Source organism: Phragmites australis, chromosome 17 (genome assembly GCF_958298935.1).
Source record: "Phragmites australis chromosome 17, lpPhrAust1.1, whole genome shotgun sequence".
Taxonomy (NCBI): domain Eukaryota; kingdom Viridiplantae; phylum Streptophyta; class Magnoliopsida; order Poales; family Poaceae; genus Phragmites; species Phragmites australis.
Window position 1 is genome coordinate 29,353,122 of NC_084937.1, and position 141,685 is coordinate 29,494,806.

The 141,685-nt window shown below is 47.2% G+C and overlaps 11 protein-coding genes, 2 long non-coding RNA genes and 1 pseudogene across 24 annotated transcripts; 7 read left to right on the top strand and 7 right to left on the bottom strand.

Annotated features, from left to right (window-relative positions):
* The first annotated feature begins 15,534 nt into the window (after positions 1-15,534).
* On the top strand, positions 15,535-17,472 carry LOC133897872 (probable 2-oxoglutarate-dependent dioxygenase SLC1). Its single transcript, XM_062338701.1, has 3 exons — positions 15,535-16,245; positions 16,601-16,931; positions 17,045-17,472. Exons 1-3 carry the CDS (start codon positions 15,620-15,622, stop codon positions 17,333-17,335), a joined length of 1,248 nt encoding a protein of 415 aa, XP_062194685.1. The 5' UTR covers positions 15,535-15,619; the 3' UTR covers positions 17,336-17,472.
* Positions 17,473-17,511: 39 nt separating this feature from the next.
* Positions 17,512-19,802, bottom strand: LOC133897873 (uncharacterized). Of its 2 annotated transcripts, none has more exons than XR_009905989.1 (5): positions 18,518-19,802; positions 18,327-18,404; positions 18,050-18,112; positions 17,892-17,930; positions 17,512-17,802 (listed from the first exon to the last, which is right to left on the bottom strand). It is a non-coding gene; the product is annotated as an uncharacterized LOC133897873 (long non-coding RNA). The 2 variants fall into 2 exon arrangements; XR_009905990.1 differs by having other exon boundaries at positions 18,327-18,431.
* A 489-nt stretch (positions 19,803-20,291) lies between these two features.
* LOC133897708 (uncharacterized) lies at positions 20,292-21,246 on the bottom strand. The gene has a single exon (XM_062338515.1). The coding sequence runs from the start codon at positions 21,167-21,169 to the stop codon at positions 20,471-20,473; it is 699 nt and encodes a 232-aa protein (XP_062194499.1). The 5' UTR covers positions 21,170-21,246; the 3' UTR covers positions 20,292-20,470.
* Positions 21,247-23,157: 1,911 nt separating this feature from the next.
* On the bottom strand, positions 23,158-25,101 carry LOC133897216 (uncharacterized). The gene is made up of 3 exons (XR_009905874.1): positions 24,962-25,101; positions 24,130-24,891; positions 23,158-23,994 (listed from the first exon to the last, which is right to left on the bottom strand). It is a non-coding gene; the product is annotated as an uncharacterized LOC133897216 (long non-coding RNA).
* On the top strand, positions 24,212-27,109 carry LOC133897214 (protein SOSEKI 3-like). The gene is made up of 6 exons (XM_062337858.1): positions 24,212-24,695; positions 24,831-24,900; positions 24,995-25,119; positions 25,238-26,300; positions 26,440-26,739; positions 26,839-27,109. Exons 1-6 carry the CDS (start codon positions 24,212-24,214, stop codon positions 26,915-26,917), a joined length of 2,121 nt encoding a protein of 706 aa, XP_062193842.1. The 3' UTR covers positions 26,918-27,109.
* A 1,476-nt stretch (positions 27,110-28,585) lies between these two features.
* Positions 28,586-30,345, bottom strand: LOC133897215 (uncharacterized). Its single transcript, XM_062337859.1, has one exon. It carries the CDS (start codon positions 30,262-30,264, stop codon positions 28,894-28,896), a length of 1,371 nt encoding a protein of 456 aa, XP_062193843.1. The 5' UTR covers positions 30,265-30,345; the 3' UTR covers positions 28,586-28,893.
* Positions 30,346-33,281: 2,936 nt separating this feature from the next.
* On the top strand, positions 33,282-36,251 carry LOC133897076 (malate dehydrogenase [NADP] 2, chloroplastic-like; annotated as a pseudogene).
* Positions 36,252-37,030: 779 nt separating this feature from the next.
* LOC133897077 (putative pectinesterase 14) lies at positions 37,031-38,395 on the top strand. Its single transcript, XM_062337646.1, has 2 exons — positions 37,031-38,034; positions 38,142-38,395. The coding sequence occupies exons 1-2, from the start codon at positions 37,031-37,033 to the stop codon at positions 38,368-38,370; spliced, it is 1,233 nt and encodes a 410-aa protein (XP_062193630.1). The 3' UTR covers positions 38,371-38,395.
* A 285-nt stretch (positions 38,396-38,680) lies between these two features.
* Positions 38,681-43,876, bottom strand: LOC133896819 (uncharacterized protein At1g76660-like). Of its 5 annotated transcripts, none has more exons than XM_062337466.1 (3): positions 42,976-43,876; positions 42,171-42,386; positions 38,681-39,750 (listed from the first exon to the last, which is right to left on the bottom strand). In XM_062337466.1, exons 2-3 carry the CDS (start codon positions 42,227-42,229, stop codon positions 38,859-38,861), a joined length of 951 nt encoding a protein of 316 aa, XP_062193450.1. In that variant the 5' UTR covers positions 42,230-42,386; positions 42,976-43,876; the 3' UTR covers positions 38,681-38,858. The 5 variants fall into 5 exon arrangements, with proteins under 5 accessions (XP_062193450.1, XP_062193449.1, XP_062193451.1 ...); XM_062337465.1 differs by having other exon boundaries at positions 42,171-42,523; XM_062337467.1 differs by lacking the exon at positions 42,171-42,386 and having other exon boundaries at positions 42,976-43,872.
* Positions 43,877-58,570: 14,694 nt separating this feature from the next.
* On the top strand, positions 58,571-59,773 carry LOC133897691 (peptidyl-prolyl cis-trans isomerase CYP19-3-like). Of its 7 annotated transcripts, none has more exons than XM_062338489.1 (3): positions 58,579-58,692; positions 58,892-59,016; positions 59,085-59,773. In XM_062338489.1, exons 2-3 carry the CDS (start codon positions 58,999-59,001, stop codon positions 59,628-59,630), a joined length of 564 nt encoding a protein of 187 aa, XP_062194473.1. In that variant the 5' UTR covers positions 58,579-58,692; positions 58,892-58,998; the 3' UTR covers positions 59,631-59,773. The 7 variants fall into 7 exon arrangements, with proteins under 7 accessions (XP_062194477.1, XP_062194473.1, XP_062194478.1 ...); XM_062338488.1 differs by having other exon boundaries at positions 58,632-58,692; positions 58,892-58,926; XM_062338490.1 differs by having other exon boundaries at positions 58,634-58,721.
* Positions 59,774-61,737: 1,964 nt separating this feature from the next.
* Positions 61,738-65,644, bottom strand: LOC133897639 (uncharacterized). Its single transcript, XM_062338431.1, has 7 exons — positions 65,194-65,644; positions 63,847-64,046; positions 63,239-63,589; positions 62,961-63,161; positions 62,790-62,860; positions 62,449-62,588; positions 61,738-62,264 (listed from the first exon to the last, which is right to left on the bottom strand). The coding sequence occupies exons 1-7, from the start codon at positions 65,531-65,533 to the stop codon at positions 61,966-61,968; spliced, it is 1,602 nt and encodes a 533-aa protein (XP_062194415.1). The 5' UTR covers positions 65,534-65,644; the 3' UTR covers positions 61,738-61,965.
* Positions 65,645-70,066: 4,422 nt separating this feature from the next.
* Positions 70,067-71,960, top strand: LOC133897426 (malonyl-coenzyme:anthocyanin 5-O-glucoside-6'''-O-malonyltransferase-like). The gene has a single exon (XM_062338160.1). It carries the CDS (start codon positions 70,143-70,145, stop codon positions 71,517-71,519), a length of 1,377 nt encoding a protein of 458 aa, XP_062194144.1. The 5' UTR covers positions 70,067-70,142; the 3' UTR covers positions 71,520-71,960.
* Positions 71,961-86,795: 14,835 nt separating this feature from the next.
* On the bottom strand, positions 86,796-87,336 carry LOC133897078 (ethylene-responsive transcription factor ERF096-like). The gene has a single exon (XM_062337647.1). It carries the CDS (start codon positions 87,186-87,188, stop codon positions 86,796-86,798), a length of 393 nt encoding a protein of 130 aa, XP_062193631.1. The 5' UTR covers positions 87,189-87,336.
* A 49,176-nt stretch (positions 87,337-136,512) lies between these two features.
* On the top strand, positions 136,513-137,570 carry LOC133897623 (ethylene-response factor C3-like). The gene has a single exon (XM_062338417.1). The coding sequence runs from the start codon at positions 136,631-136,633 to the stop codon at positions 137,327-137,329; it is 699 nt and encodes a 232-aa protein (XP_062194401.1). The 5' UTR covers positions 136,513-136,630; the 3' UTR covers positions 137,330-137,570.
* The last annotated feature ends 4,115 nt before the right edge of the window (positions 137,571-141,685 follow it).

Below are 141,685 nucleotides of genomic sequence, written 5' to 3' on the forward strand. Positions count from 1 at the left end.
GTCCCGTCGTCAGGGTGTCATCCAGTCAAAGGCCCAATGCCGCATTTAATAGGCACGCGCGGTCTGACATCCTGACATCCTGACATCCTCAGCTGCCCACGCCCCAGTGTCAGACCCTGCCATGCACTAGCAGGGGGCCGTGGGTCCATTAAATGCACGGGTCCCGTCCCGTTTCATCCAGGTGCCTCGGGATAACGTTGCCAGAATCGAAGCACTCCGCCTGCCACCCTGCCCTGGCAGAAGAACAAGACAGGGTGGGCACACTGGGCACCTCTGAGGCTGACCGGTGGGCCCCTTTTAGGGCGCCCCGAGGCTTCCGCAGCGGCTGGTGGTCGAATGCGCGCCGCATTTCTCCACCGCCCCTGTCACTTCGCCAAAATGAAATGATTACGCCTTTCTCCGTGGCACCTTGGCATTCGCGTCCCCTCTTTCCCATTCAGGATATGTTGGGGGCGGCGCGCCTATAAAAGGAAAGGATGGAGAACACTAAAAGAGAGGAGAAAAAGGCCTTCGACCACCAGACGACCAACAATCTCCGACGAACCAACTCAAGTTAAGCTAGAACATAAGAGCCTCAAGCTCTTTGTAAACAGCTCTCCCCTTAGAACCAGATACCTCCTTGAAGAATTCCCTTCAAGGATAAATATAGTGTTCATACAGGAGTAGGGTGTTACGCCTCCGTGCGGCCCGAACCTGTCTAAAATCCGGCGTACCCATTTTTTCTTGCATTAGGGTGATCGTCTCCCGCCGGCCATCACATTTATTTCCGTTCCCGCTTATTTCCCAAACAAGTTTTTCCAGGATCATCCCCCCGGCCGAATCTCTAAAAAGGGGTCTCTCGGGATCCCTGCGACAGGAGTTCACTCTCCGACAGCGGGCGCGCCAGGTAGGGGTCCCCTCGAGTGCATGCATACTCTGAGGGTGAGCAGGAGCATCAAAGGCGCGACGACGTAGACTACCTGGAGGAGCGCCGGCGGCGTGCTGCTGTCCGGGCGGCTCGGTACCAGCAGAGTCTGCGGCGTTATCATCTGCGCCATGTCCGGGCCCGGTCTCTCGAGGTGGGGGACCTAGTTCTCCGACGCATCCAGTCGCGCGAAGGAATGAATAAGTTGTCCCCTGTGTGGGAAGGTCCCTTCACCGTGATCGCGGTCCCCCGGGCAGGTTCTTTCAGGTTGGCGACGGAGGAAGGACAGCCACTCCCGAATCCGTGGAACATCGAGCATCTTCGACGCTTCTACCCGTAGATGGTCGTGCTCGCGGTTCAGGTTAGTAAGGCCGGGGGTTTCTCCCCGCCCGAGCAGTCTGAAGGCTTCGCCCCATGGGGTAAGTCGATGTCACCCAACCTTGTAAATATTGCACATTAAGTTTTTCAATAAGCAATCGCTATATCAAAATACTTTTTCTGGATTCCGTATGTTTAATATGTCTGGTGAGGAGCTCGGTTGTGCGAGAAAAAGTTCGCTCTCTCTTTTTTCCCGCTGACAAAAGAATCCCGATCGGTATGCATGCGAGCAGTCGCCGCTGACCTACGTCCGGCATGGTAGGCTGTGGTGTTCGGTGTCGTGGCAGGCTCCCGGGCACTACCAAGTTTCGGGGTGCTCTGGGTAATCCAATCGCTCGAGCTGCTCGAGTAGTCCGGAGCTCGGGCCCTCGGAGCGGGCTGTCGGTGCTCGGTCTGGTCTGTCATACCCGGACGCCACCGAACCATAGGACCTCTAGGTTATGCCTCTGTCCGCTCTTGTTCGCCGGCTTGGGTATTCGAGAGGTCTCGGGTCAAAAACGAGAGCAGTCTATAGCAAGTACCGCACAAACAGAGCGCACCAGACAAAGAAATTCTATATTCTCTCTCAAGTCACAGGCTGGCAATCACAAGCAGTTCGGCCGCGGGGGCTTCAATGCCCCGGTCTCTGGTTGGCCCCAAGGGTCTTCGGGTGGTCCTACCACTTAGGCTTGGGTGGTCGAGGCCACCCGACCCTAGGAGCCTCGTATGCCTCTGGGCCCTCGGGCGCTCCGTTGAAAGAATCAAGTCCCCGGGCCCCCGAGCTCGGAAGCACACCCCTCCTGGATCGGTTAGCCGGAAGGCCGACAGCTGTCCGGTGAGTGGTTATATTCAGACAAGTCTGCTTTCAGTAAATTTATGTTCCCGAGTCATTCTCGGGGGCTCTCGCGCTTTAATCTGTTCGGCGAGGTGGTCTCCTTGCACGCAAAAACCCTGCCGCGTGTCTACTTTTTCCCAGAACGACATAGCGGTTTGTAGAAAGGAGTACCGTGTTTGCGATAATGTCTGACCGAAGCCCTTCGTGGTCGTCGTGGTGTTCGGTCTGCTTTTATGGACCCCGAGCACTACCGAGTCCTCGGGTACCCTGGGTAATCCTATCGCTCGAGCTACTCGGGTAGTCCGGAGCTCAGGTCTCGGGGGCAGGCTGTCAGTGCTCGGTCCGGCCCGTTTCAAGCCCGGGCACCACCGGACCGCGAGGACTCTTGGTCACATTCTCGCCCACACACGTCTTCCTTCTACTAACTGAGTGGTCGCAAAGTGAAAAAGTGTTCATTAGGCACGGCGTGTTCCGAGCAGGATGGATCTATCTCCCGGGCAAGGGAGTCTGTGTCTTCGTTTCTTAACCTAGGCAGTGCGGACTCGCGAGAGCTTGAGGGCTGGCTGCGTCAACGCCAGCGACCGGAACAACTTCATTTCTCGGGGATGGGAAGGTCGGGAACGGCCCGACTGAGTACTCCCCGGGACTTCCAGGCAGAGCGCCATCTCCGGCCACAGGAGCTCCGCCCGGCTCATGTCCTCCGTCCCGGTGATCACTCGGGTCATCCCCCGCAGCTCCGCCTGCCCCAAATCCCAGCTCGCGCCAATCTGGGTCCTGGTGATGTCCTCCGGCCCGGTGTAGAACCAGCTTGGTCGGGCCCGCTCTCGCAAGGGTGCCAACCGACGACGCAGAAAGTCCACAACCACCATGACTGAGGTCAGCCCGGACTCGCGCAGCTCCAAGATGCGCTCCAGCACCGGCTTCAGCCTCGCGTCTTCTGGCGGCGGCGCCTCCCACGTCGATCGCCGAGGTTCCGCCGCCCTCTCTGGCAATTCGAGGCGCTCGTGGGGGTCGATGTCGACGAAGAACCAGTCCCGCCGCCACTCCTCCCACTTGCTGCGCAGCACCTGGGGAATGTAATGATCCCCCAGGCCTTCCCGGAGCCGAAGGTTGCAGCACCCCGCGACGTCCGCCGTGGAGTGCCCCCTCTTCTTCCCCACCGGCCGGAGAACGAAGAAATGGCGAAGCAGCGTCGCCGACGGCATCACCCCCACGAACATTTCGCAGAGATGCGCGAAGACCGCCAACGCCACGACGGAATTAGGGCTTAGGTGCGCCATTTGTATGCCGTACGTCTCCAAAACTTGCAGAAAGAAGGCGGAGAACGGCGGCACTAGTCCCGCCGCCACGAAAGAGGTGAAGAGAACGGTCCGCCCAGGGACGGTCGTCGCCGGCGTCAGAGTCGCCGGCCTCACCACCACGGCACCTTCCTGACCCTCCGGTACCAACAGCTTCCTAATCTTATCCGCCGCCTCCTCGTTCCTCAGACGAGACTCCGGCAAGATGCTGTCCGAAGTCCTATCCCGGCGTCCTCCTCCAACCCTCGTCATCTCAACAGGGTGGAAGATGTTTTTTGGTGGAGAAGAGAGAGAAGGGAGAATGCTCCGGTCGCCTGGGATTTTCCTGAGGGCCTCGGAGCACCAAGAAGGCAGGAGCGCAAGTGCGAGAGAGCGTAAAAAGGGGAAACGGACCGATCCGTTCCCCCTTTTATATCTCAAAATTCGAAAACTGCCGCCCCAGACGGTTCGCTCGGCGAAGCGTCGCCTCGATCGACGCAACTGTCAGACGAATCTCCCGCCGCTCGCGCAATGTCGGCGGTTGCCAGGCGTATTTTCCTCGATCTGCGCGTGCCGCCCGTATGGTTATCATACCCTTCGGAAGTTGTGTGGACACGCGTCCACTCATTTTCCCGTTGGAACGTACTTAAGGTCTAGGTCCGCAAGGGCCACCTCCCGAAAGCTTGCCACATGGCGTCCGCGCTAGCCTTGGCCTCGGTCGCGACGAAGGGCCCATTCGCAGTCTCCGTCCCATCGGCTACCAACGGGCCCGGGGGCTACTGTCGGTGTATTCAGAACCAGGGGTCCCTAAGTCCCGAGGCCAGGCCGGCTATCCACCACATGTCACCACCCTGCGAGGTAAGAAAAAGCTAAATCCCGGGAGAAGGTGCTCGGGGCCGCCGCCTCTGGTTCCCGAGCACCCCAGTTCCCCGATGATCTGCAGGGTCCAAATACTAAGACCAAAGTGCTCGGGAGAGAGTGCTCGGGGCTGCACGTGGCAGCCCCCGAGGACCCGGTGCCCCGAAGGCCCCACCAAAGTGCTCGGGAGAGAGTGCTCGGGGCTGCACGTGGCAGCCCCCGAGGACTCGGTGCCCCGAAGGTCCCACCACAGTGCTCGGGAGAGAGTGCTCGGGGCTGCACGTGGCAGCCCCCGAGGACTCGGTGCCCCGAAGGTTCGCGCAGGATCATTCAACGACCCGAAGGGTCCCGTCGTCAGGGTGTCATCCAGTCAAAGGCCCAATGCCGCATTTAATAGGCACGCGCGGTCTGACATCCTGACATCCTGACATCCTCAGCTGCCCACGCCCCAGTATCAGACCCTGCCATGCACTAGCAGGGGGCCGTGGGTCCATTAAATGCACGGGTCCCGTCCCGTTTCATCCAGGTGCCTCGGGATAACGTTGCCAGAATCGAAGCACTCCGCCTGCCACCCTGCCCTGGCAGAAGAACAAGACAGGGTGGGTGCACTGGGCACCTCTGAGGCTGACCGGTGGGCCCCTTTTAGGGCGCCCCGAGGCTTCCGCAGCGGCTGGTGGTCGAATGCGCGCCGCATTTCTCCACCGCCCCTGTCACTTCGCCAAAATGAAATGATTACGCCTTTCTCCGTGGCACCTTGGCATTCGCGTCCCCTCTTTCCCATTCAGGATATGTTGGGGGCGGCGCGCCTATAAAAGGAAAGGATGGAGAACACTAAAAGAGAGGAGAAAAAGGCCTTCGACCACCAGACGACCAACAATCTCCGACGAACCAGCTCAAGTTAAGCTAGAACATAAGAGCCTCAAGCTCTTTGTAAACAGCTCTCCCCGTAGAACCAGATACCTCCTTGAAGAATTCCCTTCAAGGATAAATATAGTGTTCATACAGGAGTAGGGTGTTACGCCTCCGTGCGGCCCGAACCTGTCTAAAACCCGGCGTACCCATTTTTTCTTGCATTAGGGTGATCGTCTCCCGCCGGCCATCACATTTATTTCCGTTCCCGCTTATTTCCCAAACAAGTTTTTCCAGGATCATCCCCCCGGCCGAATCTCTAAAAAGGGGTCTCTCGGGATCCCTGCGACAGGAGTTCACTCTCCGACAGCTTTATATGCCGATCCATCACTGTCAGTTCTAAATGGACCGATAGTGATGGGAATCACCATCGGTTCATAAGCCGCGCAGGAAGATTTAGTCATCATGGCTTACGAACCAACAGTGATAAGGGAATCCCTATCGGACGATGACTTGAGCTGGCAGTGATGCCTAGCTCCATCATCACTGCCAGTTGAAGCCACTGACCGACAGTGATGTGTGGGCATCACTGCTGGCTGGTGGTATGAGCCGGTAGTGATGTCGCATCTATATAGCACAAGAAAATTCCCTTTTCACCGGCGTTCAACTCTATCACGAGAAAATTCCCTATTCACCAGCGCTCAACTCTCTGTGCTTGGAGGAGCTACAAGAGAGGCTGAGCAACCCTTTTACCCTCTCCATTATTGTCTTCCCCAACAAAATTGTGCCATCCCGCCACCTTCGTCCTCCTCTCCAGCCATGGCCACCACCTCACTGTTGGCCCACCGCCATAGCGCCTCCTCGACCAGTCTAACACCTTGGTGAGCATCACCCCGTACCTAGGAAGCATTGGCCCACGACCGTTTCCCTTGGCCCATCGCCAGCGTGGTGCTCACCGAAGGCCCGAGCCGCCCTCATGCCACAGCCCCATCGTCGGCCAGGCCGCCAATGAGCTCTCTGGCCGGGGAGCCCATGGCTGGGTTTGCCATGATTCGCTGATGCTCGAGGTGCTGCTCCTGGCCTCTACCATCGCCTAGCTCATCGTCGGTCGCCATCTCCCCACCACCGGCCACCGCCCGCTCCCTCCTCCCTCTATTTCCCTTTCTCATCTGTGGCCATGACCGAGCTAACTTTGTCAGCTGGGTCCCAACCCCACGTGTCTATGGCTGTGGCTAGGATAGGTGTTGACGCAAAGTGTTTTTATGAAAAGGGAAAAATCAGTAATTCATTTAAATGAAAAAAGGAATAAATGAATTATTTGTTTCATGTTTAAGTGGCTGCAACCTTATAAAATGTGTAGAAAATCCACTTGAGCTCCAAAAATTGTGAAACCAGTTTTGCTAGCTTTGTATGGTTGTTCTCTACAACATAAAAATGGTATCACTCATGACAAAGGTGTTTTTATTCCTCTAATTGTTTAAATATGAATAATATTGTTTAAATATGCTTAATATTGTTTAAGTCACCATCGAAATTGGTTAATCCAAAAATAGTGATTTAAGTTCTAAAAATCTTGTTAAATGGAGCACTTTCTAGGAAAAATAGAGAGAGGAGATGCAAAACACTGCCGGCTGAAGGCTTCAGCCAGCAGTGATGCCCTGGACATCACTACTGGCCAAAACTACTAGCCGGTAGTGATACCCAGGTCATCATTGCTGGCTGAATCCTTCAGCTAGCAATGATAACCCACTTCACTGTTGGTCCCTCGGGTCGGCAGTAATAGTCGGAGATTATCACCGTCCGTTACCCACTGTTGGTTCCAAAACCGGCAATGAATGGGGTTTTGGAGCCAGCAATGAAGCATGTTTCTGTAGTAGTGATAATTCTTTAACACTTGATTGTTGTTAGGGAAGGAATCTAAGGGCTGTATGAAAGTATATTAGTTGAGGAATTAGGTTGTGGAAGATCGTTTTAACAACGTGATGTATGCAACTGCTATCGGATGTACTCCACAAAGAAGAGGGAATAATCTCTAACTAGGTCATGTAATGCATGTACGTAACTAAGACGGGGTAGATAAAGGTTCAAATTTTGTGAGAACTATTATGTATATGTGTGTTTATCGATACCCAGCACCTTCATCGTATGACATGAATTACTATATATCAATGAAGGTGCCTTTATTATTGATTCATATTAAATATATGTCTCATTGTATGTGTGTATTAAGAGGGAGAGAGACGGAGAGAACGAGGAGAGAGAGGGCGGACAGAGAGGACACAGAGAGGGAGGACAGGGAGGAGGCTAGTGGTTTTAGCCAGCATTGATTCCCAAGATACCATTGCATGCTGGAGCCTTCAGCCAACAGTGAAAACATCTTTCGCTGTTGATCCTCCGCGCCGGCAATAATAGTCCCCGACTATCACTGCCTGTTACCTATTGCCGACTCCAAAACCGACAGTGTAAGGGGTTTTGAAGTCAGCAGTGATAGAGGTTCTACAGTAGTGATAGCGCTAGTTAGCACTTAAAGCATGCATATCGTTCATATAAATATTTATAGCACTGACAATTTTAGGTACAAGTATGTAGGTACTGTGTCAAATCTTAGAATTAACCTGTCGACTTCATGCACGAGCCAAATGCCCGCATGTTGCTGCAGAGACATAAAAAAACATACTACCTTAAATTTGTAAAGTCATGTATTCAAGGCAATTAATATAACGAATAATCATAATTAGTTTTACAAAATTGAATATATTACTATATTATGAAAGCAATACACGCTAATTGTTTGCTTAATTTATGGAGCGGAGTAGAGGTATTAGCTCCTTAATTTTAGAGGTGAGATAGATAACGTAAATTGTGGAGGGGAACATTAATTAGCTCCTTAACTTTAGGAGGGGGCTAACTCTAAATCTAGACCTTTCTATTAAAAGCGATTGACGGTGGAGATCAAATGTTCTCCATCCAATTCGTGTTTTTTATAGTAGTAATATAGAATATTGATGCATGCTAGCGTCAGCCATATGCACTTTGGAGACACAAATGGCGTCCGAATCGATCCATGCATGGCCGTGCTGAGCAACACTGAATCAAATCTAGACCCAAGATTTGGGGATCAGGAGAATTATTTGAAGCCCTAGATGCCTATACTTGATATTTGCTCTTAATTAATTAAGCAAATTCTAGCTGCGAACTTGATTATTAACCATGCACGTCCAGCTAGAAGTCATACCCGTCCACACGTAGGAGCTAAATAAAAGAAATGCCACTTCACAATAGGATGCATGCATGATATACATGTATACCTTCACACGGAGGGAGTCATGGACCCTAGCTTCAAATGTTACCTTTGAATTCATGTCTCGCGCCGAGAACATATATGTATAACCCAAATAATATTATAAAAATACTTTAAGAAAGAATATTACCTATATGATTTTTAGTGTTTTCAGTCATCTAACAATTTTAAAAAATATCGGTAATCAATTAAAGTACGTTGAAATCAACAAAAATTTTATAACTGGAGGGAGTATACATACATATTGAGAGATGCTCCTATCATCCTCTTTTTTTCCACCTCATCTCGAATCTTGTCACCCTCAAACATGTACAACTACTACATAAACCTCAATAGGTGACCAGCTATCAATACCGGTTCAACTAGCACTGACAGTGATACCTAACCACAAATGGCCAGAAAAATTAATGTGGCTGTGAGAACTGGCGATGATACCCTTTATTGTTGCCGGATGGTTCTACGAACCGGTATTGATACATCATTGCTGACTCCTGGCATCAAACCAACAGTGATAATCAATAATGATGTATCAATATTGGTTTGTGGAATCGACCGAATATGATATACCCTTTATCACTGCTGGTTGATTTCACGAGGCAGTGGTGTATCAATATCAGTTCATGAAATCGATCGACAATGATATACCATTTTATCACTGTTGGTTGATTTCATGAACCAGTAGTGACATGAGACATGTTTCCAGAGAGGATGTGTTGGCCAAGCTTGGAAGTGCAAAATAAGACACTAAGCTTTGAAGTACAAAATTTAGACTAATTAAGCTTGGAAGTGCAAAAGGAAGTTTTGGATTATACACAAAACCAACATCCAGATTGCAAAAGAAAGACTAAGCCTAACTAGCTAGCCCTGCACCAATGCTAGCTTCCATTTCTTCGATGGTGGGCCATCATCGAATGAAGATGACGACTCCTTCTGACAATGATGATGGGATCGTCAGGACCTCCAGATGAGGCAATGTCGGCCTCCTCCTCCTACTCAGAGCTCGTCCGAGTCAATATTGTCGTAGTCATCATCATCACTAGTGATGGTGGCCTCCTGGTAACTACAATCAGCAGTGATAGGGGACATGTGAATCGATGTGTTGACCTATTACTGCCAATTGGTAACTACAACCGGTAGTGATATCGATGTGTCGGTCTATCACTGTCAATTGTTAACTTCAACCGGCATAACTACAGCCTCTATTTAATCCTCTTATCTCTATCATTTTCTCTACACTATAAGTGAGAGCAAAGATCCTTGTTCTTGCTTATTTTTTTCTTTCGTGAGAGGTATTTGAAGAAATTCGATTTTGTTTCCATCATCTAGTGCTTCATTTTCCTTACTTAGGATATTTATTCTTCTTGTTTTAAGTTATAGTTTTCTATTTTATGTTTGTATTATTTTTTCATATCTACTCTTCTTTTCATTTTGATGGCTCACTTCAGAAGGACAGTTAAGGTCAGCCAAATGGTGCCTCATTACCTGGATCTTGTTCCAGGCCCTTAGGAACGATTGCTCATCATCTTGGGTCACCAGGTTCATCAAACTCGAAGCTGGTGGATGGCCGCTGCTCTCCAGCACACCCTGGGACCCAACAACACCTTTTGAGCTACCTTTGATCCTCTCAACAATAATTGCTACATTCTCTACCCGAGATGCCAACATGCAGAGTATATTCATTGTCATATGTACAAGTGGCTTTTCTGGCCCTACAGCTCAAGAGCTTTTTTCTTCCAATTTGTAATTTTTAGTTGTATTTATGTTGTTAGCATCACTACCAATTCAAGGTTATCTACCGGAAGTGATAGAACGATGCCTCCGTTCCTGTGCCCCATGCATTAATACCATTACTGTCGGTTGTGGTTGTGAACTAGTACTGATAGTATATCGCTGCCGGTTGTAATTGTGAACTGGTAGTGATAAGATATCATTGATGGTTGTTTACTTGATCTAGTAGTGATAGTATCACCGCCTATGTACATGCATCCTCCACCACGCGACCTCCTTCACATCTCGGAGCTGACGTTGCCTCCTCATCCACCACGACACCTGCCTCCTCCATTGAAACGCCTTAGCTCCCTCGCTACGCTACACCCTACCTAGCCTCCTCTACATCTCAAAGCTGACATCAGCTCCTCATTCACCCTGACATAGACCTCATCCACACAGACACATCAACTCCCTCCCCATGTCGTGACCTCCCCGGCATCCTCCACCACGCAAACTCCTCCACTTCTCAGAGGTGACACCAGCTTCCTCTACCCTGAAAACTCGGCTCCCTCCTTGTTGCCATCGCCCCCAAGGAAATCCCCAACCATTTCCTAGTCTTCCCTACAAATCTAAGAATTTGGATGTGTGTTGCTACAAATGGTCACTTGGTAGAAGATTATTGAGCAAAAATAGATTATTTGTGATAGAAAAATTATTCTTGGAGATGTCATGCTGAATTTTAGCTTGTGCATCGATATGTACCCTTTTACTAGTTTGGAATGGTTGAGTAGTGGTAGAAAAACTGAATACTAAATATAGTGCTATATTTTAGTGAGCTAGTTTTATTTTATATAAATTTAGTTTAATTTTAGCTATTCTTATCCTACCAATGATATGAGACGACATATTGAAAAATGACTATATTGGACAGCTAGATGCAGTTTGCCAATGATAATACTATGTCGAATTAAGTTTGAACATGATGTTGTGTGGTATCAGGGTTTAGATCTGGAAAATTACCTAAACTCTACTACACATAACATTTCATTCAAATTTTGGGGCACACAATTGAGGCATAAATGATTAATTTTATTACTATTTCCTTGGCACAATAGTTTGCTCTTATTTTTTATATGACTAAAATGCACAATATCTCGTATAGGCCTGTGATGATTATGCACTTATATGGTTGATGATCATAAGCTTAATTGATATTATTCCCAATATTTTTATTCAATCTCTCTCATATTCTATGAGGTGTGGAATAAGAAAGTGGGTAATAGTGATAATTCATATGTTGCTGATTTTATGACTTGTACCCCTGAGATGAGGCCATTTTTACGCGAGCTAATGAGGGCAACAGTTGCCAATGGTGATAAATGTCAATGAGGTGACATATCTTACGTTGCTTTTATCTTATGCAGGGTTTTATGTTTTAAAGTTGATTTGATGGCCACCATACGTTGAGAAATCATATCATGTTAGATTACACCTGGGAAGGGGTAGAGGAAGGTACATTAGGTTTGGTGTCCCATTCCTTTTCCATCTGCATTGGTGAAATTTCCTCTTCTAGAATTAGCCATCAAACTTTGAGAGATCATAGTAGGGCAGATTTCACCAGGGCGGGGGGTTGAAAAGTGCATTGGGTTTTTGAGGGTGCTCATCCTATAACTATTAGAGCCACTTTCCTCTTCCTTTGTCTTTGTGAAATTTTTCTCAACCAAACATATGATTAGCAACTAAAATATTGTTAGAGATGGCTCATTTCTCCTACTCTACACGCACGGATTCAACGATGATGGAGATGTAGTCCTCCTAAATGATTCTAAGATATGTAATTTTATATATTAATTTTTTTTTAATTTTTATATAAATAAATAATGAAACAATTGAGCTATATGTCAACCATATGTGATATCTGATGATCACCTATGTATGTGAAGGAAGATGAACTATATGTGAATCATATATGCTATCTTTTGTGAAAGTATCACTGCCGGTTTGAGCCACGAACCCGTAGTGATATCACCATTATCATTGCCTATTCGTGACTTAAACCGATAATATTAGTGGTGATATCACTGTCGATTCGTGGTGCAAACTGGCAGTATTCGTGGTGATATCATTGTCAATCCGTGGCTCAAACTAACAGTGGTACTAGGCTATCACTGATGGTTCCATAACCGGCAGTTATAATCTCAGACCATCACTACCGATTGTGTAGTGCCGGCTGATATATCGTCACTGATGGTGGTTTTCTATAGTAGTGTACCAGACCAAACCCGAGAGAGAATATCACAACATATAATTATTTGACTTTCTGTAATTTATTTGAGTTTATCCCCATGGATGGATCGGAAAAGCCTAGCTAGATAGTGGACATATCACATTTCATCTTTTTGAGAAGCAAGGATTGTGACCATAGTCATAGGAATCGAGGTCGATGGCGCGTTCCATGACCTCGGGACATCGTCCCAAATTGAGGGTTTGGGTCGAATAAGGCCGAGGTCCCATTTGAGACTGGGTTGTTGCCCCGTTGATGTATGGACATATCATGGAACAAATGAGATGTTGAGAGACGGAGGAGAGGAGAGAAGGGAAAGATGATGGGTTCACCCTTGCGAAGATCTTGGAGGCTGTCGGCATCGAAGTGATATGCCACTAGAGGTGCGTAGGACCATGCGGCATGGGGCGTAGTAGCAACCAAAGCACATTAGGTAGTCTCCAACGAAAGTTAGAGCACTAGAACAAGAGGGGTTCATGGGCAATCAATTTTGCTAATGCCTGGTTTGAGATGTTGGCCGGTGGTGATGGATTTTTGGCTTTGGTGGATAGGGGATTGAATTGAATCCTCACCAGAACTTGGACTTGGCGTGGACTTCGTTGGTGGCCCAGAGCTTCATGCGGTGGATCTTGGGGTGCTCATCCATTGGCGTCGGCAGGCCCCTCCCCACCACCTGATACTGGTGGAACTGAACTCCATACACCAAAGGAAGAAAGCGTCAGATTAGATCTCACCATGAGAGCGAGTCGAGAGCTAGAGGCAGGAGAGAAAGAGGTGGACCTCACCCTGAAAGCAATCATCTTCGCCAGAGATGCGGTGGGGATCACTAGGCGAGGGAGGCATATGGGATGCGGTGGTCTAAGATGGTGGTGGTGGTGAAAGTTTTGGATCTTGAAATTTATAGGGGAAGCGAGCATGAGGACTGAGGAGGGTAGAGACAAATAGGCGTAAAACTCTAGTGGGCTAGAAACGGTAATCCTTTTACATTCATGGGCTTACATCCCAGTATGTGATAACACGGACTCTCTTCTTCTTTTTACCATATGTTATTAGTCTTTACAATAAGGCATCGACTTAAATAAATCGGGTCGCACTCCACGGCATTAATTTATTGCCGCAAATAGGTATACCCTCTTCATACCATATTTTTGTTAGATTTTGAGAAACCAAGTTGTAATGTGCATTGGTTTTCTTCTGATGAGTGATTGATATTGTCATTTATTTGGTTTGATGATCTTCGGTTTTGCATGAGCTTTGATGTGATTTGAATTGATTTGATATTTCATTTGAGCATATTGATTATGGACTAATTGAAATTGGAGTTAGAGATATGTGTTTGCTTGTCTCATGGTGTGTAGGTGATGGATGCAACTTGGCGGTCGACGGCGGGATGATCGGGGCCAAGCGGAGTGCTTGGTGCCAGACGATCAAGGAGGCCGGGCGGAGTCAAGTGTGATCCTAACTGAACACGTGAAGGTAAAGCAAAGCATTAAAGGCGACTGGAGACAGCGTGTTGACAAAGTCAAGCGAAGGGGATGCCGGTGCAAATGACAATGCGGCCTGAGGGATCGAGAGCGGGAGATGCTTGCCGGTGGTCAGTTCGCATGACGGAGTACACGCGTCGACATCTAAGCGCTTGCTTAAGGTGTAAGCAAGGCGGTGAGTCACGCTTTGAGAAGCGTGCAGGCAGTTTCGCGGTTTGGCCTCAAAACCGTGGGAAGATTGGAGGAGTATGTGGCACCATCGTGAAGCTTGCATCAAGGCGAAGCTAAGTCGTGAAGGCGTTGTGGCCGTCCGATGAATGGAGAAGAAAATGGATCAAAATACCCTCGATGGTAGGTAGAAAAGCTAGAAAACTTAAGGGCCAAATTTTCTAGACCTATAAATAGAGGGGTAGGGCTAGAGAGAGCTTTAAACCAGCCACTTGAACCCCCTTGTGCCACCCATTTGAGAGCCTTAGAGCTAGGATTTGAGAGGAGAGAATAATGAGTGCTTAGCCTATGTAATAGGTAAGAGTTTTGAGAGATAAATCTTTATAATCTGCCTAAAATAGGGCTGACCTCTTTGAGTAATTAAGTTTATATTTTTGCATATGCTTGAATTCCCCTCCTTCTAGTTTCCTTCTATTGGTTCCCTTCGGTTTTGATTTTCGTTTTGGTTTTTGGCTGAAATTTCAACACCTTGTGAGATCATTCTTCTTGTTGCTAGAGGCATAAAAACTCACATACGAGTGTATGCTCATGGGTCTTGAGTACCCTTGCCTCTAGATTATCAATTTGGAGAGGTTTGTTGCCCAGAGATCTTTTCTTTGAGCTGCAGTTTTTCACCTTTGTAGGTTATTTTTCTTGATGCTAGTGGCTTAAACACTCACATACTCATGTATTTGAGCGGATCTTGAGTTCCTTTGCCACTAGACTATCATTTTGGAGGATAACCTTGTTCGGTATCCATCTTCTCTAGTTTCTTTGGAAGTTACGAGTTTTTGTGCACAAAGACATATATAATGGTTTTGAATGGAACCTATGGTTCACATTCTATCTGTAGAGTCATGTTGCTATGGAACTAGTCTTATTACTTTGTCTCTCTAATTCTTTTGCTTTCGCTCGAGTGTTTTGAGGTGCGTTGGGTGAGAAATAGGAAAAAGCCATTTATTTCGAAAGAAATTTGTTGAGACGTCTATTCACCCCCCTCTAGTCGCCGTTCTCGTTCCTACATATTTTGACCCGCGTCTCGTGACTTCATTCCTCGACCTGAATTTCTGGTGATATGATTGTGAATGTCTTTATCTGATTAAAAGGTCTACTTGGATGAATCAGGGTCCTACTCTACATCGTTAATTTATCGTCCTAAAGAGGTGTAGTCTCTTTGTACTATATTTTTGTTAGATGTCGACCTGCGTCTCGTGACTCCATTCGTCGATCCGAATTTTTGGTGGCTATGATTATGACTGTCTTTATCTGATTAAAAGGTCTGTTGTTGGGAGAATATTGATCAACAACAGCGTCCAGATTGTATGTGTTAGGTCAGCATCTGTAGCTTTGATCTATAATATAATTTACATAGTAAGTCATTGAAATTGGCTCGTGCGTTGCAGTCGATCCGTCTTGGTCAGTCTCCCTCCTACGGTCGGGCTATCAGTCCCTATAAATACACGCCCCCATTGTCCATCCATCTGCAAGCAAGCAGTGCAAGCTCCAGTTGATAGCCAATATCCACCATATAATAATAGATCGGATTCGGCTACATGGCGATCCTCGACCTCGACCTTGCCGTCAGTAATAATAATAGTAGTAGTCATTCCGAAGCTGATGAGCAGCAGCGCCTCCGTCAAGACAAGGCCAGCGACGACCACCACCACCCGGCGGAGGTGGAGACGGAGGACCAGCTGCTCCTCAAGGGCGTGCGGCACTTGTGCGAGCGCGGCGGCGGCATTGTTACCAGCCTGCCCGCCCGCTACGTCCTCCCGCCCTCCGACCGCCCAGCCTCCGAGGCTAATCATAATCATGGCCCCGCATGCATGAGCCTCCCAGTCATCGACCTCGGCCGCCTGCGCGTGCCCGCAGAACGCGCCGCCGCCCTGGCCGAGCTGGACGCGGCCTGCAGGGAGTACGGGTTCTTCCAGGTGGTGAACCACGGCGTGGACGTGGACACCGTGCGCGGGATGCTGGACGTGGCGCGGCGCTTCTTCGAGCTGCCCTTCGCGGAGCGCGCGCGCTACATGTCCTCCGACATCCGCTCCCCGGTGCGCTACGGCACCAGCTTCAACCAACTCAACGACGGCGTCCTCTGCTGGCGGGACTTCCTGAAGCTCGTCTGCCACAACCTCGCCGACGTCGTCCCGTCATGGCCCGACGCGCCCATCGACCTCAGGTAATTAAGCAACCAATTCAATTGCTGAGTCGTGCAGCCAAACGGGGGCCGGGCCTTGGACGGTTTGAGTCATCATCAGATGGATCGCTTTCGATCAGCTGCCGGACCGATGGGATATCAAATCAAATGTATTACTTAATTGGATCCATTCCGTTGGATTGGATGGATTCCATATTCCATCTGATTGCTACATATGCATGAACATGAACCGCCTGCTCCAATTTATTAACACTGGTCGAATACATGCATGCACCAAATTAATTAATCAGTTGATGATAGATCACTTTTTTTTTCCTTGGCGGGAACGGCTTGTGGACGCATTAAATTAAATAATTAATAACTATATGAGGTGCAGGGAGGCGGTGTCGGCGTACGCGCGGTCGAGCCAGCGGCTGTTCAAGGAGCTCATGGAGGCGGCGCTCCAGGCGCTGGGCATCCGCCATGGAGGAGGCGAGGCCATCTTGAACGATTGCGACGCCGGGTCGCAGATGCTCATCGCCAACTGCTTCCCGGCGTGCCCGCAGCCGGACCTCACGCTGGGGATGCCGCCGCACTCGGACTACGGCTTCCTCACCGTCCTCCTGCAGGACCAGGTGAAGGGCCTCGAGGTCAGGCACGCTGACAGGTGGATCCTCGTCGACCCCCTGCCGGGCTCCCTCGTCGTCAACATCGGAGACCACTTCGAGGTACTTACTACGTACTCCTATCACTCTATCACTCTATGAGGCCGGGCAGGGCAGGGCAGGGCAAAGGAGTAATAATAATCGATCAGCTTGTGATACTCCATGTATGTGTGTAGATCTACAGCAACGGGAGGTACAAGAGCGTGCTTCACCGGGTGCGCGTCAACTCGTCGAGGTCGCGCATCTCGGTGGCGTCGCTGCACAGCCTGCCGCCGGAGAGGGTGATCGGGCCGGCGGCGGAGCTGGTGGACGAGGAGAAGAACCCACGGAGGTACATGGACACGGACTTCGCCACCTTCCTCGACTTCCTGGCCTCCGCCGAGGGCAAGCACAAGTCCTTCCTCCAGTCCAGGAGGATCACAATGATTCACACCGATGACGGCCCCTCTCCCCTCCAGCCACAATGATTCCATCCCAAACACATTGTCAATTTTAGCTAGCTCTGCGACTGTCGTGGAAATTGACGCACCCTGTGATGGCACTGGATGAGGCATTGTTCCACTGCAACTATTCACAAATAAAACACATAAAGGAGTGTTTTTTCTCTAGATGTAACTATAATTAAGCATTAATAATTGAAAATGCAAGCAGACCTGCAGTCTGCAGATGTAACATACTCGTCCTGCAACCCAGGAGTTTCAGCAAGGGCAGGATTGACATACCATATACCTACTGTAGATCCCTGTAATGTGAAGAGTTTTTTATTTTCTTTCCATTCACGCAGTAGAATATGTCCACAAAGACGAAATACATGTCAGATCTGAGATTGACTAAGAACATAATTGACGTCCCACAGGGCACCAACATCATGGGTGAGAACCTAGAACCAGAACCAACATTTTTGTCAAAAGTCGTATCCATCAGCGACCTGCAACTGAAAGTGATACATTGTATCACTAAATGTGAAATCTGTGATCAAAGGTGTGTGCCATTCATTAACTGACCAGCAACTAAATATGGTACCTTCTGCCAAGAGAGGTAACAACCATCAGCGACCTGCCACTAAAAAGTGATAAATTGCATCACCAAATGTGATATATGCTTTATGTGGTCCTAACACAAACGCAATTTGCTGAATGAAAATGGCACTTATTGGATATAGAACAGCAGGAAGGACTCACAAATATATATTTTTTCAAAACCCCAAATCAAATATGTTGTGTTTGGCTCCATATCTTGAATCCCTGCATAAAGATCGAATTCAACCAAATGATATGCCCTGATTTACAAATGACGGAGCAATTTGTAAAGAGATGAAAAGTTAATTTATGAGTGGACGGCAAGTGAAATCCCCATGTAGAGTTGAACTCCAGTAGAAATTGCGGACCATTGCAAAACAACCTCAATAGCTAAATAAATCAAGTGCTAATATGCTCCAAGCAAAGGATGAGGATGTACCTTCAGCACCAGCAAATCCAAGCAGGCTCGCTGCTCCCAAACATCAGCCATTGTGATGCTACAAATACTACAATGAAACTGAACAGGGAAGGGTGATTCATTAGCCTGGCACAAAATTATTGTCATCATACTTCTATTGCAGTTCCAAAAAGAACTCATTAATAGTCATTAGGAAAGCAAGAAGCAATTACCAATCCATCTGAAATGCGCAAATATACCAACTGTGGCTCTTCACTTCCTGATAAAACCAATCAAATTGAAGCATATAGTCTGTAGAAATAGAAAACATGCATACTAGTCAGAGAGGGAAAAGTTTAGAAGAAAATAGTCTTTCATATCTACGGCAAAGAAGCTTCACGTTGTTTCTTTGTCCTCTCATCTCCCCTTCCTCTTATTCTTCCATAGGCCCTAGGACATCAGTTAATATAAAGAAAAATAATTGACAGGACCAAAAATTTCAAAATTGAATCATCCAAGATGGGCATAATTTGACAGCCCAACCATGAACACACAAATGACCTCTGCAAAAGTCACCCCAGAGCATATCATCACCTGAGGTTCCCCTAGTGAGTACAATATTTCGGTGCTATCCCCTAGCTAGCTAGCTAATTGAAGCTAAGCTAGTACTCCTACTACTTACTGTATTTGAAAGATCGAAAAGGAATTAATGATCAGAGAATTGCTTATGGAGTATCCATCTATGCATGTGTGTTGGTGTCAAAGCAAAATGCAATTGTTAAGTCTTGCCGATTAAGATAATTAAAATAATTGTTACTGACCATCTGATAGTTCGTACTGCTAAGGGCGGGCAGCTCCAACTCCAACTGCTAAGGGCGGGCGGGTGAGGAGGCGCTGTCGAGAGGGCGGAGTAGGGGAGAAACCGTCGGCGCTGTCGAGAGAGCGGAGTAGGGGGAGAAACCCTCGGCGCTGTCGAGGTTTTGGATCCGGCCGGCGGTGACGTGATTCGCAAGATGGAGCCTGGCCGCCCGCCGGGTGCGATTTGGGCCGGAAAAAGGGTGAGCAGACCCCAGCGCGGCCGAGCAGCTCCGGCACTCCATGAGCAGCCCCTCGGCGAGCAGGATGCTCCAGTCCAAGCATGGAGAGGTAGGTAAAAGTGGCCATGAGATGAGATGGCAAAACAATACTAGCTCCACTCACTGTTGGAGTTGCTGCTGCCTGCAACACTACTAGCTAGTGTAGAAGGAATGGAATGCCATCTAGGCATCATCGAGGAATGGTCTAGTACACACACAGTGGGCATACTCAACTCCCCTCAGACAAAACAAGAAAGAAGCTCGAGCTCACTCCTCTCCTACTAGATGCATCGAGCCTCCACTCCATGTCATGTCATCGATCTACGAGTTCGACTTCTCATCCCACTACTAGTACTAGCTAGGAGCCTGAAACTACTTTTTGAAAAGAAGGAAAAAAAGAGGACCAGAGAGGGATACATATACAACAACAGCTACCAGGTGGTTATCGCCTTAGGCCATCTCCAGCAGCTACCTTAAATTTTCATCCTCTAAAACACTATTACAGCATCCCATATCACTATTACAGCATCCCTTATTTTTTCATCTCCAGCAGCTACCTTATTTTCTACCTTCTACTCCTCTTTTTCTCTCTCCGGACCCGCTGTCAGCCTCTATGAACAGTGCTGCTACAGTACTGCTACAGTAACAAACATTTGTTTTCTCACTTCGGGTCCACTGTCAGTCTCTTTTAGCACTGCTGCTACAGTAACGCTACAGTGTTACGTGTGCTACAGTAGTCCCGCAAAGTTGCCGGTCCGTTTTCTCTCTCCGCAGTACTGTAGCGCACTGTAGCACCGGATGCCGACTCTGCTCGAGCTGCTACAGTGCCCCGCAAATTACTGTAGCAGCCGGATCTTCAAAAATGCAGATTCTGCTGGAGATGGCCTTATCGGGCAGTACAAAACCACCGACTAGTAAGTACTAGTACTACACTCCTCCAGTTGCTACCACAAATTAACCTGGCCTAACTACATTAGTTTAATTTAATTCCCCTGCTTACTACAGTAGAGTACTCCACTACAGTTGGCTAGCTTAGCTAGGTGGTCGGTCCTTCCGGCGCTGTCGCGTCGATCGCCGGTGGCGCCCACCGCAGGCGCAGGGCCTAGCTTGCTAGCCGGACATGTACTTGGAGACGGCCTTCACGCCCTCGGAGATGGCGTGCTTCCCCAGCTCACCGGGGAGCACCAGCCGGACGGCGCTCTGCACCTCGCGGGAGGTCAGCGTCGCGCGCCCCGTCACCCTGGACAGCCGCGCCGCCTCGTTCGCCAGCCGCTCGAACATGTCCGCCATCATCATGTCCAGCACCTCCATGGCGCGCCCCGACAAGCCCATCTCCGGGTGCACCTGCTTCAGCACCCGCCACACGTACCGCTTGTAACCGCCGACGCCACCCATCCCGACGTCCCCTCCGGGGCTCGCGCCCAACCGACGCCGCCGCCGCTTCTTAATCTTACCAGCACCAGTACCTCCCTCCTCGTTCTGCTTCTGCTTCGCCTGATCCCTTGGTTTCCTCTCCGACGCCACCCTCGGAGTCTCCGGCTGCTTCTCCTCCTCCTCCTGCTCCTCGTTGGGGTCCTGCGTCTCTTGGCTCTGCAGTGACACGGGTATCTCGCGGCGGCCTCTCTTGGGCTGCTTCACATTCACATCAGCACTGGTGGAGCCGGACACGTCGACGGTGGGGAGCGCCTGCAGAGCCGGAGCCGCCTGGTCGCCGACAATGGCGGTGGTCACCTCCTCGACGGTCTCCTGCACCACCTTGGTCTTCACCACGGAGCGGACCACCTGCTTGTTGCGCCGCTTGGGAGCCATGCCCAGCTACCAGCTACCTTCCTAATCGACGACGAAGAAGAAGAAAGGAAAGGTGGCGACGGAGATAGACATGCAGCTGGGGCTCTAGTCTCTATTTATGCAGAGGAGGGGGAGGGACACGTCACACGCGACTGGACACGCGGCTGCACGGACGGGCGCCTCGGAGACCGTGTAAAGTTGCACTGCATGGTCATGTCGTGGTGGACAGGGAGCCTCTCCAAGTGTCCACTTGGACGACCGACCCACCGACCGGTTAAGAGCAGACCAGGGTTCGAATTTAAATTTGCTGCATGCAGTTCGAATTTCGATTCCTGCTTTTCTCCGTTAATGTAATGTAGTACCGCCAATTATACTAGTATTCCTGGTGAGGGTGGAATCAGATGTACTGCATGAATATGAAGCTGAATATGCACCACCAACTTACTGTAAAATGCTCCATGGGATGAGATTATTTTATACAGCATCAAATTCAGACAACACTTCTCAATTCCTAGCATAAAACAAATTGTGTTCCCTAAAAAGTTTTAGAAAACGTAGGAAACAAACTAGTTCTATAGCTAGGTTATTTTCTAGCAACAGAAATTAAGTGACCGTTTCAACATTCTTGATTTGTATGGGACCGGCAAACACCTTCCTTGCCCACACAAGTAAACAGCTGACTGTAAATTGTGTTCTAATGAACTAATGGGTGAGTTTTTTTAAATGAACAGACAAGAGGGCTATCTGATATACTAATAAGAAGGAGCCAAACCTAAATTGGACAAGACATCATCAAGAGACCACAACAATACAACTATAGTAAAACAACAAACATACAACAACACAGCAACCCAAACAACAGTAACTACAACGACAGAGGAGAAAAAAACAAACGACCCCTAAAAACAAGACATATCTACAAAGAGACGACCTAACAAAAAGGTAGCGACCTCTCCGTCATAAGATCCTAGAAGGCACGAACCTTCGGACGCAGAAGAGCATCAAGAAGGTCCGATGGAACCAACTCCGTGAGGGATTTAGTGAAGCCCTATAATGCATCGTCATCAAGCTTCCTATTGGCTCTTATGATACCTAAGCCTCTTAAAACATTGCGCTCGGCAAGGCGAGCGCTTCGGCAAACCGACGACCGGTCATAAGACCTTCGCTTCCGCCTTGCTAGTACTGCTAAAGGAGGTTGAAGCGGAGTGCAAGGGGGTACTTAACCCCGGCAGAGGGAGAATGCTCAGACGCGACTGGCATTTGAGGTTGTAGCGTAGTGCAAGGGGATTTCTCGGAAGAGGAGTCCTAAATGGAGGAGTCTAGTGTGGAGTGTTGCAGGTCTTCAGTCTTTGTGTAGGGTGGGTGCTCAGGTATAACGAAGGGATCCAAATAGCAGACCAAAAGCTTCGAAAGGTCCTTAAGGTAAACTTCGGGCAGTTGCACACAGTCCTCGGTGATCGGCTAGGTAACACCATCTGCTCCATGGGTATCTCCTGGTGCACTTGTGCATAAGAGGCCAAAAAGGGCACTGCTCCACCCTAATGATGAGAGGGACATCGCAGTCATCTGAAATTTCAACAACCGTAGACTCGGACATGCACAACGACGGGCCCCTAGAAGCCGTGGGGCAAACTACAAGGTTGACCGAGGATGCATCAAGTTCCTCCGCTTGCTTCTGCATGACAGTGGTCCTTATAGTCTTTCGGAGCACAGGATCCATTGAAGGCGTGCAAGCTACCACGAGTGAGTCGAAAAGAGACAGGGTTGGGAGCGGTGAACCGGTGAGCAGTGATCGAAGAGGCCAACAATGTCAGGACCCGCGCTAGATGGCTCCACACGCTCAAGATGGTTGGCCACAAGTGCCAACCATAATTTAATGGAAAAAACCTCATCTCAAAGAGGCTGCATCACTTCTTGAATTGGTTTAAGAGCAGCTGACGGAGCTCCGATCTCAATAATTCCACCAACTTAAGTAAGGACTTGAGATCCGGATGAGATGTTACAAAAGGGGCGAGAAAAAAAGAGGAGGAAAAAAAGGAAATTAATGAGCTATGCCCGTTGGTCCGGCAGGCGAGAGGTCCGTTCGTCTTCTTGAATAAGGACTAGTATTGACAGAGAAGAGTCCAAGCGTAGCAGTGAAGGAGAGCTGTTTTCAGCTGGAGACGGTTGCTCAGTGTCTTGCAAGGCATGATAGGTAGGTAGGTAGGTCCTACAGTGATACGCTACGCCACTACCACCTTCAAGCATTAATCCCCCTCGTAAGCATGAATTCCTTCAATTGCTCTGGCACGGCAGCCCAACAAGAAGTAGGTGGGTAGCAGCGCTTCCTCTTCCTCTTCCCTTCTGAAATCTGAATCACTCACTCGGCTGTGGCATGTCATGTCACTGACCAAGGAAGAGGGAACAATTAAATTAGTCGAGTCAGTTGGAATGGAAATGCAGGCCAGGGGGGCAGCAGAGAGGGCTTCCACCACACCACACGAGCAAGAAAAGGGAATCATGTGAAAAGAAAGAAAGCAAAAAAGGGGCACGACAGACACGACGGAGATGCAAAGCAACCAAATCTCACTGCAGCCTCCCACCCAACTGTACTGTAATGTACTCTGCTCTGCTCTGCTCTACTCTACTGGTCTTCTTTACCTGTGCTGTGGCTGGCTGTGATGACAGAGTAGTTAGAGCCATGTGAATATGGGTAGCAACCAGCAACACAACAGCTACCTCTCTCCCGTCCGTATACATGTCTGCTGCTGCTTTACCAGATCAGATCAGATCATCCAGTATGTACCTGCCTCCCTCCTCATGCACTCTACTGTATGTACTAATAAGTCCGGCCGATATACAGCTATCTGCAGTATAATGAGATGGAAAACAACACAAGCAGCGTTAGTTAAATTACAGTACGTCATCACATAAGAAAGGTCTCCTTTTTTTCCCCCTCAACAGAAGATAAGAAAAGGAGGGGGGAAAAGAATTGCCCAAACCTGAGCTGAGAATCCAGGATGGCAAAGGGGTGGCCCGGGTGTTTATACATATATCACCACCGTGTTTGATTCCACACGCCATATGATCATATCGCTTTACCACTCCACCACCACCACCACCACTACACTCTTAAGACTAGACACACAAGCTTGCTCGTTTCAACTCCTCCTCCTCCTCCTCCTTGCTCTACTTAGATGCGCCTGCTTGTCTTCCACACTTGGTTGCTGTAATCAATTGCCACACTCTGCTGCATCACCGCATTGCACTGCAGCACACCACAGCACAGTCACGACAAGTAAGCAGTTGCTTCACTTGTATCTTGTCCTCTGCAGTCTTCAGCTAGGGAAGGAAGGGAAGGAGAGGAAAGCCATGTCGGAGGAAGCAGCAGCAAGGGATCGGGCAACAATGGAGGGAAGGGTGAGGAGGCCCCGTGCCAGCCGAAGCACAGCTGAGACAGGAACGGCGACGGTGGTGTACTACCTGTGCCGCAACGGCCGCCACCTGGAGCACCCGCACTTGATGGAGCTGCCCCTCGCCTCACCAAACCACGTCCTCTACCTCCGAGGTCAGTCTAGTCAGGCACCAATTCTCCTTCCTAGCACCTCCTAGTTTTGTGTTTGGATAAATTGCTAGTCTTGTCGTGGCCTAATTTTCTGCTGCTGCTGCTGCTGCTGCTTCAACAAATTATGAATGCATGCAGATGTGACACACCGGCTGGACGCGCTGAGAGGGAAGGGTATGGCTGCCATGTATTCCTGGTCCTGCAAAAGGTAACCATCCATCCATCAACCGGCTACATGATTTGATTGCTTGTGGCAAGTAAAAACTTACTCGAGCTGGGGGCAACTGATATATGCAATGCAGGAGGTACAAGACCGGATTCGTGTGGCATGATGTGTCAGGGGATGATATACTGCTCCCAGCGCAGGGCAGTGAATATGTCCTCAAGGGCTCCCTCTTGCTCCTCCGCCACTCGCCACCATCTGCAGGTATTCTGCATCTTGGCCAATTCCCCCCTCTCAGTTGCATATATGGCCGGCAAATATATCAAGTTGTAGTTCTTGATCCACTTACTGGATGTCTCAGTCTTGTTATTTGTTGTTTCAGATCATGACCAGCACAATGTCGACGCAACCATTATTCCGAAGGTCCAGTGCGTCAAGCCAACTCCTGAAGAAGAGTCTCCAGCTCGTTCCAGGGGATCACAGGAAGCAGGATGGACTACTAATTCATCGTCATCATCTCCTCCCATGGTTGAGGTTGAGGCTCCACCACCTCTGCAGCCACATCCACAGACAGCATTGCCATCATCACCATCATCTTCTTCCACGACTATGGACGAGGAGGCAGCTCGTTCAAGCTCTTCAGGCAGCTCCTCCCCTAATAAGCCAATGATGAGAGGATCAGGAGGAAGCGTGCCTTCCTCAGGCTCAAGCTCTCCTAGTCCTCCACCTAGCCTCATGCCTTACAACAAGCAGCAGAAGCCGGTGCGGAGCTCCGTCATCGCAGTGCAAGACGTAGCGACACAAACCGCTGGGGTATCAACAGGGATGGAGCTTCACAGGAAGGATACTATTACTACCAGTAGCATGCCCAGCATCGCAGCTGCGCCTACTGACGACAATGAAGACGGACAACAAGGAGGAGGACATGCAGCTGGGTCTTGCTCCTCCAGCACCAGCGGTAGAAGCGGGACCTTGGAGTCCCTGATAAGGGCCGAGGCTCTTGGCAGGAGGGGTGCCTGCAGTTCCACAAATAAGAGGATCCTACTAGAGGAGGATGAGTCCTCTTCATTGGCTCTTAGCAGGAGGGCTCTTGACAAAGAAGCAGTGCAGTCGCTGGGCGCCAAGCTGAACCCTGCCAACCTGCTGATGCGGCTTGTCGCTTGTGGGTCGACCATGTCCGCGAGGCATCACCCTGCCTGCGGCCTCATGAGAACGACGCACAAGCCCCGGTACTTGTCGCACCACCTTCTTGAGCTGCCACCCTCATCTCCAGTTTTATCTCCCCTCGGTTCCCTCATCACGCGTCCCCAAACTGCTGCTGGAACCGGAGTAATTTCACAGTCAGGAGGCGACTGCGGCCATTGCAGAGGGAGTGTGCTTCAAACTGCAGGCAAGGGGGACGAGTCAGGCAAAGGGATGCCCTCTTCATCTTACGACCAAGATAGGTAGGTACTCATGTTTCCCACTCCCTTTTATTGTTCTGCACTGTTCGTTCTGATGTTGCCCTTGATCTCTCTGTACATGATAAGCTTTTTACCTACACTTCATCTGCATAGATTATAACTGCAGAAAGAATATTTGCAGTACTTCTGAAATAGAAGGCTCCAAGGGGAATCTGGATAATTTGGAAAGCATAAGCAAAATTCTCCCGCAAACGATCAGAATGGCACCATGTGAGCAATCCACAAGTGGAACATTGGTAACCACAACCACAGATGTGAGGCATAACAGTGTTGAACAGGAATGTAGCTACTCATCTTCATCCAAGACCTTGTCAAGAAGTACAAGCAAAAGGATAAGCGATCCGTCAGCAGGAAAAATACGATCTTCAAGAGTAGTATCATTCCATGATGAAAAAGAGAGAGTGATCAAGATCGAAGAAAGGTGAATAATACTCCTCACTGTTTGCAGTTTGTCCAGTAAGCCGGTGGCAATTGTCTTTGTTTTTTATGTGAGGAGTGAACCTTGGTTTAACCATTGCAGGCTAGCTTCTGGAGCTCGTGTTATAATCCAGTGTACACCCTTACTCAAAGAAAGTTATGTCAGTACCAAAGCAATGTAACAATCTCATCGTTGGCTTCCTCACTGTATTTCTTCCTTGACAGTCCAGTAGTTGTTGGCGACAGTTGAAAGATGCAGTTGTATTAGATTTCTGGCCGATGTAATAATTAGCAGTCGATTTTCTGAACCTTTCAGAGGAATTACCATCGTGATCAATGTCTATTGTCACCGTAACACTCTATTGCCAATAAAATTCTTCACGTTCTTTATCCTGCTTCTGTAAGACTTCTCTGCTAGCTCTACTAGGCTTCAGCCTTCAGCAAAGGAGTCGCTAGCTAGCATTTTTAGTGGCCATGCTGAAAAGTCTGAACATTCAGTACCTGTTGGCGGTTGCCAGGAGTTTGACAGCAAAAAGGGTGAAATAAACTGTACGTGCCGAGGAAATTCATGCCCTGGACATTACTGCTCCCTCCTTTTTTCGCCAGAAACAGGATCGAGTACGTCTCCAATACCAATACAGGCCCAGCTCGGCAGCAAAAGTTTCTTTTGGAGGATGTACTGTACTATACTGTACTGTACAGGGGCGAAATTAGAGTGGACTTGTGCACACAGTTGGTTGCACTGCTGGTAGGTTTGAGTCCAAATCACTAGTAATTGTCTGTGTGTGCTGCAATTCCTCGTCTTGTGGTACTTGTACAGGCAAGTGCTTCAACTTCCAGCCGTGCTTTACTTACTTATGCCTGCTCTGACGGTACTGTTTCTTTCCAGATCTGCATGTGCTCTCAAGTCTCAAGTAGAAAATACCAGCGTGATCAACTGCTTCATTTGCACGTGTATTGTTCCATCTTGTTTGCATCTCCTCCATCTCACCTTTTCTTAGTGGAATTGTCTATTCATCAAGTGACCAAATCTTGCTTTCAGTAAATTTTGCTATCATCACAGAGTTCTGATTGATTCGTCATTCATGGACAAACTGCAAGTGCACAGCCACAGAGATTTCATCACTGACCTGATATGTTTCTTCATACAACCCAACTGTTTCTGCATGACCAAGTACTAGAGAGCACCTTCTAGTGTTATGGCTTCCTAAAACCCCCAATGCTACAATTGCCCTTCCACACAAACAAGCTAGACAAATAGCCCAAAGTGCAGAAGGTCCAGGGCTCACCGAACGATATCCAGTGATATCCAGTGTTTCACTCGATTACCAAACTCTTTGAAGCAGACATCAACATAGTCATGATTAAAGTCATTGCTGCAACAGTTTAGTTATTTCATAGAAAGTTTAGTATAAGCTCAATCTTCAAGCAAAATTTTGTCTCATAGAACAAAAGGTGTAATACCAGTTTACCTCTGGTTTTGACGTATAGCAAAAGACTGGTGTGCTTCTCAGCTTATCTGGATTCATGACTGCAGGTAAAGAAGACAGCATCCCTCCAGGAACTAAGATATTGTTTGCTTTCACAAGCAGATCGATTCCAGAAGTCCAGATTGTCCCAATGATATATTTCAGTTTCCACAGCCCACAAGTAAAGTAAAGAAGGCAGGATATATCACTTTAGCTAGAAAGCAAATTCTCCCAAGGAGATCCATATTCCATACACATCACAAGATGTTTGTTATCAGAAAAAAGAGTCACAATTGTATTGCTGTCTGTGCATCATTCAAAAACAGATGCCCAGAACATCCATGTAAATGAAACAAGTATGATTGTGGTACGTTGCAAGTGTACTGGAAAAACGCATAAGATTGAGATTATGAAAAGAACTAGTAATAGCAAACAACATGACAATGAAAAGTAGTACATACCCTTCTTACAGAACAAGGAACTAATCAATTGAATGGACCTGATACTATCGGAGTACTGAGCTGTATATACATTGATGGTTACCAAAATTTACTTGTAACTGCTAGTGGCTTGCTAAATCATCAACAGACGAGTCTGACAACATAATTCAGACATGATGATGTTTACAAGACTCGCCAAACAAAAGCATGCCTTGTTGTTGAACAACTTATCTGGGAGAAAGAAAGAAATCACCGGAGCACCTCCACCTTCTTCTTTCCCTTGAGGAAGACCTCCCTATCGACGACCTCACGCATGTACCCATCAAACTGTACAGGAACCCCACCATTGAGCCTCTTCATCTCCAAGAACCACTTGCTGTCTGTCCCCCACAGGTCCTCATACTCATCAAGGTAATGCACGCCAAACTTCACCTTAAGCGCCTCCAGCAGCGTGGTGTTGACCCCAGCCCCTGCGACATACACCTGCCGCCCTCCATCAACACCTTCTTCAATCCTCCGACTGAGGTGCTCACCATTGGCACCGATATGGACCGAATCAAAGTCTGCTTGCATCCTTGAGACAATATCATCGACAATGCGCATCAAGTTGGGTGCCCAGCGTATCGCCCGTCTCAGCGGGCGGAACACACGCTTGGCTTCACCCTCGCAGACATTGTACCAGTAGTTCCCTGGCTCCACATCCCCAAATTTCCTGACGAGGAGGGTATCCCTGGCCTTGGAGAACTTCATAGGTGCGAGCCTAGTGTCCTCGATGAGGCGTGCCCCGAGCTGGCCCTGCACCCCCCACTTATCCCAGTCCGCCCAGAACTGGCTCTCCTCGATAATGGGGCCCTGGGAGTGGAGGTGCTCGACGTCGACGTAGAAGGCGAGGCGCTTGCCCTCCTCGGGCATCGGCCCTGTCCCCGCGTCGTCGTAGGAGGCGGCGAGGCAGAGGGTGAGATCGAGGACGAGGGTGCGGTTGAGGTAGCGGGCCTCGGCGAGGGCGCAGAGGAGGCTGCGCAGGTAGTGCGGCATGGGCTTGCATCGGTCGCCGCCGCCGAGGTAGGCGAGGTAGGCGCCTTGGGCGAACTGGGAGTGGGAGAGGGAAGGCGGGGGCGGAGGGGCGATGGTGGCAGCGCGGCGGGGCTTGCGGGCGTTGGGGCCGGAGTGGTAGTCGCCGATGTAGAGGACGGAGTAGGCGCAGGTGTGGGGGTCGCGGGCGATGGCGAAGCGGCGGTAGTCCTTGGAGGTGGCCTTGGAGGGGGAGTCGGAGTCGGAGCGGGCGCGCCAGGCCATGTCGCAGGAGGCGGAGGGGGGGTCGCCGGGGACGGGGCGGCCGAAGCGGGAGAAGTGGACGGCGGGGAAGGCGTCGATGGCGCTGCGCATCATGAGGTGGAAGAGCTGCGGGTCGGCGCAGTCGAGCGGGGAGGTGGGGTCGCAGCTCGGCTGAGACAGCTCCTGATCGGCGACGGTGGAGGCGGCGTGCCGGGAGATGGAGAGGGGGAGGCGGAGCAGCGTGAGGAGGAGGAGAACGACGACGACAACGAGGACCCCCGCGGCGGCGTGGACGGAGGAGGAAAGGAGGGCGCCGCGCCCCTGCAGCGAGCGGCTCGGGTCCATCGCACCACCCACCTCGACGGCGACGATGAGATCTGGTTGGATCAGTGGGTCTGGTCTGCTCTGGTCTTGGTTGGCTCGGGCTCAGCCCCCTACACTCATCACTCGCTGCTGCCACTCGTCTCACCCTTACAAACATAAATACTTATCAGTTTTTTATTTTTATGATTTTTTATATGTAATTTTAACTATTATTTTTAATTAAAATATAATTATAATATCTAATAAAAATATACTATTATAACAGTATTTATTAAAATAAATCTACATAGATGATTTTTATATTTTGAAAGTTATTGATGATTAAAGTTTTAAAATTTTGATTAGATCTTGATAAAAACAATAAATATTTATGTCCGGATGGAGTAAAAAAAAAGAAAAAGAAAAATATTACTTTCCTTTGCTCAGATTAGGCTCGTAAGTGGGCGGGCCGCGCCGTCAACCCGCTAGGCTGGCCCTCACTACGAGCCTACATAGCATCGCAAATTAGCTCTCTTTGATGAAACGGATCTATACAGGTAAGACAACAATGCTCAACAATATCGCGAGCCCACATAGCCGCAAATCAGCTCTGTAGAGGAGACGAGAGGAGCCCCTCATAGCACCGTGAGAGAGGCCGCCACCATTGCCCATGACGGACCCTTACTGCCGGCCTCCCCTATTGATTTAGGGACATCGGATAGTTGTAGGACTGGTTATGTGCAAATCTAGTGTTTACACAGGAAGCATTCAGCCTCTGCAATCATGGCCAGGAGGGTACCAAGTAATTCTCCTCTTATTGTTGTTGAATATGCTGTGATATGAGAAATGAGACCAAAAAAGAAAAAAAAATTGATCGGCGGTATTGCAGGTGATTAGAAAGTGTTGCCTTTCAAATCATAGCCATGGAACTGAAGTAGTATCACTGAACGGAGCACAAGGGAGGCTTGAGTCAACTTTGCATCTTAACCAATTAGTATAAGTTGAATACTGGACCATTCAAAGATTGAAGTTAGACTAAATATTTGGTTGCTCTCCGCAACTTATAATTATTGCTTCAATGATAATTCTGAAGTTCTCATGTGCAAATCTATTGTTTGTATAGGAAGCATTCAGGCTTTTTGGTTGTCTATGCAGTAAACAATTTTCAATTTTCCTTTGGTTGTCTATGCAGGCCTAAGAGAGAGAGAGGGGTGTTATCCTCAATGGCGAAGCGAGAATCTAAGGAAGTAAGCGAAGGCACTATATACAAAGCAGTTTAACTCATAGTATCAATGGTCATGAAATCACCAAGGATAAGACTCGTATTGTCACCAAGGTTTAGGTCTCCATCCCCAATCTCGATATTTCCTTTTCCTGTTGCTGCAATTTTTTCATAAAAATATATCTTTTGTGCAATATGCTTCCATGCCATTGTCTTGAAATATGTTTTTCATACATGTGGTTAGAATCTTCACATAAAAATAGAAGACGCAAACTTAGATCTGACATCCGAATCGATTTTGAATCTATATATGACAATCAGACTCTTGTGCAGGCTAAGTGCAAGCATTGCAACAGATTATTCAAATCCACTCGAGATGCTGGTGCTTGTCGTCGGCACTTGAAAAGTTATGATAGAAAATCTAGACTGGATCATATATTTACCCAAATGAACTCTAATAATGATGATTCTTTGAAAAATTGGAAATTTGACCACGAAATATCTCGACAAGAATTGGTTAAGTTGATTGTCGTGCATGAGTTGCCTTTTAGTTTAGTTGAGTATCCAAAATTTAGAATCTTTGTTGCTAGTCTAAATCCTTGGTTCATACCAGTTTCTAGAACTACCATCAAAGCTGATTGTATTAGCACATATGAGGAATAGAAGGTAGTCCTATGAGAGATATTAAAGAAGTCAACTTCTAGAGTTTCTCTCACGGCTGACTTGTGGACCTTGAATCAAACTTTAGATTATTTGTGTGTCATATATTGATGATAACTAGAGAATTCATAAAAGGATTATGAAATTCACTCTCGTAGAGACACCTCATGATTGTACAACCATGTTTAATACAATACTGAGGAGTCTCCAAGATTGAAATATAGAAGATAAAGTCTTTACAATAACATTAGACAATGCAGCAATAAATGGTTTTTTTGTGAGGTCTTTGCAAGAAAGCGATTGCTAGTTTGCAAAAGAATTATTTCGTTATCGGTGTGCTGCATATGTCTTTAATCTCATAGCTCAAGAGGGTTTAAAGGCCATTAGTGATACTACCTACAACATCAGAGAAAGTGTAGAGTATGTTAAAAGCTCACAAGCAGAGATTTGAGTAAATGGTCGACTAAGTGGGTATATCTGAGTAGCGCCCCCCTCTTGAAGTAACTGCTCGTTGGAATTCAACATATAGCATGCACCAAACATCTTTGTTGTATAAGAGGGCATTTGAATCTTTGAGTCGAGAGGAAATACATATATGAACATATATGGGCCTTCAAATGAGGAACAAGCTCTAAAATAGCTCTAATTGTTGCAAGTGAAATAGCCAGACAATAGTAGCAGCAGAAGCGGACAACAGCGGTAGCAGCAGAAGCGGACAACAGAAGCAGCAGTAGCAATAGGAGCGGACAACGACAAGCCAACAGCATGTTTTGTGGGCTTGCTAATACCCGCATATCACCGACGGACAGAAGCAGCATATTTTACCAGCCCGCTAAATTGTGGCGGACAATTTGAAACGTGGGGTAGTCAGCTGCAACCCACCCCACCTGCACCCTTAGCTCAGATCTGAAAAAAAATTGTCACAAAAAGTTCTGAAAAAATTAGTATTGCATAGGGTGCCCTCTTCAAGTGCTGCACAAGATTTCAACTCAAACAATGAATCATACAATGACAAATAAAAAGGACAAAATTTAGGAAACAAAAACTTGTCTGGATTGCTTCTCATTGTACACCACTACATGTTTTCAGAATTTTTTATGAGTATTTTTCCCCACGCTAAAACCATACTCCCAAAACACCAATCGACCTATATTTATTTTTTCAGTTATCTGACACTATGGTGTTTCTCACTTCTTGTTTGTACTCTGATAAGGGAAAAGCACTTAACGCTGTAGCATCTAGGAATGTGAAAGTTCTTGTGGTCGGTATCCCATGCAACACCAAGTATGGATCTCTTCTGTTTTCAGAATTATATCCATTATTTATATTGCTTCTGTGTGTAACATGTTGGTTTTCTACTTGCAGTGCTTTGATTTGCTTGAAGAACGCAATTGACATACCAGCGGAAAATTCCCATGCGATGAAAATAGTGGCAAGTGCCAGGTGCTTTTATACTTAGAAGCCTGCTACAATCTTAATTTGTATTGTGCTCTTCTGTTTTCGACGAAAATAATAGAGTTACCTTCATGTACATTTTGTTGTTCTTTTATACCTAGAAAGCCGGTGTATCTTATGACAGAATATCAAACATGACTATTTGGGGAACCATCCGACAACTCAGGTGAAATACAAACTCAGAGCTACCGGTTTCTATGTTCCTCTCATTTTTTTACATGAAGGAAAAAATTCCAGCTTTTTGCATTTTCCAATGCATACAGCCTAAATCTATTATTACATCGTATCAAACATGAAGAAAAAAATAGAGATTACAAAACATTAACTGTGTAGCCTATAATTATACGGTCACCTATTCCTGATGAAGATTTGCTTAGCCACCCCTCTAAACAGTGACAAACCTTCATAATATCTTCTTTTTCTGATTCCTTTTATAACAGCTTCCAGAAGCACAACCAAAAAGTTTCGCTAAAAATTCCCTACATCATAGTTATAGTAGATTTTTTTTATTAAAGACAATATTATTATAGCAAAATCATATAGACAAAAAAGGCAGCCACTTCTACTAGGAATGATTTACCAATATCTCATTATATGACCCATACTTCTTGGTTTTTGGATTTTCAAAACAATAGTGATTATGTGCCAAATGGATCTAGCAAATGACATAAAAAACAGATATTAAATGATTTCTTTGTGATTGCAAAAACAACATTTTAAACTATCTTTTCAATTTCTTTTGATCAAATTATCCTTAGTCAAAATAACATCTCTATATAAATACCACAAGAACTTGTTCCTCTCATTTAGGCATCTCTTTGCTTGCAACTAATTATTCTTCGGTGTAGTTGCTGATTACTTGACTGTTATACACTGATTAGTTTCCAGATTTCTTGAAGGCAAGAATTGACGGCAAAGCCAGTGAAAGAAATTATTAGGGACACCAAATGGTTGGAAGAAGAATTTACCAAAACAATTCAAAAGGTTCGACAGTTCTAGAGTGCATCTACAGAGTATATATAATGAGAAAAATAAGGTAAGCTAATAATATTGACAACATTCATGTGGATAAAACAGCGTGGAGGTGTGCTCATCCAAAAATGGGGCAGATCTTCAGCTGCATCAACTGTTGTTTCTATAGTCGATGTCATTAGGTCACTCGTAACCCCAACCCCAGAAGGCGATTGGTTCTCTTCAGGGGTAATATTTTGGCCTACATGCTGGTTCTCATGCAACATGATTTCAACATCTAGTTGTAAAAAGTTTTATCTTTTTAAAACTGCATGTGCCGCTCTGTAAAATTGTCAGGTTTGCACAAATGGAAATCCTTACGGTGTAACAGAGGACATTGTGTTCAGCATCCCTTGTAGATCAAAGGTATTATTATGTCGAACTTGAATTACTGTTATTTCGAAACAAAAGTCATCGTTACGAGGTACTAAATATTGTGTCTTTAGAACGTGATGCCATTGCATTTAACAAGTAGCTAGTATTGTTCATGCAGGGTGACGGTGACTACGAACCTGTTAAGGATGTCCTGATAGACGATTTTCCTCTGGGAACGGATAAAAAAGGTTGGCTTTGCTAGACATCACATTTGTTAACAGGCTATTAATTTCAATTATGAAACTGGAACTGCCCTATTTTCTTGCAGAGTGAAGGTGAGTTGCTAGCTGAAAAGAGACGTGTCGCCCATCTTACAGGAGAGGTAAGATTGCAGTAGAGCACTTAATAAAGTTGCATGTGTCAGTTTATTATTTGTATCTACCTAAACAAAAAGATATGAATTCTTCAAATGTGTTGTAGGCTTGTATCTAGTATAAGGATGGCAATGGATCGGATCGGGTTAGGGCCCATATGTTTTAGATCTGGTGGAGATGGGGTTGGGAGCAAAAATCACCCCACAATTCGAGGTGGTCCAACGCTAGGGTAGCATCTGCAAACATAGGTCCCCACAGACCTCAAATTTAGCCCAACTCGGCTCATACTCCCACAAGCACCACAACCCACTCCGTAGGTTCAACTCCAACAAAACCTCAGTCTCTGCATCTCACAGCGACACCTCGGCCTCAGCGTCTCGATCGGTCGATCCCAACCCCCCAGCAATCGTCGGTCGGCAGCTTAGGCGCTGCCCCATCCACCATCCTCCCAATGGCCCGGCCATCAGCGCCTATGGCTAGTGGTGAGCCCAAGGGCTGTGCGGCCTCCTCTAGAGGTGTGCACTCATGCCAACGCTCAGAGTGACGAGATCGGGGGTGGCAAGCGACGGGGGAGGCGCTGCCACCTGTATGACACCTAGCACCCTCCCCCCTCCTCTCCACTGCCATCTCCCGTATCGTCGGGGCTAAGGTTGGGGTGGTTTTGCACCTGATATTAATTTCGGGGTTAGGTCCGAGTTATGCTTCAAGTTTCAGATCGGATGTATTCTAGCTCCACCTGACCTTAGCCTAATCCATTGCCACCCTTAATCTAGTAGGGAAAATGAAAAATGAACGTGGAAAAGGTGATAGGAAAGATTTAATTTCCTTGATGATATTCAGAATAACTAGAGCCCTCCCTGACTTTGTTGTCTTCAAATATAATTCATAGAAGAAGTTACTGTATATCAAGTTAATTTGATTTACTTGTGTTGGATCACGGTGATGAATTCTGCGATGTTTCAGAGGATACAATGCTTCCAGGGGAGCAGTAAATAAATCATATGCTGTACGTGTTGCTAGTCAATGTGTTAGTGGTACATACCTGCACGTTGATTCATGATCGATACAAAGTAAACAAGGAAGGAAGGCTGAGAAGGGCATGCAGCTAATATTTATCTGTATTTTTTTGAGGAAAATATTTATCTGTATATCCAGCAGTAATTTTTTGAAGAGCTTAGAGCTGTATGGATGTATATGCCTGCGCTGCAGATAAACAGCTTAAAGAAGATATACACTAACCACGGCAAAAGCAGAGGTGTTGTATGCATCACATGATACAAAAGGCTAGAAGTTTTTTCGATTGTCTTAAAAAACAGCAAAAACAGAGTATACAAACTTGCATTTGTGAATTCAGTTGAGCAAGCAAGCAATGTAATACAGTATTATATATGTTGGTGATGATTGCAATACCGAAAGAACGACGACCTCTCTTTCTATCGATCTGGAACATGGAATGGCTTTGCTTTGCAGTCACATTACGGCTCATCATCACCACGCAATGACGCAACGCAGCATCATAGAATACATTCGATCATATCGTAGGATCCTTGCTAAGCTAGCTAGAGATTGCATTGCATTGCAGTGGTTCCTTACACCTCACTTGTCGTCTTGTCGACGACGAAGAATCAATCCCATTTGCTCTCCTCCGATCCGATCCTTTTGGCCGGTCAGGTTATCATGCAATGCATGATGGATGGATCGATCGATGCATTCATTCGTTGGTGAAAAGAGAGGAGAAGAGAAACTCTGCTCAGATTCGACCGCAACTGAAATGAGGCCATCTCCTCTGCTGCTATGGCTATGGGCAGCATCGGCTATCTCCTCTGCTCTTCTCGCCTCCAGATTATACCTCCGTGCTTCCCCCTACTCCGCTGCGCCTTCCTCACCTGCTGCCACAATCACCTCCTCATCACCACCAACCCAGCTCCTTGTCCCTGCGGAAGACCAGCACCGCCACCGGCGGAAGTGCGACGAGCAGGCCAAATGGGCGGCCAAGATGGCGTCCCTGCACAACGCCACCATGGTCCTCACCGTCGACCGCAAGGGCTGCGCCAACTTCACCAGCCTGCAGAAGGCCGTCGACGCCGTGCCTGACTACGCCGCGGTCCGGACGCTCATCGCCGTGGACGCCGGGGTCTACACCGAGAAGGTGGTGGTGTGGAGCAACAAGACGGGCGTCACGGTGCAGGGGCGTGGCAACCTCAACAGCATCATCCTCTGGAACGACACCGCCAACTCCAGCGGCGGCACCTTCTACAGCGCCACCTTCACCGTCCTCGCCGACAGGTTCGTAGCCTACAACATCAGCGTCCAGAACACCGCTCACGCTGCCGACCCAGGGGACGCGGGCGGCCAGGCGGTGGCGCTGCGGGTGGCCGGAGACCAGGCGGCCTTCTACTGGTGCGGCTTCTACAGCTCGCAGGACACGCTGCTGGACGAGCAGGGCCGCCACTTGTTCCGGGGCTGCTACGTCGAGGGATCCATCGACTTCATCTTCGGCAACGCTCGCTCCCTCTACCTCGGCTGCACCATCAGCTCCGTCGCCAACGCCGGTGCGGACGGCAGCGTCACCGGGAGCATCACGGCGCAGGGGCGCGCGTCGGCGGCAGAGAAGACGGGCTTCGCGTTCGTGCGGTGCAGCATCGTGGGCACGGGGCAGGTGTGGCTGGGCAGGGCGTGGGGACCCTATGCCACCGTCGTCTTCGCAAGGACGTACCTCGCCGCCGTGGTCGCGCCCGGCGGATGGAACGACTGGAACGACCCGGCGAGACAGCAGTGCGTGCATGCTATTTCTATTTCTTCCTGCAATTAATACATGATCCATCGAATTTCCCGATCAGATATGAATTGCTGTAGTGGAGTAATTGGAACGATGCATGCAGGTCGGTGTTCTTCGGTGAGTACGAGTGCACGGGCCCCGGCGCTAGCAACGTCACCGCGCAGAGGGTGGCGTACGCCAGGCAGCTGGATCAGCGGCAGGCCGCGCCCTTCATGGACGTCTCCTACATCGACGGCAGCCAGTGGGCAGTGGCCCCTCTTCTTCCGCCGACTGCAATTAATGATCAACCGTTGCACCCCTCATCGGATTCGGATTCGGATTCGGATATATAGCAGCAAACTGCAACAAGCCACCTCTCCCTCCCTGTAAGTGCGCGCGCACATACTTACATACTCCCTTCGATTGCAAATATAGTTCATTTTAAATTTATATATAAGGATTAAGAAATTATATCAAATGATCTTGTTGTCTTTTATTTATTCTGTATTGAAAAAGATAACTCATTGATTTATGATAATAGTAGTATTTATTAAACAAGAGAAAAAAGAATTAAAAAAAAGTGTATAGAAGTTAAAAATAACTTATATTTAAAGAATAATTAAGGGGACTAAAACGACTACATTTATAATCGAAAGGAGTACATACTAAGTGTATATGTATATATATAGAGAGAGACTCTTCTCCATCGATAGACAATGCACTGGCTAGCTCAGTACCAAATTGCACCGTACCGACGCCATTGTTATCCAGAGTCTCAAGTGAGTTAATTAATTCTAGGTAAGAATAAAAATGCATCTATCACAGCTGGGTGGGAGCTCGATCATGTATGTGGAAGGAAGAAAGGCCATTGCTGCTTGCGACCCTCAGTCGTGTCTCCCCCTCCGCCGCCCCTCATGTCTGTGGATCCACCGCCGGCCGAACCCGTCGACCACCCGTCCACGCAGCCGAACACAAACTCACCGCTCTTAGCCACCTCATCGCACGTCTCATTATTCCTCGCGCTGCCGATCCCGGTGCTCGCCTCAGCGCCACCTTCCGCCTCCGGGATGCGCCCACCATCAAGAAGCGACCCCTCGTTGCGCCGGTGCAGCTTCCGCGACGCCATCTCCTCAGCCTCAAACATCCAGACCGGCGGCGAGGAGGAGGTCGACCCCGGCGACACGAGGTGGCCGCCGATGGGGCTTCCCGGGTGCAGCTGGTACGCGTGGAACCCCTCCGTGCCCCCGCAGTGCTGCTCTGGCTCTGCCGTGGACGGCGACAGGAAGCGGGCGAAGGGGACCTCCGGCGACGACGGGGTGGTGGCCAGGTGGAGACACTCCGGCGGCGGTGTGATCGGCGCGGTGGACGGCTCAGTGAAGCCCGCGGAGAAGGCCGGCGGCGACACCAGCTGCTGCGGCTCACGTGCGTACGGGCCGATGGCGAAGATGGAGGCCGTGGGCGAGCTGTAGCTGCTCGTGTTCAGGAGCACCACGGGCGACGGCGACTCCGAGGTGAGCACAGACGACGCGGGCGACGGCGGCGGCGCCACGAAGGCCAGCGACGACTGCGGCGCGTGGCGGGTGTAGTAGCTGCTGGAGCTGGCCGCCGCCTGCTCGGTCGGCTCCGGCGACGTGGAGACCGCGTCGGCGATGCGTTGGGGGTGGCCGTGGGGTCGGAAGCACTGCAGCTTCGCCTTCAGTCGCGACCACCATCTCTTCTTAATCTGCATCACACTCCAGGCCAAACATGCATATCAATCACATTGCTCCCTCTGTTTCCCTTCTTCTTTGAGTAAAATATAAATCTGTACTGGGAAACAGATTTTGTACGAGATCATTGTGAGAATTCAGCTCAGAAGCATGGATCCAGAATATTGTGTGCCATCCATGCTCTTGTTCCCTTGAATGAGAGATGCAAGATCAAGAGGAATCTCTCTCTCTCTCTCTCTCACACACACACACACATAATCATGATCATTAGAATATTGTGGTGCTGTGAACTGACAGATACTAGTAAAATGAAACATAGTCTTCAACTGAACTTTGACACTTCAGTCACTGTTTGTGCATCCAAGCATGTTGCTTCTGGTGGCCAGTGAAGTGCCACAAACAAATTAGTACGTAAATACTGACTAACCTAGCTTGCTATTCCACGGATATGTGCTTAATGACTTGAGTGCAGTGGCATCAAGAACCTAACTGTCTCATCGCTACAATGCAATGGTTGCATTGCATCCTTGGAACATTCACAGAAAGTATTTCTCTTCTTTTTTCTTTCTTGGTCACATGTTAATTTACAGCTTGTCATTCGTTCACCCATTTCTTTCTCAATGTTTGTTCCAGAGCATGTATTTCTAAAATATAAACTGCACATCAGGGATTGGAACAAACATTTCTTTTTTTAAAAAAGAAAAAATAAAGCCTGCTGAAACCGATGGTGTTGCGTGTTTCCAGTCTGAGACCATGCTCTATGGGGATCAAACAAATACCTTGCTTCTGTATAACCCATTAGACTTAAATCTCCTTTCATTTCAATGTCGTCTGGTTGGAGCTGAGCTGAATTTTGCTAATAGGTTAACAACAAATACAATATCAGGTCTGGTAACATTCGCAAGGTACATTAATACTTCATTAGCGCTTAAGTAAGGATATTCAGGCCCTAGTATATCCTCATCTTCATATTTTGGTCTATAAGGGTCTGTCGCTACATCGAGTGACCTCATAGGGGTTTTCAGTGGGTAAGCGTCTTTCACGTTAAACTTCTACAATACCTTCTTGGTATAAGATGACCGGTACACTAATATTCCTTCATGGGCATGCTCAATCTGCAAGCCTAAGCAATATTTAGTCTTACTTAAATCATTCATTTCAATTTCACTATTTAGGTAAGAATTAGCTTCTTCAATATCTTGTGTGGTTACAATGATGTTCAAATTATCAACATAGACGGATATAACACATAAACCCTTATTTGACTTTCTAATGAACACACAAGGATAATCTTCATTCTTTAGGAATCCCTTCTTCAAGAGGAACTCACTAAGCCGGTTATACCACATTCTACTAGATTGTTTCAACCTATAGAGTAATCTTTGTAATTTCACACTTACATGTTGCGTTCTTCATCTTTAGGGACTTTGATTCCTTCAGGAACCTTCATGTAGATTTCATCTAATGACCCTTACAAGTATGCGGTTATGACATATATCATTTTCATTTGCAAGTTCATATTGACTGCCAATGCATTTAAGTATCGGAAAGTTATTACATCCATTACAAAGGAGTTGGTTTCTTCGACAATGTTAGATCTCTGTATGAACCTTGTGCTACTACTCTCTCTTTATCTCTTACCACCTTATTGTTTCAATCTCTATTTTAGACGAAAAAAATCCATTTTTGTCCTACAGAGAAGACATTTCAGGTGTAAGCCTATAGGTCCAAATACTTGTCTTTTATAAAGTAAGTTCGATTCTTGATTGCTTCTTGCCATTTAGACCAATCAGAATGCTTCTTGCATTTTGACAAAGATTTTGGCTCTGGATCCAGATGAGGGCGCTGATGAGAGTTCGAGCCTGCGGCGATGGTGTTGTTGGAGGCTGACCAATGGCTAGCGGATGCGATGGCGCAGAGACTAGTAGGCTCGTGCGTCAGGACGGATGGCGACGCAGCTTGGCTTGTGGGCCTATGTGTTGACAAAGGGAAGCCTGCAATGTCATTCTGCATTGGTGACGGGGAGGAAGGCGAGGCATGTGGGCTCACACCGTGACAAGGTGGCATCGGCGATAGCGGGCGACGACACGGCGGCTCGCGGGAGCAGAAGGCGATGCAGTGAACGATGTGGGGTTGTTGTATCCGATTGGGTTGATGATAAGTCGATCCATGTGGTGGCGGCTTCAGGACGGTGACAATAACCTCATGAGTAGCCGGTGTTTTTTATTCTGTTTTTGTATGGCGGCGACCTTCGTGCCATCGCAGTTGTACTGTGAAGGATGGTGCTATCGTCAGCGCGATTTTGCCGATGGTGGTTGCAGGCCCCACCGTGCATATGTACTATTCATGTATGTGTGTAGTGCGTGTACAATGGAATAGAGCAATAAAAACTTGGCTCGATGGCCGGTTCACGAGCGATCTGCAAGATGTGATGATCAACATACCGTAAGGTGTGATGCTGGTAGATCGCATGACGCAACAAGTAGCGCGATGCTATGTACATCGGAAGTAGGCAGACAATCCAATCTCGCTATTGACAATTTAGATGCTTGTGTTGTCGACGACGACGACAAAGTAGATGTAGTTGATGACGATAATGGTAGAGCGAGGTGCGGATAACGTGTTGAATAACGTTATCAGCAGTTAAGATATCTCCCTCTCTGCTCGAACCAAAAAATAGAACACAAGAACAAGAGGCGCAAAGCTGGTGGAGATTTCTTTCGTGATTGCAATGAACAACTGATGCTTACAACAGGGTGTCTCGCTACCTAGGTCCTAGGGGGGAAAGGCTCCCTCTCTATGAAGGAGTAGGAGTGAATAAAATAGTCCATATCAAGTAGAAGAAAGACTCCTCCTTTAGGAATTCAACAGAAACAACTAGTTGTTGGCAGAAAATTAAAGAAATTCGAATTTTTGTTGGATAAAATTTGATGACTCATATGAGTCGATCAGGGCAACAGAACAGAGGGTATGGCTCTAGTGAATTAAGTTAGCACGTCAATGGAAATTAATATATGCAGAGCTAGAAAACAACGCCAGAAGAATAATTTCCTCAACTCTTTGATAGACTAGTACTACTGGTGATCCTCCTACTTAGGGATCGAGATCGACCATTAACCTCCAACAATTAAGATGCCAACAGATTACAGTAGATGAGAAGGGATAAGTAAAGGGCAATCAACTCGATAAATTAATAGTCGATCATGTAGGATATCATAGTTACTAGGACGTTATAGGTGGCGTACATACCGTGGCCGTGCAGGTGTGGTCGCCGAGCTGCTGCTGGTGGAGGCCTGTGGTGCTCCTGGCGGCGGCCAGGACGACGGCGGCTGCGTTCACCGTGCGCGCGGTGTCATCCTGCATCCTTATTTCCCTTTGCTTTCCTTCAATTTGCTGCTCGATGGACCGGAGCGTGGCAAGGCAAGGCAGCCACCGATATACGCTCCTGTATGAATCTAGGCTATGATGCACAACTAACTAATATACAACAAAACGAATGATCGATGTTTGAGATGATCGATCGATGAGCTTAATTCCTTGGATTATGTATTATTGTATGGTGCCTGATCCCTCCCTTCTCACATCACCATCGGTGGAGCTAATGAAGTTTCCGGGAAGGAAGGTACGACTAATTAACAAGACTAGATGCTCTTCCTGCCGGCAAACAAGAAGAATCAGCAGCTAGGAGGTGAAAGAAGAAACTTCCAAGAACCGAAAATGATCCATGAGGGGAATGAATTTTGAAGCTTCAAGGAAGACTAGCAATTAAGCTACTAGAGAAGAATTTTGATGCATGGCCAAGAAGAAGACTAATAAAGGTGTCTAGCTAGTAACTATTAGAAGCTACATAGAGCTTTGGCTAATCGATACTAGATAGATAGATGGATGGATGGATGGTACTAGGAAGGTAGTAGGAATTGACGAGACCGATGGATATGATGGGGAAAGAAGGGAGGAAGGCGTCAAGTGTTTTAGGCAGCTAGCTTGTTGCTACAGTTGGTTTCGGGAGGAAGATCGATATATCGAGGCACTCAGCGGCAAGCTACGTACTAATAGAATCATCCTCCGATTAATTAATCAATCAATCAATCCTGGGTTCTATTTTATCCCCACTACAGACCAGCTCCTAAATAAAAAGAAAAGGAAATTAGGAAGAAAGTGTGAGGAGGGAGACTGATGAAAGAGAGAGAAGACTCGACCCAAAGCACACGGCTCCTCGTGCACCGCGATGTGACGCACTGCACCTGCACGCGCAAAAATATCTTAAAGCAATCCACGGCACTCGTCCGCATCCATGTCGCATGGCCTGACCTCACTCACCTCCGGCCATCCATGGATGATCCATCAACACGCCGGCACCTGCCTGACGTCCAAACCGAATTGGGTTGGGTGCACACGTATAGAGCTGGAACTTGGCGTTCACGGCATGAGTTTTGGTACGGTTTAAAGCACGATACAGTATGAAATATTTTAGATCAGGCTGGTACAAAAATTTAGATCGGATTGGCACGAAATATTTTGGGCCGGCACAAACACGAGAGTTGTGTCGTGCTTAACCGACACGGTATGATGGTTTGAGCTATGCATGTGTCAGCATGATATGAAAAAGACACGACATAATTTGTACGACTATTTTCCTATGTTTATTTTCTAATCTCTCTGATACAAAGTATAATATATTAAAAAAGATGTATAAGTATGAGAGATACAAGTGTGAGATGATAAGAAATAAATATATAAATATTGTCAGATGTTACGGAGTAGAACCGTGCCTGAGCCAGCATGACATGACAATAGCACGATATGCTAAGGACCATGCTTGAATCTTTCTAAAGTTTACTCGTGTCGGTACGGTACGATATAATAAATGGATCATATCTAATAAGTATGGTACGACGTAATATGAGACACGAGGATCAAATCGTGTCTAATAGAGACCCCAGTGAGATCTAACCCAACCTCCAACTCACACTACACACACTTTCCTGCTGCCTAGCCTACCTAGCTAAGGAAAGGTACTAGTATAAATGTGCCCTTTTGACACCTCTATCTCTATTTACATGGATCCATGAAACAACAAGCTAAATACACAAACAAGAGCAAGAAGCTTCATTTCCCCTTCTTCATGGCTTACTAATTTGCTACTACTCCACTATTCTATAGTAGTATTCTTGTGTCTGCTAGGTCAGACAGGCATGCACAGTTAGTTCATGTGCATATGTATAGACGATGACGACTGCTACCACTGCACTGCATTGCACTGCACACAGGCAGTATAAGGTGAATAGGCGACACCATCACCATGCGTTGCGGCTGCGCAACCACATTCTAGAATTTATTTATTTCTTTCTTTCTTGATTCATTCAATCACAAATGAAGGTATAAATATGCCTACCACTGATGATTCATTCACAGATTTCTGAACGATATTGCTGTACATAACATCTAGTATAGTGTTAACACATTCCTACACAGAGGAGTTGTCGTATTTAGGAAAGAAATAATGAGCTAGCCTAAAATGGCGATGGTGATAGTGATGGATACCCAACTCTGCCTGCCAACAATGCAATCGGGTTCTACCAACCAACCAACTATGGTGACTTGAGGTTTCACTTTCAAGGTAGAACGTGAGTCTATACTCTATATCTTGGTAAGCAAACTTATTAATTAAAGCATAAGTGCACCAGAATAGTATAGCAGAAGACGATGTAAGGGTCCATACACGATAAAAACCATTACTTAAGGTAACTTCACGAAGTATCATTGAGTAGAAAACCAAAGTTCCACTAAGATCTAAGTTCCACGCCTTGAAGATGGATCAAGTTATCCTCCCAACCCATCCTTTGTTTTTTTGATGTGCTACTGATGTCTTTCTCTAAGTATGAGAACATCATATTGAAGTATTTCTCCATTTTATCCTTCAATTACTTATGCATCGAAGGCTTCTTCGTCGTCTTCAGGGAACCTATATTCTAAATCTACCTCTAGCCCATCTATATATCAAGGAGATTTAAAAGCATAAGTACGAAGATACTCAACAAGTTCTATAATAGCAACCACACATACCATGACAAACTTCTCAACGTTTTCACTGAATTCTTGAGGTTATCCAAAGGATAACATGAATGCAGGTTTTCGAAAGAGTGTTGTCAGAAAAGAGTCAGATTTTAACTTCAAAACTATATTGGTCAATGCACCACAAGATAGAACCATATGGCAGTTGATTCTCTATGTCTCACATACACAGATGTGCCTGACATGATCAATGCCAATATGATATTTCTCATACTATTGGTAGGTTGCTTCGGGAGTGGACTGGCTAAAGCAAGACTAGGGCGAATTAGTGATGGTATCCTCTCGTCTCTCAGAGGCAGAGGGAGTAAGTCCACTAACCACCAACCCGTGAATTGACAACCATATATGCAATATTTACTAAGCAACAATATATATCTATAACTCCATGTGGAGCCCCACCATGAAGTTGGTCTCCTGGAGATGGTACTAACAAGTGATACTTGGCTAAGTAGGACTTAATCAGGTCTATGATTAGTGCAAAAAAATATGACGCTTGCATGCCTTAACACAAGGGTAGGTTACTTAACATGTAATCAAGGAGTCACTAGTGAGGCATTCAAGACAGACATGCCAAGCAAGGCAAGCATTATCTCATAGTACACATTCTAGATCCGAATATCTCATGTTTCATAGTCATTAGTCAGGTTTAACCAGATTCGGATTGATCATGCATGTGATAGCATATAAATAAGTTCAAATGTTGCTCTGAAAATAGTTACACAATATGAGCAAGGATCAGAACTTGCCTGAGTCAGCAAAGCTGAAGGAGTGCTGGACATCAGACAAGGTATAATACTCATGTGGTAGTTCTTATGCCTTGAAAGATCAAATCGATAGATTTGATTAAGGTAAGCCCTAAATGAATTAGTGTCATATGTCTTAGGCTCATGATCCTTAACCCCGAATAGATCACTTAACATGTTTAAGAGGGCTTCCCTAAGCTTGAGGAAATTTTGGATTAATTTCAAATTCAAGTTGGGAACAAAATACAGTAAATATTATTTTTCCCACTTTTCTATGTTTATAAAATTAATTCAATAATTTTACTAAACTTTAAATAATTTTCCTAAATTAAATAAATTATTGATGTATTTTTAAAGCACCTATTTTTAAAATAGAAAAATAAAAACTAAGAAAAGAATAAATAAAAAGACTAGAATTTTTGAAAAGGACTAGGTTTGGGTTTTGGCCCAATAGTTCGGTCCATAGCCCAACAGGGCTAAACCCAACCGTCGGCCTTTCAAGCCTAACTAAATTGGCCCCTGGGATTGAGCCAGCATGTTAAAGTCTCGGTCGGCCTGACCTTTTTTCCCGCCACCCTTGACTAGGTTGGGTCGAGCTAAAAGGACCCGACCAACCCAGTCGTCCGCTCTCTCTCTCTCTCTCTCTCTCTCTCTCTCTCTCTCTCTCTCTCTCTCTCTCTCTCTCTCTCTCTCTCTCCCAACTCGATCCCCTTCTTTTCTCTCTCGTTCTTCGCCTCAGTCGTGTCACTCTAGCCTTTCTACTGACTTCATCACTGTCGGGTCCTCGCCATCGTGTACCTAGATTGTCCTGGGTGCTCTGGGTGATCCTCCACCGCACGTGTACCTAGATTGTCCTTCTGGGTAAACCCTAGCCACTGGCACAGTCACCATGGTCATTTCCCTTGGCTCCGACCGCCCCGGTGGTGCTCTAGAGGAGCTCTATCACTATTGGGTCTTCCTCCTCTACTCCTACAACCTAGTTCCCTCTACCCTAACTCGATAGGGAGGTTGAGCCCTATGGCTCACCACTGCCACTGTCTCTACCCTGGTGTCTCGAGCTCCAACGACCGTAGTGGAGCACACGAATCTCCTCTAGGGCCCTTGCTCTTTCTCGTGGCCTTCTTCCCCTTCCCCACCTTGGTGGTGGTCCTCAGCCATAGGACCTTGGAGCAGCCACCACATCTTCCGGTTGGATTCCCAAGTGGCGGTGGTTGTAGTGGAGCTCAAGCTCCTTTGTGCCCCATGCTCAACCTTGTTGATCATCTTCTCTCCTTCCTCAGCTTTTCCATAGGGGCATGCACCATCGCCACGCTGGTGTTCTACCTCGAGCTGCCGTGAGACAATGATTGGGTTTCCCCTTCATCACTCTGGTTGCCAAGTGGTTTTCAGCCATGGAGCTTGGCTCCATTCTAGTTCGATCTCTAGCTAACTGAGCTTTATCCCATTTACTATTTCCTCATGCTCTAGTTGTTTAGCCCTGAAATGATGCATGATGGACGACCTAATGCCTAATGCTCAATGATGTGCAATATGTGTGCTTATGATGCTACATGACTCCATGATGCACTGATGACTTAGAACATGAGCTGAATTACACTAACATGCCTTGTCCTTAATTAAACTAAGAGCAAAACTGAAGGTTAAAAGCTTTGCTTAAACATATTATCATGATATTGTCCGTAGCAACCAAGAACTAGAGATTTGAAGATCATATTATGATACATTTGTAAATTTCAATGATGACTATACAATATGGTCAAAGAAACCATATCTACCATCCTGCGTATATTAAACTTGGCATACTCTACTGCTTGATACATGGATTACATGCACACATAAATATGTACCAAATTGCAGCAAGATTTAACATGCCTAAATATGAAAACACATCTATATACATGTAGTAGCAACTTGTGCTCAAACATCCCATATGCACTCTAGTGGCAAAACATAGCTTAAAGCCTATACATACTAGTTGGGCAAATCAATCTTGTATATGTTAGTTGGTCAATAAAGCTTATACATGCTTAGATGTAATACTTTATCATATAGCTCCTATTCATGCTAGTTTGTGCACTTGCAACTCTTATGCATACTAGTCCATCCATTCTTGAACTCACCTTTCTAGGAAAGGAAGAAGATGCAAGAATGTTTGGATTAGAAAGATGCTTGATGATACTTATGATCAAGGGTGGTGATGCATGACTCCTCCTCTTTAATCCTTTCTCTTGCTTTAGCATCTACCATGGCCAATCCATAATTTCATAGCCATGATTAAGAAAGCAAGAGAGAAAGAGAAGGGAGGAGAAAAAGATGAGCTATCATGCTGTCGGTGTATCAAGAACCGGGGGTCCCCGAATCCCGAGGCCAGGCCAGCAATCCGCCACATGGCGCCATCCCGCGGAGTCTCCACCGCCAGATAAAAAAGATCGAGTCCCGGGAGAGAGCGCTCGGGGCCACAGTCGGTGGTCCCCGAGTATCCCAGTTCCCTGATGACCCACGAAGTCTAAGTGCCGGGAAGAACGTGCTCGGGAAGGTGTGCGGTGACCTCCAAGCACACAAGTCCCCCGACGACCAGGAAAGCTAATTACCGGGAGAAACGTGCCCGAGGCCGCTAGCGGTGGCCCCCTGGGCACCCAAGTATCCCGAGGACCCATGAAGGAAGTTTCGGGAGAGAGTGCTCAGGGCTGCGTGCAGCAGCCCCCGAGCACTCGGTTCCCCGAGGATCCGTACAAGTGTGCCCGGGAGAGAGTGCTCGGGGAGGTGAACAGTACCCCCGAGCACTCGGTTCCTCGACGACTCAAAGAGCCCCCTGACAGTGGCCCCCGAGGGGCCCACCGATGAGGTGTCAGCCAGTCAAAGGCCCAAGGCCATATTTAAAGAGCGTACATGGCCTGTCACCTCCAACTGCTCCCGCTGCGCTCAGCGTTAGTTCCTGCCACGTCCTGGCAGAAGGGCATGGGGTTATTAATTGCACGGGTCCCATCCCGTGCCATCCGGCCCGTCTCGGGATAACGTCGTAAGGGCCGAGGCGTTCCGTCTGCCGCGCTGCTGTGGCAGGGGAACAAGACAGGACGGGCACGTCGGGCCGCTCTGCGGCTGCCCGGTGGGCCCTCTCCACAGCGCCCATTGCCAGTGCATTTATGGTGACGGATGACCGGGCGTGATACGCATTTTCCACCCCCGTCACTTTGCCCAGAGGAAATAATGACGCCCTTTCCATTTATGGTGTCTCGGAACTCGTGCTCCCCCTCCCGTTCGGGGCACGCTGCTGCCGGCGGGTATTTAAAGCAGCCGACGGCACAGAAGAAAGTAAGTGAAAAAGAAACAAACAGCTCAGAAGTGTGGAAAAACACAGCACAGAAGAGAGAAGAAAAGATCACAGGCCGAAGAATAAAGAGCCCCAGGCTCTAAGATAGATAATCATTCTTGTAACCCGCAACATCCTTGAGAGACTTCCTCAGGGTATTTATAGTATCCATACAGGAGTAGGGTGTTACGCCCCTGTGCGGCTCGAACCTGTCTAAACACCAGTGCATTTACTCCTTTCCGCATTAGATCACTCCGCACCGCCAGTCATCGCATTCATACCCATTTATTTCTCAGGCGAACATATTCAGGATCATCCCCCCAGCCGAATATCTAAAAAGGGGTCCCCCAGGATCCCTGCGACAGGAGTTCACCCTCCGACACGTGCCATGACCAAATGAAGAGTAAATTTAAAAAACCTACAACTATTTTAACATATGTTTAAAAAAACTACAACTTTTAGTGCTCATTTCAAAACCCTACAACTATTTGACATATGTTGCAAAAAAAACTAAAACTTTCTCACCGTAGGCCCTCCTGTCATCCTCTGGCAACAGGTGGACCCATGATTAATTCTCTTATTATATACCATATAGGATGATATATGGGACTACAGTGAGAAAGTTGTAGTTTTTTTGTAACATGTATTAAAATAGTTGTAGGTTTTTGAAATGAGCACTAGAAGTTGTAGTTTTATGCAACATATGTTAAAATAGTTGTAGGTTTTTGAAATTTACTCCCAAATGAATGACTGGGCAAGCTAAGTCACATCCCCTTCTATTTATAATGGAAAGCTACTTTTAAGCCAGGAAAGCTCACTAATTAAATCTGCAAATGCGTGCCTTGGGAAAATTGGGAAGGTAACACCTACAAGGGTAAGCAATTTGCGTGGCTTTGGTGGCTTGGCAAAATGACACAGTGTCATGAAGTGGTGTGATAAACCTTCATGGTCAAGCAAGGTTAGTTTGTAATTTGGCTTTGTATAAAGAACCATCCAAATTGTATTCGGATTAATCATTAGGATGATCATTTAATAAGATAAGAGGTAGCACATGCTCGTCTTTCTACATGGCATGTGCTAACCCACATCTCACCACAACAATCGCGACCAACAATGATTAACTAGAATCCAATTCCGGTAGTCCTAGCATGTGTTTTATGCTAAGATCGGAATACACGCCTTTACAACAAGTTTCATCATATCAATGCATAAATACATTATAAATCCTTAAGTTTTACAAGTTCAACAATTTACAAAACAACGAACGCTAGGAGAACAAAATACAACAGTTTCATCTCCTATCCGGTTAGAGTTACTATGCAGTAGAAATAAAGTTTATAAACAGCAAAAGATAGGTGGCGCCATTTGCCCTGAGGCACCAACCAAACACAACACGAGTAGCCCATACTACTCTTCATATAAATTTGGAGGCTAAAGACATATTTGGAATTTCTAAAATTCATTGCTTTGGATTATAGAAATTAGGAAACTTGTGTTTGGACCCTTTGCAAAGTAATGGGTTTGCATAGGGTCCCTATGTAGGCCACAACCCCGGCTCCGACTCGGTTACACCCCATCCTACCTGCCCCCCACCCCGACCGCATCGTCCCATTGGTGACGTATGTCCAACCGTACCACAACTGTATCTGGACCGATCTGATACGACCGCTCACGGACCGTGTCGTGAACTGCAACTTCAGCACGTTAGCTGATATGACATGACCTGTTTACTTAATCCGACCTAACAGACCATACCTTAACCGGCCATACGTAGCCAGACTGGTGCCAGCCCAGTTGGACAAGTCTAGCCGGCATCACGGCTGTCGGACACGTTCAGATCGCCGCCGCGTGAACTTACCAGTAAAACTGGACCTTTACACCAACCAACGCCAGGTGAGGTGCCAGAGTGAACAAACCACCATGCAGGTCATTACAGTAAGTAATGGGGAGGGACTCATCTTCTCGTCATCATCAACCAGTAAGGCAGTAAGTACTTGTTCCTCTTCATTGCCACCGCCCACTCTGCTGACTCAGGTCCCTCGCACCATGTTCATGGCGCCCTTCACCACACCTGGCCAACGTTGCATCCAATCTTCTGCAACAAGCATGCTATTAAGAGTTGTTTATATATTTTTGCTATCACATGACCAAACCCAATCGTACGTCGAGCCTAGAATACTTGTCAGTAGACGCTGCTTAATTAGATGTACAAACATTCAATTCAATTCAATTCCAATTCTTTCACCATGATTTACAACCAGTCAAGGAACACAAATATGCAAACTACAGGAGGTTCAGCCAGAGACCATGTATATTCGAAACAAACTATTGGATTGCTACCACCATCTCATAATTTTCTTTTACATTTCTTCCCTAAAGATTCCGGAAACTTTTTTCATTCTCTTTTGGACTTGAACAATTGCAAAATATTCCAGAAAGACACCTAGGATTGAAAATGCGATGTAAAGACTTCAAATCCATGCATCAATCATTCAATCTTAACTACACAGCATAAGGGATCAACACATTTGCCGTTGCAGCCACTCATCCGCCATGAGATAGAGCTAAAGCATTATTTCTAAATGATCTCAAGAAGACACCATTTGTTTTAGGACACTGCAACTCATCCAGGATTAGATCTAGTCCCGCCCACCCACCAAGGTTAAGGTTACCGATCGGAGCTCGGTTACCGAGCTCCGGCGGTAACCGAAATCTCGCGGTAACCGTGGTTACCGGTCAAAAATTCAAAAAAAATCGGAGAAAATTTATTCGACAAAATTTGAAATTTAGCGAAAAAATCGTGTTTTTGCCCGATCGGTTTGGACCGGTTACCGAGCGGTTTGCTCGATAAATCGAGCGGTTTGGGTGGTAACCGACAGATCGAAAACCGATCGAATTGATGCGATAATCGAACAATTTTTAGCGATTACCGAGATGCGTGGACGCATTATCAATAATTAAGTTGAAAAATCATAATAAACAAAAAATTGACCACTAAATCATGGGAGAAAATAGTATAGAACCATGATATGTTTTTTAATATCATATAAAATTTTGGCATGACCTTTGCTATATTTTTGAAGTTTCGAAGGCAACAAACAGATAGTAATAGCAATTCAAGCACGAACATATAATTATTGCTTCGAATATATACATATATTACATATGCAACGCCTGAAATTAATAAATATATATGGAATTGTCATGACCTTTGAAAGTAAATTTGCATCACCTTTAGAACCACCAGCTTAGGGGCCGATTACATTCGGTCATATTGTACTCATCGGTGGACATTAGCATTAGTCGTCGTGTCGATAGCAACTCTGCCTTAAACTCAGCCCATGTTTGTCCTGTCCATGCAGAAGTGGTTGACCATTGTCCTTGCAAAGTGGCATAAAACTCAGGGTCTTGCCACTCATAGACCCACTGAATAGGAGGCTCTGACTGAGCATCGGGGACAGTATAGTGGTACGAATACGATCCAGAACTACTCTCCATGCCATAGCTGCTGGAATAGCTCGCACTATCTTGTGGTCAATCGTGGCCACTATGTATTATATTTCTTGCTGAGGATGGAGCATCGTGGTCCTGATCTTGCGTGGCATGCGAAAACTGACTCTCACCAGTGAATTGCATAGGAGGAACGACAGATGATTGGCATGGATGAGCATCACCGCCCTGACCATCATCATCACCGCTGTCAGTCTTTGAGCTGCTGTTATTCGATTCTTGGTAAGTTGGGCTCTTTGGGTCACTATTCGTGCTCTCATCGTTTTGCACTTATCTTTTGCCCTTGCCCTTAGTCCTCTTGCTCTTCTTTGTATGCGTCATTTGCTTCTTTCTCTTTCCCGTGTGTGTGTCACCAACCACTGTAGCAGCCCATTGTTGCAAGTCAGGTATGTTCACTGTATCTGTCATCAGGTGAGTAGGCAGGGGTACGTCGCTATCTGTGTCCTCCTCATCAAGCTCAGGGACTGCATTTGATCTCCCGGTCTCCATCCAGTCCCGGAGCGGATTGTTATCCTCATTCAACGTGAGCTCCATAAGCCACTGAAATGGATCATCATCAACAGTTGACCTGATACCTGCATCCAAGTTGTTCTGTATTCTCAGGTTGTAGTTGACATATATCAACTTATGGAGCTTCTTGTAGCTTAATCGGTTGCGAACTTTGGTGTGGATGAAAGCAAATGTACTTCAGTTTCTCTCACACCCACTAGATGACACGCACTGTGACACTAGGCATCTAGCAAGTATTGATAGTGTAGGTGTAGACGAACCAAACATAGACCACCATTGCGCTGCAAGTAGGTATAGTGATATGAGGCTCAGAAAAATAGGTAAAATGATGCATCAGACCTCAAAAAGAAAGAAATATGACAATAATAAATTCATTACAAACTTAATCACTCACCTCATTTCTGTGTTTCTTTAACTGCAGCGATAAAGAATGCATCGTCCGCCCTTCTGCCAGAAATGCCTGAAGTGTGGAAAAATTTGGACCATGTCACACCAATAGCTTCCTTCTCTTTCTTTCCCTGAGCACTCCATGACCCGGTGTCAATCCTCGGTTGCACAGGGGATTTTGCTAAAGCAACATTGTAATCTCGGACGCTTGGTGGTGGCCCCCTTGTTGACGATGCTCTCCTAAGCATCCTCTTTAACACAGAGCCCCCTCTGTCAATACCACTACCACATCTATGCTCGTAGGACTCGCCTGCCCTCCTCCTAAACTCTTCCTCATCCCTCGATTGACCTATGGCACGCTGCACCTATTCCTCTTCCGTGTCCTCATTGTCGTTTGTCAAATCTACTTGAACTCTAGCTGATTCTTGCCTCCAAACCCTCTCGTCTACCTTTCCCTTCCTCTTATCTCTTGCCCTATCCAGCTCACGTCTGAAATAATCACGTACATCTGGAGGCACCCTATCGCAGTGTACAACATTTGATCCGTGCTCTGCCAAATGTTCTTTCAACCTTGTGGCACCACCGCCTCTCTTCTCCTTATTGCAATAATTACACCTAAAACCCGGGGCCAAATTGTCCCCATGCTGCCACACCACATCTTTATCTGTCATCGATTAGTTTGCAATTTCTCTGTAGGAAGAAGAAATCTCGATGGTTACCCTACTAATACATATGCCCACACGTGTTCAAATCGTTACTCAACTCAATTGAACAAAAATTATCAATACTTACCCAACTAATAAACTTATTTGACCGAATATTAGTACCATATACACCTAAATAGCCGATTATCTAGCACGAATATTACCATCATTCGCATGTACACGGACAATTCAATGTAATAAGGTTTATAACTCAACAAATCAACCGAACTCATCACCGAACAATGCATTTTACACAAAAAAAAAACTACTACACAGTTTACAACCGAACTCATAACGCAATGCATCGTCGAAATAACATGAAATCTATCACTACCGACCGTATTACAACGATTACCGACCATTAAAATCACAAAATCAAGCTAATAGCAGCGGTTACCGAGGAGCTAGTAACGGTTACCGATGAGCTGGGGTCGTCGATCGGTTACCGAAGAAAGGCGGTCGGTAACCGAGCTGCAGACCACGATAACCGACGAAGCACCGCTGGATTTGCGCCGGACTACAGCGGATTAGCTCGGGAAGTTGCCGGCGCCGCTCGTGGACCTGTTGGAATTGCGGTGGGGAAAGTGTAGCACTGCCAGCAAGCTCCAATCCGACACCACCTTATCCACTGGCCGTGGGCTGCAAACGGGCCGTAATCGACTGTTCATTCAGCCCAGAACACAAACGAGCTCATTACAAATATATTCGAAGTTTTCCCGTCAATTTGGATGTCCAAACTATATTTGTTTCAAGTTTGGTTTTCACAGATACTCTTGAAATTATCTCTAGTTTTTTTATCAGATTTGTTTTGGATTTTTTGATTTTTTTTCAAAATCGGTTTGAATTTTTTGAATTCAAATTCGGTAACCGCTCAACTTTTGAAACCGAGCTGCACCGAGAAGGTCGGTGACCGCGATTTTTGGGCGGTTACCATCGCATTTGTGAACCGTGCCACCCACCCCATCGTCTCCCTCCCGCCATTCGGTCGTCTGTTCTGAAGATCGGCTCCCTCAGCTTCCTCTCACCATTCAGTCGCCGGTCGTCTCCCTCCTGCTCGTCAGCCTCGACGGAGCCCCATCCATTGCGTGCCCGTCCTCCGCATCGACTTCTACTCCATGCCCGGTTCGAGCTTCCCATCGCATCCGTCAGCTCCCCGTCTCCCAGACGCAGCCGCTCCCCGCTCCCCGACGGAAGCTGCTCTGCCGTGCGTCGCTTCGGCTGCCCGCCGCACCCGGTGGTCACCCGCGAATACACTACCAACCTCCATATGCGACTCCACGGATGCACCTTCAAGAAGAAGGCATTGGGCTTTGTTTTTATCACGAGGCATTTCTCTCTCTTGTTGGCTTTGCTTATCGGCATCTGGCGTGGCTGGGCTCCATGCTTGTGTTATTTACGTCCTTCTCTATGGTGATGCGTCCTTCTCTGTGCTAGTCACTATGTGGTGTGTGGTGCTGCTGATGTGCTAGGCGGTGCTTACTAGTGTCTTAGTCTAGTTTTAGAGTCTTTGTAATTCTGTTGCGTCCATCCAAGTTTCGGTTTTTCTTTTTAAGTTTGTGTATGTTGTTCGAGTTCACATATTCCTTCGTTCATTAGTCGATTTCTTTCTTTCGTTATTGATGTAGCTTAGCCATCTAGATCTTTTCGTAGTTTTAGTGACAACTTCGTTTGTTATCTTGCTACTCGTTATCGCTTTGTTACGATTCTTGACCAAGAGCATTCATTCGTTGTCATCATCACGACTCTACTCTCGTGCTTTGTCTTGCACTTCTTCGGCTTGATCCGACCGGATTACTAAGGCTTCACTCTACGACAGCTTTGAAGAGACAGTTTTTGGATGTATTAGTCTAAATTTATTACTTAGTGTCACCTCTTTCAAATGCAGCGCTATTACATATGTCTTGCATTCGAGGGGGTGTTAAGGGTATAATAGTCAAAAGTATTATTGTAATCTCTTAATCTAGGATTTCCTCTTATATCTATATATTGCTCCTATAGAACTATAATTGAATACAAGTTGTTATTTCTAACACTCATCATTGACAATTTAGTGTCAACAGGTAGACTGCTAGCAGGCACTTGTTTGTCTTCTTTGCTGTTCAGTAGGAAGGTAATTTGGAATAAGATCGGCATATATAAGCCCTACAGCAGACCATCACAACTACTTCAAACTCATCGATACCAAGACTAGATTGGAGTTAACAATGAAATTCCTGATATACACTAGGATAGTTTCTTCAACTGCTATAAGAAAGGACAGAACTCAGAAAAAGTCCACTACAATTACACCTAGCACACACACGATTAAAGTTCAGTTGGGTTGGGCCAAATCAGTTCTATCAACATGTTGCAAAAATATATCTCGCTATTGACATTACATGAGTAAACATGCGATTAATTTCACTTCAATCTGTGAGAGAGTAAACGGGTACCTCATTGTCAGCATTAAAATGAAGCCTGAACTTTTGACACTGCAATTTCTGCCGCTGCCAATGCTTCCCCAGAATCGCTAGTCCAACAATTGTGGCAGCAAAGAAGATGAACCGAAAGGTAACAGATTCCTTGCATTGTTGCACACGAGGTTCTTCCACCATGCTTGAGAAGGAAATTTGAACTGATCCTTTGCGTTATACGCATCTGCAGAAACACCCACAGAACCCGTTGGAGCAGCAGAGGTGGACGAGAATGATCAGCCGGATCAGCAATGTCATCTGTTGCAGCATCAGCAGCGTGATGAGCATTTCTGGATATATCTGAGATTGCATCAGGAGTGTCAAAACTGGAAGTGTGAAACCTGGCCTGTTGGTCTCCAGCTAAACTGAGCCCCCCCGAGGCCCAAGCCGTCCCCAAACACTACATCATCCAAAGGCACAGTACTCTGCTTGTCCAAGAAACTGAAACTGGGTAGGTTATGATCCAGCTTTCTTTTTGCATAGGAGCTGTTGAGATGATTATCATCCACCATCACAGCAGAGGCAAGTACTTTGTCGCAGCCTTCTGTTTTGCAGTCAGCTTCTTTTAGACGATGGGGTTCTTCGTTGGTTGGAAAATTGAAGTGTCCAGACAAGAAATTTGCTACAGGCGAATCAGATTTGGGGTCGAAGTATCGAACCTCTGTTTTGTCAGTGTCAGGCAGTGGTAGAATTGGACCAGGAGCAGCAGCATAGGTTGATGCGGTGAGTGAGATAAGCTCTGTTTTTTCAGATTTATGAGAATTTATTTGATGCACTAACGATTTGTAGAAGTTATAAAAGTACTTATTTTTAAGAATTTTAGTTTAAATTCTGTGAATCCAATTAAAATGAGTTACACATAGATTATGAAATATGAAAAAAATAGAATTTTTAGAGTACCAGAAGACTGTTTTGAACAGAAGAGATAGTAGTAGAAATAGGAACAGTAGCCTAACCAGCTGCAACACCGTGGTATTCTTACCGCACTCTGGGGCGGTATGCGTCTATTTTTTAAATTTTTCATCCAAAATCTATTTATTTAATTTTTTAAGTTAAAATGTAAAAATAAAAAAAAACCTCGAGTAGAGTGGAGTGGAGTCGAGTAGAGAATGGGGGCGGCCCATTAGAGCTAGAGCCCGCCGTGACCTCTCAACAACCCTAGGGAAAGGAAACCTCCCCCTTTAAAACCTCGTCTCATCCTCCTCCTTCCGCAGCCGCCGGCGCATCTCTCCTCTCCCTCTTCAGCAGGCCGCAAGAAAGGACGAACAAAGAAGGTATCCAGGTCTCCTCCTTCGCCATTCAGGTTCCCCTTTCTTTTCTTTGCACCTCCATTAGCTGAATCATCAATCTCAAAGAGTACTGGAAGAAGCACATATCGAAGGCTTTCTAGGCGTCTATTTTGCAAGGCCTATTGAGCTCAAAGCTTGTGCGATATCAAAGAGTTCATACTGTGCTCGTCGTCTCTATGTCTAGATGGAATGATCATCTCCGGCACTGCCACTGTGGAGGTCAGGTCATACATACTAGGATGACGCCATTGAACAACCACTAGCATCCTACTCTTCTTCTTCTTCTGGAAGATGAACAGAGACACGCATGTATACTTTGCTCATCTCTGACAATTAATCTTTGCACTTGCAACTCAAATCTGGTGACCCATATATAGGTAGCAACGATGGCCAAGAACCCCAAGGTGTTCTTCGACATCCTCATCGGCAAGGCCAAGGCCGGCCGCGTCGTCATGGAGCTCTTCGCCGACACGGTCCCCAAGACGGCGGAGAACTTCCGCTGCCTGTGCACCGGCGAGAAGGGCCTGGGCACCTCGGGGAAGCCGCTGCACTACAAAGGCTCGGCCTTCCACCGCATCATCCCCACCTTCATGTGCCAGGGTGGCGACTTCACCCGCGGCAACGGCACCGGCGGAGAGTCCATCTACGGCGCCAAGTTCGCCGACGAGAACTTCAAGCTGCGCCACACGGGCCCCGGCGTGCTCTCCATGGCCAACGCAGGCCCCAACACCAACGGATCCCAGTTCTTCATCTGCACCACGCGCACGCCGTGGCTCGACGGCAAGCACGTCGTCTTCGGCAAGGTGGTCGACTGCTACGGCGTCGTGGAGAAGATGGAGGCCGTCGGCTCAGAGAGCGGCTCCACCGCCGACAGCGTCCTCATCGAGGACTGCGGGCAGCTCGCCGAGCAGAGCAGCAGCTGAATTCTGGTGATGGCTGTTCAAGTCATTAGGAATAGTAAGATAAATAAATTTAAAGTATTTTCAGAAGTTTAGTATTTCAGAGACTTTGGCCGATGTGTACAGTTTAAGTTTAAGTTGAAACTAAATCCGCATCTATTGGTAGATCAGACCAACTACAACACATCCATCATACATCATCCATATTTTTATATAAATTACTATTTATAAAGATTTTTTCTCCATATTATTTCACTACTTCAATAGTATATCCATATTTTACTTTCTATATTTTTCCTAAATAATATTCTAAAAATCTATAAATTAGCAAACCAGCTCAGTCTGCTCTTCGCTCCTCACTCGCACGCCACCTTCGCTTTTCACTCCTCACTTGCATGCCTGCTCCTCACCGCCGCCGCCACCATCTCGTCCCAGTCATCGATGGCCACACCATCCGTCTCCCGATCTGGCACCGTGCACCACCACCTCCTCAGTAGCCCCATGCCCCTCTTACCCCATGTCCAAAAACCACATCTTCACCTCCCCTGTGGCATCCCCTTCCCACTCCAACATCAAGCTCACCACCCCGGCCGCCTCCCCCCCCCCCCACCCACCCACCCACTTCCCTTCCCTGTCGACACCTTCGCCCGCATTGCCTCCCCCCACGCCAGCCCCTGTCAGCTCCTCCCAACCACACCCTCCCTTGCTTCTCGAGCGTGGCAACAAGCTCGTCAGCCAGACCGAGCCTGGAAATGGTGAGCTCCTCCTCATCCCCTTGGAACCCCTCCCCCGCTGCCACCTTAACTCCCTCTTCATCGTCGCTCCCATGCTCTCCCACTCCGTCCTTGTCATCGCTCCCGAGCTAGAGCCGCTTGAAGGCGTGCTCACTAAGCATGGAGCTGGGCAAGGCCACGATCGACGCCGCCAACCACTCACGTCGTCGGAGCACCCAGCCGCGGGAGGCGGTGCTGCTTGAAGGTGTGCCCACTGAGCATGGAGCTGGGCGAGGCCACGGCCGACGCCGCCAGTCACTCACACCGCCGGAGCACCCAGCAGCGGAAGGTGGTGACACGGGGAAGCGTGGTCGAGTTGGAGCCGGAGGTAGGGTTGGAGATGGCGGGGAGCGTGAGGAGGGACGTCGATGAGCTTCATCACTACCGATTTGCACTCGTGGTCCGTCGTTGTCAAAAATGGCGGATCTGGGAGGGCGGCGTGGCTCCGTCCCGTCCCAGTCCAGCTGCGAGGGTGAGGGCGAGGGCTCCTGATGGTGGCGCGAGCACACGGGGAGAAGACAGTTGGGGATGGCATGAGGAGAAAGGCACGCTAGATTTGGCATGCGGGGGGGCCGAGGATAGAGCGTGTCAAAATGACGGGTTTGATGGAGGGGCTGTTGGAGACGCATTTTTTTTGGCATTTTGGTGTGTGTGGGACGAATAGCGGATAATTTGCCTGCATGTCACTCGTGATGCTTATATTGTACGGGAGCCGATTTTTCAATCCAGCCATCAGTACAGTCGACGTGTCACAGCCATATGACCCCATCGGACGACTATAGTTGTTTCTTCGTCCTCAACCTCTTTCTTCCACTTTCATCTGCTGCAGAACAGTACGCCATCTTCCTATTTCCCCGTCTCCGATGGCGCTCCTCTCGCCAGATCTGCAACCACTAACCGCCACCTCGCTAACCCCTTCCATTTGACTCCTCATCACCTTCACCACCCATCGTTGGTCATCCGCCACTAGGCCGGGAGGAAGACCCCAACGCTAAAATGTCATCGGTGCCATCGAATCGCCTTGACCTATGGAAATGTGGTACTGTAATCACTATTTCTATTTTGTAGCAGCTCATCATCCCTAAAGCATGAATTTTTCTTACCTTAAATACTCATCATCTCTAAAGCACAGATCTTGACATAAATCTGATGCACCAAAATCCACGTTGGCACCCTCTCAAACACTCGGAGGTTTAGCAATTCCCTATTGATACTAGGTGCCTTCAAAAAATTGCACCTTTATTTTTGCAACCAAGCAACTTTCATGGAATCTTAGTTTGTACTACTCTCTATTTTCTAATCAGATAATTGTATCAGGTTTCGTAGCTTCAGTTCTCTCAGGATCGGGAATTCCCTACTTGCAAGTTTGCAAAATTACATGGGCCATTTGGGATTCACTATCATTCTTAGCATTTCCTTACAGCAGCTAAAACTGTACAACAAAAGGACCCCAAGGCAGGCGGCATTCTCCTTGGTCCTTTCCTTTGGGTAAAAGATCAAGGAACTGATATTATGCATATAACAAAATATAGAATCCAGCCACTACAAAAGCTACCCTTGAGAAAGAAAGGAGAAAAAAAGAAAGATCACTCATCCTGCAGCGGCAGTGCCTTGAGCACATCTCTCAGAGCATAATATATGCTTTCACATCTGTGATCAGATATCAGATTGCCAGACAACAGTATCCTCTGAAAATTCTCTCCTGGATCACCTCTCCAGAGTGTATATGACTCTTCAATAACACTGTTTATATCCTCAATATCCCTCTGTAGGTAATACAGTGTTCCAGGAAGGAAGAGATCCTCGGGCACAAATTCATCATTTTTACCATCCGGCGACAAGACCTCTGTGAAGTTAGGAGGACGAGCTGGATCTTTGGCCACATCTGACAAGACAAAGCTAGGTCAGCTTCAGTCATATACTCAAAATAAAACTGTAAACGAATGGCCCTAGCCCTCTTTTAATTTGACAAGTGATAATGATGCTGGCTTTTCTATACCAATCATCTTGGAAAGGAGCACTCACTTCCTTCCATTCTGCGATTTGCACAACTGGACAATTTAACTCACCAGAATTTGCTGATATTGTTACAATTTTGGCATAATCACCGAGTTTACGCGCCACATCTTGAATTGACGAGACGACAAGCTTAGCATTAGTCACAATATCCACTATGTGTTTCCAGTCTTCCTTCTCCAGAACACTTACCCTACAAAACAACATGATACAAAAATTATGTACAAAAGTTGATCCAACAAGAGTGTTTAACTTGTTGGTTGCCCCTAAGAACTACATGCGCTAGGATGGTGTTTAAGAGCTACATGTGCATGGCGAATTATAACAAGGTTCTTCCTATAAAAGCCTGAAAAAATGTCTTGTCGTTTACTAACATTGCAAGCTCAATACCTACCAATCTGTTTTGAGTATTTCATTTCGCAGTCTTGCCAGTGAAGCTGCACTGACCCTTGGAATAATATCATCCTGCACGATGTGAAAAAACAGCCCCAATTACAAATGCCAGATATGGAGACTGGAGATGCCAGAAACTGGATTTTGACTCCAATAAAAGGTCAAGCATAACCTGGAGTACAACAGTAGAGACATAGCTCGCACAACTCTCAGCAACTTCCCTTGATACGCAGGGTGGTGTTCCAAATCCAACAGCAGAAATAATGTCAGGACTAAACCCAAGTTCCTCCTTAGACTTCTTTCGTAGCATTATAGCTAGCAGCGCTGCTGAAGCACCTCCAAGGGAGTGCCCTACCAACCGCAGCTTGTAGTCCTGCTTTGAACGTAAGAAAACAAGCAGTGTCAAAAGATGATGATTTTAACTTAACGCAGCGAAATAAGCTTTCCCACCTTGTGCTTTTCCAAACATTTTCTAATTATCCCCAGCTCATGGCGAAGGTACCAACGGGCGGCCTCATATGTTCCAAAGTGTGTTGAGAAACCTTTAGGTGATACCTTCTTATCACTTAGAGCAATCAAATCAGTAACAAGATCATAGACAGTATGAGTTCCACGAATCCCAAGGATCACCAATTTAGCTCGTGGATCAATGCCAATGTAATATCCAGGTCTCAGAATACTAGAGTCTTTCACAAACTTTACAACATTTCTCTTCCGAAGCATGCTATACCGTGCAAGCCCAGTTGCATTACCCTTATAGCAACCTCTTGCTAGTTCAAGGTGATAAATTAGTTCTTGAACCTAGAAAAGGAAAAGAGATAAATCCCTGTTAGAAATCACCCTAGTGCATGTTCTTTTGAGAAGCATTACAGTCTGAAACTCTAGTACTCGGTCATCATAACCAGTCAACAGATTAAATTGAACTAATTGCATTCTTCTTTAAAAAAAAATGGCTGCTACAGATATCATGCATACCCAGATAATCATTTTTCATTACTAGCCAATATTGCTTCCACAGTTTGAGAACTTCAGTATGAAGACAAGCCTGTAGGACATACCATCTTACTGGAGGATATCTGAACACCCTTGAAGGACTCAGCATTCTTTGCGGAAGCTTGGCTGAGGTAAATGAGGTAAAGACCAATGGTAAGATCACTGAGGCTCCAGTCCTTTATGCTTATCTTACTCCGCTGGAGGTCACTTAGGATCTCGCTAAATGTCCGGGTGCTTGCGGGGATGTTCTCCCCTCCACCGGTAGCTGCATTCAGATAATACAACTTTAGCCACTCTAAGAGGCAGAATATGTAGCTTTTAATTGTGCAACAAAGAAAATAATAATACAATGGTGTTCTTGGATTGACACAGTTGTGCGTGGATTTGCCGCTTATTAAACCAAAGCTCAACTGAAAAAAACACCCTGATTTCCCAGTTATGGCTGCAACTATCGAAATTTCTCTTCGCCATTTTACATAGAACTGTTCTACAAAGGACTTCCTAAGAATCTAATTGCTTGATGGAAGTGTTGTATATACATTAGGGTTATCTGCTGTGTGTCGGGCAATTTGGAAAGCCCGGAATAAAGCCTATTTTGAAAAGAAACTTATACAGCACCCAGGGGAAATAATCTGTCATGCTTGCTCCTATATGCAATATTGGTCAGGTTTGTATGGTGGCGAACTTCAGGGGAAGATCTTGGATGGCGTGAAGATTATGCTGAAGGCTGCTTGCAAAGCGATCGTCAATCAGCCGTCGACTCCGAAGATGCTGCCAGATCCAGATGCTGGGCTGGGCCAGGACAGGATGATGAAGACAAGCTTCATCTCTTTCTTCTTTGCCCATTTTGCATGTTATTTTGGGAGCTTGTAATGAATGTTATCTACCCTGTACTTTTCCTAGGCTTATTTGCTTGAAGCAGGTAGATAGGCTTAGGATCATCGTTTCTCTCTTGATACTCTGTTTCGTCCATTTCCTCTTCTAATCCTCAAAATACAATGTATTTCCGTTTCGTTTGGTAATGGAAATGGGGTAAACCTCGATTCGAAAAAAAAAAGAATCTAATTGCTGTTACCAATGTGCGAAATCTTGTTACACACTATTTTGCTGCAAATACCAAGTGGCAATTTTTCTCCAACAGACTCAGTTTTAAAGGAAAAGAAAAGTATGTGATCCACTCTAGTTACAGCATGAATATAGAATATTTATTAAACAAACATCAAGCCCTGAGCTGAATCAATTTGCATCTTCGCTGCAAACTGCTTGGTGAATCATACAGCTGCATCCAAAAGGAAAGGGAGAAAAAGCTATCCTTTTTTCCACAAAACTGGAAGCATCGCAGAACCAAAAATGCGGAGGTAAGATAAGAGTAAAAATAATTTAGATCATCAAGTGAAGTGGAGAAGACAAACAGCTGAAAGGCTTCCAATTGTATTGCTTGTAGAGATGCAGTGCGGGCTCGAGGGCCTTGGAGAGCCAGGCGACGTCGGGCCTCCAGCTCCTCCAGGGGAGGCCGGCGTCCTCGTCGTCGTCCTCCGAGCCCTCCCTCGTGCTGATCTCGGCGTCCTCCCTCCTGCTCTTGGCGCTCGCCTCCAACACGAGAGCGGCCGCCGCCGCCTTTCTGCCCTTGTCATCCGGTTCGCTCGTAGTCGGGGCGGGCGGCCCCCCGGAGAGGAGGGCAGTGAGCGCGGGAGGCAGGATGGGGCGGTGGAGCGTTATGAGGCGGGCGCGGGAGAGTAGGCGCTTCGCCATGGGCGGCGGCACTGACGAGTCGGGGAGCGGGCGGTGGGCGGTGAGCGGGAGCGGAGAAGAAGGGAAGAGACGACGAGGGTTCTCGACTTCTTTCCCCGAGATTAATCTCAGCCGTTCATCCACGGGAAAGGGGGTAGTATTAGATCTTGGAGAACTAAGAAAATAGACATGATGATTATGCTCCCTCAGTAGAAAAAACAGATTTCCTTGTTTTTCCACTTCACTGAAAAATAGTGAATGCTCAGGCTCGATAGACAATTGTCAGCGACGAGGTATGGGGTTCATCTGATCATCACCCGTAGAGGTAGTAGGATGCAACAAGGGGTGAGGTGGCACCGCCAAAGGCAATAGTGGAGACAATGGCAAGGCAAAACTAATGTATTAGAATTATGAAGGAAAATCGTTAGAGTATTAAAAATAAAAAAATCTTTCATAAAGGGAACGAGAATCACAAAGGGAATCGTTTGGAGATGGCCTTAGGAGGCAGGGGCAGTGAAGGCATCAAAGATGAAGAAACAAGATGACGTGATGGCGTCTCACCGGAAACAAGGAAGAAGGTAGTCAGAGAAGAGGATGAAGTTGGTGATGGAGAAGTGTTTACACATGATGAGGTGTTGGAGGTGGCTGATTAAAAGAAAACTTATATAATTTTACAAAATATAGGTCTAGAATGATTCAATATAAAGGGATATAACTTAGGAACCAAATTATACCATGAAGGTGTAAATCAATGTTGAACAATTAATTTTGATTGAGTAAAGATAGCGGGTAAAAAAGGCAGTATCTAACAATAACTTAAAAAGATACATAATAGATATATTGCATAGATATGGTCAGGTGGCTAGCTTGGTGTAATATTTTTTAAAGAACAAACTAGATGCGTTTCACATGTATATCAGAATCAAGTTTTCATATATGCAGTGACTTCATAAGTGATAATATAACAGTGTCATTAAATAACAATAAGATTCATTACAAAAGGATCTGGAGGTCTTAAAGAAAACACTAAGATATTTCCGGTGTGTAGAACCGGGGTCTCACTACAAGATATTTACAAAGCGCCTTCAAATCCATATGCACCCACTAAGGTTTCACCGCTAACAGGGATTCCATCCACCGTAGATGCATCCTCTTGTGTCACTCAACCGCCCACTGGTGCGTACAGAATAAGGAGGGCATTTAATTAATTGGCCAGACCGTACCCATATAAGCCTCGTGGTTGCGCTGTTATACCGGGTTACAGACTTCACAAACCGGTCATTATGATCCCACACAGAAACAACCATAAACTTGTTATGCAGCATCACCTCAAACCAACCATCCAGTAGGATCCCTATACCATGTTACTACAAGATTATCATACCCAATTCTTATTGCATAAACATCAGTAAAGATTAACATTTACCCTAACCATGACATCACTAGCATATCTACCCTTCATTTCCCATGACTCATCAATGATGACAAGGATAATCATACAAAATCTAGTAAACCCTAATCATAGGATTTCAAATTAGACAAGAATGCAAGAAAGATAAACAATTATTATAAAAGTCCTAAAAGATGTACAAGATATTCAAGGACACTTGCCTTCAATTGTGGGTTGTTCAAAGTCCTCGAACGTCTGGTCCTGTAAGTTCACACATTGCTCGTCTCCTATAGCAATCGCGCACACCGAAAACAAACAAACACAACAACTAAGTACATTACACAAAACAGTAGCAATGCACTATAAAAAATACTAACAGATAGTATTCGCTGCTACGATTGCGGGAGCGCAAGAATCGTCTAAATCGGAGCTCGTATGAAAAAGTTGTGAAGGTTTTAAGCTACATGGGCTTTTTCTGAAAAAGTATAAGGGCTAAATTGTAAAAATAGAAAGTTCCAGGGACTTATTTGTAAAAATTTAGGGATCTATTTGTAATTATATAAAAGTTTAGGGGCTAAAAGTAAAATACAGTATTAACCAGGGCCATACTTGTGAAAATAGAAAAGTTTAGAGCATAAATGTAAAATTACCTAATTTCAGAAAATAAAGGAATTATTTTTGTATTGAAAATCCTAATCATTGCATCAGCAGGCTGATTGGGCTCGGGTGTGCTGAAGTGGTATGACATGTGGGTAAGGGCGCTGAGGTGGACGCTGACTGGGCACTAACGCTGACTAGGTAAGAGCATTTAAATCTGGAGCGCACGATATAGATTGGACAGCTACGATTTAAAACGCTAAGGGGTATTTGGACTTCTAATCTTGACCACACGCGCTACATCGGACAGCCGATGACAAAAGGGGAAAAACGGGTGGCTGGAGGCGGCGGGAACATGGCGGCGGCGCCTCAGACTTCGCTGGAAAACGGCGAAAATCTCGTCGCCAGGCACGATTCACGACGACGAGCGGCTGGGGAGGAAGAGGGGCAAACGACGAACCCGTTTTGGCGCATATCTTCAGCGACGGAGTACGGGAAGGTAGTCGACGGCGGTAAAGGCGACAGAGGCGCTCGGGTTGACGACGGGGAGGCGCTCCAGTGGCCGAAAGGCGGCGGGAAGGAGCCGAAGTCCTTTCTCTCGAGCCTGCGGTGCTAGCGAACCGGTCGGCGAGGGCGGAGCGCGGCACCAGAGTGGTGGCGGCACGAGCTCAGGAAGGTGCGACAATGGCGCTGGGCGGCAATGGGTAGGATTGCGGAGCAGATGGAAAACACAGGGGGAAACACACACATATATAGAGGGAGATCGGATAAACGCGATGGAGTCGGATTCGGTTGGAGTTCTATTGGGATTCGGGTTCGAGGAGGCGGCGACGCGAGCTCAAAACGAATTCGGTCGACATGTCATGGGTGGAGACGATGGTTCTGATACGTGAGCCCGGTGAAAATGGCGTCACATGTAAAGTTTGCCAAACCAAATTCGAGACTTGGGTACAAATGCTTATATTTTCTTTATTACCTCTGTTGTCGAATAGATATGTTCTAAAATACGTGCGATTAAACTTTAAAATTTTTAACCACTAATATACACAAAATTATTAAAATTTGACATATGAAAATGATAGTAGTAAATTTGTCATAAAAAATACTTTGATATTATCTAATTTTTATTAACTTTTACTAAGAGTTAGTTGTCAAAAGTAATGATAAAATATATTTATTGGAGACCGTATTAATGTACTAAACGATAAATAAAAGAGAATAAAGAGAGTAGAATCTATTAAACTCATGCAGGATCAATCAAGGTTTCATTTACCGACCGGTAACCGAAAATGTGCGATAACCGCGGTTACCGGTCAAAAATTCAAAAAAAATCGGAGAAAATTCATTCGGCAAATTTTAAATTTTTGCGAAAAAAATCATGTTTTTGCCCTCTCGGTAACCGAGCGGTTTGGGTCGGTTACCGAGCGGTTTGGGTCGGTTACCGAGCGATTTTCTCGCATTTTTGATTCGGTCGGTTACCGAGCGGTTTGGGTCGGTAACCGCTCGGTTTTCTCGATTTATCAAGCGGTTTTATCGAATTTCAGCGCAGTTCAACAAAAAACCTAAAAAAGGGTTCAATCTTGTAAAATCAATAACTAATTCATCCGAGCTTCAAATCAAGTGAAACAAATTTTTTTGGCTTCCTTGTAACATGATCTACATGATAAAAGTATTTATACTCATAAAAAAGTTCAAAATTTTCTGTGAGAAATTTTATTTGTTAAACCAAGGTAAATGCATAGTTTACTCTTTGCTAATCCAAAAATCATGAAACTAATTTTGTTAGTCTTCTTACATGATCCTATATCTTTTAAAAATATATGAACTCATGAATTAGTTATTGTAACATGCATGATTGTGTAAATGTGTTGCGACTAGATTAATTCATAACTGACCCATCACACCTTAAAAATTAGTGAAACCACTTTCATTAACTTATTTATATTATGATTTACGTAGAAAAAATAATAGTAGACATGAAAAAATTAATTACAGTGATGTTTCTTAACATATTCACTTTATGCTTGTGAACTTTGTAAAAATCATAGAGAATTTAATAAAACTCTAAATAAAGTGAAATCAATTTTAAAGATTCTCTTAAAATACGTTTTATACAAGAAAAATATGTGTTTGCATGTTACACTTTTCCTTAACATGAGTTAATAATTGAGCCGCGCACTTCAATTTTTTTTCATTTTTTTTCAAACTTTCTCCCTATAGAATATGATGCAAACGACATTATTTTTGAAATTTTTTTTCACAGAAGTTCTTAGAATTATGTCTAGTTTTTTTTAAGATTTGTTTTGAATTTTTTTAAATTTTTTTATTTTTTCAAATTTTTTGAATTCAAATTTCGGTTACCGAGCGGTTTTTGAAATCGGACCGGACCGGGAAGGTCGGTAACCGCGATTTTTGAGCGGTTACCGACGGTTTTTTGAACCCTGGGATCAATACATGGAAACGTGGATTTGTTCAGTTGTCAAAGCATGCAAAATATCGTTACACATAGTTTGACTATGGAGAACAGTGATGCTCACTAGTCACTACTGGAGTACCAGCATTAGTGGGTGGGTATCTGCCTGACTAGATAAGAGGAGAGCCTTCTCGAGCTGTTTCTGACTTGATTGGCAGCGAGCAGATCGGATGGCGCCTCCGCCGTGCCAACCGGAGCAAGCGCGCGTCCGCGTCATTGACCGGATCCGCGTATCGCCGCCGCCATCTGAGCACGAGCACGAGCACGAGCACGAGCTCCCTCTCACCTTCTTCGACGTGGCCTGGCTCTTCACCGGCCCCGTCGAGCGCCTCTTCTTCTTCCGCCACCCGGACCCCGACTCCACTCTCCCTCTCCTCCGCTCCTCACTCTCCCTCGCGCTCCGCCGCTTCTACCCGCTCGCCGGCACCATCAGGCCCTCCCCCGCCACGCCCCACGCGCCTTTCCTCTACTCCTACTCCCACGGCGCCGACGCCCTCAACTTCGTCGTCGCCCAGTCCGACCGCCCGGACGACTTGGATCACCTCGTCGCCAGGGATCCCAGGGACCTGGCCTGGATCCGCCCGCTCGTGCCGCAGCTTCCACCGCCGGGGGATGACGGGGCGTTCGCGCTCGCCGCCGTGCAGGCCACCGTCTTCCCGGGCCGCGGCCTCTGCCTCGGCGTCTCCGTCCACCATGCCGCCTGCGACGACGCCTCCGCCATGCACTTCGTCCGCACCTGGGCCGCCGCCTGCCGCCTTGGCGACGATTCCCAGGCTGCGATGCCGCCGCCCCCCGTGCTGGACCGGTCCCTCGTCGCCGACCCCGACGACCTGCGCGGAAAGACACTCGCCGGGATGATGTGTCTCGCTCCTCCTCCTCCTCCGCCGCCGCCACCGCAGGAGGAGGAGGAGGAGGAGGAGAGGGAGAGGGCCCCACTGGTGATGGCCTCGTTCCTGCTAACGCGCGATCAGATCGGCCGGATCAAGGACGCGTCGGCAAAGGCGTCGTCTTTCGTGGCGGCGTCGGCCTTGGCGTGGGTGTGCCTCCTCAAGTCCGGATCTGTGGGCGTCGCGGCCGCGGAGCGCAGCCACATGCTCTTCTCCGCCGAGTGCCGGTGGAGGCTGACGCCGCCTTTGCCCGCCGAATACTTGGGCAACTGCCTGCGGCCGTGCTTCGTGGAGGCCGCCACGGCAGACCTCCTCTCTGGTGAAACAGCGGACGGCGTGGCGGCGGCGGCTGCGGCGATCGGGAGGGCGATACGGGAGATGGAGCGGGGCGTGCTCGAGGGCGCAGAGGGGTGGCTGGGCAGGGTGCTGTCGGTGCTGCCGGAGCGGCCCATGTCGGTGGGCGGGTCCCCGAGGCACGGTGTGTACGATACGGACTTCGGCTGGGGTCGGCCGGCGAGGGTGGAGATGGTGTCGGTGGAGAAGACGCCCGGGACGGTGGCGCTGGCGGAGAGCCCCGAGGGTGACGGCGGCATCGAGGTCGGGGTCGTGCTGCCGCGGGACGCCATGGATGCCTTCGCTGCTTGCTTTGGCAGCATCTGAATCTATCTGCTTGCCTTGCCTTGCCTTGCCATGGATCTATCTGCTTCTTCGCTCCTTCCTTGTATCTTCTTCCTTCTTGTATGTGCTGCAACAATCTCGATGAATTGTTTGACATTATTGTTGTTGCAATAAGTTTTCTCCTCCCAAAATAAAATTGCGTTGCAATCAATTTGAAAGCACCTAACCTTCAGCATCGGCTCTCCTCCACGTCGTACTAGGTGCAACCAGTCGGCCCGATCTAGCTTCTTGTTCCCGTTGATTGGTGTTAAGATACTCTGGCCCCTTCCTCTCTCATGCAATGGATGGGATTGCTATGAAAATCACAAGAGAGTGGTGATTGTAATATCAACCGTACGACTATATTTGAAGTTCATATTTGATGATGTCAAAATAGCATCATCATTTTACTATGCTATCAATGAAAAATTCCTTTCCAATTTATGCCTTTGTTATTTACTTTTGCATAACCCATGCTAATAGCTCTCTATAGTACCTAAGCATTAGATGTATTATCATTCTACCATGCTACTATTAATTTTTATACCTTTCAATGCTGGTTAGGAGCGCTATGGAACTTCCATAGGCGAACCACGGTAGGAGCCAAGCCGGATTAATTACGGGTGCTTAAAATGCAATGCAAGCTGAAGCTTATTCCAATTATTTCAGCATCAGGATGGATTCAAATAGAAAATTGATCAACTACAAAATTATGGATCTTGCTCAGGTCTGTGATATTTGTGGTTGACTGATTCATAAAATTGGTTCCCAGGAGGTCATGACAGAGAACTAGGAAAATCATGGCAATAGAAGAACTTGTACCTTTGGGTACTGCTCTTCGTAGGTAGGTGAGAGATATATTACAATTCAGAACAGTATGAATTTCTTGCGATTGTGTTTATGCAGAGCCATTTTGGTTGCAGGGTGAGAGCAAGGTTGGGAGAACCCAACGTTGTTGTTTGTGATGAATTAATTGGTTTCCAGTTCTTTGATTTCATCAAGTGGCAATGCTAGAAGAATCATGCTTGCTAAACAGGATAAATGATTCCTTACTCCGAAGGTGAGCATTGGTAGTTAATGCTTTGGTGTATTTGTGCGACGGAGTTGGACTTGATATTTCATATCAGTAGAGTTGGACTTATTGATCTTTCACTCGCTTTTGTTTACTCATCACTGTGTATTAGAGTGGTAGTGAATAGTGCAGCGGCTCTGGTTAGAGTATTTCTAAAGAATTTTTTGTCCAACGAGAATCTGCTAGAGATGCTATTGGATCCGCACCGTACACCACTGCTATTGGATCCTCACCGGACATTGATTGCATGGAGAGAGAAAATGAGACATGAATTTCGGATGGTGTTGGGAATATAGGCAGGTTGTAGGCAGGCTGTTACCGAACTCGAGCGGTTATCGAAAATTCGGAATAACCGTTTAAAATTTGGTTAAAATTTAAACAAAATTTATTTGCTAAATGTAACATCTCGGGTTTCAACAAACTTAGATCGCTACCGACTCTCATCTAAACCTAATCAATCCGAAAATTATAAAAAATATTTTGTTAGAGTTTTCCCCTATATTTACTGTTTTCCAGGACACGCAAACTGCGTTTATCACAGGTAGAAAATTTATAGACGTGAAGTAAATATAACAGTCTAAAACTAGTACCTGAAACAACTCACAGACTCGTTACATTACACTAAAAGCAGCCACGAGCTGCATACTAACTAAGATAATTAAGTACGGTGTTAAAAGGTTATGGATACAACTATAAAGTTATTTAAGTGTGATCACTTGCCACTACGTAATGCTATTTCCCCTTCCGAACATGTCGCAAGCAAAGGTACATAAAAACCAAATGAAATATAAGTGTGAGTAAAAACACTCAGCAAGTACAGTTATGAAACTGGAAGAATGGACGCATCAACAACGTCAAAGAAGAATGGCAACACTGAGTTTTTCCTTTTTCTTGAAAACAGCAAGAAGACAGTAGTTTCCGTCAATACGAACCGTCATGAATTTCCTTTGTATTTACCGGTAAAGCCGAGCAAGTGAGGCCAGCACTCACTCATAGGATCATGAACATAAGAATCAAATTGTTCGGTAACACCGGACCATGAATGATAGATAAACTGGAACAACTTGAAACTGGAATACTGACATGAACTCATTCTTAAACTTGAATCATAAGAATATAGGAAAATTCAAATATTGAATAAACACAATTAAAAGGGATAAACAAAACATTTGTCAAAGCAAAGCAAGCCAATCATGGGTTTGAATGCACTTGCCTTAACCGTGGCGAGAAGCTGGCTTCGCGCCGCGCCGTTAACACCGATACTCCCAAAACCTGAAGAACAAGATCGCTCAGAAGTTGTCCCAAAACGTCCATGTGACTATATATTGGATGTCTGAACTACTCTTTCTAGCTGAATCTCAAAGTCTCGATTCCGTCATTTTCCGGGAACTCGATCAAGGTTCTGAGTTGCCCGTTGATCGAGCCATAACTTTTATTCTACTTAACCAAAGACGGCAGATAAATACATCTAGAGCATCTACGGGAAATATCCCACGTCTTTTGCTTTAATCACATAGCTGAAACTGGCTCTAACCATTTCTAGCTTTCGAATGTTCTCTCGCTGCTAAACGATCAAGCTTCCAACCAAGCGTCCAATGACAAAATCGACTGCTAAGCTATCTATAAGCATTTAGGGATTACAGAGAAATTACCCTCACTGCGCGAATCACGAATTGACGACGAAACCGACGAAATCCCAAAAAATCCCCTTCTTCCTCCTTTTCTTTTTTTTCTTTCTTTTCTTTTTCTTTCTTTCTTTCCTCTTCTTTTTTCTTTCTTTCCTTCCTCCCGGTGCTTGCTTTCTCCTTCTCTTGTGGCAGAACAATGCAGTAACAAGGACCGGAGACCGGCGGCTTCGCTGGCTGGCGGTGGCGAGCTCCAGCAGCAGCGGCGAGCTCCGACAGCAGCGGATGGCAGCAGGACTAGGCCGAATAGCCGAACTGCGGCATGGCTGGGCGATGCGAGCTCGAGGCGGTGCAACGGAAGGCGGCACGTCACAGGTAGAGCCGAGCAGCAGCAGGACGACGGTGCTCGCCGACAACAGCGGCAGCGCAGGGAAGGCGGCGACGGCGACCGACGCGAAGGTCAGAGGACGATGTCGACGGTGGCCTGCAGCGCGGTAACTGAAAAATGGCGTGGCGCGGACAGAGCCGAACCGTGGCGGGAACGGCGGCGCTCACGACGACGGTGGCATCGAGGGAAGGCGATGACGGGCTAGGGTTAGGGTTTAGGTTTTGGGTCGGTCTGGGCTCGGGTTATAAATGCACCCGCCGACCACTTGGTCGGTGGAGTTTTTTTAATATTACACTAAAATTTAAAATTTGGTCAAAAATTTGTCAGAATTACTTCTCGGTAACCGTTCCAATTTTCTCGATTTATCGAGCGGTTTTCTCGAATTTACAGTGAAGTTCAACAAAAAATCCAAAAATTGGCTCAATCTTATAAAATCAATAACTAATCATTTGAGCTTCAAATCAAGTGAAACAAATTTTGTTGGTCTTCTTGTAACATGATCTACATTATAAATGTATTTATACTCATAAAAAAGTTGAAAATTTTTCTGTAAGAAAATGTATTTGTTAAACCAAGTTAAATGCATAATTTACTCTTTGCTAATCCAAAAATCATAAAACTAATTTTGTTAGTCTTCTTACATGATCCTATGTCTTTTAAAAATATATGGACTCATGAATTAGTTATTGTAACATGCAGGATTGTGTAAATGTGTTACAACTAGATTAATTCGTAACTGACCCATCACACCTCTAAAATTAGTGAAACCACTTTTATTAGTTTATTTATACTATGCTTTATGTAGAAAAAATAATAGTAGACATAAAAAAAGTTAATTACAGTGTATTTCTTAACATATTCATTTTATGCTTGTGAACTTTGTAAAAATCATAGAAAAATTAATAAAACTTTAAATGAAGTGAAATTAATTTTAAAGATCCTCTTAAGATACGTCCTATGTAAGAAAAATATGCATTTGCATACCGCATGGTCCTCAGAGGGGAGTACGTAGCGGACGATGGTGATGAAGAGTTGTGGGAGTGTCTTGACGTTGAGGAGGAGTGAGATGGCGCGGTGCATCGCGTCGGCCTTGACGACGTCATCACTGCCCTCGAGATCCGCCTTGATCTTGTTTGCCATTGTGGCGGAGCCCTTGTCAAAGTGGACCAATAGGGAGTACGGCTTCTCCATGGCTGAGGCCGCGGCGAGGCGGACCTACGGCTGGGAGGGAGGGAGGTAGTGGTTGGATCTAACCGGAGGCGGCGGCTGATCGAGATCTGGGAGGGGAGAGAGAGAGAGAGCGGGTGGGGACGGAAGGGGTGAAGAGAAGAGGCCACGAGCCATCACACAACAGAACATATCTGGAGTGTGCTCATGCGTAGCCGAACAAGACCACCCCGCGGGCCAGCATTAACACCCTAGGGGGCTGGAGAGAGAAAAGAAATTCCCAACTTTTTCCTACAAAACAGCGCACAAATCTCGAAATGTGCCAACGAACAGGATAAGTCCATGTGGTCAGCTACCGCTGTGAAACGATTTATTGGTTTCGGATGTGCTATGATCTTGAGGCAAAGGTACGGTGGTTCTTTTTAATTTTTCCAATTAGCTAGTTTCGTCTTTTTAATTTTGTTATGCAACTACTCTTTATGTGGTCAACTGAGATGATACTTTCCCTAAGTGTCTGCATATTGCGATGACAATAATTAGCGATAGGATTCATTTAGACAGATTTGTGTCTTCTAATTAGTCGACTGAGACAGTTTGATTGTGATGAATGAGCATGGTAACCGTGCTGCAGATTTGCGCACATTAGATAATGGCATGGGTAGTGGTTGTATCTCCACTGCAAGGGGATTCAAGTGCAAGGTTGCCTAACCTGTCCTGCATTGGTCATTGCTACTCACATACACTGATTGTGCCATGGATGTATAAGGGTTTCTCTTGATTGAGTTTTTTTTTTATTACACAAGTTGTGTTCATGCTGCGTAATGGATACATTTGTATGTCAACCGAAAAGCTATTCCTACTTCCTCATCTATCTATGTGTCAACTGGCAAGCTATTCCTGCTCTCATGCTTGGGTGCTAAATGCCTGCCATATGAAGAGCTGCAATGGCGAAGGTTGTTCAAACTGAGGCTGTTGCCGCCAAACGGCTCTAAAGAGTCATCCCAGACGATTTCACAATCGCCTGACTAGAAGTATCTGTGATATCGGCAATTATCACAGACGTCATGAGAAGAGCCATCTGTGATAGTAGTTTCTGAAAAACAAAAACAAAAAAAGCAAAATCACAGCTTGGCAACGAGGCCGCCGCTGGCGTATGCCTGTTCGGAAGACCCCCCCCCCCCCCATGGCAATGGTGACGGCGGGGACAACGGACTCGCCGCTGGCCACCAGGATTGTGATGCGCTTCTCTGGCTCCACGAAGTCCTACAACAAGCTGTCAGCCTCCACCAACACAAGGCCGCCAATCCTGCAACTAATCAAGCACGATTTCAAAAGGGAATCCATGGATTGGATTAAAGCAACAGGAGAGAGGAATCAAGAATACAACAACAAAGGTTTTTCTTCGAAAGCCACGAAGTGGATGGTTATATTAAAAGAAGAAGCAATTGTTCTTACAACATCACAAACAAGAAAAAACTCGTCGGATGGACTAAGAAAAAGAAAAAGAAACTAAACAACAACGTCTAAAATGGAGAAAAACAGCACGGGAGAGGTTCACGCATGTACTCAGTTGGGAAACGACACAGATTGTAAAACTACACCAAGCACCAAGACGCAGACGTAGCCCACCGCCTATCATCGTTGCCAGAACAAACGCAGCAGCTCCAACTTCACCATGGTTGGTGTCGATGACATGGGAACCAGGGATCCCCGAGTCCCGAGACCATGACAGCAAATGCCACGTGGCGTCTTCCCTCGGGGACCGTCTCCCCGAGGCTCGAAAAGACCCAGTTTCGGGAGAAGGCTCTTGGGGCCATGAACAGTAGTCCCCGAGTACCCGAGTTCCCCGAGGACCCGAGAAGACCCAGTTCCGGGAGAGGGCTCTCGGGGTCATGAACTGTGGTCTCCGAGTACCCGAGTTCCCCGAGGATCTGAGAAGACACAGTTCCGAGAGAGGGCGCTAGGGGCCATAAACAGTGACCCCCGAGTACCCGAGTTCCCCGAGGACCCGAGAAGACATAGTTCCGGGAGAGGGCGCTCGGGGCCATGAACAGTGGTCCCCGAGTACCCGGAGTTCCCCGAGGACCGAGAAGAGACATATCCGGGAGAGAGCGCTCGGAGCTATGAACGGTAGTCCCCGAGCACCCAGAGTTCCCTGAGGACCTGAGAAGCCCCTTGCCGGTGGACCCCACAGGGGCTCAGCGGTGAGGTATCAATTGGCGAGAGGCCCGATGCGGCATTTAAGAGGGAGTGTGGCCTGTCACTTCCAACCACTCCCACCACACCTGTCGTATTGAGTACGTTAGTACCTGCCACCGCCTGGTAGGAAGGCGTGGGGACATTTAATACGACGAGTCCCATCGCACGTCACCCTGCGTGGCTTGGAGATATCATCGCTGGGCTCGAGGCATATCGCCTGCCGCCCTGCTGTGTCAGACCTGCTCTGACCGGGCGGGCACGCGGGGTTGCTCGGCGGCTGCCCGGTGGGCCCCCCTACTGCACCCGCTAAAAGGTGGCGTAATGAATGACAGGACCGGCCAAAGGCACATTTTCAACCTCCTGTAACATCAAACTGCAGCCCCATGATGGTTGCTTTCCATTTATGGCTCCTGTGAACTCGTGCCCTTCTTTCTGGGCACGCCAAACCTCCCCCGACGGGATAAAAGGGGGTGCACCTCGGAGAAGGACAAGTTTGAGAAGTTCGGACAAGCTGAAGACAAGCTTTGACGGATCGAAGAAGAAGAAGAAGAAGCTCTAGCACACAGATAGAGATCGGCACTTGAAGACCGAAGCTCTAGATTTAGACAAAAAAATCTTTGTAACATAGAGATCCAGAGAAAGGCATTCCCAGAGCATTAATAGAATACACACAGGAGTAGGGTATTACGCTCCGTGTGACCCGAACCAGTCTAAAATCCCTCGAGCATTTACTCTCACTAGCAGCCGATCATCCGTCCTGCCTACATCTCACATACTCGCATTAAATCCACGTACGAGGTAGATTCAGAATCACCCCCCCGGCCGAATCTCAAAGGGGGTCCCTCAGGATCCCCGGTTGAGGAGTTCATCTTTCGACAGTTGCCATGGCCACCTAGCTAAAACTAGGCCTGAAAAGCAACACCGAGACCGGATGGAACACAGCAACAACCCACCACCTAGCTAAACTGGTCTATATGGGCAAGACCTGCGCAATCAAGCAACGCCATGCACAGAGCCAAAAGCCACCAAGACGCGGGGAAGGATCGCCAAGGCAACGCCTCTAGGGAGGGCACGATGTCAGGGACACCGCCGTCGCCCGTCCGGAAGATCGAACCGAGTTTCCACCCAAGGAATCCCCTAAGAGTGGCTAAGGAAAGGGGCACTACGATGATGCCTCCAACGAGGGGAGTGACGCCCTAAGGCGGCACCGCCACCAGCACTGGCAACAAGCCAGGCAAGGCCTCTGCCCAGCACCCGACACCCCACGAGCCATGAGGAGCGAACCCTGCGCAACCGAACCGCACACGCCTCAGAGTGACAGGACACTGTGCTGCCGCCCACACGACCCTCCGTCGTGACGACCCAAGACCGTGGCCCTTCTTGCGTCTCACTTCTGCGCGGCAAAAGCGGCAGTCGCCACCCCGCCAGCATGATCGCCGCCCAGTGTCGTGCCACGCCGTCGCCACCATGCGCACTGCGTCACCGCGCTGCCACGTGCTCCTACACAGCTGCTCTGCCAAGCCGCCGGGCCATCGGACCGCGGTGCCGCTCACCTATGTGTCGCGCCTCTGCGCTCCTCGCCATTGCATCGACGTGCCATCGGGCCACTGCGCCTCACCTCTGCTGCCTTGCCTCCACGCAGACATGCCATGCCTCTTGGCCATCACGCCACAACGCCGGGGGCGGATCTGGACGCCACACCATGACTGCCATGCGGATCCGGACGGCAGCACGCAAAACTTTCCCCGCCCGCCCGCACAACCACGTGGAGCCCAGTGGTAGGCGCCAGCAGCAAGCAGATCCGACCACCATAGGCACGCCCACACTCGGATCTCACCGAAGACGCAAGGAACTGGCCACCCGACGTCGAGCCGACCACCGGAACCACCAAAGGGAAGAGAAACAAGAAAGGAGGAGGGAGGGAAAGGAAGGGGATGGAGTAGCCGCAATGGAAGCCGTTTGGCTCCGTCGCTGGCCACCACCACCGCCGTCACCGCTGGCTGCACCGCTCGTTCAAATAGGGTTGAGAGACGGCGAAGTTGGAGTCGCTCCCGAGTCGCTCTAGAGGAGCGACGCAAGGGCCGCGCCAGCTTTTCTTCATAGAACAACAAAGGTGTAAAAGCAAAACATGGGCCTCCCACGTGCAACCGGAGGTCTGTGACAGAGCAGTTGGCCTGTAAGTTTTCAGTTTTGACTGGAATGCTATTTCCTTGCTTCGTGGTTAATCAATTTATGATGTATCCTGTTATTTGTCAAATGCAAATTACTTGAGTTTATGTTTTAATTTGGCATCGGCCTAATGAACAACTGCGTGCTTTCTCTGGCTTAGCACACCATTTTTTTTTCCTTCAGCCCTCCTCCTGACTCTGACCTTCCCATTGCCTTCTGACCACTCCCTTCCTCGTCACCCCATCGTCAGCATCGCCCGCTTGCCGGAGAAGCTTTTTGTCACTGTAGACGAAGAAACAACCAGCTAAGAATGCAACGCGTGTTATGAGTGTTTTAGAGGCCCATAACACGATTTTTCAGGCATTGGATCAGCTGCCCTCCTCCACATCCAACGCCTCATCTTCTTGTTCCCTAACTACTTCCATCCCCACTCCCATCCAATGTGTCGTCACCCCCACCACACCATTCCATGTCCATCTCCGGTTACTCCTGCCACCAGATCCACGACCGCTGGCCTTCGCAAGCTAACCCATCTTCGACGGGTGGTTGATTTGTCACCCCTGCCTCAATCCTACCCACCAGACGTCCTCCACCAACAGCTGACGGCGGCACACCTGCCACCCTGCCCACCGATTGTCACCACTACTAAGCAAGCCTGCCGCCGAGACTTCCGTCTAAACCCACCATCCTCTATTGAATCACCACTCCGAATCAACACTAACCTTAACCTTGTCAGAGTTGGAGCTCTTAGGAGATGGACAAGCCAGGGTCAAAGCTCGCTGGAGATGAAGAACATGGGGATGAAGAGGAGGAAGAGAAAATTTAAGTATTGAGGAGGTAAGAAACACTCGGTTAAATATTATAGCAATCCCATTAATTTATCAGTCGAATTTAATTTGTAGCCTAACCTGCAACGTATGTACGACATCAGTTGCAGAAGCGAGCAGAGCGCACCATGACGTCATTGCTACAAGTTTTCAGGTGCAGAGGATGTAGAGTATGATGACGATGGATGTAAGGAGTGATGCATAAGATCGAGCTGCAGGTTGTGGATGTTGACGTGCATGCGTACACGTAAGATCACACGGGTGCCATCGTCTCGGTCGGTTGGTCGATCGGTCTATAATTCGCCGTCGCAGCGCAGTAACAAAACTAAAACTGACCACTTGCTTGACTAGGAAAGAATTCTACAGCAACTCAAACACGCTCTCTGACTAACTTGCTAGCTACACTATTGTGGAGTACTGCACAGCGCATGCAGGAGGTTTGTATTTATATTGTTTTTCTTTTGAGGCCAATTTCACTTGATTGCTCCTTTTTCTATTCTTGCAGGAATTTAATGTTTATTTTTTCAAAGAATTCCTGCACTCCAAACAGGCACCAAACAGAACAACATTTAAGATAGTGGGAGACTCAGGGAAATTTGCAATGCATGAGATTAGTTCTCATTGTAGATTTCCTCCAAAATACTTACACTCATGGTTGTGCGACAGCTCACACCATTTCTTCTTCCTCTATTCATGGCAAGCGTTCTTTCTTTGGCCAGAGCCGACAAGTCTCCCCCCACCCCCACCCTGTTATTCCTCTGGATCCGCCGCTCGCAGCCTCTCTAGCATGGCAGTGCCAAACCAAGCCCAGAAAGAGGCGCCGAGGAAGAATGTTGATCACTCCATCATTGGTACCCTGAGAGTGTGCCGAACTGTAACTAAGCCTCCTTTCTTGTAAGATCCTGAACTCGGGATCTCTTGTACCTCCTGTATCAGTTTCTGATCAAGTAGCTGATACACACAGTATAACAGTAGTAGTATCACAGTCAAACTTCGTTCATAATTACTAAGGTTCAGAGTATAAAAGGTTACAACCCATACTGTATATTACAATCCTGATCGAGAGACCAACAAAACACAGCGGAAAGCAAAAGCCCAAGCCACAAGTAGCTCAAGGTGCAGGCGCAACTTTTAAGACTATTCTTCATCCTCGCCTTCACCTTCGGCGAAGTCAGCATCGACTTCCTCATCTGAATAACAGCAAGAATGAGTACAGAAAATACTCAACAAGTCCTATACTACTTCAAGTGTTTGATAGATGCTTAAGGGGTGAAATAAGGATAAGGCTTTACAGTTTACTTTTAAATATAAGTAGTTTTTTTTATGCAAGTTTTCCTTTGTATTATCTAGATTGACCTGAAACCAATTTTGAATGGTTAAAATTAGGTAACAGACAATATCTGAGAGTTTTTCGATCCTGGGAGGGGCTACACCTCGCTCCATAGCCCTACTATCATATCTGGTGTACCTCTAGTACCACCTAGCTTCTGGTAGATTGAGTCAGGAACCTCATCACATGGATATCTAGTACACATACTCACTCATTAAGACACACACACACCTAGAGTTCAGTCAAAACGGTTACTACTATCGCATGTCCATAACCATGGACACGGCTATTCGAATATGTTTATACTCTGCAAAGATTGTGCAGCTTTACCCACGCGATATTCTCAGCCTCTAACCGTTGCAAGCGGAAGAACGAATCATACCGAGACCCTCTAAACACCTTTCCTGTCGGGCTTTTCTATGAGATTTACCCCCAAGCACCAGAGTCCATATACCGAAGGCCAGTCCCTTTTTAACCCTAGGCTAGTACTAGCAACCTCCAAACAGAAGGACAGATGGCCACTTGATTGCTCGTTGCTCTCAGCCTCCTAGTATGATGCACAACTCAGTCTGATGAAAGAGAAGTCAAGTCCTGCCCATTCAGGATGTATAGTTGTACGGGTGGCTAAGCATGATGGTGCAATGACTCGGTTCTTAAACAGTCAGGATATGTATCTTCTGGCAATGAACACTACAAAGGTGACTCAATCCCCTAGGAGCATCCTCATCCAGAGTAATACTCCACCTGCCCCCGTCAAACAGTTTTCACCCATTTTTACACATCAACCACCATACCCCACACAACATCAAGGATTTCACAATCATCACCACAACAATCAAGGATTTATGGTATATGAGTTATCATTGATAACAGTAAATCTTATCTCTGATGAGAGGTAAAAGCGATGTCTCCGAGGAGACGTATTCAATCCTAAAATGCTAGATATCAAGGCGTCATCTATCATTAATATAGATAATAACATGTAATCCTATGGTGATATGTATTTTGGATGATAACCTTTATGGCATGGCAGGTGTTGATAGGATTAACTACTACAAGTAGTTTGTAAAGCACAATACATAGCACATACGATATAAGTCTAGTTTTAAGTCATGTAGATTAATTGAAAACATAGGTCCAATATAATCAAGGAAATAGGACTTACCTTCTCCGAGGATTTCTTCAAAGTCTTGGTTGTAGTCAGGATCTTCCTCGCTTTTGACGCTTCCTACGCAGCACTCACATAATTCTGACGGTTCTGTAATTGCGACTACGACCAGTAACGAGCTTTGCTAGAGAAGAACCAAATTTAACAGCAAATAGAAAGTCAAATGAATCCTAATGGATATCACACTATGATAGATGGGTAGACCACAAATTTAGATGAATTTCGGTAAAGGAATCGCTAAAATAAGAGACAAAACGGAGAAGTTATCGCTCTCGGAAGATTTAATAAAAAATTAAATAGGGAAATTACAAAAATGCACTATTCATAGGTGGGCCCCACAAATGAGCTCACTAAACAATAGCCTGGGCCTCTATGAATAGTGATTTAGTGGGACCCACATGGACAATGCTAGATTGGACCGAATTGGGCTTAGATGGGCTGAGCCTGGGCCAGGCTTTGGGTTGCATAGTACCGGGTTGCATAGTACTGGCCCACTTGGGTTTGGGCTGGGTGGCTTAACAGATGCGAAGCTGGGCCACCCCACTGGGCGCGGCCTGTGGGCGGTTGGGATGCGCAAGTGTGAGAACAGCCTGGCCGCTCGCGCACGGGCGCGGGCGCACCAATCGGGGCAGAGTGGCGGAGGGAGGGGAAAACAGGCGGTGACAAGCATTTTGTGGCAGCATGACGTCGGAGAGCTCACCGGAGTTGGGATTCCGCTAGGGCTTCACGACGACGAGCGGACGTCGGGCTTCTACGCGCTACAACAGATGCGGTAGGAGGCTTATCGACGGTGGCCGGTGATGGGAGCAACACTAGATGGAGACAAGAGAGGGGGCAGCGGTGCGGGAAAAATGGGTAGCACCTCCCCTGCACTGGGAGGTGCCAACTTGCAAAGAAAAGGGGCTCGAGGCACCCTGGACATCATGGCACGAAGGTTGGCCTTAGACACAAAGCATACACACGGCGGCGATGAGCGATTGCATGATGGCGGAAATAAGAGCACGACAACCCACGGCACGGCTAAGCGCTAAGAGAGAGAGAGAGAGAGAGAGAGAGAGAGAGAGAGAGAGAGCTTGGGCGGCTATACGCTACCTAGGCGGATGTGTGAGGGGACTGGGAGGCTCACCAAGCGCAAGAATGACGATGGGTGGGGCGGTGGCCTACGATTTGTCGAAGAGGCGGTGGCGGTGCTGCTCGGCTACTGGCTCGGGTGGGCTCCCGTCGAGTTTCCGATGAACGGACGACGGCAAGGGCCTGAGGCTCCTCGGTAGCACGTGGTCGGTGGATCAACGGCGGCAAACTGCGGTGGCGTACAATGGCAGAGGCGGTGGTGGAATGGGGAAAAAGGGAAGAAGAGAGGTCGAGGCTGCGCTATTTATAGCGGGGGAGGGAGCTGCAGAGAGGCGGTGCATGCGCGTGATGTCAAGCGAACGACAACGGGCAGCGCAACAGCGAGGTGGTGGGGCGGCGCCCACCGCGTTTTCCCATGGCATGGGCGCTCTGCGCCGTCCACGTGCTGGCGGGGCGCGAAAGCATGGGCGGAGAGAGAGCGAGAGAGAAAGGAGAGAGAGATTGAGCCCAGGGTGAATAGGAGAAGAGAAAAGAAAATTTGGTTTTGAGATTAAATTCAAATGTGTGATTTGAATTCGGATTTGGCTTTGGATTGAGATCAATTCAATTAAACATATTTAAATTATGATTTGAACTTGAATCTTGAGCTTCCTAAAATGATTTGAATCAAGAGATTTGAATTTGAATTGGATTTGAGCTGAATAGAACCTAAGAGTAAATTTGAAATTGAGAAACATTCAATTTCAAATCTCCATACAAAGAACCATAAAAACAATTAAACCAAATGTGCATATGCTCAATTTATTGCAACGATTAATTTAGAAATTAACTTGATGCTATTTAAAATATTAGCCCAAATAATATATTTGAATATATATATATATATAAGTATATATACATGAAATATATATTTTCTTGGTTTTATATTAATTTAAATAATTAGAATTTTTAATTTTCTTGTTACATTCCTCCCTGCACCGCCCGCCGCTTGCGGTTCTACGCCGCCATTGTTGCTGGTAGCATCTCTACACCGCCACTATCCCGACCATCCCTCCTAGAGACCTCCTAATTGAACCCCAAAACCTACCGCCTCCCTAAACACTAATCTCACCGGCGGGCGACGTGATCGTCGCATGTAATGTTGCTCATTTTCGATCGATTGAAGCATGGGAAAAGTAGATAAATTAAGGATAGTGATTATTTATCTGCATTAGTTTCCACGCCGAATGCTGAATGCACCACGCACGCACGCACACACAAACATAAGAAATTCTTACAAGTTTATGCTCGTACTGCAGCCGACATGCATTATATTCCTTCTCGATTGTTCTACCGCTACACTGGGCCCATGTGCGCGCACACACACATATATTGTGATTGCTATGATTGAAAGTTTGACACCAATTCTTGTGATTGTTTTAAGGGTGATGCTATTTATCGGAGGCCTAATTTTTTATTTTTTTCAGACAATCGATATTAGCCATCGGATGAAGATCGGACAGTTGTGCTTCTTTCTTCCTCCGGTCGGTTCATCCTCTCGATGATTCTTCCTCCTCCCATCCCGCCCCGCCCCGGCTATAGTGCTCCTCACCCCACTTGCCTCCGACCGTCTCCGACGGCTCTCTTACGCTAACCAATCCACCGCCAACCCGGTCCACTACCCGCTTGTTGCCTGCGGCATTAGTGTCACCGCGCCCAAGCCGGCCCACTGCTAGTCCGACCGTCGCCCCCAGTCTCCTTTTAAATCCGGCACCCCGAACCACCCCACCTAAAAACCCTCTCCCTAATCCGTCGGCGGTGTGTTCACACGGACATCCAAAATCACTTGGAGATTTCAGGTCGCTTGAAATGCAGGAAACGTTTTGTTTTAATTTGGTTTATATATTTGTGGATTGTAACTTTAGTTTTAAAGCATTTTAGTGACTGGCTGGCTGCAATCCGTAAACTATTGAAGATAGTTAGCAAACATTCTGCTTGTGAATGGATGGGATAATAACATACAAGCCAAAACGATCGATTGATCAGCAAATACTCAAATGATTATTGATCCGTACGTGATCTCTGGTCCAAGGAGCTCCGATCCTGATGTGCATGCATGCAACTATTTAATCCACGAGCGCATGGCTGGTAGGCATATATATTCCTGCACACACCATGCATTGATCTCATTCTTTTTGGATGAACTGATACCAGTAATAATATATATCGATCATATCGATGCTGCATGCATTTGTGCTGCGTGGCGATTGGTACGTTGAAGCTACTACTTGTTTCGTGCGGGCGATTCGTCGTGGTTCCTGAGCATCTCCTGCAGCACCTCGTCGTCGAGGTACTCGAACTCGATGACGTCCCTGCCGCCACCGGGCTGCTGTGGCGGCGGCGGCCTCAAGGAGGAAGAAGAGGAAGAGCCGCGGGCGTACACGTGCTCGTGTTCAGGGAAGTTGAGGACGGCGTTGGCGCCGCGCATGGAGTAGGCGGCTCGGTCGTATGCCCTGGCAGCCTCCTCGGCGGTGTCGAAGGTTCCTAGCCAGACGCGGACGCCGTGGCGGCTGGAGTCGCGGATCTCGGCGGCGAACTTGCCCCAGGGTCGCCGGCGCACGCCGCGGTACTTGGTGAGGTCGCCGCCGCCTCCCTGCCTGGAGGAGTCGCCCTCCATGGATCGATATATCACTCACTGCAGGTAGAAGTAGCTGGCTGATCGATCAGAAGAATGGCTGGTAGCTTAGCTGCTGAGAAGTGAGAGGAGAGAGGCTGGTGCTGCTGGAGTCGGATTGGAGGAGGTGGAATTAATGGGGGAATCGAAGATCGTATCGATCGAGCTGAGGATCGGAAGGCGCGCGGAGGCGGGGTTTAAAAGGAAAGGGAAGGCATGGGAAAGGGATATCGAGGGTGGGCCCGGCACGTGCGGTAAAGGCATATATATATATATATATATATATATATATATATATATATATATATATATTATTACTTGTGTCGTTTTCTTTTCATCTCTCTCAGTTTCAACCGCCCTTGGTGGCCTCTAACCAGTTCCTCCCCGTTCCCTCTTCGTATTTAATTTCTTCCTTTCTTTCTTTCTTGAGAACACGCAAAATTGCACGCATTTCTTTATTAACAGAGATAATCTCTTTGTTATTAACTATCTACCTCTCTTTTTTAATAAAGAAACTAGACTATCACAACGTCTACATCATAAGATGCACATAACCGTTTATTGTTACAAAATTACATCCATAGATCATCACACCAAACACTTAAACGCTTTGATGAGGGTGAAAGGAACTAAGACACAAAGTCTGTTACTAAATCGTTAATTATGCTTGGCGAAGATCTCCAACAAGAGGCATGACACCTTTATAATTATGCGGTGGCGCTCCTCCTCCTTCTAAAGTAGAGGCTAGAAGTGAATCCAATATGTGCCTCTAAAGATAACCAGCATGGATAAATGAACTCGTGTCTTGTTAAGAATCACATCATTACAGCTTAGCTTAATGATGTACCCTCCTAACCAACTTCATATTAGACTTTTAATTGCACTCACTAGTGCATACAACTCAATGTGATATTAGAGCTAGAAATTTTGAGCTCGAGTCATGTCTATCATAAATTATCCGTAAATTAATTACGGATTGTATATCCGTAAATTCATCATTTGATTGTATATCCGTAAATTAATTACGAAAATCGGAGCACAAATTAATGTATAAAGACCATGCATATATACTTCATATAGACAATGGGTAATCGAAATACTTGATAGTACCGAGAAGGATTTCCTTTACAGAAAATGTTTACGTGATGGTGATGCGCGCGATTATATTGTTTAAAGAAGTTATTGCGCGCATGCAGTACACTGGACCTGGCTTAATGCATGCATGGAACCCTAATGGACTTGTTTGTTGAATTTAATTAGGGTAGTGATTGATTTGATTAATCCCCAGTGATGGTGATCGATTATATATTGTGCACGTGGCAGCTACTCGATCCTCCAGTAGTACTCCGTAGTGGTACTGCATTAAGCCGACACTACCGGAAACAGCCCCTTTGCCGAGTGCCTCAGGCACTCGGCAAAGTACGATATACACTCGGCAAATCCTTTGCCGAGTGCTACACTCGGCAAAGGGCGCTCGGTAAACAGTTTGTCGGCAAAGACCTCTTTGCCGAGTGCACTTTATCGGGCACTCGGCAAAGGATTTGCCGAGCGCTAATCTGACACTCGGCAAAGGTCTCCTCTTTGCCGAGTGCCAGTGAAAGCGGCACTCGGCAAAGTACGTTTTGTTTGCCGAGTGTCTGGACCGTGGCACTTTGCCATTGCACTCGGCAAAGAATTGTCACTTTGCCGAGTGCAATGGCCATTGCACTCGGCAAAGTGACTGATAACAGCCTTCTTTTTTTTGTTTTTTACATTCCATCCAAACAAACAGAAGATATATATAACAAACATCACCAACATCACATATATATCATCAACAGCACATTTATGTCACCAACACCACATATATATCACAAACGTCACATGTCTCATAATATATCACAAATAAGTTTATAATTAATCCAAGAGGTCCATCATCTACAACCATAATTGCAAATAGATGTACCATTAACAACCACAAGTATCATAAGCAAGATGGTCAACGAAACTGATTTGGTGAAGGATTCGCTGAAGCATTAGGATCGTTCGATGCCGCCGATTGATTCTGCACAAAGGAGAAGAGATTGCATGTGTGAGACAAGATAAATATATAACATACATTCGAAATTGGTGGTCTGTTCCTGGATACGGTCTCACAATATACTAAATAACATGAATATCTTTTTTCCATTCATTTTTTTCCATTATTCGAATGACTAGCAGTTATAATTTGAATTATCCAAGAAAATTCAATTAATTGAAATGAATTAAAGAAATATAGAAAAAGTCCGAGAAATATGCCACATTGGAACATGGAGTACCAGGTACTGTATGAGGGCTGTAGAAAAAATTTGGAGGCCAAAAGGGGGGAAAAAATTAGGGTTTGCCGAGTGCTAGCTCTCTGACACTCGGCAAAGATACTCCTTTGCCGAGTGTCCTATTTCTGGCACTCGGCAAAGAGGTTCTTTGCCGAGTGCCAGATGTTTGCCGAGTGCTTTACCTCTGGAACTCGGCAAAGATACTCCTTTGCCGAGTGTCCTATTTCTGGCACTCGGCAAAGAGGGTCTTTGCCGAGTGCCAGATGTTTGCCGAGTGCTTTACCTCTGGAACTCGGCAAAGACCCTCTTTGCCGAGTGTCCGATAAAAAGCACTCGGCAAAGCATGGGACACTCGGCAAAGACGCCGTCTCCGGTAGTGCGAGCTAACTAGGCAGATCATGACTGGTTGTGATACATATGCATTGCACCTGGCACTGCAGCTGGATGGCGCCGTGCAGTGAACTAACTAGGCAGCCCCTTTCATTTCATTCCATTTGGAGCACGTTATTGGCTGTCCTTAATTTGAGAAGTGCACTGTAGTAGATTGTAGTTACGTCTCTTCTTAGAATCCTCTAAGGACAAATAAAATGTAGTAGCAAATACTAAATGATGTAGGGGATTATAGCTATGTCTTTTCTTGCGATCCTATAAGGACAAATAAAAAAGAACAATTTACAACTTCTAGAAAGAACAAATAAATAAAACAGATTGGGTCATTGTTAAGAGTCTGATCGATCATGTATGTTAAAGCAAAGCAAAGTGTCTCGTCGTCACTAGCAGTTTCTCTTTCTTTAATTTGCTCCATCCTGATTAACTGTATCCGTAGATCTCATGCATGCATCATTATTAGTTAGTCCAGATTACTCCTTCCGTTCTTGAATACTAGATTACGTTTAAGTATATATGCGGTCAATCTTTTAAAACTTTAACCATTAATATACTAAAAGTATTAAGATTATCACTTACAAACGTTATTAGTAGATTTGTAGTGGAAAAAACTTTCAAAAGATTATATTTTTGATAACATTAGATAACAAATACTTAGAAAAAACAATGTTAAATACGTGCATAGGTTATCATGAACAACAAGTAAAAAAGAAGGGATGCAGTAATTTATATGCGTGGTAGATGATGAGTTATTAGTAAAATTAAGGAGAAGAATGAATGTAATTGACGGAGGTGAGGTGTATGGATCCCCTTGCCGTTTTCATTCTAATAATGGTCTAATGGATGGAGATGGTGGCGGCGGTTGCTCGATGAGATGAGTAGGTGTATCCTCTTGCTTGCTTGCTTGATTCGTGGGTGCACCTGGACTGGACATGAATTTGGATGGTGGCGCTGACCAAAACATGCATGGTTGGACCGGCCGCATGCATGCAGACGCAGCTTGGCCAAATTACAAAGGGAGCGACGACGCGGTCAACGACCGCCGGACCCTGCCTACCATGCATCAAAGCTTGCATCATGGAGTCAGGTCGGTGCACCTGGCGGCGCTTCGATCTCCTTTCCTCTCCTCTCCTGATTCATCGCCGGTCGGCCTTGACGCCGCCATGCATGCACCCCACCACCAATCTCTCTCTCTCTCTCTCTCTCTCTCTCTCTCTCTCTCTCTCTCTCTCTCTCTCTCTCTCTCTCTCTCTGGTCAGTGAAGAAAAGAAGAGTGAAGAGCATATGCAAGAGCAGGATGCCCACATATACGAATATATATATATATATTCGCCCGCCAAATTTCCCACTACCATGCGATATATATATGCAGCTATGCCTCGAATGAAAAGGACTGCACACCCCCTGGCCCCTACGCAACGCAGGCCTTATTAATTAATTAATTAATTAATCAAGATCAAGATGCCGCATGCATACATCGATCCGTCCGTCAAGTTGGCAAATAGAAAAAAATCAAACCTCATCATGCATCAATTCTAATTCTTGATATATAGTGGTTGGTGTACAAAAGGAGCTATATATGAATTATTTAATTTAATTTAATTATTAAGAGCGATCCATTGGGCATCAAGTGCATATATGTGGAGGGCCCAATCATTCAATTCAGTTCTCATAGGCGAGGCCCATATATAAGCTAAGAGATTCCATTTTATTTTATTTTATTTAAAAAACTACGATTTACAGATGGATGGGCCTAGGCCTGGCTGGTTTGCCTTGAGTTAATTACTACTCCTCTAGTTATACATACATATCGTTTAAAAAAAAAATATTTGATCAAATTTTTAAAACTATAAGTAACAATAGCTTTCAAAATATTTATTTTAAAAACTTTAAAATCATATATATATATATATATATATATATTTGTCTTTAAAAAAATGATATCATAGTATCACAAATTTAATAGATTTTTTAAATATATTTTAATAAAAGTAATAGTTAAAGCTATGCATTGATAAAAAGTAGTTAATTTGAGATCTAGAGGACGAAGAACCGACAGCATCAGTCAACTTTTATATAGGGTCTAGGAGAGATGATCAAATGGGCCACTCGGGTCGGCTCGGCACGGATCCAGTTCGGCACGGCCCAAAAACGGCACGGCTCAATAGACCCGTTTACTGTAACGGGTCGTGCCGTACCGGTCCGCGTGCCGCGTCGTCGGCCCACGACACGGTCCAGCTTCCACCGTGCCGTGCCGGGCCGGCCCACAGTACGGTCGGCACGACGGGTCGGGTCAGTACGGTGGAGGCACGACGGGCCTGGCTGGCACGGTGGAGGCACACTCGGCCTGCCAACACTCCGAAAATAGTAAAAAATAAAAAATAATAGCTAAAAAATGCTAAAAAATAAAAAAGCTAAAAAATTCCACTGTGCCGCCATACGCCCGCTGGGCTGTGTCGGGCCATCGCGTGTCCAGCCGTGCCGTGCTGTGTCGGCCCGGCCGTGCCTCCTAGGCCGCCGCGTGCCCGGGTCGTGCCCGTGCCTGTGCCGGCCCGAAATATCCGGACCGGACCGTGCTGGCCTGCCGTGCCGCACGCTTGGCCCAGGCACGGCCCGAGGCTTCGTGCTGTGCCAGCCCGGCCCATCTACGTTCGGGCTGAGCCGTGCTTAGGCCGTGTCAATAGTGTCGTGCCTCGGACCGACCTATGTTACACGATCTATTTAGATATCTTTAGGGTCGGGGCCTCCCCTGTCTGAATTATTGTACGATCTATTTAGACATCTTTAAAATCGGAACCTTTCCTGTCTGAATTGAATAAACATATACTCGAACTACACTTTACTGATCATTCTCTCTCTCTCCAGACCTGTGATTGACCATTTCAACATGTATGTCAAGAAAGAAAGAAGATCGGCCAGGAGGAAAAGTCAGAACTGTTCGATGGATGGTCAACCTGCAGCCAGCAGCCTGCTCTGCTGGTGTGGTGGCTATGCTGCCATAGTGCTTTTCGGATCGGATGACTAGTCTTTTTGTTGCACTGCTCTGCTGGTGTGGTGGCTAATACCAGCTGAATGAAATATAGTACTCTATCCAATCACAAATTTATTTTTTGTTTTAGATAACAAGATGGTCTCTAATATGTACTTTTGTAGATCGAGAGTGATGACTAAAAACGGTAAATAGATATCTTAATAATTTCTTATGAAATAGATAACCTTTTTCTATTTTAATCACCCAGCGCTCCTTAAACTTTGAGTGGAAGCAAAGTAATCAGAGAGACAAACCAAAATGGAAAGTTTCATAGCAATATGACTCTACGAATGAAATATAAACCATATGCTCTATTCATAACTATTTCATGTGTCATTGTGCCAAAAAGCTCGCAACTTTGAAGGAGGACAAACAAAGACAAGATCATTGGGTAAGTAAACTCTCTAAGATGATGGTCTAGAGGTCTCTAAGATGATGATCTAGAGGCAAGAGAATTTAAAATCCCATCACATATGTACGTGTATGTAAATTCTATACCTCTTGCATCGAGAAAAATAACTTCTCAAAGTATTGAAATTTCAGCCAAAAAGAAAAAATGAAAATCAATAACAAAACACCGAGAATTTGCAAACTTTCAACAGAACTACTAGAAGGAAATCAGAAAGAGGAGAACTCAAGCGTATGCAAAAATTTAAACTTCATTACTCAAAGAGATTAGTCCTATTTTGAATGTATTACAAAGATTTATCTCTCAAAACTCTCACCTATTACATAAGCTAAGCACTCATCTTTCTCTCCTCTAAAACCCTAGCACAAGACTCTCATATAGATGACTCAAAAGAGGACAGCCCTCAACAAGCCATACTCCTCTATTTATTGCCTAGGAAACTTGACCCTTAAGTTTCCTTGACTATTTCAAAAATATCTATCCCTTGTAGTACACTTATACCTACCATCGGAGGTATTTTAGTCCATTTTTTCCTCCATCTATCGGACGGTCATGGCGTCTTCATGACTTAGCTTCGTGATGATACCACGTAGAACTTCAGCCCTCTCGCGGTTTTGAGGCCAAACCGCAAAACCCTAGTACGTTTCTCAAAGCGTGACTAGCCGTCACTTGCTCCCATCTGAAGAAAGTGCTCCGATGATGACGTGTATCCTCCGTCTTGCGATCTTGACCGCCGGAAAATCTCTCCCACTCCTGATCCCTCGGGTCGCCTTGTCACTTGCACCGACATCCCCTTCGTTTGACTTCGTCAACATGCTGTTGTCGGTGACATGGGAACCAAGGGTCCCCGAGTCCCAAGGCCTGGACAGCAGAATGCCACGTGACGCCTTCCCTCGGGGATCATCTCCCCGAGGCCCGAGAAGACCCAGTTCCGGGAGGGGTGCTCGGGGCCATGAACAGTGGTCCCCGAGTACCCGTAGTTCCCCGAGGACCCGAGAGGAGCCAGTTCCGGGAGGGGTGCTCGGGACCATGAACAGTGGTCCCTGAGTACCCAGAGTTCCCCGAGGACCGAGAAGAGACATATCCGGGAGAGAACGCTCGGGACTATGAACAGTAGTCCCCGAGCACCCAGAGTTCCCCGAGGACCTGAGAAGCCCTTGCGGTGGACCCCACAAGGGCTCAGCGGTGAGGTGTCAATTGGTGAGAGGCCCGATGATGTATTTAAAGAGGGAGCATGGCCTGTCACTTCCAACTACTCCCTCACACCTGTCGTACTGAGTACGTTAGTCCCTGCCACCGTCTGGCAGGAAGGCGTGGGGACATTTAATGCGACAGGTCCTATCGCACGTCACCCTGTGCGGCTTGAAGATATCGTCGCTGGGCTCGAGGCATATCGCTTGCCGCCCTACTATGTCAGACCTGCTCTGACCGAGCCGGCATGCGGGGTTGCTCGGCGGCTGCCCGATGGGCCCCCTGCATCTGCTAAAGTTGGCGTAATGGGCGACAGGACCGGCCGAGGGCGCATTTTCAACCCCCTGTAACATCAAACTGCAGCCCCATGATGGTTGCTTTCCATTTATGGCTCATGGGAACTTGTACCCTCCTTTCTGGGCACGCCAAGCCTCCCCCGACGAGATAAAAGGGGGTGCACTCGGAGAAGAACAGAGGAGAGCTCAAGCAGAAGTCTCAACACGCCAAAACGAATCGAAGAAGAAGAAGCTCTAGCACACAGTTAGAGGTCGGCACTTGAAGACCGAAGCTCTAGACTTAGACAAAAAACCTTGTAATACAGAGATACAGAGAGAGGCATTCCCAGAGCATTAATAGCATACACACAGGAGTAGGGTATTACACTCCATGCGGCCTGAACCTATCTAAAATCCCTCAAGCATTTACTCCCACTAGCAGCTGATCATCCGTCCCACCTACATCTCACATACTCGCATTAAATCCACGTACAAGGTAGATTCAGAATCAACCCCCGACCGAATCTCAAAGGGGGTCCCTCAGGATCCCCGCTTGAGGAGTTCATCCTCCGACAGCTGCATTCGTCAACCTTCATCCCATGTCTTGCTTAACTTTCACATGCACAGCTAGAATCACTCTTGACTCCGTCCGACCTCTTTGATCGTCTGGCACCAAGCACCCCGCTTGGGCCCGATCTTTCCACCGTCGATCATCAAGTTGCATTCATCACCTGCACATCATAAGACAACCAAATATTTTTCTCCAAACCCATGTTAACACATTACAAGTTAGTCTAATTCAAAATCCCTACAAAATACAATCAAGACACAAAATGTGAATACCGGATATTCCGGTGTGTTCATCCTTTGAACACGGGAACATCTGATGAGTACATCTCTATTTTTCACCGAAATTTTCCTTCTCTGGAAAATATGCTCCGGTGATCACTCCAATGCACACTTTTGTCTCACCGGACTATCCGGTGACTTCAACTTCTTCTTTGTGCTAGAAACACTGCTCTTTGGAAAATATGCTCCGGTGCTCTCCATGCTTATTACCGGACCATCCGGTGAGTTCAATTTCACCAGACTTCGCATTTGCACCCCTCTCTTGAAAAACCAGTTCAATGCTTTGTCCGGTGATCACGCTTCTGCTTCTGGCACACACATTTCAGCCCCTCTAGAAACATTAGTCCTGTGTGCACCTTTGCCAACACCGGACCATCCGGTGCACTCTTCAAATTTGGCTCAGAAATCCTTCTCTGCAAGAATCAGTCTGGTGCTCGCTTTATTGTACATCGGACTATTCGGTGAGATCAAACATCCCACTCACCGGATTGTCCGGTGAGTGAAAGTTTCCTGCATCGTGCAGAATTCTAATTCTTTGTAACTTTGGTTAGGCAAGATCAACATTGCAGTAATAAACATGCATTTGCAATCACAAAGACACTAAACCAAAGCCACTCATTATCGATCACTCATCACAAAACATAAAATATGGCACATCTCAACTTGATTTCTCAAATTTTGACTATTATTCACTATTAGAATACACGAGCACTATTCTACATCATAGGGAAGAGTAAAGCATTGCAAATTACTGAACGTGAACCCACGTTGAAAGTTTTAAAAATTTAATAAAAATATTATCCAAAATGTTAAGTATTTAAAACTAAAGCAAGTATATGTTTATTTATATGCATGCATAGAAGAAAATCCGCAACATGCATAAGCGACCTTTTATGACGAGGAAGTGATGGAGTGAACAAAGAGTGTCCATCTATCGCATGCAAAAGAAGAATCGCTAATTCGCTAGGGGAAAGGAACGTCTCGGGCCATGTGATAGCAGTCCTACGCTTTAGATCAGTCAACTAAAATTGTTAAGTTTTTAGCCGATTGGCTCATAATTTTAGTGGCATACTTTAAAATATATGATTCCAATAGCACCAATTTTATATAAAAGATTTACAAATTGATAGACTAATTGTTACGTTGGCTAAAGATTATAAAGTTCAAATTTTAAAATGCGTGGGCGCCTTAAAACTGAAATGGCGGGCGGAGTAGTTGAGTATTCGTTGGTTAAGTTGGTCAATGTACTAGTATTTATTTGGCCTTTTTGTTGGACAGAAGACCAAGTTTTCCGACTCATTCCTTTTAGCTCGATAAATAAATATATAATCCTCTGCTTTGGGCAAGTGGTTTCCTGGAAGCCAGGAGGAATTTCATATATATATATATATAATTTTGGGGTGAATGAATTCGATCGTGTCGAGACTGTATATTGATGATTGATGTATCCCATAAAAATGATGTGCGGTCCACATCCCCGTCGTCTCATTCCTTTCTTACCACTGTGTATAATATATGCTTGCGTGCGTGCCTGAGCCATGTAGACATACACCCTCCATCCGCGAATCTTCTTTCTTTTTTGGCCGGAATGCCGATGCCAAAAAATATTTGTCTTTTCAAAATCCATCTGCGATTTTTTAAATAAATGTCTTTTTATATCTAACAAAATTATTCGAATTTGGCAGTGATTTTGGTTTAGACATAGGCCATGTCCATCTCTAACCCAGTAAATGTTTCAGAATTTTGAAGCCTAATGAAAATGGAATTTGCGCATCTTCACCATTTTGGCATTTTCACTAGGGCTAAAAGTTTTCAAACTTTTTTATAAAATTTACTAGCGATAAGGATGGACATGATATAACTCTCCACCAAATCTCATTACCAAACTTAACTTAATTAAAAAGGTAAAAAAGACAAATACTTAGTGAATTGGATTACAAACAATTTTTTAAAAAATGTCTACGATGACTATAATCCTAGACGTTTTTTTCTTCTGAAATCCGTCTGCAATATATAGAGAAATTCAATACTATTTTTTTTTCTAAAAATCTGTTTGTGTTATAATTGCAAACGGGTATTCTGTCTGACCTAATTTTTGCTTGGTTGTTTTCAGACAATCTCTCATAGAGCCATATGCAATAACATTATTGCACACGCGTTTTGGGAGCTGTCTGCAATAATGTTATCTATTCCCATGGCAGCATTTTTTTCCTTCTGAGTTCAACAATTTTTGCTACTGATCAGGAACAAGAAATAAGTGCATTGCACCCGTCTCCGTCTCTGCCTTTCAGATTCGTATTCTTTTTTGGTTGCTTTGAGACGATAATTAACTGCCTCACACGTTCGAGTCACACTCCCTCCTCTGTATATCGATATATCGATACTGAAGGTAATAATAAAGTACTCCAGCTAGCATGAATAACTCCAATAATATTATTATCTACTAGCTATAAGAGTTATCTATATCATCTATAAAAAACACAATAGGCAATCAATCCGTTGGATTAGTTATAGTATTGTCTCTAAATTTAATATAGGTCCATAAGTAATAGAGTGATAAACTCTGCATATGTCTTGAAGAGCTTTTCTCTTTCTTCTCTCCTCCACTTACGAAAAAATCTGACACAAACATCCTTATGGCTAGCTGACTTAGATTATTGGAAAGCTCTAAGTTATTTACTGCGCAGGCAAACATAACCATTAGTACTAAGTTATTTACTGCACGGGCAAACATAACTACTACTCATTTCAATTATAAATACTTATCGTTTTAATCAATATCCGGTCAAAATTTTAAAACTTTAATCGTTAATAGCTTCTAAAATATTTAGTTTAAAAATATAAAAATTACACATATAAATTTATCTTTAAAAGTACTTTCATAACATTATATTTTTTATTAGATATTATAACTATAATGTAATAGAAAATAATAATCAAAGTTGCACGGCAAAGACCGTGAAAAATCAAAAGCGACAAGTATTTATGACCGGAGGGAGTAGTACTTATCAGTTAATTAAGCAGTGGATGAATTGATGGAATAAATTATAATAGTAAGTAATTAATTAAGCTATATATGTGTGTGCGCGGTTGATGTTCTATCTCGAGCCCAATATAATATACATATAGATCTTCTTAATTCCAACATCATTGATCATCCATTAGAACACAGGTCGTCTTATAGGCATTACAAGGGCCCGGACAATGGCAGAGTGTTGTAGGCCGCCTCATACATTGCCATGTAATTTTTAGATAATTTAACAGACAACTCTTATAACATGTCTTTTCAGTTATCTCGTGATAATTCTATAACTTAATTTGTGTATGGACCAAATGGTTGGTATGAGTTGTATGAGAATGACACTCATACAATGTTATGAAATAGTCTTGTGGTCTTAAATTTTAGCTTATAAAAACGTTGTTTTGCAAGACAACAAACTCTTTCCCTCACCACTCTCTTTCTCCCTCACATTAACAAAAATCTAATGTGGCAATGTATGAGATGGCATATAAGATAATTATTATACCCACACTAATAAAGAATTGCCTTGTAGTCAGGTGAATATTTCTTCCTAAATCTCAATCAACGATTACAACCTTGGGATCTTGATCTCACCACTTAAATCCTCTTGCAACATGTTATATAGCATAACCTAACCTTAAAATGCCCCAGCACCTTCCCACTACCCACGGTGCCACCATCCCCTCCCCCACTATTGAGCCACCGCCCCTCCCACTTTGGAGAAAAAGGTCACCGCATGATGTGGTGGGTTCTGACAAGGCTCTAACGATAAAATTTTAGACCATTGGAAAGGGAGTTACTGCATGATATGGTGAGGTCACCACATGTTACGGTGATTAAGAATTTCACAGATTCCTTCCTAATAGTTAGTTTTAGGGTTGGCTCTATATATACCCTAACCATCGACCATTGAGGTTTATCACTCTCACTTTAAGTCATAGATACATATTGAAGAGGGTTTGAGACACATTGGTGCAACCATTGAAGATCAAGGTAATTAGCACAAGATCAATAATTTGATTAGTGCTATTTTAGGTCTAGTGTGTATTTAGTTAGGTGATTAGTCTAGAGTTGAATCAAGTGAGTGATCCACACTTGTTACTCTTGGTGTTTGCCTACACCTATATGGCTTGATGGTGGTGAGTCTTACGAGACTCTCCAACCAAGGTTGTAGAGCAGTTGCAAGTAGGGCTGTCAACAAGCCGAGCTCGAGCGAGCCTGGCATGGTAAGCTCGAGCTCGACAGAAACTCGAGCCAAGCTTGAGTGAGCCTGAGTTACCGACCGAGCCTAGAGATAAACTCGAGCTCAGCTTGACTGAAACTCGGCTCAGCTTGAGCTTGACTCGAGTAAGCTCGAGTAGGCTCGTTAATAGATAAAATTCATAAATTTTCTTCTCTATTCCTAATCAAACATATAAATTGTTAATAAATGTCCTTCTCTATTCCTAATCAAACATATACATTGTTAAATTATTAAATAGGATAAGGGATAAGAGGCTTGTGAGCTTTGAGCTCGGCTCGAGCTCGGCTCGAATCTCAGACGAGTCGATCTCGAATCGAGTTTTTAGCTAGCTGAGTTCCAGTAGCTCACGAGCCTCGAGCTTTTTTGACAGACTTAGCTGCAAGCGTTGTGAGCGGGACGAGTGGCCTGTGCCGACGCAACAAAGTATTACCTTAGTGAAGACGGTGGTGAGTATCCGAGTGTGCCTAGTAGGAGACCCACTGGTGTGTGGAGAGCACTAACGGTAAGAGCCATAGAGTTATCCCATCGGGGAGCTTGGCTCTTGCGAGGGGCCCCAACATGGACTAGTGGTGAGAGGCAACTCACCAATAACATCGAAAAAAGTCAACATGCCAAGTTTGCACTCTCTGTCTCATTCAAATTCAGCATTTTTTATTGCACTATTTTACCTTTCACATTTATTTTTTCTAGAATTGCATGTACACAGTTGCTTGGATTAGAATCTAGAGTGCAAAACTTTGTTGTGATAGAGTAGACACATCAGATAAACCTAGAGCATATTTGGATAGAAATGGATTTAGATTTATATTGTTGATTTGAGCCGATTAGTTTTAAAATCCCTTATGCACCATTATCTTAGGACATCACTTTTCCGTACACCGCCTCTACCGTCACTCATGCAGATACTAGTGTCAATGGTGATGCTGAAGCAACCTGCTGCCTCAACCGCCCATCTCCACCTACCTCAGTCTTTCTTCTGTGCGCCTCTATTGCCACTCTTATCGTTGCCTCGTTGAATCCTGCTGGCGGCACCACCACCACCAACGTTAACCCCTTCATCCCTCTATGTTGGGGGCATGAGGGAAGCCTAAGCCCTAAACCTCCCAACCCAACCTTTGGCTGATGATGAACATTAACAGAGAAGAAGGTAGAAGCACAAATCATGAGGTTTTTATTGCATTGTGAGATTAACTAGGTGATTGAAATTTCTGTCGTTTTGGGCGGCTTGACACCTAGACATTCCGTTATAATAAAACTCTGACTCAATATTACTCTCTCCAGTCTAAAATAAGTGTCGTTTTGGACATCGATACTGTTCTCAAAATACAACTTTGATTACTATTTTTTGTTATAATATATTGATAAAACAAAACAAAAATATATTATTATAAAAGTACTTTTCAAGACAAATCTACCTATATATTTTCAAGTATCCAAACTCAATACATAAAAAATAATTTATAGCCAAAGTTTAAAATAGTTGACTATACATAATCCAAAACAACACTTATTTTGGACGGAAGGGAGTAGGTTTTTGATGCATGGATAGAGAGAAACAACATTAATATAATGCTACCTAGCTGCTGGAAAAGAAAAGTTATACCCTACATATATTGAAACAAATAACACCCCTTTAGGGATAACAATCAGGTATGACGGATACAGGTAGTGCTCACCCCTACCCGTATCCGCCAATTTTCTTTTTCATGGGCAAAGAACGGGCACCAAACCCGTCACCTGTGGTACATGTCTTCCATGGGTATGACTGGATGGGCGGCAGGTCGCGGGGCGACGCAGGGCGGGTCGGGGCAGGGCGAGGTGGCGCGTCGCGAGGCAGCATCGGGCGGGGCGATGCAAGGTGGGTCGGGGTGTCAAGGTGTGGGGCTGCGCAGGGCGCGGCGTGGGGTGGCACTGGGTGGGGCGACGCAGGGCGGGAAGTGGTGGCACGGCACGGCGTAGGGCAGGTCGGGGCAGCACGGCATGGGGCAACGTGGCGCTGGGCAACACAACGGGGCGCAAGGAGGCATGCTGGAGCTTGGTAGAGGGAGTACGACGGTTAGGAAAGGATCGGAGATTTAGAGGATTAGGTTGGGCCCATATGTCAGACTTGTTTCACAGGTAAACGGGTTTCGCGGGTATGGTTACGTCTTACCTATACCCGCACTCGTCTATTTATCGAGTAGTATTTTCTGTCCACGAACGTATCCGTTGGTACTAAATATTACACATATCTTATCCTATTTAGATATTTATCGGTAGATAAACGAATAATTGGGATAAATTGCTCTAACCCCATTGTTCGATTCTCCTTGGCAGCTGGCAGGCATATATGCAGACAAATAATGCAAGAAACATTAATCATATCAGTCGTCACCTGCTCCGCTCCGCCGCCACTGCTGCTTCGATTAATCCCGGAATGAAGCAACACTGTCACACAAGCATGCACCTCATCTCTATACTTATCTAAGCAAACTAAACTAAATTACCATTAATAAACTCGCATTTGGTTTCATTTATTAATTAATTGCTAACTAATTATGTGGTCGTTAGGTAGAGAAGGTGTACGGTGGTATTTTGCCACGGACAATTGCAATCCCCCGTATACGCATACGTGCATGTATACATATATATATATAAAAATAATAAGAAGAAATTAAAAAAAAAGAGAGGAGGAAGGCAGGCTGGCCTTTTGCCTTTGGGCCGGCCCAGTCCTTTTCCTCCCTTCCCGTGTAGCCCAGCCCAGCCGGCTGCCTTACCTCCTCACGCCGCTGCCCTAAGGGCCGGGGGGGACCCTGTGCCCCTTTCTTCTCCCCGCCGCCTCTCTCCTCGCGCCGCCTCGCTCGCCTGCGCTCCCAAGCCGCCCCGCCGCCTCTGCGCGCGCCTGGCCAAGCCGGCCCGCTCTTCCCCCACTCTCTCCTCTCCCCTCTCCTCTCTCTACCCTCGGGCCCTCGCACCAGAGCAGGCCGCGCCTCAGCTGCGCTCCCAAGCCGCGCCGCCACCACGCCTGAGCCGTTCCTCTTCGTGCTTATCCTCTCCCAACCCTATCTCTTCCCCCCAACTGCCCGATCCGGATTCTTCACGGTAGGAGACCCCGGGCCGCCGCTATAAAGGTTGGGAGGGGGTGCCCCGCGACGGAGAAGAAAAAAGGGAGGCCGGATCTGCGAGAGAAAGAGGGAGAGAGGGAGAAAGCTTGGCGCCTCAATCTTGGCCTTGCGGTCTTTTTTTTGCCTACCAGATCGCCATGGCCGTCCTCGCCTCATGTGCCGGTTGGTCTATCCCGTAGCTACACCTCCCCCTCCTTCTATTTTCTACAGGGTTGCCGGCCGGCGTGCAGGCCGCGCCGTGTGATGAGCAGGTTTAGCCGGCCGGCCCTCGGGTCGTGTCCATACATACAGGTGCCCTCGGGTCGTGTCCATACATACAGGTGCTTTCGGTCGGTTCCTCTTGTGTTTTGTGCTAAGCCGGCCGGTGCTCATCGACCGCGACCGCGCAGGAGGTGCCGTGGCGACGGTGATTTCTTTTGCTCGGTGAGGTGGCCGTGTTTTGGCCGGCGATGATGATGGTGAGGTGGCCGTGTTTTGGCCGGCGATGATGATGGTGAAGTGGCCGTGTTTTGGCTGGCGGTGATGATGGTAGAGTTCGTGCCCGTGTCCGTGGTGGTGCCAGGCTGTGCCTGTTGTTCTGTGATGGCATTTCTGGCCGGTTTTTTGCACCATTGTTGTGATCTGTCGCGTCGGCTGGGGGTCGGTGCCGCCGTGTTTTTGCCGGCTGGGGACTGAGTGCCGCCACACATGTGCCGAGATGATGGTTGGGTGCTTTTGTGTGAAAGATGGCGAGGTTAGCAGTGATGTGACCAGCTGTTGGTGAGCTTTTAGTCATATGCCGCCCTATGGTTTGATAATCAATATGGCCGGCCACTAATGTTGTTTGATGGGCTGCTGATCTGATATATCCTTAGTAGTCCATTCTTTGCTGTTAAGGGATGATATTCAGTTCCTTAGTTGATCTAGAACTAGATACTGTTTTGATAGCATGATTGTCATTATTAATTCGCATGCCGTCATTTGTTGAGTACACTCTTGGCCTAGCTGCTTTCTGTACACATGCTCGAGTTAGTATATACGGCTGCCGGCGAGATTGTTGATTTGTGGTGAGTCCTGAACTCACCCTGTTATTGGGTGTTGTTATTACGGGCTGGATCATATGGTTATACTCCTGATCATCTGAGGTTGATTAGTGGCTGTAGGCAGGCTGTGCCCTGGACATGGCCTGTTGATATCCTCCTGCTATTATTGCCCCCATCCACTGATCTTAGGGCATTCATTTGTTTGACTAGATGAGTTAGCACACTGTCATTGCCCTGATGCTCATGTGCTTTTTCTGTTGGTATGGCGATCGCATGCGAATTATACCTATGTGGTTGCCTGGCGTCTGTTGAGAGGGAACTGTGTTATTGGCTCCTCTGTTGTCTATGTTCCTGAAGGCTCACCTGTGTTGAGCCTCCCATGCTGTATTCCTGGTGCTTATCGGTGCATTGCTTATGCCTGCTGGCTGTTCATTTAAGAGGAGGCTCATACTATACCGAGCCCTTTTTGCTGCTACGTTCTTTTACATGATCTAATGTTAAAGGTTCTTGAGATGTGATAAGTGTAATCTGAGGCTCTGTTCTTTTTGCCGCTGTTTCCATTGATAGTTTGTTTAAAGGGCTGATGACGATCAATAGGTTGAATCCTGTGTCGCGGCCGGTGACTTTGAGGAGGCCCGACAGTTTGATTTTTGGATACAGTTGAGGTGTTTGCCTTTGCGGCTGAGCTATTGTGGGTTGAGTTTAGAGGTTGTAGATAGGAGCCTAGAGGCATGCGTCGTTTGTTGGGCTCCCGACAGGTTGTAGCTGATAAACGGACATGCAGCTAGACTCTCTCTCCCTCTATCTCCTTGTAGCACCTGAGGCTACGGCCGATGATGAGGGGCTGCCATGTCTGAGGCCTGTATGGCCGATGATGACCCGGGATGTATAAACAGTCCATAGAGCTTACGCTAAATTGTTTGTCCCGTCTTCCACTTTTATTGTTTAACGCTCACTTCGTTTTATCTGTAATGCGTGTGACTACAGCCTTGCAGACTCGGAGATGACCTTTATACGACGACCAGCAGTGCAGCTTAATCGGAGGTATTCTGCAGTTCGGCACTGCAGATGTAATTAACCGGAGGCTTCACGAGGCCACGGGAACCAGGACACAATCGCAGGAAGTTTAGTCAGATAGCGCGTGTGTTTGTACTAGGGAATGACATTGTAATCATATGAAACTGTATTTTATGATTTCGGTAATGAATGAATAAAGTTATGTGTTTCAATTACAATTGTCTCTTGTTCTTTCGTATACGACGGTATACTGGCACGCCCGCGATACAGATACAATTACAATATACAGCAATTCGAGCATACAAAGCGGAGTTTGTTTCGAATCCGCGAAACAAAATGGCACGCCCAGTGGGACATGGTTCTCCTCCCATCTTTGCTGCGCTGCGCTGGTCGTCAAGATGGTCTCCTGAGTCTACAAGTGCTGCTTGCAAAGAAATCATCGGGAAAATGCTAACCAAGAGACGCTGTGGCTGCAGGTAGTTTCGTCCCTGCCCGCGACTCGGTTCCAACGATCCTGCAGTTTGGGACACTCCCACCTGTGGTCATCCTACAGCATGAAGGTTCAATTTACTCCAGGATGATGAAGGTGCCAACTTCGGCTCCCGCAACAAGCAGGGCTCAGAAGAGAGCCTTCTCACAGATCAAGGAGGAGTGCCACGACATTATTGCCGAGGCCAAAGCCATGTTGAAGGGTTTTCCCCTCACGAGTAAAACAAAAGCTGAGTTGGTCGTAGCACTAGACGCAGTTTGTGAGAACTTGCGTCAAAGTGTGACCCTTGCTCGTTTAGAAGGAAGACTGCACGCACGCCGGAATTGCCGGCGAAAAATTGCTAAAGCTCAGAGGCTTCGACAACAGATCGCCTCCCGTTTTACTCCAAATTGCATCACAGATGAAGAAGCGACTGCGAATGTGCTCATGCCTCGCGCATGGACTCATCATGCGACACGAGCCAGACTCCCCGCTCGAGAGGCCATCGTAGAGGAGTTTTTGTCTCATCGCCTTGGGAGGAGGCGCAGGCTCTACAACCCCAATCTCGCTGGCTGCCAGCACTGGGTGCCTTGTTTTCACATCGGTGTGACGACTGACCCTTCTTCGTCTAAAGACACAAATCAGTTTGCCGTGCTTCCAAGTGAAGTACCGGCGCCTCGACCTGATGAGCTACAACGACAACTACAACAACTTAGAGACCAAATGAACAGTCTCGAAAGACAGCTTCGCAGCACAACTGCGTTAGAAGTTCCAAGGACTGGGGGCAATCCTCGTCCTACAAATCATCATCAAGATCACCGCGCCGAGGTTCCTCGACAAAGAGGCCCTCCGCCTACAACATATCGGCCATGACAAATGCAGCCACCCACTCGTTGGGATCAAGAGTCGCATCGCCAAGACTACGCATATCCAAGAAGGACCTTTAGGCATGACCGGAGGCTTCCCTACGAGGCGGCTTCCTCCAGCTACGAAGCCCCGAGGCACGAGGCTCCTATACGACCAGCACGTCATCCCGCTTCATCAGCTAGATACTCAGCCCCGTATATTCTCAACGAGAATCAACGGAGGCGCGAGCGAAGGAAGAGAAACCGGCAAGCCTGGTTCCGTGAATTACAGGACATAGTTCTACGTCATGTACAAGTCCGCGTTCGGGCGGATAGCCAAGTCCACCCGGAGGACGGAAGAGTTAGCGTTCGGGTAACGCCGAATCTCGAGCAAAATTCGAGATACAATTTCCTCTTAGAACGCCTGGCTCCAAAGCCACGGCAAACACAAGACAATGGCTCTATCCCTGTTTCAACAAGGCCTGCCAGGCAGCAGCAAAGGGTTGAGCCACCTCAACCCCTTCAAGTCATCACCACTAAAGAAAATGAAAAGCCATTAACAGAGGACAAACCTGCAAATGTCCCTGAGGAAGTGACACCGCCATCTACTGTTAAAGGGTCCCGACAGCTTATAGAACCAAGCTCAGATGCTTCGACAAACTATGATACCACGTCTGAGAGCTCTAAAAAGTCTGATAATGCAGATGTCATGATGTGTGGCACAATCGGGGTATTGAGTCCCGAAGGGTCGGATTCTGACTGGGAGACTTTGCCCGTCACACATGAGCTAGAGTACTCCTCTGATGAAGAGATTGTGCCAAATCCCAAGGCATGGTTCAACAGATCCTCACAACTTGTTGCAAAGTTACAAAAGGAGGCCATAATTGCCCCTTGCTTTCCGGTATCTGGAAAGTGTAAATCACTTGATGAGGGGTCATCTCTGTGTGATCACCACAATACTTATAGGAGTATTCCATCACACTTGCCACAAGATAAGGGGCAGTTACACACGGTGGCTACACGTCCTGGTCCCGACACACGATTGAAGATAACTGTTCGACAAAGAATAGAGAGTAGCCCCGGTACGTCCGAAGACGAGGGACAGTATAGCTCGGGGACTCATACAGTGGACTCTCTTGAAACTCGCTCTCAGTCACCGCATTATTCCCAGCTAGCACATTCCGCTTTGTCTGGGGATGAAGGTGAATTAGAAGGCAACAATATTGCGCCTGTAAACATGGCTAATGAAAATGATGGTACTCATCAAGAGCCATCCGCGGGGACGGGAACAAATGAACAGAATCAGCAGGTACCACCACATCCGGGCACTCAAGATGAGCAAAATAGCGCCCTTGGAAGACAAGTGAGTGAGCTATCTGCAAGAGTGGACCAACTCTGTGCCATGATGATGCATTTCACGTCAGGAGGAACACGGCAACCGCACCCTCATACACTACAGGTTGCTCAAGCTGATCCGCAATTTGCGGAAATGGAAGCTGCGTCTCAGCCCCGCCATCCTCCTCCAGCAGGGGCAGGGGGCGCACCTAGCTACCAGATAGGCGCCACTCCTCCGCCTATTATTGCAGCGCCAGCAAATTCAGTTACACACACTGTGCCGGCCTTAACATTAAGAGATTACCACAGTATTGCAGAAGATGTGGTTAACAGGAGAATGCGTCAGCTGGCGACAGATCAGGCCCCAAGAACATTAGAAAGCGAGCTCGATAAGCCATATGAATCATGGCACGACCGAGTTGCATTTCCCGCAGGTTGGCATCCGCCGAAGTTTCGCCTATTTGATGGAACCGGGGACGCCACTGAGCACCTTGTATATTTTGAGTCGGTATGTGGAGATACCGCCAACAACCCTTCATTATTACTGCGCCAGTTCTCGGCTTCCTTGACGGGAGCCGCCTTCCACTGGTATAGTCGTTTACCTGCAGGTTCAGTGCCTAGTTGGGTTGCCATGAAGGAGCTCTTTAAATCACATTTTATCACCATGAGGAAAGATATCTAGATTCTAGAGTTGTCTCAAATAAGGCAAAGGCGGGACGAGAGGATTGAAGATTACATCGTCCGCTTCAGAAACAACTATGTCCGACTTGCAAGAGAGATGCATCCAGAAGATGCTGTGCAGATGTGCATCCACGGCATGTTGCAACATTGGTTGGTCGGCGTGTCAAGACGTGACCCCAAGACGTTTAGCTCGCTTGGTGATGCTGTTGCAGCCACCAAGTTGGAGTTCGAAAAGGTACCCCATATCATGGAGATGTACAAGAACGCGGGCTCTGTTGATAACACTCGGCGCTTTGGGACGTCAAGCAAGCCAACAGGGAATGGCAACAAAGGGAAGGCACCCGTTGAGTCAAATGCTACGAGTACCGTTCCAGTTTTCGGTCTAAAAAATGAGCGGCCAAGACCAGCGGTACGCCCTAATGTCCGGGAAATGTTAAATAAACAGTATGTCTTCCGACGGGACCTTATCAAGAGCCTCTTTGAACAAATGAACGAGCAAAAGCTTGTAAATTTACCTACTCCGGCAAGGCCCGAGCAGGTCGCCATGATTGAGAATCCCTTGTATTGCCCATACCATCGGTATGTAGGGCATATCATTGAGGATTGTATTGCTTTCAAAGAATGGTTGCAAAGAGCGGTTGATGAGAAAAGATTGGCCCTCAAACCTGAAGCAATGAACCCTGATTATCGTACTGCTAACGTGGTGACGGTGAAGCATGATGTGTCATCGTCCGTCCATATAAACGAAGAAGAAGAGTATTGGGTGCCATTCATCCAAGTAGAAGATCAGTTTGAGAGGCTTCGGCTCACGCCCATCACTCATCGTGAGAAGGAGCAACAGTGGCAGCAGGTACCGCAAAGGCACCCTCCAAGAGCTCGGCGATCAAGCTATCAAGTTAATCCTCCTTCAGCGCTGATGCAAAGTGTACGGCGCGATCCAAGTCAACGACGTATGCCTCCCCGATTCATTCCCGAGTCGGAGGGAGACGAGTCTTTCCGACGAAGAATCACCACGTTGCCTACACTAGGTCAATTCTTCCCTGAGACCTGGGGGCAGCCAACGACGTCAAGAGATGAACACGTTCTCGACACTACTCCGTCCTCCGAGGTGGCGCCATGCAATGCTATCACTGCGAGTGAGGATGAGGAGGACTCAAACTCGGGAGTCGCTATTACTCCCGAAGAGCGTGAGGCTCTTGAAGCGGAAGATGCATCTACTGAGGAGGGTGACATGGAAGAAGTACATATGAATTTGAGGAACGGGAGAGAACTTCCCGAGCCAGTAAAGCTCCAACGGCCTCGAATTGAAAAGGCCGATGGGTTGCAACGTGAAAAGCTCCCCACTAAAGAAGCCAAGCCTTCATCATCAAAAGCATTAGGTAACGGGGATGATGGCGTGGAGTACAATGTCATTGCTCACTTAAAGCGCATTCCAGCATTACTGAGCGTTTATGACGCATTGATGCTCATGCCAGATTTAAGAGAGGCCTTAATCAAGGCCCTTCAGGCTCCTCATGTATATGAGACGGCTATGGCCAAACATCGACTCCTTAGCATCCTAGCCGAAGCCAATGAAATATCATTCTCTGAGGAAGATAAGATGGTTGAAACCAATAACCATAATCGACCACTCTACATTGAAGGAAACATTGGGAGCGCACATCTTCGCCGTGTACTCATAGACCCTGGCTCGGCGGTCAACCTTCTGCCTATTCGCAGCTTGACCCGAGCCGGGTATACTATGGATGATCTCGAGCCCACCAGTGTGGTTATATGTGGATATGATAGCAATGGGAGCAAAGCATTGGGCTCGATCACTGTAAAGCTGCAAATGTCCACTTTCATCTTTAAGGTGAAATTCTTCGTGATTGAGTTCGTAACATCCTATTCGGCGCTATTGGGTAGACCGTGGATTCACAAATACCAAGTCGTCCCGTCTACATTGCACCAGTGCTTCAAGTTTATGGATAACAAGGGAGAACAACACCGGATCATCGGTAATCTCTTCCCGTATACGGTGCAAGAGGTGCACCATGCAGATGCTAAGTACTTCTTCCCGGGCACTGGAGGAGAAGAACGTTTGGGGCGCTCTAACCCAGCAGCCGATGTTGTGATTACACCTGACCCGACGTCTTCTAGTTCTGAGATGGAGTTCCTCATCACACCATGCTCCAGGCAACAAGGCTCTCTCCCTCGCGTTCGTGGGAGTATGGACCGAGGAAGGCTTCGATCACGTGCTCCTGTGTCTCGACGACAACAAGGATCGGGGGCAATTAAAGAAGACAGGTCAGGTGCGTTTTGGAGTTGGAACTCCGCTTCGCCTCCCTCCACGACGCCCCTAATCGCGGGGAACTTGGAGGCTTCCTCATCAACGTCATCAACAATTACCACCATGACGAGGTCATAAGCTAAGACCTTAATAGAGGTGCCTCCTACTAAAGACGAGGGGAGCACATCTTCCCCGCTACTTTTCGAGTATAATGCTAATACCGAAAAACCTCTTGTAACAGCACATGAGGGCCCAACAGGCGCCCCTACAGGCAACATGCAAACATCACAGGTACCTAGCAAAGTGGCTGACACTACGTCCCCTGAATATAAAGAGGGAAGAGTGAAAAAGATAGTCGCCAAAATAGAGAAGGTGGCCTCGAGCTCCCCTCTTCTTCCACTTCCATCACTTTACACTTCAGTCGCTACACCATTAGAGGTCTGGGTTGTTCCCGATTCTCAGGGATACGTCAGCCCGACCCTATTTTATAAGGTTCCACCTACTCAATGTTGTAACCTCGTGCTCAATTTTCCAGATCCTGAAGAGGATAAGGAGGAGATTATTGGGACTCTAAGGGTTGCACCAAGCATGGTCCCCTTGCTCGAGAAGTCCGGAATCAAGCTACGGAGGAACCAGAGATTACCATCTGTAAGACCCGCGTTGCCGGGATCTCCTGTGCCTCCTGTATCAGTCCCTGGATTACGTAGCTGATACGCACAGTACAACAGTTGTAGTATCACAGTCAAACTTTGTACAATACATTAACGTACAGTGTACTTTAAGTTACAAACCATATTGTCTCTTACAAATATGGCCTAGCGGCCTTCATGAAAAGCACAGCGGAAAAAGGACCCAAGCCACAAGCAGCGAGGGTGCGAACACGACGCTTAGACTACTCTTCGTCTCCGGCTTCGTCCCCGGCAAAGCCGGCGTTATCTTCTTCATCTGAATGACAGCAAGAGTGAGTACAAAAGGTACTCAGCAAGCCCTATACTACTTTCAAGAGTTTCATAGATGCATAATGAAGTATTTCAAGGATAAAGCTTTACGGAATAGTTTTAGCGTAAAGCAATCTATGCAGGTATTAGTTGTATCATCAATGATTATCTTTAAACTGTTTTAATAGTTCAAAACCAGTAACAAGCTTTATCTGGGGGTTTTCGGTCCTGGGAGGGGCTATACCTTACTCCGCAGTCCCTTTTATCACAACTGGTGTACCTCTAGTACCACACAGCTTCTGGCGGAATCGAGCCAGGAACATTAACATACGGACATCTAGTCCACACACTCACTCATCAAGACACACGCACCCTGAGTCTAGTCAACGCGATTGCTGCTTTCTCATGTCCATGACCGTGGACACGGCTATTCGAATAGTTTTACACTCTGCAGAGGTTGTACAGCTTTACCCATACGATATGCTCAGCCTCCAACCGTTGCAAGCGGAGGAGCGAATCATACCGAGACTCTCCAACACCTTTCCTGCCGGGCTTTTCCACGAGACACGCCCAAGTACCAGAGCTGCATGCTTCCGAAGGCCAGCATCCCTTTTTAAGCCTTGGCCGGTACTAGAAACCTCCAAGCATGCGGGACAGGATAGTACTTGCCTGCTCGTTGCTCTCAGCCTCCTGGTATGATGTCCAACCCAGTCCAGTGAAAGGAAAGTCAAGTCCTGCCCATACAGGATGCATGGTTGTACGTAGTGGCTAGGCTAGACGGGCCGCAATGACTCGGTCCTTAAGCGGCCGGGGTGGGCATCTCCCAGCACGAGTATTCCCACAATACCACATGCCCCCAAGAGCATCCCTTCCCACAGAGGACTACTCTACCTGCCCCCGCCAAAACAGTTTTCACCCATTTTTACACACCACCCACCATATCCCACACACCGACAAGGATCTCACATCTATCACGAAATTCATATCCATCAAGGATTCATGGTATATGACTTGTCATTGGATAATGATAATTTATCATCTCCGAGGAGATGCAGTTTAAAAGCGACATCTCCGAGGAGATGTATTCAATCCTAAGCATGCTAGATATCAAGGTGTCGTCTATTGTTAATATATGTAACAACAGGTATTCCTAGGGTGATATGTGTTCTGGATGATGACATGTATGGCATGGCAGTGTTGATAGGGTTAACTACTACAAGTAGTTTGAAAGAAAATGCAATATATAGCACATGCGATAATAAGTTCGATTTTAGTTGATCATATATATTATTCGAAAACATAGGTTCAATATGATCAAGGAAAATAGGACTTGCCTTCTCCGGAGTTCTCCTCTTGATTTTGGTCAAAGTCAGGATCCTCCTCAGCCCGAATAATCCCAGCACAGATCTCGCAAAACAAATGTCCTTGTTCTTGCTCTTGCTCCTCTGTAATTCACAACTACTATCAATACGGCTAAACTAAAGAAAAACCGATCAACACCCATTGAAAAGCCAAACAAGTCTTAACGAACACCACGAGGTGACCAATGAGTAGATCTTGATTTTTGATTAATTTCGGCGAAAGAATCGCCGAAATCGGAGCCAGAACGGAGAAGTTACGGTTCTGAGAATATTTAAATCTAAAAAAAATATGAAAATACACTATTCATAGGTGGGGCCCACTGAACAGTGAAAGGGGCCCATATGAACAGTGACCAGGTGGGGCCCACTTGGGCTCCACCTGGGCCTGGATGGGTCGGGCCTGGATCTACAGTAATGGGCTTGCACAGTGCGGCCTACAGAGTATTTGGGCTGGCTGCTAAATGGGCTACTGGAGCTGGGCCGGCCTACTGAGGCCTGGCCCGCTGGCGGTTGGCTGCTTGGGCCGAGCTAGCGATGCACGGGCCGAGACGGCCGTTGGGCCGAGCCGAGGCCGGTCTGGCCAAGCCAGGCCATGGCCCGTTGGCCAGTTTGGTGGGCGCGCGGGCGTGCGCGCGTGCCTACGCGAGCGGACGGTGGAGAGGGAGAAGTTTGGTCGGCGGCGAGCAATCTTGCGGCGGTGCGCACCAGAGAGCTCACCGGAAAAATGTTTCGGCCAAAGCTTCACGACGACGAAGGCACGCCGGCCAACCTTGAGAACTGACGGACTCGGCAGGGGGCACCTCGACGGCAGCCGGTGGCGGAAACGATGCCAGTTCATCGTCGGAGGGGGAACAAGACGCGGAGAGAAACGGGCGGCACCTCCCCTGTACGGGAAAGGGGCCAACCTGCAAGAAAAAGAGGCATGGAGCCTCTTTAACACACGGCACGATGGCCGGTGACCACACTACTCATACGCACGCGCCGGCGGCGACCAAACGCGGTGGCGGAACCACAAACGCGTCGGCGTGCAGCTATCAGCCAAATTGGCGCATGGGGTGGCCTACTTAGCTAGCCTAGGGACTCTAGGGAGGCTAGGGGCTCACCAGTGAGGTCGGACGGCGGCAAGCGGCGGCTGCGGTCGACGGTGGGGACGACGAATGACGGCGGCTCGGGCTTCGCGCGAAGGCAGCTCCCGTCGAGCTTTCCGGGCCAACGGATGGTGGCACACGGGCAGCGTCGGCTTAAGGTCCTCCTCGGCAGCTCGTCGGCGATGGCGTATGGTCGACGGCGAGCAGTGGCGAGGCGAGAAACGGGGCGGCGGTGGCGGATGTGGTGAAAGGGATAAGGAGGGAGCGCTGGCCTGCTATTTATAGCTGGGAGGGGAGGCGGCACTAAGGCGAGGGCGAGGGACATGTGAGCGGGCGCGGGTGTCCACCGCGGGTCGACGGCGAGCAGTGGCGTGCAGCGAGGCACGCGACGCGGTGGCGGTGGCCTGTGGTCGGCCGACGCGCGGCAGGCTACCGCCAGCACGCGTACTGCGGCGCCAGCGCAGTGGCCGGGGCAGAGAGAAGGGAGAGGCATGGGCTCGGGGCGGAGCTGTCCCGCGAAGAGCGGCGGCCGGCGACGTGGCCTGCAGCGTTGGCGGGGAGAGAAGGGAGAGAGAAGAGGGAAGAGGGGCGTGCGGCGATGGTCGACGCGCGGCAGCGGGGTCGGCATCAGAGAAGGCGGCATGGCCAGAGGCGCCTTCGGCTGGGCGCGCACGAAGCTGGGCCGTGAGATGGCCCAGGTGCGCGGGAGGGGAGGAGGGCGGTCGGGTGGGCCGCGGGCGCCGGCATGGGCCGCACCCAAAAGAAAGAGGGAAAGAGGCTGGTTTAGGCTTGTGGAAAGAAAGAAAAGAGAACCGGCCCACTGAGAATTTGGAGGAGAAAAAGAAAGAGAGAAAAAGAGAAAGAGAATCAAACATATCTTTGGAATAATTCAATTTGGAAATTTGAATTTGGAACTTGACTTTAGATTAAGATCAACTTCAATTATTTATTTGGAGTTGATTTAATCTGGATCTCTGAGCTTGGAGATAATTTGATTTAAGCTGATCAGAGTCTAAGAGTAGGTTTGAATTGAGAGACATTTAATTCAAACCTCCACACAAAGAATCATAAAATCCAATAATGCATGACAGTCAACCTAATGCAGTGATCATGCTAGAATTTGCACTGGTAAACTTTGGAACAACTAGTCAACTCAATACCTCCAACATGTATGAAGGTGTATGCACTGGCATACATACACATCCCTGTACATGTACTAGCTTACTTAATTATCCTTAAAAAGTTTTAATTTGGAGCTAATTCTGTAATTATACAACATGCTAAACACAGGGTGTTACACCATCTCCGCCCAACGTATGTGAGGAATGGTGGAGCCAGTCAGAACGACTCGTAAAGAAGGGTCGTCTCCCCCGTACTAGGTATGGATTGGGCTACTGTCCCTTCACCTCATGTGAGGGCAACGAAGAGGATGAGGATGCTCCCGAAGTCCTCACATGTCATGCTATTTATGCAGGTGAAGACTGGGGGCACGAGGATGAAGAAGAAGTGCCATCCGATGAAGAGGACTTGATCGAAATATATGAAGTCCCTCATCAGCCCCGATCATTCTGCGCTGCTGCGAACGCGCGACATGGCTTGAGAGACGAGCAATACCTCTTGGCCAAGATGCATGAAGCGACGCCAGTTCATCATGGAGAAATCCTCAATGCTGCCCCGGCTCCTTACCAGTTGGAGGACGGTGGGCAACAAACTGTAGATGAGCTTGTAGAGATCAATCTCGGGAGTGAGGATGATCCTCGCCAAACTTTTGTAAGCGCTACGCTCTCACTCGAAGAGCGTGAAGATTATAAACAATTTTTAATAAAATATCGAGACTGTTTCGCATGGTCGTATAAAGAAATGCCGGGTCTTGACCCAAGTATTGCTACTCATAAATTAGCGATAGACCCGCAATTTCGTCCTATTAAACAGCATCCGCGGCGTTTCCGCCCGAAATTACAAGATGACATCATTGCTGAAGTTGATAAGTTAATTAAAGCGGGATTTATCAAAGAGGTGCAATATCCTCGATGGCTCGCTAATATCGTTCCGGTAATGAAGAAGAACGGGCAAGTTCGGGTCTGTGTAGACTTCCGTGACTTAAATCGTACTTGCCCGAAAGACGACTTCCCTATTCCGATCACTGAGTTAGTGATCGATTCTACTACAGGCTTTGGTGCCCTCTCTTTCATGGATGGGTTCTCCGGTTATAACCAGATCAAGATGGACCCACACGATGCCATCGACACAGCATTCCGTACCCCGAAGGGTAATTTTTACTATACCGTAATGCCCTTTGGTTTGAAAAATGCAGGCGCCACATACCAGCGCGCTATGACGGTCATCTTTGATGACCTTATCCACCAGTCTGTAGAATGCTACATCGACGACTTGGTGGTCAAAACTCGAGAGCGTAAGCATCATCAAGAAGATTTGCGCGTCGTATTCGAGAGACTGCGCAAGTACCAACTCAAGATGAACCCGCTCAAGTGTGCCTTCGCTGTGCAGTCCGGCGTCTTTCTGGGCTTTATTGTGCGTTACCGAGGCATTGAGATTGAGCCGAAGAAGATAAAGGCAATCCTTAAGATGCCTCCACCAGAAAATTTGAGAGAGCTTAAGTCTTTACAGGGAAAGCTAGCATATATCAGACGCTTTATTTCTAATTTGTCGGGGCGAATCCAACCCTTGTCCAAGCTCATGAAGAAAGGCGCACCATTCATTTGGGACGAGCAATGTCAAAACACCTTTAACAGTATCAAGCAATATCTGCTTCATCCACCTGTGCTGATGGCCCCCATCAAAGGGCGGCCCCTCATATTGTATATCGCAGCACAACAAGCTTCCATCGGAGCCCTTCTTGGGCAGATTAACGACGAAGGAAAGGAAGTCGCATGCTATTATCTCAGCAGGACTATGGCGGGAGCTGAACGCAACTACTCCCCCATTGAAAAGCTTTGCTTAGCGTTGATCTTTGCGCTCAAGAAACTGCGACACTACTTGCTAGCACATGAGGTCCAGCTTATTGCAAGAGCAGACCCTGTGAAATACATCCTTAGTCAGCCCGCTCTCATAGGTAGAGTCGGAAAATGGGCGTTGTTAATGATGGAATACGACATCACATACGTTCCTCAGAAATCCATCAAAGGGCAAGCATTAGCTAACTTCCTAGCAGCGCATCCCGTTCCGGATGATTCGCCCTTAGTCACAGAATTGCCCGATGAAGAGGTGTTCACAGTTGACACAGAAACTCCATGGGAACTTTATTTCGATGGCGCATCACGTATGGAGTCTGACCCTGATGGGACTCCTCGTAGGAGAGCCGGTGCAGGGATAGTGTTTAAGAGCCCCAAAGGAGAAACACTATACCATTCATTTTCCTTGCTTAAGGAAGAATGCTCCAATAATGAAGCTGAGTACGAAGCCCTCATCTTCGGGCTGCTCCTTGCACTCTCTATGGATATACGCATTCTTTATGTATACGGAGACTCACAACTCATTGTGAGACAGGTTAACAGAGTCTATGAAGTGCGCAAACCAGAGTTGGTCCCATATTGGGAAGCTACTCGCAAGCTTATGGAGAAATTCGAGCTCATACATATCGGACACATCCCTCGAAGCAAGAACGCTTCAGCAGATGCTCTTGCAAAGCTAGCTGCAGCCCTCGTGCTGCCTGATGGGCAAGCAGAAGTAAAAGTTGAGGAGAGATGGCTTCTACCAGCCGTACTTGAGCTCGTTCCTGAAGACCACGAAGTGAATGCCGTGGTAGATAATAAAGGTGATGAACAAGATTGGCGTAAGCCTTTCTTGGATTATTTCAAGCACGGTGGTCTGCCAAGGGACCCCGTCGCAAGATGCCAATTGCAAAGACGACTCCCCTCATACATATACAAGGCGGGAGTCCTATATCGACGCTCCTATGGGCATGAGATACCACTTCGATGCTTATCACGAAGTGAAGCTGATAAAGCCTTAAAAGAAATACACGCGGGAATTTGCGGCGGTCATCAAAGCGGGCCGAAGATGTACCATAGCCTGAAGCTGGCAGGAGGTTATTGGCCCGGTATGATGACCGACTGCATCCAAGTGGCACGATCTTGTTATGACTGCCAGATACATGGGGACTTCAAACATCGTCCCCCGGTTCCATTGCACCCCACTATACCCTCCTGGCCCTTCGACGCCTGGGGTATTGACATCATTGGCAAAATCGAGCCACCCTCTTCTAAAGGGCAACAATTCATTCTCGCAGCCACTGATTATTTCTCCAGGTGGGCAGAAGCGGTCCCTTTGAGGGAGGTGAAATCCGACAACGTCATCAACTTCCTCGAGCGTAATATCATATACCGTTTCGGAGTTCCTCATCGCATCACCTCTGATAATGGATTGTCTTTCAAGTCAAGTAAGATCTATAAGTTTGCTGAAAAATACAAGATTCCGTGGAACTACTCCACGGGGTACTACCCTCAGGCTAATGGATTGGCTGAAGCGTTCAATAAGACTCTCGTGGGTATTCTGAAAAAGATAGTCACAAAAAACAAGAGGGATTGGCATGACCGTCTCTTCGAAGCATTATGGGCATATCAAGTCACTGTCCGTACACCCACACAATCGACGCCCTACTCACTTGTCTTTGGTACGGAGGCTGTCTTGCCACTAGAACTGGAGCTTCCTGCGCTCCGGATTGCCATACACAATGAAATCACACAAGATGAGAGGGCTCGCTTGCGGCTCCAAGAATTGGATGCCCTTGAAGAAGAGCGCCTCAACGCTCTCCAAAATTTATAATTCTATCGACAAAACATGATCCGAGCGTATGACAAGCTTGTCAAACCTCGCGTATTCAGGAAGGGTGAGCTAGTACTCGTCTTGAGGCGCCCGATTATACTCACCGGCAAAAGCAAAGGCAAATTTGAGCCAAAATGGGAAGGGCCCTATGTTGTAGAGCAGGTTTACGATGGAGGTGCTTATCAGCTTATTAATCAAGAGGGCGTTCGTCCAATGCCCCCTATTAATGGCCGCTTTCTTAAAAAGTTTTTTGCTTAAAAAAAAACCGTCTTCCATTCCCCTTGGATTAACATTGAAAAGGGAGAAATCCGAGGATTGTTGTGTATTTTCATAAAATAAAGGGTGTTGATTCACCCAACAATAATCATTGCCTTTCTACCTGTCGCCGAGTTGCGATCCCAGGGTATGGCTACTTGCAGGATTAACCTCCAGAGATGTATGAAGTGTCATGACAGCTTTAAGCTATGATAATAAACACACACTGCACAAAAGACACATGTTCCTCTGTCTACGCTTGGGTGTCAAGGCTGACTCATTTTGCCTCCGAAGCGACCAGCCGTTGTTAATCCCGTACTCTTCCACCCCAGCATAAGTTCACCCGGGGACGACCATAGGAAAAGAGCAAGAGAGGGCTACCTTCCCGACATAAGTCGTGGGTATGTGTGCAGCTTCTTGCCACCCCGGCGTGATAGAAACAAGGGTCTTGTTACACAAAAGTTGCCCACGAGGTTTAATACTACAAAACGTGGATGGTGGAATCTCAAAGGCATTCGCAATCCCAAGTTCAAGCAAATTCAAAGATCCAATGAAGGTCAATTATATTTCAAAACACCCAACGAAGGTGTCGTCAAATTAAAGCCCTCCCAATGATAAAGGAGAAGTACCAACAAATGTGCAAGCAAAGCCACCATCAATATGTGGCATGAAGACCGCGAATGCCGGAGAGTGACCATCGTCCACTATCCTCGCAGAAAATGGGGGCAACACTGCCACAGCTTGCTTCCTACCCATTTTTGATCCATGTTACTCATAAATACAGCCCCCAAGGAGTACAGAATTGTCAGCGTGCTCTAGCCGAGGAGGTAGTTCGGGGAACCCCCAACGTTTTCAGAAGTACTTTTAGACATGTGTTCTTCACACGTACACTGATGTGACGAACAATTAAATGCAACTGTCATGACTCTTCATCACCTCTGGAGGAAAGAGTCTCTTGTGGCTATATCTTGGGGTCACCTCATAGCTCGGTGACATAAGAAAAGCTCATATTTTAAAACATCGAATGCATCAAACAGGGCTGTTAGGATGCATTTCCCCTTTTTTCGCTTAACCATGTTTTCACAGCTATTGTAGCTCGAGCAAGCAGAGAAGTACACCATCTCTGTGTTGACGAATCTGTGGAGTCTTCAACTTCACTGACTGGCACCTCCCAAGGTTGCAGTGGAGTTAGTCTTTTCTTCGGTAACACTGGCTGACACCTCCCAAGGTCGCAGTGGAATCGGAGATCACCTCTGGTGTGGCGCTGAGTTTCGTCACAACTAAGGATTATCGGGAGCAGTGAAGCATGCCAGTGCGGTTCATGTGGAGCTGTGAAACCCTTCAACCCTGTTGGCTGGCACCGTGATTGTTACATGGTCACAGTAGAGTTGATAAAATTCCTCTTAAGAGAACCTCACTAGCTGGCACCTCCCAAGGTCGTAGTGGAATCCTCTACCTTTTATGACAACGCTGGCTGGCACCTCCCAAGGTCGCAGCGGGGTCGAATCCTATTCAACGATATTGGCTGGCGCCTCCCAAGGCCGCAGTAAAGTTGAGATGTTCCCTTTCAAGAGTGGTGCGTCTGTCCGCCACAACTAAAAAAAAATGTTCGTAGCTGGTTGGCTCCGCAAAGTGGACACAGCGAAAGCCTCCAGGGTAATACTCGGCGGCTGTTTAATCCTTCAAGTTTATGAGCACCAAGTCAAGCCCCGCTCTTTGCCTCGCGCGGGCTCAACTTGGTGGGGGGCATTTGTACGGTGGTATTTTGCTACGGACAATTGCAATCCCCTGTATACGCATACGTGCATGTATACATATATATATAAAAATAATAAGAAGAAATTAAAAAAAAGAGAGGAGGAAGGCAGGCTGGCCTTTTGCCTTTGGGCCGTCCCAGTCCTTTTCCTCCCTTCCCGTGCAGCCCGGCCCAGCCGGCTGCCTTACCTCCTCATGCCGCTGCCCTAAGGGCCGGGGGGGGGGGGACCCTGTGCCCCTTTCTTCTCCCCGCCGCCTCTCTCCTCGCGCCGCCTCGCTCGCCTGCGCTCCCAAGCCGCCCCGCCGCCTCTGCGCGCGCCTGGCCAAGCCGGCCCGCTCTTCCCCCACTCTCTCCTCTCCCCTCTCCTCTCTCTACCCTCGGGCCCTCGCACCAGAGCAGGCCGCGCCTCAGCTGCGCTCCCAAGCCGCGCCGCCGCCACGCCTGAGCCGTTCCTCTTCGTGCTTATCCTCTCCCAACTGTCACGTCCTAAAATCCGTAATTGTGTGTTTTAATCCTAAAACATGCAATTTCAGCTTCATGTTCCAGTTTGGGTCACTGGAGCACCTCACTTTGAATCAATGAGGTGGGAGAAGGAAAATCTAAGAGAAATAAAAGAGCTAGAAGCAAGTCTGGACTTTCCTCTAGGTAAATGGGGCCCACTTGGGTGGAAAATATCTCTCCATAGGTGGGCAACAACACTCTCTCTCCCCCTAAAAAGCTTGCCCATACGTACTACTCACCCACTCCACCAGATAAGGCTTTTTGAGGAAGCAAGTTGGAGTTGGCTGTCTCTCACTCTCTCTTTTAGGCTCCATTTTTCCCCTTTTGGATTCCATTTTTCCCCTTTTGGATCCCTACCTCTGGGAGCAAGATCAAGGTACGTATGTGGTACTCACCTGACCACCAGCTCAGGGACTACTCGTCCATCCAATTCATTTTCAGTTTCCCCGAAGGAATTCGAGCTGGTTCTGAACTTGTTTGGTGTTCTTTGGGAGAAGCAAGGAAGCAGCAGTTTTTCCTCTCTTCTCCAAGCCATTTTCCGTCGTTTCCTCCTTCAACTGGCGGTCACTAACCTCAGCAAAGGACCTTAGGTGAGTCTGCTAGGCTCCCATGGCAAGTATGCTCATTTTTGGTTGGAGAGATCTTGATTCTGGAACTAGGGTTGCAAAGTTCTTAAAGTTCTGCAGTCTGGGAACAAATGAGGATTTATGTGGATTTGAGTTAGGAATCATGTTGCTAGGCGGTTGAGCAAAGTCTAGACCCTGTACACCCTTCTAGGCATTTTTACTTTTGATTTAGAGAGACTCCCAGGTTAGTTTAGCTCAGTTTTTCCCTTCGTAATGGCTGCTGTTCTGGAGCTGCGCGAGGCTGATTTTACTGTAGCGCCGAGTACTGTTCACCCGAGCACCCCGGGTACTGTTCACCCGAGCACCCCGGGTACTGTTCACCCGAGCACCCCTGATACTGTTCACCGACGACCCCCGGTACTGTTCACCCGAGCACGAGCTCAGTTACCGCGAGCACTCCCGAGCACCCCGGGTACTGTTCACCCGACGACCCCCGGGTACTGTTCACCCGAGCACGAGCTCAGTCACCGCGAGCACTCCCGAGCACCCCCGGGTACTGTTCACCGACGACCCCCGGGTACTGTTCACCCGAGCACCCCGGTACTGTTCACCCGAGCACGAGCTCAGTTACCGCGAGCACTCCCGAGCACCCCGGGTACTGTTCACCCGACGACCCCGGGTACTGTTCACCCGAGCACGAGCTCAGTCACCGCGAGCACTCCCGAGCACCCCGGGTACTGTTCACCGACGACCCCCGGGTACTGTTCACCCGAGAACCCGAGCACGGTCGATCCCGAGGACCCTGGTACTGTTCACCGAGCACCCCCGGGTACTGTTCACCCCCGAGCACTCCCGAGCACCCCCGGGTACTGTTCACCCCGAGCACCCCGGGTACTGTTCACCCCCGGTACCCGTGAGTACTGTTCATCCCGGGCACCCCGAGCACGGTTTATCAGGCTTTCCTGATAGCTGATAGCTTGTAAAATTCGTAGTTAATTCGTAGGAACTCCAAACTTTTTGAGACCACTTGGAAAATTCTGGTTTGGACAGTACGATCTTGGAATAATGTTGTCATGTATTGTGGAGCATATTTTTCCTACATGATCGCATTTCATACATGCTCATTACATTGCACGCGTTGCTCTCTGTAGTGAACGCCGATCCGTCGATCCCGGAGGCCGTGGGCGATCGTGAGGCGTCCCACCTTTCTGATTCAGGGCAGCAAGGCAAGCATCGTTCATATTGCACCGTGTCTACTTGAAATTTTAATATGTTATCTACGCTTATGTATACATTGCATGTGTCGGGTACTGAGTTGGGTAGAACCTATGCCGATGCATTATCCCATTTCGGTCACGTGTCATGTGTTGTTCCTAGGAGCCTAGTGGTGTCATCGAGGTCTAATTTTAGTTCGCTATGCTTAGTGGTACTTAGGCTTTCCGGTAGAAGTCGACGACGGCGTCCACCGTTGTCGCGAGCCTAGGACTTATTACTTGTTCGCACTTATGGTTGTGTTGATGATGAGTCGGTTTGGTGAGTGGTGAGTTGAGACGAGGTGTGGGCGGTGTTAGGGGTGTCATCTGCTCACGAGGAGTCCTCAGGCAGTTCGGGGAGGGAACCCGGACACCGTAGACCGCTTGCACCGGTTAAGCACCGATCATCGGTGTAGTCGGCTTTAGCACATACCTTACTCACCACATGCTGATATAATGGTAGGCGAGCCGATTACCTTCGCAGACGTGGTCATGTGGGCCTCGTCATAGACGGTGTGAGTCCGGTTTGAGTCCGGGCTTTTAGCGGTATTAGTTTGCTCGGGGAGTAGTTCTAATACCGCCTCGCCGAGCTATGGTTGATCCACATGGTTGGGCCTGGTTGGGAAAGGTTGTCACGGGTACCCCCTTGTGCGCATCTTAGCGGGTGGCACAAGCCGTATGGTCCCTGTGTCGTGTGGGTCCAGGAGTATCCCCCTGCAGGGTGTAAAATCAGTTCGAGCTGCCGCGCTCTCGGTCATGAGCATCGCTATCGCTTATCTCCACCGAGCGACCATATTTTGGTCGTAGAGTTTCGATGTGGGTTGTGGCATGGATGGTTTGGGTGGTTTGGTCGGTATGTGGTTGGTGGTTTGGTGGGAATGGTTTACTTTTATACACTTGTTGTTACATATCTGTTTTGATCAGGTGGTTGGCAGGGTTTGAGTTGGTGGTTGGTTAAGTCAGTTGCTTACACCTAGAGTCTAGGTTGCTTACCGCTTAATGAACTTAAACATGTCTTAATCCTTGCTACAGCTTTAAATGCATGATCCTTGGAGTCGAGAATATATATACTCATACTGTGTAAGACTTGCTAGTACCTTCGTACTAAGGGTGCTGCCCTTAAGTTGCTTCCAGGTTCGCAGGTTGGCGATGAAGAGGCAGTGTTCGGCTACTTTGTGCCTGCCGATCAGGGTGGCGGGCAGGAGTAGCACCTTCTACTCCGAGCTCCGGCGCTTTTGGTATGGAGCCTAAGGGCATGCGGCTCCATACTCTTTTGGTTGTATAGGTTTTCTTCCGCTGCTTAGTTGTTGTTGTTCCTCTTTTGTTGTAAATTGTGGAAGCAGTTGCTTGTTTAATAATGGTAATCCAGTTTAATTATTTGCTCTCTATTAAACTGTGTTGTGATATTTGAGTTGGAAGGCATGTGTTCCGATCCTGGGCACAAAACACGTGCCGGGACTACCGGAATGGTATTCTGGTTAATCGTCGAGGTTGTGATTATGAATAATGATCCTCCTGATGATTAATTAGAATACTATTTGGACGGTTCCTCACAGCTTGGTATCAGAGCCTGGTTTAATTTAGTAGCCTAAACATAATTAGTGCGTTGTTTAGTAAGTCGACAACTTCACCTAAATAACCCATGAATTATGTTTATGCCTCTTCATGTCTAATATGTATTAAACTGCTATCGTTTATGCCCCTAAGTTAAAATGCGTATTATGAGTGACGTTTATATGTCTTATACCACATTGTTTTGCTTTCGACCCTGCATCGATTCATGTTGAGCATTGCATCTTCGGCTTTGCATCGTCGGAAGGTAAGGTACGACGCTCGGTGGCGGTTAATCACCGAGGGCTCAGCCGGATGCGAGGCAGGGGCCCGGCATGTTCCGTACGGTGATCTGTACGGGAAGTGAATACGCTAGCAATAGCGTATGAACATCCACCATGCGATGGGAGACATGGTCGTCTACTCGTGTGGCGTTTACACGAGATGTCCCGTAGGGTCTACGGGAAGTGAATACGTCGTTATCGACGTATGGATTGTCGCTTGTACGGCATGTGGTACAAGGGCCGTTCGCGCTCTTACTCTTTCTAGCGCGAAGGGTACGTTCTGGATGTTATAAACTGCCTGTGATTTTGATGCTTGCAGGTGCGGTTCTTATTTTGAGAAAGAAGCGGTAGCTAGGTTCGAGCATGCATCATTTCATGGCATTCATGCATGCATTCATATTTATGCATGTATTACGGGATTCTAACAATATATCCGGCGAATGCATTGTGCTGAGTCGGAATTTGACGTTTCCCCCTTTTATTTTACATTTCAAGAATGGTTGTCACTCGGCGTAGTGGGGAGGTTCCGGAGGGTTCCGGTCAGAACAACCCTCCTCCACCGCCGACCATGGCGGAGGTGCTCATGCAAATCGAGCAGAACCGCCAAGCGAATCACGCTCTCCTCCAGACGAACCAAGCGCTCTTGGAGGCTCTCGTGCGCAACGCGGCTCCTCATGGAGGAGGTGGGGCCGTGCGCCGAGACGACTTCTCGGACTTTTTGCGGACTCAGCCGCCGGTCTTCTCGCGAGCTGAGGATCCTCTCGATGCTGATCATTGGCTCCGGACGATTGAGCAGAAGCTCGCCCTTCTTCGTTGTGAGGATCACGAGAAGGCGCTCTTCGCCGCCCATCAGCTTCAGGGCCCGGCGGGTGCGTGGTGGTCCGGCTTTCTGGCCATGCACCCCGCCGATCACCGCGTGTCATGGGCGGAGTTTCGCGAGGCCTTCCGCTCGTTTCACATACCGAGTGGCCTCATGGAGGCTAAGAGGCGGGAGTTTGAGGACCTCAAGCAAGGAGGTCGGGCGGTGATGGAGTACGTGCAGGTGTTCAACCACCTTGCACAATATGCTACCGAGGAGGTCAGCACGGATGCGCGCAAGCAGCGCCGCTTTGTGAATGGCCTGAACTCGAAGATGCAGGACCGGTTGTCCGCGCATAAGTTCGCCGACTTCAACGAGTTGGTGAGCACGTCGATCACAGTGGAGCTCAAGTATAGGAGCCACCAAGAGGAGAAGAGGCGGAAGAGGGGTTCCTCGTCTTCTGTGGGTGGGAGCTCGCAGCGCACCCGCACTGAGAGTCAGCCTCCACAGTTTCAGGTGCCGTCGGCTGGATACCCACGACCGATGTGGTTTGTACCACGTCCTGCGTTCTCCGCCCCACAAGGGCAGGCTGCACGACCCGCCGGCTCCCAAGTGAGCGTGACCGGTGGCTCATGCGGTCCGTGCTTCAACTGCGGCCGCGTCGGCCATTTCTCGAGGGAGTGCCCGTATCCGAGGCCAGGAGCCGCGCTGAGTGCCCCGCGACCACCGCCGGCTCAGTCAGCACCGCAGTCTTCGCAGGCGACTCACGTTCCCAAGCGTGGTCGAGCTCGCCACACTACCGCCGACGAGGTTCAGGAGGGTGACACCGTCCTAATGGGTACGTTGGATATGAGTTTCAACTCTGACATCTTTTCTGCAGTGGTTTTGTTTGATTCAGGAGCCTCTCACTCCTTTATATCTTCGGGTTATGTTTGGAAAAGTGGGTTGAGAGTCAGTGCTACCCACACACCGTACCTTATAGACGCCCCAGGGGCCAAAGTTTTAATCAACCAGTGTGTGAATAAAGCGGCGGTAATTGTCAACGGAGTTCCCTTCTGTGTCAATCTGTTAGTGATGAACTCGAAGGGAATTGATGTTATTCTGGGAATGAATTGGCTCTCCAAGAACAAGGCTGTGTTGGACTGTGCTCGGCGGACCGTCACCCTCAATGGTCTGTCAGGTACTCGGGTCCACTCAAAGCTAGAGGATGTCAAGTCCTGCCTGTTCGCCGTAAGGGCTGTCCCCACCAGGGTTATGGAGACCATTCCTGTGGTGTGGGAATTTCCGGATGTCTTTCCGGATGAGTTGCCTGGAATGCCGCCTGGTAGGGCAGTGGAGTTCTCTATTGATCTCGTGCCCGGTGCGGCCCCGGTTTCGAAGAAGATGTATAAGATGTCGCCAGTTGAGCTAGTTGAGCTGAAGAAGCAGATACAGGAGCTGCTGGCGAAGGGTTTCATTCGTCCTAGTTCCTCACCTTGGGGATGCTCGGCTCTATTCGTGAAGAAGAAGGACGACACTCTCCGGATGTGTGTTGATTACCGTCCGCTGAATGCAGTCACTGTGAAGAATGTGTATCCGCTTCCTAGGATTGACATCTTGTTTGATCAGTTGACTGGAGCCCGAGTCTTCTCAAAGATTGACTTGAGGCTGGGCTATCACCAGATCAAGGTCCGACCAGAGGATATTCCAAAGACAGCATTCTCTACTAGATACGGCTTGTATGAGTTCACCGTTATGTCGTTTGGCTTGACTAATGCGCCGGCTTTCTTTATGTACCTCATGAACTCGGTATTCATGGAGGAGTTGGACAAGTTTGTCATTGTTTTCATCGACGACATTCTGATATACTCCAAGACTGTACAAGAGCACATTGGGCACCTCCGTATTGTTCTGGGCAGGCTCCGAGAGCATCAGTTGTATGCCAAGTTCAGCAAGTGTGAGTTCTGGCTCAGGGAGGTGGCTTTTCTGGGACATGTTCTATCAGAGAACGGAGTGGCAGTTGACCCGAGCAAGGTGCAGGATGTGCTCGACTGGGTTCAGCCCCAGAATGTCAGTGAGATCCGGAGTTTTCTTGGACTTGCAGGCTATTACCGTCGGTTCATCGAGAACTTCTCCAAGGTTGCGAAGCCGATGACTCAGTTGTTGAAGCAGGGCAGCGTGTTTGAGTGGTCAGATGCCTGTGAGTCTGCCTTCCAGACATTGAAGAAGCTGCTCACGACCGCTCCAGTGCTTGCTCAACCTGATGTGACCAGAGGATTTGATGTGTATTGCGACGCGTCCGGCATCGGTCTCGGCTGTGTTTTGATGCAGGAGGACCGAGTCGTTGCATATGCATCCCGACAGCTGAAGCGTCACGAGGAGAACTATCCGACACATGATCTTGAACTTGCAGCTGTCGTGCACGCTCTGAAGATGTGGCGTCACTACTTGATGGGCAACTTGTGCCGTATCTACACGGATCACAAGAGCCTGAAGTACATCTTCACACAGTCAGATTTGAACATGAGGCAGCGCAGGTGGCTTGAGTTGATCAAAGACTACGAACTGGAGGTTCACTACCATCCTGGCAAGGCGAATGTGGTCGCCGATGCTTTGAGTCGAAGGGCTCATTGTCACTGTTTTGTAGCCTCGCCAACGGATTCCACGTTATGCGACGATTTCCGGCGTCTTGGGCTTGATATGGTGCCGGATGGTTTTATTGCCAATCTCGAAATCAAGTCCACGCTCATTGATGAGATTAAGGCTGCACAGAGGGATGATAAGGGTATGACCCGAATTCGAGAGAAGAGGAAGATCGGGCAGGCCTTGTGCTTTACTGAGGATGATCAAGGCGTTATCTGGTTTGGGGACCGTCTAGTGGTTCCGAGGGTCGAGGCGCTGAGGAAGAAGATCCTTGATGAGGCTCATGATTCATTGCTATCCATTCACCCTGGCAGTACGAAGATGTATCAGGATTTGAAACCCCGTTTCTGGTGGACTCGCATGAAGCGGGAGATTGCTAGGTATGTGTCTGAGTGCGACGTCTGCCGAAGGGTGAAGGCTGAACACATCAAGCCTGCCGGCACACTCCAGCCTTTGCCCATTCCATCTTGGAAGTGGGAAGAAGTTGGGATGGATTTCATTTCCGGCTTACCGAAGACTTCGAGTGGGTATGACTCTATTTGGGTCATCGTGGACCGGTTGACAAAGTCCGCGCATTTCCTTCCTGTCAGGACCACTTATTCTGCTAAGCAGTATGCGGAGTTGTACCTCACTAGAATCGTTTGTCTCCATGGAGTGCCGAAGAAGATCGTTTCTGATCGGGGTACACAGTTTACTTCTCATTTTTGGAGAAGTTTCCAGGAGGCTATGGAAACCGAATTGTTCCACAGCACGGCGTATCACCCGCAGACGGATGGTCAGACGGAGAGGGTAAATCAGATTCTCGAAGATATGCTCCGTGCTTGTGTGCTCACTTATGGGAAGAAGTGGGACATATGCCTGCCGTTCGCGGAATTTTCGTATAACAACAGTTTCCAGGCTAGTATTGGGATGGCGCCGTTCGAGGCCCTTTATGGTCGGAGGTGCCGTACGCCGCTGAATTGGTCTGAATCCGGTGAGCGGGCTTTTCTGGGTCCGGATTTGGTCAAGGAGGCAGAAGACCATGTCCAGAATATCCGCAGGAGTATTCTCACGGCCCAGTCTAGGCAGAAGAGCTATGCGGATCGACGTCGCCGAGAGCTCACATTTGAGGTGGGGGATCACGTGTACCTGAAGGTCTCACCTCTCAAAGGCGTTCGTCGATTCCAAGTCCGAGGCAAATTGGCGCCTCGGTATGTTGGCCCATTTCAGATTCTTGCTCGGCGTGGAGAGGTCGCGTACCAGTTGGACTTGCCTCCGTCTCTCTCCGCCGTACACAACGTGTTTCATGTGTCACAATTGAAGAAGTGTCTCCGAGTCCCGACGGAAGTCGTTGATATTGCACCCCAAGAGTTGCAACCGGATTTGACATATTGTGAGAGACCAATTTGTATCTTGGATGAAGCCGAGCGCAAGACACGGCGCCATTCTATCAAATTCCTGAAGGTCCAATGGAGCAACCATACAGAAGTCGAAGCGACATGGGAGCGGGAAGATAAGCTCCGCTCCGAGTATCCTGAGTTCTTTGAGGACTTGTGAAAGATGTCGCAATCTGGTATATTTGGAATCTCTCACATGAGTGTGCTCATCGTTCTCTCCCCGACTCATACTGAATCTCGGGACGAGATTCTTTTTAGGGGGGGAGGTTTGTCACGTCCTAAAATCCGTAATTGTGTGTTTTAATCCTAAAACATGCAATTTCAGCTTCATGTTCCAGTTTGGGTCACTGGAGCACCTCACTTTGAATCAATGAGGTGGGAGAAGGAAAATCTAAGAGAAATAAAAGAGCTAGAAGCAAGTCTGGACTTTCCTCTAGGTAAATGGGGCCCACTTGGGTGGAAAATATCTCTCCATAGGTGGGCAACAACACTCTCTCTCCCCCTAAAAAGCTTGCCCATACGTACTACTCACCCACTCCACCAGATAAGGCTTTTTGAGGAAGCAAGTTGGAGTTGGCTGTCTCTCACTCTCTCTTTTAGGCTCCATTTTTCCCCTTTTGGATTCCATTTTTCCCCTTTTGGATCCCTACCTCTGGGAGCAAGATCAAGGTACGTATGTGGTACTCACCTGACCACCAGCTCAGGGACTACTCGTCCATCCAATTCATTTTCAGTTTCCCCGAAGGAATTCGAGCTGGTTCTGAACTTGTTTGGTGTTCTTTGGGAGAAGCAAGGAAGCAGCAGTTTTTCCTCTCTTCTCCAAGCCATTTTCCGTCGTTTCCTCCTTCAACTGGCGGTCACTAACCTCAGCAAAGGACCTTAGGTGAGTCTGCTAGGCTCCCATGGCAAGTATGCTCATTTTTGGTTGGAGAGATCTTGATTCTGGAACTAGGGTTGCAAAGTTCTTAAAGTTCTGCAGTCTGGGAACAAATGAGGATTTATGTGGATTTGAGTTAGGAATCATGTTGCTAGGCGGTTGAGCAAAGTCTAGACCCTGTACACCCTTCTAGGCATTTTTACTTTTGATTTAGAGAGACTCCCAGGTTAGTTTAGCTCAGTTTTTCCCTTCGTAATGGCTGCTGTTCTGGAGCTGCGCGAGGCTGATTTTACTGTAGCGCCGAGTACTGTTCACCCGAGCACCCCGGGTACTGTTCACCCGAGCACCCCTGATACTGTTCACCGACGACCCCCGGTACTGTTCACCCGAGCACGAGCTCAGTTACCGCGAGCACTCCCGAGCACCCCGGGTACTGTTCACCCGACGACCCCCGGGTACTGTTCACCCGAGCACGAGCTCAGTCACCGCGAGCACTCCCGAGCACCCCGGGTACTGTTCACCGACGACCCCGGGTACTGTTCACCCGAGCACCCCGGTACTGTTCACCCGAGCACGAGCTCAGTTACCGCGAGCACTCCCGAGCACCCCGGGTACTGTTCACCCGACGACCCCGGGTACTGTTCACCCGAGCACGAGCTCAGTCACCGCGAGCACTCCCGAGCACCCCGGGTACTGTTCACCGACGACCCCCGGGTACTGTTCACCCGAGAACCCGAGCACGGTCGATCCCGAGGACCCTGGTACTGTTCACCGAGCACCCCCGGGTACTGTTCACCCCCGAGCACTCCCGAGCACCCCGGGTACTGTTCACCCGACGACCCCCGGTACTATTCATCCGAGCACCCCCGGGTACTGTTCACCCCGAGCACCCCGGGTACTGTTCACCCCCGGGTACCCGTGAGTACTGTTCATCCCGGGCACCCCGAGCACGGTTTATCAGGCTTTCCTGATAGCTGATAGCTTGTAAAATTCGTAGTTAATTCGTAGGAACTCCAAACTTTTTGAGACCACTTGGAAAATTCTGGTTTGGACAGTACGATCTTGGAATAATGTTGTCATGTATTGTGGAGCATATTTTTCCTACATGATCGCATTTCATACATGCTCATTACATTGCACGCGTTGCTCTCTGTAGTGAACGCCGATCCGTCGATCCCGGAGGCCGTGGGCGATCGTGAGGCGTCCCACCTTTCTGATTCAGGGCAGCAAGGCAAGCATCGTTCATATTGCACCGTGTCTACTTGAAATTTTAATATGTTATCTACGCTTATGTATACATTGCATGTGTCGGGTACTGAGTTGGGTAGAACCTATGCCGATGCATTATCCCATTTCGGTCACGTGTCATGTGTTGTTCCTAGGAGCCTAGTGGTGTCATCGAGGTCTAATTTTAGTTCGCTATGCTTAGTGGTACTTAGGCTTTCCGGTAGAAGTCGACGACGGCGTCCACCGTTGTCGCGAGCCTAGGACTTATTACTTGTTCGCACTTATGGTTGTGTTGATGATGAGTCGGTTTGGTGAGTGGTGAGTTGAGACGAGGTGTGGGCGGTGTTAGGGGTGTCATCTGCTCACGAGGAGTCCTCAGGCAGTTCGGGGAGGGAACCCGGACACCGTAGACCGCTTGCACCGGTTAAGCACCGATCATCGGTGTAGTCGGCTTTAGCACATACCTTACTCACCACATGCTGATATAATGGTAGGCGAGCCGATTACCTTCGCAGACGTGGTCATGTGGGCCTCGTCATAGACGGTGTGAGTCCGGTTTGAGTCCGGGCTTTTAGCGGTATTAGTTTGCTCGGGGAGTAGTTCTAATACCGCCTCGCCGAGCTATGGTTGATCCACATGGTTGGGCCTGGTTGGGAAAGGTTGTCACGGGTACCCCCTTGTGCGCATCTTAGCGGGTGGCACAAGCCGTATGGTCCCTGTGTCGTGTGGGTCCAGGAGTATCCCCCTGCAGGGTGTAAAATCAGTTCGAGCTGCCGCGCTCTCGGTCATGAGCATCGCTATCGCTTATCTCCACCGAGCGACCATATTTTGGTCGTAGAGTTTCGATGTGGGTTGTGGCATGGATGGTTTGGGTGGTTTGGTCGGTATGTGGTTGGTGGTTTGGTGGGAATGGTTTACTTTTATACACTTGTTGTTACATATCTGTTTTGATCAGGTGGTTGGCAGGGTTTGAGTTGGTGGTTGGTTAAGTCAGTTGCTTACACCTAGAGTCTAGGTTGCTTACCGCTTAATGAACTTAAACATGTCTTAATCCTTGCTACAGCTTTAAATGCATGATCCTTGGAGTCGAGAATATATATACTCATACTGTGTAAGACTTGCTAGTACCTTCGTACTAAGGGTGCTGCCCTTAAGTTGCTTCCAGGTTCGCAGGTTGGCGATGAAGAGGCAGTGTTCGGCTACTTTGTGCCTGCCGATCAGGGTGGCGGGCAGGAGTAGCACCTTCTACTCCGAGCTCCGGCGCTTTTGGTATGGAGCCTAAGGGCATGCGGCTCCATACTCTTTTGGTTGTATAGGTTTTCTTCCGCTGCTTAGTTGTTGTTGTTCCTCTTTTGTTGTAAATTGTGGAAGCAGTTGCTTGTTTAATAATGGTAATCCAGTTTAATTATTTGCTCTCTATTAAACTGTGTTGTGATATTTGAGTTGGAAGGCATGTGTTCCGATCCTGGGCACAAAACACGTGCCGGGACTACCGGAATGGTATTCTGGTTAATCGTCGAGGTTGTGATTATGAATAATGATCCTCCTGATGATTAATTAGAATACTATTTGGACGGTTCCTCACACCAACCCTATCTCTTCCCCCCAACTGCCCGATCCGTATTCTTCGCGGTAGGAGACCCCGGGCCGCCGCTATAAAGGTTGGGAGGGGGTGCCCCGCGACGGAGAAGAAAAAAGGGAGGCCGGATCTGCGAGAGAAAGAGGGAGAGAGGGAGAAAGCTTGGCGCCTCAATCTTGGCCTTGCGGTCTTTTTTTTGCCTACCAGATCGCCATGGCCGTCCTCGCCTCATGTGCCGGTTGGTCTATCCCGTAGCTACACCTCCCCCTCCTTCTATTTTCTACAGGGTCGCCGGCCGGCGTGCAGGCCGCGCCGTGTGATGAGCAGGTTTAGCCGGCCGGCCCTCGGGTCGTGTCCATACATACAGGTGCTTTCGGCCGGTTCCTCTTGTGTTCTGTGCTAAGCCGGCCGGTGCTCATCGACCGCGACTGCGCAGGAGGTGCCGTGGCGACGGTGATTTCTTTTGCTCGGTGAGGTGGCCGTGTTTTGGCCGGCGATGATGATGGTGAGGTGGCCGTGTTTTGGCCGGCGATGATGATGGTGAAGTGGCTGTGTTTTGGCCGGCGGTGATGATGGTAGAGTTCGTGCCCGTGTCCGTGGTGGTGCCAGGCTGTGCCTGTTGTTCTGTGATGGCATTTCTGGCCGGTTTTTTGCACCATTGTTGTGATCTATCGCGTCGGCTGGGGGTCGGTGCCGCCGTGTTTTTGCCGGCTGGGGACTGAGTGCCGCCACACATGTGCCGAGATGATGGTTGGGTGCTTTTTGTGTGAAAGATGGCGAGGTTAGCAGTGATGTGACCAGCTGTTGGTGAGCTTTTAGTCATATGCCGCCCTATGGTTTGATAATCAATATGGCCGACCACTAATGTTGTTTGATGGGCTGCTGATCTGATATATCCTTAGTAGTCCATTCTTTGCTGTTAAGGGATGATATTCAGTTCCTTAGTTGATCTAGAACTAGATACTGTTTTGATAGCATGATTGTCATTATTAATGCGCATGCCGTCATTTGTTGAGTACACTCTTGGCCTAGCTGCTTTCTGTACACATGCTCGAGTTAGTATATACGGCTGCCGGCGAGATTGTTGATTTGTGGTGAGTCCTGAACTCACCCTGTTATTGGGTGCTGTTATTACGGGCTGGATCATATGGTTATACTCCTGATCATCTGAGGTTGATTAGTGGCTGTAGGCAGGCTGTGCCCTGGACATGGCATGTTGATATCCTCCTGCTATTATTGCCCCCATCCACTGATCTTAGGGCATTCATTTGTTTGACTAGATGAGTTAGCACACTGTCATTGCCCTGATGCTCATGTGCTTTTTCTGTTGGTATGGCGATCGCATGCGAATTATACCTATGTGGTTGCCTGGCGTCTGTTGAGAGGGAACTGTGTTATTGGCTCCTCTGTTGTCTATGTTCCTGAAGGCTCACCTGTGTTGAGCCTCCCATGCTGTATTCCTGGTGCTTATCGGTGCATTGCTTATGCCTGCTGGCTGTTCATTTAAGAGGAGGCTCATACTATACCGAGCCCTTTTTGCTGCTACGTCCTTTTACATGATCTAATGTTAAAGGTTCTTGAGATGTGATAAGTGTAATCTGAGGCTCTGTTCTTTTTGCCGCTGTTTCCATTGATAGTTTGTTTAAAGGGCTGATGACGATCAATAGGTTGAATCCTGTGTCGCGGCCGGTGACTTTGAGGAGGCCCGACAGTTTGATTTTTGGATACAGTTGAGGTGTTTGCCTTTGCGGTTGAGCTATTGTGGGTTGAGTTTAGAGGTTGTAGATAGGAGCCTAGAGGCATGCATCGTTTGTTGGGCTCCCGACAGGTTGTAGCTGATAAACGGACATGCAGCTAGACTCTCTCTCCCTCTATCTCCTTGTAGCACCTGAGGCTACGGCCGATGATGAGGGGCTGCCATGTCTGAGGCCTGTGTGGCCGATGATGACGCGGGATGTATAAACAGTCCATAGAGCTTACGCTAAACTGTTTGTCCCGTCTTCCACTTTTATTGTTTAACGCTCACTTCGTTTTTATCTGTAATGCGTGTGACTACAGCCTTGCAGACTCGGAGATGACCTTTATACGACGACCAGCAGTGCAGCTTAATCGGAGGTATTCTGCAGTTCGGCATTGCAGATGTAATTAACCGGAGGCTTCACGAGGCCACGGGAACCAGGACACAATCGCAGGAAGTTTAGTCAGATAGCGCGTGTGTTTGTACTAGGGAATGACATTGTAATCATATGAAACTGTATTTTATGATTTCGGTAATGAATGAATAAAGTTATGTGTTTCAATTACAATTGTCTCTTGTTCTTTCGTATACGACGGTATACTGGCACGCCCGCGATACAGATACAATTACAATATACAACAATTCGAGCATACGAAGCGGAGTTTGTTTCGAATCCGCGAAACAGAATGAACGAGGTTAATTAGTAATAAAGCAAGCACTAGCACTAGCATTAATATAATATAATACAGTACAGTACGATACAATACAATATAATGCATGCAGCTGATCGATCGAGCACCTGTTAATTGCATCATTCAGCTGCAAGCTACACTAGTGCTGTAGTGGATGGCAATGGATTAGTAGTAACTTGTATGCTCTTAGCTAGTTGATAATCAGTTGCAATAGGGTTTAGGAAAGATATTTTAATTTGTGATATATAGAAAGATAATTTTTGGGAAAAACAATTATCTTACTTTGCTCTTTTGTGACCGAAGAGCGTGTGCTAACATGCAACGACACTGCTAGTAGTATTACTCGCAGTAAGGTGAGGCCAGTTAGTTTCCTTATATGTTAATTTGGTTCTTTAATTTTATGTGCAAAAAAGAGAGTGAAATATATACACTCTTGATGGCAGAGCTTAATCATTAATGAAATGGAGCAGATTTCAACTGGGACCGGAGTTTGTAGTTTTCCCGCCGCCCTACGTCAGCCATCGATCCATGGACCAGTCAAATTCAATCCAGTGCAGGTGCTATGCTGGTGCAGGCATTCCAAATCCAATTCAATGCACTTCCATATTAGCGGCGGCAGCAGCAGGAGGAGGAGGAGGAGGAGGAGGCTATAAAACCCGCGGGCATTTGCCTTTCTAGCTTTCCATCGAATTCAACGAGCAGATCGAGCACTTGAGCAAGCTAAGTTGACAAGGAAGGATCGATCGCGTCCATGGAGCAGCATTACACCTCCTTCTACAGCAGCTACCCAGCTGCTCCAGCTGTTGGTAGCAGCAGCAGCAGCTTGTTGCATAGCTGCGGCGCAACCACCACGTCGCCGGCCGCCTCGCACCCCTGCTTGGACACCTGCGGAGACATGCAGCACATGCTCGACGCCCTCATTCTCGACATGGAGTTGGAGGACTCCGAGGCGTCCTCTTCCGACTCCTCCTCTTCCTCTTCCGCCGACGACAAGCACCGGCACCGGCACCGGCAGGACGCCAAGACGACGACCAAGCCCTTCATCGGCGTGCGCAAGCGCCCCTGGGGCAAGTTCGCCGCCGAGATCCGGGACTCCACGCGCAAGGGAGCCCGCGTGTGGCTCGGCACCTTCGACAGCCCCGAGGCCGCCGCGCTCGCCTACGACCAGGCCGCCTTCTCCGTGCGCGGCACCTCCGCCATCCTCAACTTCCCCGTCGACCGCGTCCAGGACTCGCTCCGCGCGCTCGCGCTCTCCTCCGCCGCAGGCGGATCCCCTGTCCTCGCACTCAAGCGCCGGCACTCCATACGCAAGCGCTCCCCAAACAAGAACAAGAAGCCTCCTCCACAGCTGCCGCCCCCCCTTCAATGCTCCGGCGGCGTGGTGGAGCTGGAGGACCTGGGCGCCGATTACCTGGAGGAGCTCCTCCGGGTATCCTCCGAGTTGGACTAGAATTATATATACAGATTAGTTCACCTCCCATGGGCGGATTACAGTTACACTAGTGCTGATCATGTCGTCCAGATCGAGCTTCTCGGATTCATTCAATCCAATTTGTCGCTCAGTCTCAGCTGCTTCCATTTTTCCTCCGATCCGACAATTTTACTTCTTCTACTGTTTTTACTTGTAGAACTAGCGTGCATGGTAGCCATGGATGAATGAATGAATAATCATTTAAGGGCCTTTTTTCCTACACATTTTATTTAAAAAAGGCTACTTTTGTAATACTCAATTTATATGCAACGTGATAAAATAGATGAAAATAGAGCATTACAAAGTAACTCACTTTTAACCATATAACCTAGTGCTGGAAATAATTTTAGAAATTATTACATAACATAATAAGAATATTAGAGAATTTTTCTATATTTTTGGGATTTTATTTAAGTCCTTAACATTTATTAGAAATTATAAAAGTAGCCTATTTTAAAGAATTTTATTTTAAATTCTACACAAGATTTTTATGTGAATCTAATTAAAATGGGTTGTATATGGATTATGAAACACGTAAAAAAAATTATAAGATTTTTTGAGAAACAGAAGACTACTGATTGACAGACTGGGAGATTCGTAGAAGTTGTAGTTTTGTGAGAAACAACTCCAAGATAGTGGTGGTTTGGTGAAATAGCTATAAAGAATAATAGTTTTGTGACTATTAAACTAAGAAAATGATATGTTTGTGAAATTAACTTGGCAAACAAATGCTTCTTCTTATTCTACTTCTCCGCCTCCTCCTGCACGTTCATCCATCGCTAAATTAAATAATGCAATTCAAATGTGATTCGTCGTTTGTTTGTTTGACCTGCAGATCGATATATGGACTGGATCTGGATGGATGATCCAAGCATACTCTGATGATACATGACTGCTGCAATTTGGCGATGCAGACGAGAAGTCGTCGTCGATCGTTTGCTGGTCCCTTAAATTTCTTTTTCTTTTAATTTCTTGGCTCCCTGGCTCTCAAAATATCTCAGCAGGTACGGTAGGTATCCTGACTTTCTGCAGCACGATAATTATAACAAAAATACTACGTACTCCTCTATTATATATAATACTGTATATATACATGTAGGCGGCTAGCACTCCTAATTACAACAACACTAATAAATTAAGCAGCAGCTAGCACGCCATCGAATGGATCGATCATTTGCATGCGTTCCGATCCATTGTATATATTTATCGATCCGTCCTTTTTCCATTCAGATTTTTGAGAGCAACTAAACTGTCCACACGGATCGGAACATTAGATTTTCTTCTTCTTCTTCTTCTTTTGCCACATGCTGCGAGCGATATACTTGCTAGTCGTCAACAAGGATATACCTACGCGCAGACAAGAGCAGTACGTGCATCTCTTTCTTCAGTTGCACATGATCGACTAGTGCTATATTATCCTATATGATATGCATGCATATCATCATGTTCCTTTCCTCGACCAATTCAATCTTTTTCTCACTCGATCCACATATATGGGGGCCGATATATTTTACTTTTCTAGGTAGGTAAGCTACTCCTGGTAGCTACTCGATCTACTACTTTTGAATTGACCAAACTAATAATATAGCTACTTAATTATTGAATAAGCACCATCACTTGCCTCGCTAGCTTGCGACTACTATACTGTTGATCGATCTATATATATATATATACACATGTGCTATTTTACACCTATGATGTAGCGTATTATGCTACACTTATTGAACAAAATTTCGATAGTAACTATTGAATCACGTTTTATTATTGAAATTTTGTTTAATGGATGTAGAATAATATGTTACAACTAGGATATAAAATATCATTTGTGTGTGTATACAGTGACCGATCCATCAACAGAGGAGAGGAGGTTGAGTCAAAGAGAGCAGCTAGAGAGAGATCCCTAGCTACTTTGTTATGCGAAAGAACCATCAATCAACAGATTGTTTGGGCTGGGCATTTGAATATTTGCACCAATGTCATCAATCTAAGAAAGAAAGAAATGGTCATCTTGAAGCTAGACTTTGAAAAAGTTTTTGATACACTTGAGCACGAGACTATTTTACAAATGCTGAGTAAGATGGGTTTTAATGGTAAATGGATAGATTGGATCAAGGCTACTCTAGGCACAGGCTCATCATCTTCTTAATGGGGTTGTAGAAAAATCCTTCAAGGGTAGAAGAGGAGTTAGATAAGGGGACCCCCTCTCCCCCTTCCATTCATCATTGTTGTTGATCTTCTTCAGTGTATCATCAACAAAGCTAGAGAGAGAATTGTTTTCCCCTCAACCTCAATCACAATACAGATTTTCCAATTGTGCAAAGAGAATTGTTTTTGCTTGAAAGGGTTTCTTCAAAGCTTCTCTCAATCTACGGGTTTGAAAGTCAACTTTGCCAAATCATATGTGGTGTCAATCAATGTGTCGACTGAAAAGTTCACACAGTTAGCAGGGGTCTTTGGACGTAAAATCGGAACCAGGCTCTTTACATATATGGAATTGCCAAACCAAAAATTGAAAATTATGGCCCTCTTTGAAAGAAGACTGTCTGCAACGTCTTTACTTCTGGGTCTGGCAGGGAGGCTAGCTCTGGTTAATTTTGCTCCTTCATCATTGCCCACTTAGACCATGTGTACATTAAAAATCCCAAAAAAGTTATTGACAATATGGACAGAGCTAGAAAGTATTGCCTGTGGGGATGTCCTGATGACAATTCAAAAGGGAAGGCTCTCAATGAGTTGAGGCGGGTTTGTACCCCAAACGATAAAGGAGGTCTTGGGGTTATAAATTTGCAGATTCAAAATGAAGCCCTATTGGTCAAGCACCTACATAAATTTTACAATAAGCTTGACATTCCTTTGGTGCAATTAATCTGGAATACTCATTATGCTGAAGGCAAAGTTCCACATATTTTGGGATCAAAGGGATCCTTCTAGTGAAGAGATATTATGAGCTTTTGTGATCATTTAAGAGGAATCGCCTTAGGATCATCAGGAGTGGGATCCACCCGTCGAGGGTAAATCCCTGATAGTAATTCCGGGGTGTGTCGGTGGGTGCGTGAATGGCGTTTCAGGGAGAGAATGTGTTTATTCGTGTAAACGAAGGATTTTTGGATACCGGAGGTTATACAGGTTCGGGTCTCTCGGAGGATAACAACCTCTACGTCCTGGTTTTTTTTTTGTTATAGTAGATCTCACTTAGTTACAGTGGTGCTCTAGAGGATTGCCAGAATTGATCTGCCCTCCCTTACAACAGGGTCTTCATCCCTTTATATAATAGGGAGAGGGAGAACTAACATACCGGTTCTACACAGATGGTCTCTGCTAATTCTAATATCTATCTCAAATTATCATTATGGAGTACCGGGCACGTAACTTTGCTCTGACAGCATTGTACATTGTGCTGCTGCACGCCGTCTTTGCCTAGCATGTAGAATATTATCCTGCTGCATTTAATGCGACGGGACGGAACGGTGCACTTCTGCACCGTCCCCGTCTGCTTGCCTCTGCGCGCCGTCCTCATCCACTTGCCTCTGCACGTCGTCTTCGTCCACTTGCCTCTGCGCGCCATTCTCGCCCACTTGCCTCTGTTAAATGGCTGATAACATCGCATCTGTCGTGCGGCGCTACGTCGACCTGTAGAGTCTCACACTGTAGCCTTTAATGCTACAGGACGGGACACGCCCCCTACACCGCCCACAATCTTATCTATTAGGGCCAGTGCCTGGTGAAGAGAATTGCTCGAGTAAGTGTCCAATTAGGTCCTGCGACCAGGGGGGCTGGTCGTGGGTTTGTGTGAAGATGCGCGAGATTGGTCGCTGGAGGCTTTGCATCGGTCAGGGTAGCTCATCGACCGACTAGATTTTTTAGGAGATGTTTCCTTGGCCGTTTGTGGCCTACGTGGGTCCGTTTAGCCGAGGTACCCCTTTTCTTGGTACACTGACAGTAGCCCCCAAGCTCCCCCGTGATCGCGGTTCGGCCTGATCCTACCACCTGGGTCCTAGGGCAAACGCAATTTGCCCCAGGAGTGGTTATTGTCGCTGTCCATCCTCAAAGTTTTAACCTTTGAGCTCCGCATCATGGGGGAAGGTTTCAAATGACCTGAGGGATTTTTGGTTTTTCCTGCGTGCCCCTTTGGGTTTCGAGCGGTTTGAAGGTTTGTTGTAGTCTTTTTTAAAGGACGGGTGTTTGAGAGTCCTTCGAGTCCTTCTTCTGCATTCTTTCCTTATTTTGAGCACTCTTGTGCCTAGAGTCCAGTCTCTTCGTCCCGTCTCGCGTTCGGCTCCGTAGAGTAGACGGACCTGGAGGTCATGGCGCGTTCCCTTCCTACCGGAGAGATTG

Coding starts and splice junctions, on each gene's coding strand:
- LOC133897872 (XM_062338701.1), top strand. CDS start 15,620: ATGGCGATCCTCGACCTCGACCTTGCCGTCAGTAATAATAATAGTAGT. Junction 16,246..16,600: donor GACGCGCCCATCGACCTCAG/GTAATTAAGCAA, acceptor TATGAGGTGCAG/GGAGGCGGTGTCGGCGTACG. Junction 16,932..17,044: donor ACATCGGAGACCACTTCGAG/GTACTTACTACG, acceptor GTATGTGTGTAG/ATCTACAGCAACGGGAGGTA.
- LOC133897708 (XM_062338515.1), bottom strand. CDS start 21,169: ATGGCTCCCAAGCGGCGCAACAAGCAGGTGGTCCGCTCCGTGGTGAAG.
- LOC133897214 (XM_062337858.1), top strand. CDS start 24,212: ATGATCATATCGCTTTACCACTCCACCACCACCACCACCACTACACTC. Junction 24,901..24,994: donor TATTCCTGGTCCTGCAAAAG/GTAACCATCCAT, acceptor TATGCAATGCAG/GAGGTACAAGACCGGATTCG. Junction 25,120..25,237: donor CCACTCGCCACCATCTGCAG/GTATTCTGCATC, acceptor TTGTTGTTTCAG/ATCATGACCAGCACAATGTC.
- LOC133897215 (XM_062337859.1), bottom strand. CDS start 30,264: ATGGACCCGAGCCGCTCGCTGCAGGGGCGCGGCGCCCTCCTTTCCTCC.
- LOC133897077 (XM_062337646.1), top strand. CDS start 37,031: ATGAGGCCATCTCCTCTGCTGCTATGGCTATGGGCAGCATCGGCTATC. Junction 38,035..38,141: donor AACGACCCGGCGAGACAGCA/GTGCGTGCATGC, acceptor CGATGCATGCAG/GTCGGTGTTCTTCGGTGAGT.
- LOC133896819 (XM_062337463.1), bottom strand. CDS start 43,089: ATGCAGGATGACACCGCGCGCACGGTGAACGCAGCCGCCGTCGTCCTG. Junction 39,741..42,975: donor ACCACACCTGCACGGCCACG/GTATGTACGCCA, acceptor AGTGTGATGCAG/ATTAAGAAGAGATGGTGGTC.
- LOC133897691 (XM_062338488.1), top strand. CDS start 58,897: ATGATCATCTCCGGCACTGCCACTGTGGAG. Junction 58,927..59,084: donor CCGGCACTGCCACTGTGGAG/GTCAGGTCATAC, acceptor ACCCATATATAG/GTAGCAACGATGGCCAAGAA.
- LOC133897639 (XM_062338431.1), bottom strand. CDS start 65,533: ATGGCGAAGCGCCTACTCTCCCGCGCCCGCCTCATAACGCTCCACCGC. Junction 63,590..63,846: donor AGATATCCTCCAGTAAGATG/GTATGTCCTACA, acceptor TTCCTTTTCTAG/GTTCAAGAACTAATTTATCA. Junction 62,589..62,789: donor GAAATACTCAAAACAGATTG/GTAGGTATTGAG, acceptor GTTGTTTTGTAG/GGTAAGTGTTCTGGAGAAGG.
- LOC133897426 (XM_062338160.1), top strand. CDS start 70,143: ATGGCGCCTCCGCCGTGCCAACCGGAGCAAGCGCGCGTCCGCGTCATT.
- LOC133897078 (XM_062337647.1), bottom strand. CDS start 87,188: ATGGAGGGCGACTCCTCCAGGCAGGGAGGCGGCGGCGACCTCACCAAG.
- LOC133897623 (XM_062338417.1), top strand. CDS start 136,631: ATGGAGCAGCATTACACCTCCTTCTACAGCAGCTACCCAGCTGCTCCA.